This window comes from Taudactylus pleione, unplaced genomic scaffold (assembly GCF_031769625.1).
Source record: "Taudactylus pleione unplaced genomic scaffold, aTauple2 ptg000117l, whole genome shotgun sequence".
Lineage (NCBI taxonomy): Eukaryota > Metazoa > Chordata > Amphibia > Anura > Myobatrachidae > Taudactylus > Taudactylus pleione.
The window spans coordinates 19,396,332-19,540,510 of record NW_028284519.1 but is presented as its reverse complement, the minus strand read 5'-3'; the positions used below and the strand labels follow the sequence as shown (position 1 = coordinate 19,540,510).

General features: G+C 42.8%; 1 protein-coding gene across 2 annotated transcripts; it reads right to left on the bottom strand.

The window, feature by feature from the left end:
* Positions 1–58,459: 58,459 nt before the first annotated feature.
* On the bottom strand, positions 58,460–121,069 carry LOC148524683 (inactive hydroxysteroid dehydrogenase-like protein 1). Of its 2 annotated transcripts, XM_088471900.1 has the most exons (6): positions 120,962–121,055; positions 111,297–111,406; positions 93,024–93,282; positions 73,198–73,643; positions 62,424–62,651; positions 58,460–59,235 (listed from the first exon to the last, which is right to left on the bottom strand). In XM_088471900.1, the coding sequence occupies exons 3-6, from the start codon at positions 93,280–93,282 to the stop codon at positions 59,131–59,133; spliced, it is 1,038 nt and encodes a 345-aa protein (XP_088328026.1). In that variant the 5' UTR covers positions 111,297–111,406; positions 120,962–121,055; the 3' UTR covers positions 58,460–59,130. The 2 variants fall into 2 exon arrangements, with proteins under 2 accessions (XP_088328026.1, XP_088328025.1); XM_088471899.1 differs by lacking the exon at positions 111,297–111,406 and having other exon boundaries at positions 120,962–121,069.
* Positions 121,070–144,179: the final 23,110 nt, after the last annotated feature.

Below are 144,179 nucleotides of genomic sequence, written 5' to 3'. Positions count from 1 at the left end.
GTGGTAGGGTCTCCTGGCCGCAAGCTCCAGAGAGATTTCGGCTCTAACAGAGCCGAAATCTCTCCCACTGACATCACTCGTGATGTCAGTGGGGCCATCCCCAAACGGAGGCGTTCACATGGGAATGCCTCCGTTTGGGCAGCCACTCCCCCGGCCTGCCCACCAAAGGGGGCGTGCTGTCACTCAACATCGACAGCACGTCCCCTTTGGAGCGAGACCCGGAGCGACGGTTTGGCCATTGCTATCTGGGTCTCACGCATGCGCACGACAGAGCCGGCTCCATCGTGCGCATGTGCACTGGGCCACCATCGACCCGCTTGCGAGCACATAGCGCTCGCGAGCAGGTCTGAATCAGGCCCACTGTGTGCACTATATAAATAACTGGTAATAAATAAATAATATACGTTACACTATACAGTAGTGCCCCTTGTACACGTTATGCCACACAGTAGTGCCCTTTGTACACATTACACCACAGTAGAGCCCTTATATACATTACACCACAGTAGAGCCCCTTATACATATTACGCTACAGTAGAGACCGTTATACACAATCACATATACCATGGTAGAGACCCTCCACCTCATTCCTCCTCCTCATTAAACTACAGAAAGTCATGTGCAGCTAAAGTCACAGCCCAGCATCTCTAGTACACTGTGAGTGGTGATTTTCTGCAGTCTGTGATGCGAATAAGGTGCATAATTTAAAGAAAAAGATGGTACGCTACACCTTTCTACGTGGCTCAGTCGCACCAGGCTTCTTGTGCCATAAGGTGCAAAGACACTGGGGATATGAGGACTCATCTGTAGTAAATTTATTACGACTATTTACTTGTGCATATAAGTGATTACGCACCATTGTAACTTCATTTGTGATCATAAGATGTGGCAAGTTATCACGGTGATGAGGCACATCATTATATGACAGGATCTCACTCTGTAATAAAGAAAACCATAGTCCATTTAGAATAAAACAATGTCCTTATTACTATGGGGGCCCAAATCTTATTCATTTATTGAACACATTTTGAGAGAATTCCCTCATCCCCTGGATGCTATAGTTCCCCTGTGTCAGTTTGCAATTGCAGCCCCATAAGTTTCTATGGGGGCAGCTATATTGTGAAATTTACCAATGTGAAGCATTCTGGAGCTTTGCCCTGATAACTAACTCCATCTTTATCCTATAGTCTACATATGGCACAATTTGCCAGTAGTGCAATCCATTGGATCCCCCTCTGGTAATGGCCATTTCAATATGTGCAATCTGAAGACCGCGCATACCCACTAGCGTGCCAGGGATCCCGCAGCAGAAAGTACAGTGGGCCTGATTCAGCACGGATCACAACTGCAACAGCATACGCAGATTGGCCGATGGTGCATAGTGCGCATGCATGTGCACCGCGGTGCGCAGGCGTGAGATAGCATTACGATGGTACTGCGATCTCTGCACGCAGAAAGAAAGCCATCACAGAGCGAGTGACAAGCAGTGACCTTTTGGGGGTGGTGACGGTGGAGTGGTCGGAGAAACACAGGCGTGCCTGTCTGTTTGAACGGCGTTGCATGGGCGTGCATAAATTAGCCACTGTGATGGCATATAGCTTGAGTACTTACTGCGGAAGATGAGGTTAGCAATTTCTGAGTAAGGTCAGACCTCCTGTAATTGTGCATGAGGGACCAATGTTACTTGATGTTTCCAATGTGTACACAGGACTCCAAGGTATTACGGATGTGAGATAGTGGTAGTGGTTGTCTCTATGCTGGCTGTGTGACAGCTTTGTGATTCCATTCATTAGCAGATTTTCACAGCAGACCTGTGTGTGCAATCGCAGCCGCGATCGTAATAGCAATCCATGCTAAATCAGACCCAGTGATCACGTCAGCGATCACTTTACTCATCGCAGGGATGGGCTCCTATTAGCCCCTGTCCCTGGATGTGTTCCTTCATATATCTGGGAGGTATATAATTTCTTGTTGGTGAGAATATCAGTGATAGAAAATGATAATTATTGGGTCTAAACCTGATAATTGATAAATATGCCGCTTTGTAAAGTACTTAGGCTATCTACTACTACTACTACTAATTATAATACTATTAGCAATTTACTTGTGTAGTAAAGTGATTACTCACCATTGTAATTCCCTGTGTGATTAAATATTGCATCTCGTAGTTATTGGACACATCGTACAGGCTAGCGATGACTCTCAGTCCTGCCTATAATATAAATATGTATAGAACAGCCCATTTAGATTTAAAAAATGTTTTTGTTACATTGGCTGGCCAAAATGTAATCATAAATATTGATTACAAAATATTCTCTATAAAACACTGTGTAGTATATTTGAACTATATAAAGGATATTGATAATAATAATTTGTCATTGTAGCTAAGATATAACTCACCATTGTATGTGCTTGGGTAACAAAATACTCTGTACTGTTGCCGTTTAAATCTTCAAACACATATGAATATGTTCTTACCTTGGTCTATAATACAGATAACAGTAATCATTTTTGATTAAAAACAATGGCCCTCATTCAGAGCCGTTCGCTATTTGCGGTCGTTCGTTTACAAACAAGGGGTTGCTATTCAAATGATCCGTACGCACATTGCAGTCTGTTCACACCTCTAAGTCTGAACGAACGAGCAAAACATACGCTCGTTTATTTGTTAAAAACGCCCCCTGGCCGCTCGCACCATACGTCATGTCCGCTATTTATTAGATTAATCGAGTACATCGACCAGCGTATGAACTGCTCGCTATTCTTGTGGTTGGTGTTTGCTACCACAAATTTGCGAGCAGTTCTGGCTATAAAATAACCCAGTGACGTGGTCATTGACGCTGCTGTTTTAAATATACACACCCATAAAACGCCCGTTTTGACCTTTAAGCACACCTGCGTTCGGATCTCCACTCCCCATTTTCAAGCACCTTCCCCTGTTACCACCCACATACGCCTCATTCTGTCACTCAAAATAGCAGGCACTCGCTATATAGCGTACAAACGATTTTCGGCCGCACTGACTGGTTCGCGCATGCGTACTAAAAAGCGTACGCATGCGCAGATGTGCAAACATCGCTCGGAACGAGCGTACTGCCGCTAACGAGCGGCTCTGAATGAGGGCCCATGTCCCAAAATAAAATAAAAAAATTATTGAAAACTGTAAAATGTTGAGTATAATATTTGTGAATATACTACTATTACTTCTGCTAAAAATACTATTATCAACAACAACAATAATAACAATAATAATACTACTACTACTACTAATAATAATAATAATATAATTTACGAGTGCACTGAAATGATGACTCACCATTGTAATTTGCTGAAACATCAGTGTTTCGATTATGTAACCGCTGGGAGTCATATACGTGTTGATGTAGACTCTGACCTCATTCTGTAATATAGATACCAGTAGTTTGTTTATATTTAAATCAATGTCTTTCTGACATATGGAGCCCAAAATGGACTAAAAAAAGCACTGTGTAATATGTTTGTATAATATAAATGAAGTCTAATAATAATAATAATAATAATAATAATAATAATAATAAAAATAAGGTATCTGTGTAGGGAAGTAATACATTGCCATTGTCATTTGCTGTGTTTTACTGTCTAATGTCTCCTTACTTCTGTATGATTATTAATGTACAACCAGGCTCTTATATTGGTCTGTAATACAGAGACCAGCTGTCTGTATGATTATTAATGTACAACCAGGCTCTTATATCGGTCTGTAATACAGAGACCAGCTGTATGTATGATTATCAATGTACAACCAGGCTCTTATATCGGTCTGTAATATAGAGACCAGCTGTCTGTATGATTATTAATGTACAACAGGGCTCTTATATCGGTCTGTAATACAGAGACCAGCTGTCTGTATGATTATTAATGTACAATCAGGCTCTTATATCGGTCTCTAATATAGAGACCTGCTGTCTGTATGATTATTAATGTACAATCAGGCTCTTATATCGATCTGTAATACAGAGACCAGCTGTCGGTATGATTATTAATCTACAACCAGGCTCTTATATCGGTCTGTAATACAGAGACCAGCTGTCTATATGATTATTAATGTACAACCAGGCTCTTATATCGGTCTCTAATACAGAGACCAGCTGTCTGTATGATTATTAATGTACAACCAGGCTCTTATATCGGTCTGTAATACAGAGACCAGCTGTCTGTATGATTATTAATGTACAACCAGGCTCTTATATCGGTCTGTAATACAGAAACCAGCTGTTTGTATGATTATTAATGTACAACCAGGCTCTTACATCGGTCTGTAATACAGAGACCAGCTGTCTGTATGGTTATTAATGTACAACCAGGCTCTTATATCGGTCTGTAATACAGACACCAGCTGTCTGTATGATTATTAATGTACAACCAGGCTCTTATATCGGTCTGTAATACAGAGACCAGCTGTATGTATGATTATCAATGTACAACCAGGCTCTTATATCGGTCTGTAATATAGAGACCTGCTGTCGGTATGATTATTAATGTACAATCAGGCTCTTATATCGATCTGTAATACAGAGATCAGCTGTCGATATGATTATTAATCTACAATCAGGCTCTTATATCGGTCTGTAATACAGAGACCAGCTGTCGGTATGATTATTAATCTACAACCAGGCTCTTATATCGGTCTGTAATACAGAGACCAGCTGTCTATATGATTATTAATGTACAACCAGGCTCTTATATCGGTCTCTAATACAGAGACCAGCTGTCTGTATGATTATTAATGTACAACCAGGCTCTTATATCGATCTGTAATACAGAGACCAGCTGTCTGTATGATTATTAATGTACAACCAGGCTCTTATATCGATCTGTAATACAGAGACCAGCTGTCGGTATGATTATTAATGTACAACCAGGCTCTTATATCGGTCTCTAATACAGAGACCAGCTGTCTGTATGATTATTAATGTACAACCAGGCTCTTATATCGGTCTGTAATACAGAGACCAGCTGTCTGTATGATTATTAATGTACAACCAGGCTCTTATATCGGTCTGTAATACAGAGACCAGCTGTCTGTATGAATATTAATGTACAACCAGGCTCTTATATCAGTCTGTAATACAGAGACCAGCTGTCGGTATGATTATTAATGTACAACCAGGCTCTTATATCGGTCTCTAATACAGAGACCAGCTGTCTGTATGATTATTAATGTACAACCAGGCTCTTATATCGGTCTGTAATACAGAGACCAGCTGTCTGTATGAATATTAATGTACAACCAGGCTCTTATATCGGTCTGTAATACAGAGACCAGCTGTCTGTATGATTATTAATGTACAACCAGGCTCTTATATCGGTCTGTAATACAGAGACCAGCTGTCTGTATGAATATTAATGTACAACCAGGCTCTTATATCGGTCTGTAATACAGAGACCAGCTGTCTGTATGATTATTAATATACAACCGGGCTCTTATATCGGTCTGTAATATAGAGACCAGCTGTCTGTATGATTATTAATGTACAACCAGGCTCTTATATCAATCTGTAATACAGAGACCAGCTGTCTGTATGATTATTAATGTACAATCGGGCTCTTATATCGGTCTATAATATAGAGACCAGCTGTCTGTATGATTATTAATGTACAACCGGGCTCTTATATCGGTCTGTAATACAGAAACCAGCTGTCTGTATGATTATTAATGTACAACCAGGCTCTTATATCGGTCTGTAATACAGAGACCAGCTGTCTGTATGGTTATTAATGTACAACCAGGCTCTTATATCGGTCTGTAATACAGACACCAGCTGTCTGTATTATTATTAATGTACAACCAGGCTCTTATATCGGTCTGTAATACAGAGACCAGCTGTATGTATGATTATCAATGTACAACCAGGCTCTTATATCGGTCTGTAATATAGAGACCAGCTGTCTGTATGATTATTAATGTACAATCAGGCTCTTATATCGGTCTCTAATATAGAGACCTGCTGTCGGTATGATTATTAATGTACAATCAGGCTCTTATATCGATCTGTAATACAGAGATCAGCTGTCGGTATGATTATTAATCTACAATCAGGCTCTTATATCGGTCTGTAATACAGAGACCAGCTGTCGGTATGATTATTAATCTACAACCAGGCTCTTATATCGGTCTGTAATACAGAGACCAGCTGTCTATATGATTATTAATGTACAACCAGGCTCTTATATCGGTCTCTAATACAGAGACCAGCTGTGTGTATGATTATTAATGTACAACCAGGCTCTTATATCGATCTGTAATACAGAGACCAGCTGTCGGTATGATTATTAATGTACAACCAGGCTCTTACATCGGTCTCTAATACAGAGACCAGCTGTCTGTATGATTATTAATGTACAACCAGGCTCTTATATCGGTCTGTAATACAGAGACCAGCTGTCTGTATGATTATTAATGTACAACCAGGCTCTTATATCGGTCTGTAATACAGAGACCAGCTGTCTGTATGATTATTAATGTACAACCAGGATCTTATATCGGTCTGTAATACAGACACCAGCTGTCTGTATGATTATTAATGTACAACCAGGCTCTTATATCGGTCTGTAATACAGACACCAGCTGTCTGTATGATTATTAATGTACAACCAGGCTCTTATATCGGTCTGTAATACAGAGACCAGCTGTCTGTATGAATATTAATGTACAACCAGGCTCTTATATCGGTCTGTAATTCAGAGACCAAGTGTCTGTATGATTATTAATGTACAACCGGGCTCTTATATCGGTCTGTAATACAGAGACCAGCTGTCTGTATGATTATTAATATACAACCGGGCTCTTATATATCGGTCTGTAATATAGAGACCAGCTGTCTGTATGATTATTAATGTACAACCGGGCTCTTATATCAATCTGTAATACAGAGACCAGCTGTCTGTATGATTATTAATGTACAATCGGGCTCACATATCGGTCTGTAATATAGAGACCAGCTGTCTGTATGATTATTAATGTACAACCGGGCTCTTATATCGGTCTGTAATACAGAGACCAGCTGTCTGTATGATTATTAATGTACAATCAGGTTCTTACATCGGTCTCTAATATAGAGACCTGCTGTCTGTATGATTATTAATGTACAATCAGGCTCTTATATCGATCTGTAATACAGAGACCAGCTGTCTGTATGATTATTAATCTACAACCAGGCTCTTATATCGGTCTGTAATACAGAGACCAGCTGTCTATATGATTATTAATGTACAACCAGGCTTTTATATCGGTCTCTAATACAGAGACCAGCTGTCTGTATGATTATTAATGTACAACCAGGCCCTTATATCGGTCTGTAATACAGAGACCAGCTGTCTGTATGATTATTAATGTACAACCAGGCTCTTATATCGGTCTGTAATACAGAGACCAGCTGTCTGTATGAATATTAATGTACAACCAGGCTCTTATATCGGTCTGTAATACAGAGACCAGCTGTCTGTATGATTATTAATATAAAACCAGGCTCTTATATCGGTCTGTAATACAGAGACCAGCTGTCTGTATGATTAGTAATGTACAACCAGGCTCTTATATCGGTCTGTAATACAGAGACCAGCTGTCTGTATGAATATTAATGTACAACCAGGCTCTTATATCGGTCTGTAATACAGAGACCAGCTGTCTGTATGATTATTAATGTACAACCAGGCTCTTATATCGGTCTGTAATACAGAGACTAGCTGTCTGTATGAAGCATACATGCCAACATGTTTAATCTTCTCTCAGGTACAGTAAATGCCCAGAGAGGAGATGCATCATTTAGGGGGCAGGGCTGGGCTTATTACATTATTAGGTATGCGGTTACATCATTTTGGTTCTCTCCCCTCCATACGGACTCGCGATTCCCTGTAATTGTCTCCCCATCCTGCGCACTTCACTAGAAAGTGGGTGGGATGCAGGAGATTCAGTCACTCTTCCAAGTGTGCGGGGGCTACTCAAAAAATCATAATCCTCCCGCACCTTCCAGGAGAGGAGGCTAGTATGGTATGAAGGGGCTGCAAAAGAAAAAAAAAGTGCCTGCTTATACATGTAGTATCTGCACAATTTACTGCAGGAAAAGAGGAAGCACATTGTACATTCTGTATGCCATCATTCAGTTACACCATACTGCTGATCACTATTAAAAAGTCCCCATGAAGATGAAGGGAAGTCCTATGCACAGGCAGCACCCAGATAGGTATTTCCAACAGGAATCTAAGGCTCTGTGTAACAAGAATTCTGCTAACTCCCTTTCTCTCACTCCCAGTCCCAGCCTGGACCACGGTCTAGGGAACTTGAAGAGTTATTTTTAAAATGGACTGTGCTACAGGGACATGACCCAAACCTGTATGTGCCACTAAAAAGCTCTTGGCAGCCTCATCTAGGGCAGAATGTAGTAAGGGGAGAAATGTGGTCAAACCCCCAAAATTCGTTTTGGCAGCATTTCTCATATGCACCAAGCCCCGGAATGCGATACACTACGGGGCCTGGTTGCAGTGGCTAACGCCATCTTCCTGATGGCATTATCCTATAGAAGCCTATGGGCTTCTAGCGGGAGAGTGCTGTGAAAGGGATCTAATTCTATCCCTCTCAGCACCCCCCATGGTGCTTGGGTCCTTGTTCTTACACTGCAAAGGGCCACTGTTACCGAGAGAGCAGTCCTTTGCCGTGTTCATCATGCATATTGGCGTTGCTAATGCCGTCATGCATGCGAAGGGTGGCAGGATGCATCACATCCCAAATGCGATGCCTCATGCATCCCAACCTTATACAGACAAATGAAATATAATTTGGGCACTTAATGTTATACTGCTTTAGTGAATCAACTATAAAACATGTAAAAGGACAGTTACTGTATCCTGTAGATAGCTATTCCAGAAAAGTACTCATATTCTAGGGGAAGCAATCGGGAAGCCGACTGCCTTAATAACGGCAGCTGGCTTCCCGACTGTCTTATCCCGGCAAGGGTGAAATGCCGGGCGTCTAGATGTAGACGCCCGCATTTCCCCAACGCCGGGAGACCAGTGCCCGGCATTACGATCGTAGTGATGCCGGGCACCGCGAGAGGACAGCCGCAGGGGGGGAGGGTTAGGTTTTGGGCTCCCGGGGGGAACTTAGGGTTAGGCACCCCCCGGGAGGGTTAGGGTTAGGCTAGGGGGAGGGTTACGGTTAGGGTTAGGCACTCCCGGGGGGGACTTAGGGTTAGGCACCCCCCCGGGGGACTTAGGTTTAGGTAGCGGGGAAAGGGGTGGTTAGGGTTAGGCACTTAGAGGGGGGATTAGGGTTAGGCACTTGGGGGGGAAGTTAGGGTTAGGCACCCCTAAGGAGGGTTAGGGTTAGGGGGGTTAGGTAAGGTTAGTGGATACTTACCTATCCACGATCGGGATTTCCAGCGCTGTCGGGCTTCCGCTGCGTCGCACTCTGCTCCTGTCGGGCTGCCGCTGACTGGAACCATGCGGCCGGCGGTATTTCATACCCATTCCTATTCTAGTTGGTGGGGCCCTAAACTGTTCCCCCCGTCAGTGCTGGAGAAACACCAAGCTATTGTTATTAGCCTTCCCAGTGTGGACACACTGCCCTGCAGACTTAACATAGGGATGTGTCATGTCAGCACATCTGTCAAATCATGGTACAGCTATCTGAATTCTGCACACTAACCTTATGACATGTGTAAGTGATAGAGTGGTTACTATGGCTGTTGAAGCTTGCATATATCATTATGTCTAGTGTAGAGCAAAACCATGCATCCCTACTCTGTGGCCTGTAAAGCAGGCTGGTCTTTCCTTTGTGGAGGCCCAATTTCAGGGTGGCTCCCTGGTGATGAGGATTGTGGTACAAAGAGAGCAACCCCATAACTCTGGAATGGAAGGTTGGTAATGGTAAGTCACTTTTAATTGTGATAAAACTCAATTTCCTCTTTATTAGCATAGATATACTGTATATGGTATTATGTACTATTTGTATATCATAGTTTATTAGCATAGATGGTTAAACATTTTGTAAACTACAGTAACTGGATTGACACTACAGCCAAGGTCATTATCACTTACCCAGGTTACATAACTTGTAGGTGTTTCTCCCCAAGTGTCACCTGGAGGCCAGCCTTCCATGTCTACCTATTAGGCACAAATAGCAGTTGGATTATATGCACCCTGTATGTGTATATAGGAAGAGAACATAACCTCATAACTACAAATACTGGTTAGTTTCTCTCAGAAATGGTGTCTGGCTCCATACTGAGTCTATCAATAGATCAAATAGTGTTCCTTGCTCCGCAATTAATACACAGAGTAATGGGCACTGTTCTACATGTAACATCTGCCCATCTTCTCTGCTTTGCTGACTGTAAGCTCTGGTAGTAATGCCTGATGTCACTTCTTTTGTGTCCTATTGGTTCTATTGGTTCATGCAATCTGTCACTCATCTACTCTAGTCTCTGTACTGTTACATAAAAAGTCCTACATCTCCCTTCTGTATTGTTCACTTCTGAGCTGGGAGAAATATATGTGTTATGACAAGATTAGAATTGGACCCATTATACCACTAGTGATTGGCACTAGCTAAACTTGGGTACAGAGTATTGAGCTGATGATAATTTAGCCTGGCCATCAATGATATAACCATATGGTTGGGGAGAGGAAGGTGTTAAAGTAATGAAAGTAAAATCCTTCCAACTGAAGCTATCTCTAAACATGGCCATAGCAGGGCTATAATCCACCCCATGCCAGCCCTGCCCTCTGAAATTTCTCATGTTGTGGAATGACATCACATTGAGGAGGTGGGTCCACCAGGAGAAGGAGGAAGAAGATTTCCCTGGAATGTTCAAAGGATGCTCCAGCAGCTCTACAGGCTGCAGGACATGTGCCTGGAGCACCCAAAGGTGGCTCTGTGACAGCTCTATTGTCTACATTTCAGACACCCTAAAAGCCAAATGAAGGTGCAACAGGGCAGTTGCAGTGTCACCCCAGGCTTTGTGCCATGGATGGTGGCACCACGCACACATTAGTTGTTGCGGCTCTGAACTTAAAGTTCATACAAATTAATAGAAAATATCAATAAACTAAAAGTTAAAAAACAAAATCTAAATGAAGGGCCTGCAGCATCTATACATCCCCACTGCCATCACTAGCTCATGTATACATTACTCACTATGCCGTTGGTTGGTTGGTGTGAGATACAGGATATGCCTTGAGTTATCTAGTCCCTATAGCATTCACATAATATTATAGATATAGTTTTACTTTGGTTCCCAAATATCACTAAAACCATCAATTATTTTTTTATACATTTATAACCCAAATTCAATATCTCTTTTCTGATTCACTCTTGATGCCTTTATCAGTATTGTTCTGTCAATTGATAATAATGATGTCTGAAACTATTACCATAACTTTTCATGTTGCAGTTTTATTACTAGAATAAATCCCTGACACAATGCAGCTGGCAATGTTATAGTTTCAGGCTAATAGGATGACAACGTGCGGGAGAGCGTATCATCAGCGACATAGTACACACTGGCCAGTGCTGACAATATGTTGTCCAATCTGCTAGATTGGACAAAATATCATCAGCTGTGTCTCCAGCATTACACTGTGATGTTTATTTTATTTATTATTTATAATCTTGTCCATAAGTTTTTATGTTATGTTACTGTTTGCATTTGTGCATAAAGTGTCAGAAATATGCTGATATTCTTTTTTTAATTTACATTTCAGATGCAGAACGACAGAGGCCTGATTGGCATGATGTACTCAGGAGGGAGTTGAACCTCCTGGGCAATTATTTGGGGCTTATCCAAGAGTCCATGGAGAGGATGAGGAGTGTTTTGAGGTAAAATTTTGATTTTTTTTTTTTTTTAAATTAATAAATCCAATCCAGTTTTTTTTGTTTATATCATGTGTTGTGTAATTATTATATATTAGCTTATTATAGTTTAGAAGTGAGTATATATTAACAATACACAAAGGAAAAAAAAAACACATATGCCCCGATTCATCAGTGCACACAAGTACACTGCTGATTGCAAATTCCCGATTATCGGGAATCTGCGCGTGTGCATGACCCATTCGGCGAGTGGTCAGAATGGGTCCTGCGTTTTCGCACGCAGTGATTTCCACCATGACTCAATTAAACAAGCTGATTTGAAACTTAAATATTTGGGTGTACAGATTACTTCTGATCTGTCTCAGCTTTATACCGCTAATTTCTCTGCTGTTATAGACAAAATCGTCACTATGCTTGGCAGTTGGGAATTACTGCTATTGCCAGTTTGGGGCATGCGCCTTTCCTAAAAAGCATTATCTTCCCAAAGATTTTTTATTTCATGCAAATGTTACCAATTAGCTTGTCTAAATCAGATATTATTTTTCTTTAAATAAGAAAATGACCCGCTTTCTGTGGCAGGGCAAGAAACCAAAAGTGGCCCTTTCAAAGTTAGTGGCTGTACACAATTCAGGAGGGGCTGGAATCCCAGAGTTACACTCTTACTCAGTGTCAGTCTTTTACAGATAAATGAACGATTGGTTCATGGAACAAAATACTTATACTGATTATCAGCTAGATATAGTACTATTTTCCCTTATTCCCCTAGTGCTCCTCCCGCCACAATCCCCCTCTTTCCCCCACAGCCTCCTAGAGCAGGGACAGCAATAATGCAAGAATAATAAGATACTAACCTTACCTCCTTCTGTTCTGGCTGCCCCTCCATCCAGGGTTGTTGCCCCTCCATCCAGGGTTGTCCAGTCCTCACATGTCGTGGCTCCTCTTTCAGCGGTGTGGTGTGACTTCATGACATCACGCATGCTGGCTCACAACAATTAAAAACTTTATTGCACGGGCTGGTGGCAGCCTAGGTAGGAGGTGGAGCGGGAGCGCAGGATGGAGTGGGAGGGCGGGCACTTGTTTATCACCTCTATTGTGCAGCCGCGGGGGGTTGGAGAGAGCCCCTGGGCCAGTCACAACAAGGATATAATAATAGAGGAATCGAGCCACCGTCCTTATGGCTGCAAGCTACGGGTGGCTCACGAGCGATGGGTTGGCGACCGATGGTTTATACTGTAATAGAAAACTATAAAAGGTGTACAATGTTTCCTTTTTCTGCGAAAGCTTTTGTAGTTTCAACAGTTGTATCCAATTGTATTACCAAGAAGCAGGATTAGATAAACAAAGTAACACTTTATTTTTACTTGTAACAGATGAAAAAGTCCAAATAGATAAAAATAGTAAAAAGCAGCAGCAAAGTCTTTTGACCAAACCACACTTTCACATATAGCACGGTTTCTTTGCAGAAAAAGGTGGCCGGTTTTAAATAACTATATCACATAGATTCCATCTCAAATCAAAGAGGCAATTTTCATGTAGAATAATCAGTGGAGCGATGATGTGATTGTTGGCTCATAGAGGCAGTTTTTATGCAGAAAAGACAGTAGAGCAATAATGTAATTTTTAGCTCACTGGACTTTCGGAAGTATAGGGTATGCAGCAATAGACACACCGGCAGATGCCAGAAGCCAGGGTCCTTGTGGTCCCCAGCCACTAAACCTCCCTCTTCTGCACATCGCTGATGGATACAAATATGGATCAGGCAATGTATCCCGCACTTGGAAATCAGTACTGACCGCCTCAACATGCTGCTACTATTTATGTATTACTGTTACCCAGGTGTTATTAAGGACTAAGATGACAAATAGTATTAATGTCGCCCATATGTAATTAGGACTAAGATGACAAATAGGATTAATGTCATCTAGGTGTTTTTAAGGACTAAGAAGATGAATAGTATTAATGTCACCCAGGTGGTTTTATGGACTAAGAGGACAAATAGTTTTAATGTCGCCCATATGTTATTAGAACTAAGATGACAAATAGTACTAATGTCACCCATGTGTTATTAAGGACTAAGATGACAAATAGTATTAATGACACCCAGGTGTTATTAAGGACTAAGATGACAAATAGTATTAATGTCACCCAGGTGTTATTAAGGACTAAGATGACAAATAGTATTAATGTCACCAGTTGTTTTTAAGGACTAAGAAGATGAATAGTATTAATGTCACCCAGGTGGTTTTAGGGACTAAGAGGACAAATAGTTTTAATCTCACCCAGGTGTTATTAAGGACTACGATGACAAATAGTATTAATGTCGCCCATATGTTATTAGGACTAAGATGACAAATAGTATTAATGTCACCAAGGTGTTATTAAGGACTAAGGTGAAAAATAGTATTAATGTCACCCAGGTGTTATTAAGGACTAAGGTGACAAATAGTATTAATGTCACCAGTTGTTATTAAGGACTAAGGTGACAAATAGTATTAATGTCACCAGTTGTTTTTAAGGACTAAGACGATGAATAGTATTAATGTCACCCAGGTGTTTTTAGGGCCTAAGAGGACAAACAGTATTAATGTCACCCAGGTGTTTTTAGGGACTAAGATTACAAATAGTGTTAATGTCACCCAGGTGTTATTAGTGGACTAAGGTGACAGTATTAATGTCACCCAGGTGTTATTAATGACTAAGATGACAAATAGTACTAATGTCACCCATGTGTTATTAAGGACTAAGATGTCAAATAGTATTATGTCACCGAGGTGTTATCAAAGGACTAAAATGACAAATAGTATTAATGTCACCTAGGTATTATTAAGGACTTAGATGACAAATAGTTTTAATCTCACCCAGGTGTTATAAAGGACTAAGATGACAAATGGTATTAATGTCACCCAGGTGTTATTAAGGACTAAGGTGACAAATAGTATTAATGTCACTTAGTTGTTATTAAGGACTAAGATGACAAATAGTATTAATGTGACCCAGGTGTTATTAAGAACTAAGATGACAAATAGTATTAATGAAACTTTGTTGTTATTAAGTACTAAGATGATGAATTGTACTAATGTCACTTAGGTGTTTTTAGGGACTAAGATAACAAATAGTTTTAATGTCACCCAGTTGTTAATAGGGACTAAGGTGACAGTATTAATGTCACCCAGGGATTTTTGGGGACTACGATGACAAATAGTATTAATGTCACCCAGGTGTTATTAAGGACTAAAGCTGCATACACACACAACGATTTAGTTAATGAACGATTTTAGTAAACGATTTTCTCCCTTGAAAAAATGAACTAAAATCGTTTACTAAAGTTGTACATTTAAATGTAACGAACGATTATTTTAGAAAAACAAACGATTTTTGCATATTCCCTTACTGAACATCGTTGAGTTGACAAGTCTGACTGAACTACAAACGTAAACGCGCATGAACGAAAATCGTTTGTTGTTTGACTCAGAAAGTGAACGATTTTTACAAACGATTATCGTATAACTATATCGTTTAACGATAATCGTTCAAAAAATCTTGTGTGTATGCACCTTAAGATGACAAATAGTATTAATGTCACCCAGGTGTTCGTAGGGGCTAATATGACAAATAGTATGAATGTCACCCAGGTGTGTTTCGGGGACTAAGATAATAAATAGTCTTAATGTCACCAATGTGTTATAATGGACTAAGATGACAAATAGTATTAATGTCACCCAGGTGTTGTTAAGGACTAAGATGACAAATAGCACAAATGTCCCTGATGTGTTATTATGGACAAAGAAGACAAATAGTATTAAAGTCACCCAGGTGTTATTAATGAATAAGATGACAAGTAGAACTAATGTCACCTTGTTGTTATTAAGTACTAAGATGATGAATCGTACTAATGTCACATAGGTGTTTTTAGGGACTAAGATGACGAATAATTTTAATGTCACTCAGTTGTTATTAGGGACGAAGGTGACAGTATTAATGTCACCCAGGGATTTTTGGGGACTAACATCTCAAAAAGTATTAATGTCACCCAGGTTTTATTAGGGACTACGATGACAAATAGTATTAATGTCACCTAGGTGTTATTAAGGACTAAGATGACAAATAGTATTAATGTCACCCAGGTGTTCGTAGGGGCTAATATGACAAATAGTATGAATGTCACCCAGGTGTGTTTCGGGGACTAAGATGATAAATAGTCTTAATGTCACCAATGTGTTATAATTGAACTAAGATAACAAATAGTTCAAAGTCACCCAGGTGTTTTTAGGGACTAAGATGACAAAAAGTTTTAATGTCACCCAGTTGTTATTAGGGACAAAGGTGACATATAGTATTAATGTCACCTAGTTGTTATTAACGACTAAGATGACAAATAGTATAAATGTCACCCAGGTATTATTAGGGACTAAGATGACAAACAGTATTGAAGTCCCCCATGTGTTATTAAGGACTAAGATGACAAATAGTATTAATGTCACCCACGTGTTATTAAGGACAAAGATGATAAATAGTATTAATGTCACCCATGTGTTATTAAGGACTAAGATGACAAATTGTACTAATGTCACCCATGTGTTATTAAGAACATTGATGACAAATAGTGTTAATGTCACCTAGTTTTTATTAAGGACTAAGATTACAAATAGTGTTAATGTCACCCAGGTGTTATAAAGAACTAAGGCCCTCATTCAGAGCCGTACGCTCTGAGCAGAGCGCACGCTCTGAATGAGGGCCGGGCTCCATTTTCATGGAGCGTCCTCCTGGACGCTCGTATAGCTGTGGGTCACCACCCACAGGCTATACGAGCGTGCATTGTGATGGTCGCGATGGTCGAGACCATCGCGACCATCGAATTTGCGAGCCGGAGCCTGCGGTTGAGGTTTTCAACCGCAAGCTCCGGAGTGATTTTGGCTCTATCAGAGCCAAAATCACTCCCACTGACATCACTAGTGAAGTCAGTGGGCCGGCTTTTGACGGGAGGCGTTCCCGTGGGAACGCCCCCGTCAGGGAGGCACGCCCCTGGCACGCCCACCAAAGGGGGCGTGCTGTCAATCAACATTGACAGCACGCCCCCTTTGATCGGACACAACAAGCGAAGGACTTTCCTTCGCTCGTCGCGTCTGGCGCATGCGCACGACGGAGCTCCCTCAATGTCACCCAGGTGTTATTAAGGATTAACAAATAATAGTAATAACACCCATGTGTTATTAAGGACTAAGATGACAAATAGTATTAATTTCACCCAGGTGTTATTAAGGACTAAGATGCCAAATTGCACTAATGTCACTCATGTGTTATAAAGGACTAAGATGACAAATAGTATTTATGTCACCTAGTTGTTATTAAGGACTAAGATGACAAATAGTATTAATGTCACCCAGGTGTTATTATGTACTAAGATGACAGTATTAATGTCACCCATTATCCAGGTGTTTTAGGGACTAAAATGACAAATAGTTTTAATGTCACCTAGGTGTTATTAGGGACTAAGATGACAGTATTAATGTCACCCAGGTGTAATTAAGGACTCAGATGTCTAATAGCATTAATGTCACCCAGGTGTTATTAAGTACCAAGATGACAAATAGTTTCAATGTCACCCAGGTGTTAGTAATGACTAATATGACAAATACTATTAATGTCACCTAGTTGTTATTAAAGACTAAGATGAGAAATAGTTTTAATGTCACCCATGTGTTCTTAAGGACTAAGATGACATTATTAATGTCACCTAACTGTTGTTAAGGACTAAGATGACAAATATTACTAATGTCACCCAGGTGCTATTAAGGACTAAGATGACACATAGTTTTTATGTCACCCAGGTGTTATTAAGGACCTACATGAAAGTTTTGATGTCACCCAGGTGTTATTAAGGACTAAGATGACAAACAGTATTAATGTCACCTAGTTGTATTAAGGACTAAGATCATGAATAGTGTTAATGGCAGCCAGGTATTTTTAGGGATTTAGATGACAAATAGGATCAATGTCACCCAGGTTTTATTAAGGACTAAGATGACAAATAGTATCAAAGTCACCCATGTGTTATTAGTAGGGGACTAAGATGACAAATAATATTAATATCACCAAGGTATTTTAGGGACTAAGATGACAAATAGTTTTAATGTCACCCAGGTGTTATTAGGGGACTAAGATGAAAGTATTGATGTCACCCAGGTGTTATTAAGGACTAAGGTAAATAGTATTAATGTCACCCAGATGTTATTAAGGACTAAGATGACAAATAGTATTAATGTCATCCAGGTTTTATTAAGGACTAAGATGACAAATTGTATTAATATCACCCAGGTGTTATTAAGGACTAAGATAACAAATAGTATTAATGTCACTTAGTTGTTATTAAGGACTAATATGATGAATAATTTTAATGCCACCTAGGTGTTTTTAGGGACTAACATGACAAATGGTTACCCTGGTGTTATTAGGGGCCTAAGATGTTGAATATTATTAATGTCACCCAGGTGCTATTAGGGATTAAGATGAGAAATAGTTTTAATGTCACCCATGTGTTATCAGGGACTAAGATGAGAATATTAATGTCACCCAGGTGTTATTAAGGACTAAGATGACAAATAATACCAATGTCACCAAAGTATTATTAAGTTATTAGGGCACTAAGATGACACATAGTTTTATTGTCATCCAGGTGTTTTTAGAGGACTAAAATTATAAAAAAGTGTTAATGTCACCCTTGTGTTATAAGTGGACTAAGATGACAGATAGTATTAAAGTCACCAAGGTGTTATTATGGACTAAGGTGACAAATAGTATTAATGTCACCCAGGTGTTCGTAGGGGTAAGATGAGAAATAGTATAAATGTCACCCAGGTGTCATTAGGACTAAGATGACAAATAGTATTAATGTCACCCAGGTGTTTTTAGGGACTACAATGACAAATAGTATTAATGTCACCCATGTGTTATTAGGTGACTAAGATGACAAATAGTATTAATGTTACCCAGGTGTTATTAAGGACTAAGATGAGAAATGGTATTAAAGTAACCTAGGTGTTATTAAGGACTAAGATGACAAATAGTTTTAATGTCTCCTATGTGTTATTAGGGACTAAGGGCCTGATTCTGACCCGCTCGCGAGCGCTGAGCGCTTGCAAGTGGGTCGATGGTGGCCCAGTGCACATATGCACAACAGAGCCGGCTCCGTCGTGCGCATGCGCGAGACCCGGATAGCGATGGCCAAGCCGTCGCTCCTGGTCTTGTAGCAAAGGGGGCGTGCTGTCGATGTTGAGTGACAGCACGCCCCCTTTGGTGGGCGGGCCAGGGTCGTGGCTGCCCAGACGGAGGCATTCCCATGGGAACACCTACAGTCTGGGGCCGGCCCCACTGACATCATAGGTGATGTCAGTGGGAGTGCTTTTGGCTCTATTAGAGCCAAAAGCACTCCTGGCCTTGCGGCAACGAGACCCAACCACAAGGGTCTCGTTGCAAGCCCGATGGTCATGATGGTGTTGACCATTGCGACCATCATCATGGCCGCTCGCATAAGCTGTGGATGGTAACCCACAGCTATGCGAGCGGCCAAGAGGCCACAACAATAAAAAAAAAAACGCCCTGATTCAGAGCGGGCGCTCGTTCAGAGCGTCCGGTTCTGAATCAGCCCTAAGATAACAAATGAAAACAATAATTGGTCACTGTGCACAGGGGATAAATAAATAGTGTGGGGTGGGCTGCAGTTGTTAGAAGGATGCTCAGCCTTAATAAGTACATATAATCACTCTCTGAGACAACCCTAGATATATATCTTAAAGATAGACAGCTGTTTGATTCCTTTCTAACTTCACAGGCACAACAACGCCTGGATTATACAAAACAATCCTACTACAAGTGGGGAAACCGCTCGGGCAAATTGTTGGCTGCAATGACTGCGCTGCATGGTGTCTCCTCGAACACAACCTATACCCATACTAAAGACATATTGGAACAATTAAATCAATTTTACTCCAACTTACAGTTTATAGCCCTATCCCTACACAGGAGGCTATACATGCTCGCCTATTATCTGAAGCTAAATTGCCCAAACTAACGCAATCTCAACGGGCGGTTTTGGAGGGAGAGATCAAGGAGGAGGAATTGGACTGTGTGATTGCTGGTTTGTTGCCTCACAAGACCCCAGGGCCGGATGGTTTCACTGGAGCATATTTTAAGATGCTCAAAGGTGAAATCATACCCCGTTGAATTGTTTAATACAATTTATAGATCCCATCCTGAATACCCTTCCTTTACCAAACCATTCACTACACTTATTCCTAAACGGGGAAAAGACCCAATGTCGGTGGAATCCTACAGGCCAATTGCTCTCCTAAACATAGATTTTAAAGTATTTTCAAAGATACTGGCTAATAGGTTACATCAGATCTTTCCGGAGCTTCTAACTTCCCACCTACTAGGTTTTGTTCAGGGATGACACTCTGTAAAAGCAATGCGCACTGCAATAGCGGCAACAGTGGCTGCGTCTCAAGGGGGAAAAGGGGGACATATGCTCTTAAGTTTAGACACACATAAGGCCTTTGACACTGTGGCCTGGCCCCATCTGTTTAAGGTGTTGGAGGACAGAGAATTTGATGACAACTTTATAAAACTTATTCGTTACTTTTATACAACGCCCTCCACTTCCCTTCTAGTTAACCGCGTTAGAGGAATACAATTGACTATGCAACAGGGCTCAAGGAAAGGGTGCCCATTATCTCCGTTTCTCTTTAACTTATCAATTGACCCTTTACTGTGTCTTTTGCAAGATTCATCTATATTTAAAAGAATCCAAATAGGTAATATGGAGGTAAAACTATCTGTGTTCGCGAATGATACGCATTATGAACACCGTGACAAGAGAAACATGATACCTGGTGATGTACATAAAGCCACACAATTGATTAGTGAAACAACTGGCTTTCAAGTTTTAGTAGCATTGGATCCCACCAGGATCGCTCGGGGTACTCTAAATTTCAGGAATATTCAAGACCTTGCTAAATTAATAGATAATATCACCAAGATGTATGATGACACGTTTAGGTATACAGGTAGGGAGTTACAAGCTAATAAGAAAGAACTTGTGCAACATAGGCTAGTGTTAAATTATTTAACAGCTGTCACTGGAGGGTACTGTGTAACTTTGGCCACCCAATTTGGTGTCAAGTGCTGCACGTATATCACAAATAACACTAGTGACCCCAGGGAGGTGATAGACCGGAAGATGGATGAAATTCTGCAGTTAAAATGGGAATTTCGGAAGAACCATAATGCTTCACTGATTGAAGTACAGGAGAAGGTAGAAGAGTGGTTCACTTGGTTGAACCCTGTGAAATGGTTCTCCGGTTTAGGAGAATGGGTCCAGGAACTGGTTGCCACTGTGGGTAAGCTCCTGATCCTTATACTGATTGTCATTATAGTAATTGGCTTATGTGCCAGGTGTGTTACTAATGTATTGAAGTGTGGAAAGTGCACAAGAGCGAACCGAGAAACCGAGATGATGGTGATGAGCAATGATATTATGGATACCAAGGTCAAGGAAGAACTGTATTACAACCCTGAACTAGAATGTACCATCAGATGATGTATAGATTTAGCCATGCATGAAATGTATTATTAAATGTTATTTTAAACATCCCAAATAATGTAAGTCCCTATCCCCTTCAAGACTTCCTTTATAGGTATCGAAGCTGGATGATTGGCTGAGGCAGAATCTGTTTACAATCAGAATCTGCAATCCATCACAAATAGACTCACATGCATAAACACAGCACTTTACGCACAGTTGTGCTGTTTCACTCTACAAATAAACACACCACGAGCGAATGGATAATATCCTGCATGCGAACGCTGTTTACTAGCTGCATGCATACACATCTGCCCCAAGTCCTCACTACATTAATCGAACTAGTGTCTTTTCCTAAACCCCTCATACTTACACACTGCACACTCACATAAAAGGTTCCATAGCTTCGAAGTTAAATATTCAAGGTTTATTCAGTAATTACTAATGTTGTGAAATAAAGACTATTTGATATCTAAGGTTTAGTATGTGATAAGTAAACCATGTTTGGTAGCGTACTGATCTACTCTGTCTCAACAGCTTTCTGGTGTCATCGGTGAGAAGATCGCAACATGCATTCTCAACTTATGGACTGCAGAGAGTTAAAGCACTAAAATGTACTTTGTAAATGTTACTAGCTTAGATATTCATGCGGACAAGGAGACAATAGGCTGTTGGGGCTGACCTGTGTCCATTTGAATCAACCTGTTAAATGTCCTGTAACAGAAGCACCGTGACGGAGAACCAATTGAATTATGCCAAACTTGCTTATTATGTTGCCTACCCCTGTAAGGGTATAAATGTGCGTGCAGACTCTAATCTGGAGTCTTCATTCTGATGCTGTTGATGGAGGTTTCTTATGGATGCCGGTAACTGGTCCCAGTGCGCGTGCGTATGTATAACTGTACCTTGGGTCTGTATAATTTCTTTGCAATAAATTGTCCGTAGATCACAGCGTGTAACCTACTGTTTTTTATGTTTAATAATATACTTTGTGCTTTGGAAACACACTTTCAAGGACTGAAGGCTTTAATTTTACTGTATGGCTGCGTACGCAAATAGCATCAATTTTAGAAGGTATAGGCAGGACTTAGAAGGTATAGGAAGGATTGTACCAAGGGTTAATTATGATATAACATAGGTTAGGTGCATCACCACATCTTTCCCATGATCTTCCAAGATCTGCGGTGTGCGTATAAGGGTAGTTTTATGTCCCTCCCAGAGACACATGATTGATGGTTTAATGACCACATTGTGCCATCCCATAATATAACATTAAATAATATGTCATAGTGTAAGACTAACAATAAATTTAAGACCAGAGTGTGATAGCGTATTGTTTGCTATCAAACGGTGGACTGTTGAAGCCGCATGGTTGGCTGAGACCTAAATTGTAACAATAATATCTGCATGATGCCAGTTTGCATTGTTCACATGACACCATTTTGCGTTGTCTACACGATACCCCGTGTACAGCGCTGTTATGATTATTAGCATTGTGCGTCTGCCACTGCCCCAGGTTAAAAGCCCTCATTATACAAATACGTACATTTATTACTACATATAATATGAACAACCCTGCAAAGCACGTACCATGGTGTACTCCTCAAACACGTAGACGCACAACGCATTCTAGCGTCTTTTCTTAATATCCCCACACCAACACACTACATACTTACACATAAAGGTTCCCTAGCATTAAGGTTAATATTAAAGGTTTTATTCGTTATCAAGTCTTTTCTGAAATACATATATTTGGTATCTAAGGTTTAGTACATGATAAGCAGACCATGTTTGGTGCCATTCTAAACCACTGTTTATTTGCAGATTTCCGATTCCATAGGCAAGGAAAATGCAATATGCGTCTGCAAGTTATGGATCATAGAGAGATAGACATTGAAATGTACTCTGAAATGTAATATTTATTAGCCAGTTTAGACTTGTTCTTCGGTGGGAAAATGCACACAAAGAGCCGTTGGAAGGCTGAACTATTACAATACAAACTGACCTATGAACTGTATCATAACAGAAGGACCAGGAGGAAGAACCAATGGAATTATGCCAACTCGTTCTATTGTATTGCCTATCTCTGTAAGGGTATATATGCAAGCACTCTATATCTGGTAGTTAGTCATCTTTTTCTTTCTTTTTGCGGAGGTTTCACATTTGATGCCGGGAAATCTGGATCCAGAGCGCATGCGTATGTATCGACTGTACCTTGTATATATATATAATATTTTGCGCTAAATTGTGTTTAGATCAAGGCGTGTAACTGAATGCTTTTTATATAATAATACGTTTTTTTGTGCTTTGGAACCACACTCAAAGTCTGGAAAGCAAATATTTCTTGTGCGACTTGCAACGCTAAATAGCGACTTTAGGGTATAAAGATTAATAGGAATTCATAGATGCTTGTGAGATTCCGCGCATGCCCACTGGAGATGGCCGGGAGTGAGACACATCGCATTAGCACTAGACTGATGCGCTGTGGGCTCTAGCAGAGATTGTCAGAGGGGAGAGTTTTCATTCCCCTGTTCCGGCCGATGAGATGTTCATGCATCTCATCGGTAGTTATTCCTGCTTCACCTTGGTAAAGAGGCAAAGCAGGAAGCGTTATAGCGGCACGATAAGTGCTGCTATAATACATTTACCCCACAGTCTGTGACAGTTAGGAGCTGAATGGCTGGTCATTTATCACTCTCCATTTTATCACTTTCCAGAGCTTAATTCATCTGCCGCAGAGCTTGAAAAATGACAGTTAGGGGCTGATTGCTTGGTACTTTATATCTCTCCACTTTATCTCTCTCCATGGCTTAGTACATCTGATCCTAAATCATATTAGGCTCTGTATATTGCGGACTGTTCAATTCTGATTTGTATGCAGAGCTGTGAGAATTATATTGTGCTTTAGCCATTACTTTGTTTTTATCCGATACTGTCATTGATAAATGTTACATCTACATCACTATATCACACTATGGGGCATATTTATCACAACACACATTTTTAATGCTGATTTGATGTGATAATTATGCCCCAACTTGCAATACAAAAATGAATGTACAGTCTGATGGAGGATCCCCGGTTAAAATCACAATTTAGCAACCCTCATAGGTTTCTCTAGGGACTTTTTCTTCATTGAAATGGAAGGATTACAGCAGATGTCTTTGATATCTGGAGTGGTCACACTTTCATACAGCCTATGGATTCTTAATAAAATCTACTGAAGTGTAGCTCATTGCCATCTGAGGGCTAATGCCAATTAAAGATGATGCTAGCTTCTGGGGCCCAGACCCAATTTACATTTTTCAGCCTCTATAGAAACCCAACCTCCCGAAAAAGTCCTGTCTCGGAAATGTCTAGAAGCAAAGTAAGGGCTACTGCTATCACTTTGCTTTGGGTTCGGGCCCAGCACGCATACTGCTTATGAGCAGCTGTCGACCTGTGCATACATCAATGAGAATATACAGAAAAAAGAGAATGTCTTATTCCAGGCGACTGTATATTCTGATGTGCCTTTCATTGTCATCAGGCTGCAGCCCCTACAGTATATGGGGTTTATCAAAAATGTGGCTTTACAATCATTAACTAGTGCAGTAATCTTCCTTTTTTCTTTTTGTGAACATGCATCAATGAGGGCACGCTCCAAAAATAAAATAGTAGCCCAAAGGCTACAATGCAGATAACGCGATCTAAAGATGGTGCTAGCTACTGTGGCCAAGCTCCACTATTCTCTACATTCCAAATCCTGTTTAAATTCACACTTTAAAAGCCCCCAACATAGAAACATATGGGGGCTGCTTTTAGAATAGAAAAGGAAGGATCACAGCAGATATCTATGATATATGCTGTGGTCACCTCTTTATACATCCAGGGGATGATTAAGAAATTCAGAAGGAGCTCATAAGCTACTGTGGGCTAACGCCATCTAAAGATGGCATTAGCTACCTAGGCCAAGATCAAATTAATAATTTACCCATGGGAGCGTCTTTTGTGATCTGAAGTGGAGGAACCAAAGCAAATATCTCTGATATACAGTATTGTAAAATAATTCTCAAGACCTAAAGATGTAACCAAAATTGTCTGAAAAGTGGGGAGTGATGAAATGCCAAAGTATATATTATAAATGTACCTGGTAGTCAGCTGCTGTTTGTTTAGGAACAAAAGTGCTTACAATGTATCCTTATGTAAAATCACAGAACTGAAGGTAATAATGTGTAGCAATAGGTAATAGAAATATTCAGTAATCAAGGTGGATCTTACCAGCTGTTGTTGTGATGGTACTGTGCGCTCCTAGATACTGGTTATAATGTTCAATGTGCCGGTAAAAAGACTGATTATTCTTCTGTGATGAATAGCAGATTAATAACGGTGCTGGCAGAGTTTTTTAAAGACCAATTACAGGGTTTCTCATACCGGTTTGACAATCAGCAGTTGGTTAAGTGTACTGGTCTGTCTCGCTCCATTTGTAAAACCCGATAAACTGGCAGCAGTGCCATGAGAGTCCGAGTTGAAAACTCACAGTCTATCTATTTATATGCCTTTTGGTTGGAGCAGAGTTGCAAGGACTGGGGGACAACTACAAATATGAACAATAATGTAGCAAAGTTTGTAAAGCATTTCTTGGCCACTATTGAACAGCCGTTTCATCAAAGGAAGTGATCATAGTCCTCCTTGGTCATGTTAGTATAGCAGACCTTAGCCAGTGGAAGAACACCACCTTTAAAAGCCTGACATGTTTAGTCCAGAGAAAAATAAATGAAACTTATACACAATAAGCAAAAAATCAGGAGATGAAGAAATATGAAATAGAATAAAAAAATAGAAAGGTATACAACAGTAATAATAAGTTGCATTAAAAAGATATTGTCTTATACAGAGTCCATAAAAACAAATAAAATTATATAAACATACTCATTTAAAAAAAAAAAAAAAGATTATATACTTATTAAAAATAAAAACGCAGGAAAATAATCAAAAATTGTGGAAGCTTTTGAACATCCACAAGTAAAGATACTTTAATATTTTAGTTAAAATTGGTGTATGTAACCAAGAAATAGAAAACTGAGAAAATCAAAGGATAAAGATTGAAAAACAGGGTGTGGGACACTAGACACCATAAGGTGTATTGGGGTTGCCTATAATAGTGGAATAAGAACTTGGAGACTGGCCCAAAAGGTATTAAATTAAAACTGAGATGGTGGGGCTGTGAATAGGAGTGTGAAGAAAGATATAATGAGTCAAAAGATAGAGAGCAAAGGCAACTTAACCCTTAGGAAAGCAAAGTGTCAAAATACTGTCTGCTGTCTAAACTGACTAAAGAAATCGTTGGAAGAAGGTAGATATGATGGGATAGATAGTAAATTGTGACAGAAAACACCAGAAACATGGCCAGATCAGTTAGACATATTTAAAGTCAAAGATGGCACTTGTGTCTAGTATGAAAGAAAGGGGGGAAAATGGAGGGAAGGGGAAGTAAAACGTACATGGAGAACACTATAACTAAACTTAAGAAAGGAACTTAAATTGACATTAGATGTTGTTTACTTTAACTGAGACCATGCGCAGTTAGGGTTTGCAGTTTAAATAACTAAAACACCTCATGTCTGCAAAGTAAGTTGAATCTATTGCCTCCTGTCAGAGTAGATTTTAATTTTTGTATGGCTTTGATGGTAAGGCCATTAATATTCCCCTTCTGGCATGATGTAAAATGTTGTGATAGGTTATGCAACCTAATCTGCTTGAGAATGTTGTGTCTATGTTCTAAAAACCTAGGGGTATATTTAATAAAGTGAGAGCTTTTAGAAATGGAGATGTTGCCCATAGCAACCACTCAGATTCTACTTAACATTTAACTAGCACCTTCTAGAAGATAATAGCTAGAATCTGATTGGTTGCTATCGGCATCATCTCCACTTCTAAAAACTCTCATTTTAGTAAATATACCCCCTAGTGTGGAGGGAGCATATAATCCTACCAACCCACTGGAAACTGTATTTGCATTGTATGACATAGATCACATAATTAGACCTGCAATTTAAAAAATACTGGTAAATTCAAAATGTTCTTTGGTGCTAAAAGAGGTCACTGCAGAACAGTTATCTGCAAACCTACAAGTTAGACACTTATCTCTGCCACATTTGAAAAAATCTTTTGGTTTTGGTGGCAACCAGTTAGCAGAATCAGGATCTTTGTTAATAGAGGTATTAACATCATTTTTAAAAAAGCTTTGGGCTAGTTTATTTTTTTAGTGTCATTGCTTTTCTGAAAACAACACCTGTATTCTTGGGTAAATCACGTTCAACGAATGTATACAGTTGTAATAAAGCAGAGTTTTATATATGATTTTCTTAATCTTTATTGCAGAAGACTTATATTGTGTGACAAAAGAAAGAAATGTATCTGCATTCTTAACATTTTTATTATCTTTGTTCGCATCTGACTTCTGTATTTTGGATTTAAACAGAAGTGATTATATAGAGCAAAGAAGTGCTTCTTTTAAAACTTTGTCTAAAATATGTGTGGGATATCCCTGTCTAAAGAACGCAGAATACATAACTTTAGTCTCTATTTTAAAAACTTCTATTGTGGAACAATTCCTTCTAAGGTGAAGAAACTGACCTTTGGGTAAGTTATTTTTCTAGGGTTTACAGTGGCTACTTGTGTAATGTAAATAATAATGACAATCTATTTCTTTAACATAAGTGTCCAAATTAATTTTATTATCTTGAACAGACACCATAATGTTTAAATAAATAATAGTAGTAGTGCTATAGTAGTGAGTGCATTTTAAACCAGTATAATTATGGTTCAGATAATTAACAAAATTAGTGAGTAAAAGAACATCCCCAACACAAATAAAAAATAAATCATCAATATATCTGCCATAAAAGACCAGATTCAACCCAAAATAGCTGTCCCAGATATAGCTGTCTTTAAAGAAACCCATATAGAGATTGGCAAAGCTGGGTGCAAGTCTGGTCCCCATGGCAGTATCCGATATCTGTAATTATAAGAAAAAAATTGTGCTCTAAGACAAACCAAATGGAGGCTAGGAATTCCCATCTCTAGATAGAGCTTAGATAGTGGATGATTGCTAACAGATCCAGTTCATTTGATATATTAGAATAACGGGACTATACATCACAGGTCATATGTATGGTGGAGAAGAGAATGACTTGTGCACCTATGGTAGAATGTAATACATAGAAATAACTGGATATGGAATATATAAAAAAAATTCCAAATATCCTTAGAAATTACATTAAATTCCAGTGCTGAATCAAGCAATTGTTTGAATTCTTCTTGAAATGTCAAAGTCAGATCAGATGAAAGTTTGTAATAAAAGTCTAAATTATCTAACTGTCAATGGGCCTCAAATAAGTAATCACTGGTATTTTGAATAACCAGGCCACCACCTTTATCAACTTTTTTTCACAATATTATCTTTATCTTTTATCAGTCTATTTAATTAAAGTTGCTCGGGTTTGGAAAAATTATCTTTTAGTGGAAAACTAGCTGATTTGTTACAAAGTTCTCTAAACTATTTCATCATAGTGGTATAGAAACTTTCTATGATGGACCTCTATGTTGTAGAGGGCAAAAATTATACAGTGTTTTGAAAAGGGTAGATTTATTTAGAAGCCCTTATATCAAAGATCTTAGTCTCTGCATTTTTCTTTTCTTCATTCTGCTCAAAATTCTAAAGTCTTAATTGACCTTTCAATATTATTATTTAGGTATATGGGAACACCTTCAATTTTTTGGAGAACTTTCATCGTAAAAAATCTCTAACCCTAAGGGTGTATACAAATCTATTGAGGTCAAGTAATTGGATTTGGCATTAGGGGTCAACCTTATCACCATCAGGGTGATTCCTGTGATTATTAAAAGCGGTATTTTCTTTTTTACTCAGTGAGTCAAACCTATTAGAATCTTCAAAATCTCTCCACAAGTTTTTCTAGTCATCCTTCGTCTGAACTGAGGTTTGTCACTATGTGATCCATTTGTGTCTGTATTCACCTAGATACTACACGGTATCTATTAGGATGAGTGAAGAGGCATTCATATTCCTAGTGTACAGTAGGATGCTGTTCTACGTATTTTGTGGTAGGAGGGTGTCCTATTACATTTAATAAATGTGTGTACCTGATCTTGGCCATAATCCTATCTGTCTCCATAAAGTTTTTTATCTTTATAATTGATGATTTTTCTAAATCCTCAATTTTTGTATTTAGCATTAGATCTCTTTTCTAATAATAGGGGTGTTTGGCAAAGGTGTTAAGAGATTGTTTTGTTTTATCATTGTACAAAAGTCATTCTATGTTCTCTGTGTTTAATGAGTAACCGCATTAGTGCCAATGTGACTTGAAACATGATCAGATCAGTGAGATAGTGTATATTTAAAGGTGGCACTCCTGTGTCTAGTATGGAATTTTCATCACTCCCCGCTTTTCAGACAATTATGGTTACATCTTTATATCTTCAAGATTTGTTTTATAATAAGATCTATTTTAATCCTATATTGTGAAGCCTGACAAATTATCTGATTAACTGTTTCAAACTACTAACAATGTTTTATCTACAATGTATCTTTGACCAATTAACATGCAGCTTATTCCTCCAGACTGTGGGAAAATTAATGATATTTTACTGTTATTTGTATTGTTATATTGTTTTCATTTTCAGCTGACAAACATTTTTATCTATCTTATGTGCATATGTCCTTTTGTCCTTATCTTTACTTGTGGCTGTTCAATAGCTTCCACAATTTATTGTCCTGTGTTTTTAATATAAGTATGTAATCTTTTTATAAAATTAGTAAGTATATATATTTTGGGGTTTTTATTGTCTCTGTATATTATTGTATAAGACAGTATGTTTTTAATACAACTTATTATTACTGTTGTACACATTTCTAGTTTTTTTATTCTATTAATTGCTTATTGTATGTAGGGTTCATTTATTTTCTTCTGGATTAAACAGCTTACACCTTTAATAGTGGTGTTCTATCATTGGCTAAGATCCACTATATTAACATGACCAAGGAGGGCTATATTCACTTCCTCTGATGAAACTTCGGATCAAATAGTGGCTAAGAAACGTATTCAAAACTTTTCTACATTGGCTGAAGGACACTATTGCTCATATTTGTCGTTGCAACTCAGTTCTGGCCAATTGGCAGATAAATAATAGACCATAAGTCTACTACTCTGCTGCTATTGGAGTTTTTGGCAAACAACATCTTGGACCTCTGCAACCCCACTGCCAGTCCTTGAAAAAGAACATTTGCGTTCGAAACATGTTAGTGGCATAGTTATCTCATTGACTGCCCAGATGTGAGAGAGGGGCTGAGATTTTGAACAGTTGCAGTGTATGGGTTGGACATCGATTTCACCACTTACCTACTGCATTACATATTCACAATTTAGCAGCCATCATAAGTTTCTATGGGGGCTGTTTTTTTGATTGAAAATGCATGGAGATATCTCTGATATCTGCACCAGTCATCCCTTCATACATCCTGGGGATGTTTAAAAACGGCTAAAGAGCTCATGGACTACTATTTACTAATGCCATTTAAATATGGTGCTAGCTACTGTGGCCAAGATACCTGTCCCTTTCAGCCTCTACTTCCCATCTCTTTCCCCTTCTTCGTCTTTCTTTCTTTCTTTCTTTCTCTCTCCTCATTTTTCTGTAACTCTCTTTTCCTTCTTTCTCCCGTTATCTTTTGTAACCCTGTTTCTGTCTCTCACATCTTTAAATGTGCACATGCCATCGACCTGCAGAGGCGTGCTTCCCCAGCTTGGAAATCTGTCAAAAAAGCAGTTTGGAGTGACAGAAAGATGGATGGGTGTCATTGGCAAACTCTGCATATCCTCCTATGCCCAGAGGGAAGGGCAGTCCTTCAGCCATGGTTCCCCAGAGGTTTCCTCCGCAGGGGGTATTTCCTCTCCTGAGTGCTGAAGGATAGCTCTTTGTGAGTCATGAGGCTTCCACAATCTTGTTCCTTTTATAGGACAATCTTGTCCCAGATTTCTCTATTTTATAATGCAGAGTAAAAAAAGTTACATTTTTCTTGTAATAAAAACTCATAATAAATTTATATTTAAATATATTTTTCTTGACGTTGTCTGTGTTTTATTAATAATTGTCTCAAAAGGTGAATGAGAGCAGAGGTGGTAATGTGAAGTAATACAGTGGTGGGAGGATGTCAGGATCAGCTTAGATACAGCATAGGAAAAGGGGTGAGAGCTGCAGGCTGAGAGGGGAAAGACTGAGGTGACAATACAAATGAGGGGTGTATGGAGAAATTATGGGAATGGATGGAGGCCTCTGAGGAATATGTGGTCAGGAATTGGTAGGGAAGCATTATATTAGTAAGTAAGAGTATAATACAAGTCAATAATAACATTATATACAGGTGATAGACGCCTGATAAGTAGACCTGCTGCTTACATAATGAGGAATATCGTCTTACTCTGTAATCGCTGTTATCCAATTTTGTCCTCCTTTACAATATTTTTAAAGTGAGTTTAAGTATCAAAAGAAGATCTACTCACATTTTGTAGTAATTTAAACAAAAAAAATATATCTGACTGGAAAATGATAAAAAAACAAAAATGTTACATTAATTCAATGACACTCGAAAAACATTAAAGGCTTTATGTAAATATTGCATACAATATATGTTTGAAACCCATCTGGATTATTGGCACCTCAGGGGGGATGTGATAACATTTTCGGCTGTGGTAAAGGGCCCAATGACACAGACTTTGTTTCAGTGTAACTATGTGTGACCGGAGCCCTACCACACGTGGCTAATATAGCCGTCGCGGCACTGTAGGGGTTAACCCTTGTGCTGCTGTACCATCTTTAAAGGGACAATGTAGACGCAGGGCGCCATGTACTGTACATGTATAGGTAATAATATATTTTACCATGTTATATTTAAAGTGCTGGACGCAGTTGTGGGAAAGTACTTGTAAATGTACAGCCTATGCACTTATAAGCAATGTATAAGGTATTTTGATTTAGAAGGCTGCAACATTTAGAACTAAATGGCTTTTGAGACATTCTCACATCAACTTTCTTTGAAACGTACTCCAGCGGTCTTCTGTGTGTCTCTGTGTAACATGCCCCGCACGTTTTGTGGAAAACAATTTGTTTGTTTGTAAGAATTTCCTGCTCAAATGCATCTACATTTCCAAGAAGCCATATAGGATTACAAGGTGACACATTTGATGAGGTGCAGATGTTTGCTCTAGAAGACCAGAAGTGAAGGGAACACATGCATAGAGAAAGATGAGCCTGCAGTACTACAGAATAGGATGCACACAATGGAAGCTGCAGAAATCAATTTATAAGTATTAACAGAATTCCACAACTCAATGACATAAACCAATAGTAAAGCTGTCATTATATTTGTAAATAGACTGCACAAGACTCAGGGGCCTATTTACTAAGTCTTGGATGGAGATAAATTAAATGGAGATAAATCAGCTCCTAACTGCCATATCATAGGCTGTTTGAAAAATGACAGGAGCTGCTTGGCTGGCACTTTATCTCCTCCCACTTTATCTCCATACAAGGCTTAGTAAATAGACCCCTCAATTGTAAATATTTGCAAATCATACTGGCTGTGTAGAAAAGTCCAAAATTCTCTCAAATCGCTATTTCACAATTTATTATCAGTGTAAAATAACAAAGTGGGTCTGAGATTGCTTGGAGGCATAACCACACCTACTAAAATGGCGCAGCCATTCTCCCCTCAGTGCATGCTGCTTATTCCCATGGGTGCATACCTTTTCCATAGGTAATCTGACAGTGTGTGGCCCCAGCATCGGAGCCTGGCTGAGCTCTTGGCATTCCTAGATATCACACAAAATACATTCACAATCCTGTAAAAACAATTTGAGAGTTAAATAATATCACAACATATGTAACTGTATGGAGGGTTTTTGTAAACTAAAGGTAAAATGAAGAATGCTGACAAAGACTGGATCTGATATGTGTCACCTGTGTTAGGTGAATGGTAATGTCACCCAAAGTGCATTGCGTTTTTTAAAGACATCCCCTCCTCATAGGAAGGCAAGTTATATGGTACCGTCTTGTTTCATACAGTACAATGTAAGGCAGACATAAGGTATAAAAATTTTAGGTTTTTTTTATTATTTTTTATCTTTAATTTTGCCCTGTATGTATTTTCATTACAACATTTTTTGTGGTAATCTACCAGTGTTGTATGTTATATATGATGATAATAAAGGACTTAACAACACTATGGGCCGTATTCAATTTGAGGTGAAAAGCCGGAATCGACAAAAAAGTTTTGCCGATGACATCATTTCGCCAGGTGGAAAAGTATCGCCGTATTCAATTTCAAAGATTTTCCGCCTAGGCGGAAAGTCAATGCAATGTAATAAGCGGAAAAGTTTTGCCTAGGAATAGCAGGGGTTTTAGGGTGCAACATTGCGGGAACCCCCGTGCAGCCTTCAGACAGTCCCCCAAAGGTAAACTGCGTTAAAAAAATGAAAATAAAACCTTAAGAACACCCCAAAAAATCACTTTGAATTTGGGGGCAAAAAAAATGTTGGGGGACAAAGTTCAAAACTAGCTAACTAGACTCCAGGGGGGTCCCCAAGTGTGCCCCAGGTGTTTTTTTCATTGCAGGTGCTTGCGCCAGGTGGATTTTTCACGATTTTTTAAACTTAACTTTATCAACTTTTAAATATGCTGGCCCCCATTTTCAAGTACCCCAAATTTGCTGGGATAAGTTATTTTCTGCAAAATAAACTCCTGAATACTATTCTGCACCACATATAGAAAAATGCTATTTAGCAGCTATTGAGCCCGTTTAAAAACAACAAATACCTTCAGAAAGCCAAATCAGGGGGTACCATAGCTAACCCCCATGTCAGAGCATCATTTGGGGGGTGTCAGGCTGATTTCCCCAAATCTGACAGGACTTTCCACTTGTTTAAGTTTCGCTAGGGGTCCCATTTTCGCGTACTTTGTAATTGAATACGGGGATACGCGGGCACGCGCGCAATACTTTTCTGCCTGCAAAACACGCGATGTAGGCGAAAAGTCCAGGAGGCGGAAAAGTATCGTGGGTCCGCTCAAATTGAATATGGCGCTATGGGGTATATATATATATATACTAACCAGCGGTTTGCTAAGGCCCCGATCACCGCCAGCTTTGACTGTTGGATTCAAAATGGCAATAGAATAATAAGGCTTGCATACATTTATTTCTATTGCCATTTTAAATTTATCAATCAAAGCCACTGATGATCGGGGTTTTAACAATCTGCCAGTCAGTAAATAAAAATATACCCCCAGGGGCGCAGAGAGGGGGGGAGTGGGTACTAATTACCTGGGCCTGGGCCTGGGCTTGCTGAAGGGGCCCGGTGCTGCCCCTCTCTTTTACCTCACAACAGCTGTGTGCTGGGCTGCAGTGGGAGACTGCTCGCAGCTGTAGCTTTTACACAGCAAAATGCGTCATAGGACTGGCAGTGCGTATACCCATCACGTAATACTAGCCTTTGTGGATATTACAAGCTGGTATTAAGCCTTTGTGGAGCTTGTACCTCCAGCAGTGGCTTTTGGGATTTACCTCTGACCGGTTGCTCCAGTGCTTCAACTACATCCAGGACACTTACTACAACAGATGCTGTTGCCTTTTTTTTCCTTGGACAAAGTCCTCTGTATACTTCTTGTGGATCGATCATTATACCCACTGTTGGACATACTGACATTATACCTTTACAAGTGTTCATACCTACCAAGCACCTAGGCTAAAGAGGGAATATTCGAGGATTGAGCAACACATGCACATAATTGCTTTCTGAGCTGGACTTACTACCTATCTATAGAACTATTAGGCTTTTTGATGTCATCAGAGCATATTTAGCTTTTGCACTTTGATATTGATATTGCTATTAATTAATGCGCCTTTTATGTTATTATGATATGCTTTTATTGAGATTATTTGTTTAATTTGATTAAATACCAGATTATTTATTTTACATTTCACTCATCAGCATTATTTTTTATGACTATATTGAATAGTATTATACTGTGTATAGGTGGGTACTACAGAACCACCCTGAGCGATGTTATTTCTATTTGGGTGTTCCTTCTGTGTTTGTGGGATTGCCTCTCCCCTCCCTACAGCAGCTCATTTGGAGTACCAACATGCAGCTGTGCCTGATTTCATATTCTTGGTATACGTTTGTATTCAGCTTCTAGCCGATGCCGTTTTTCCGCACATGTGCAGGGGAGTTCTTTGCCTTTCTTCCTTCTTTTTGAGCGCATATGCATTGAATGAAGACTGTGCGTCACCACACAGGGGGTTTGGACTGCAGCCTGGTGAGCCCTCCTGCAGTAAAGAGGTAGGAGCCGTCGCTGAAAATAAACATCACATACCCTTACAGTGTGAAGGAGGGCAATGTATTCTATTTATGTACAGTATAAAAACACATCAGTAATATGACAGATTAATAATTGTAGTAGAGCATGGTGTTGCAAATCTGCAAGCATCTACTGCACATATAAGGCCTGATTCAACGGCGCACACAGTACACATGCTATGCCGATGTTCAGGTCGTTGAGTGATTTTTGCAACTGCCTATGCGCAAGAAATTCAGAAAAACCCTACTGTGCATGGGCACACAGCGAGTACGCACAAAGATACTGCTGCGTTTGGGACAGATGGTATGAGAAATGGGGCGGCAAAGTGATGGCTGTTCCTTGGTGGTGACTGAGAGGTGACCTGAAGTGAATGCAAACAAATTCGGTCTCATGGGCAAGTCATGGGAGTGTTATGGGCATGTCATGGGCATGTCGCAGATGTGCCAGTGACAGCGGCTATAGTCAGATGGATAACCTGCACCTGCCATAGAGATGGTGCAAGTGTGAATGGTGCACATGATAGTGGTGTGTACACAATCCCCAGCAGCATTACAGTGCGCACAGACTTGGTCACTTTTTTATTATAGTCACTGATTTATTTTTACATTACAGTCATCACTGCTGTTCCCCAGCACCTGCTACTGTGTTTTATTTGCCTTTCTTTAACCATATATATGCGTTTCTCGTCTACCCTCTCTCATGCCTACTCTCTCAGTTCCCCTCTAGGCACCCAAATAATGCTGCCGGGGTGAGGTGGGAATGTTATGTCATTCAAGTGCAATCTATATATCTATCATGGTGTAGGGATGGGAATCGATTGCAGAAATATCAGTTTTGCTGATTTCCCACACATGATATCCGATAATTACTCTACTTAATTGATTTAAGGTTTCCCAGCTATCGACTTTTATGAGAATAGTCTCGATTTTTTTGATTGGCTCCGACAGCCTGCCAGTCCCAGACTACCCCCTCAGCTCCCTCCTACTCAGTATTTAGAGGTTAGCAGGTACCAGGCACTGCACCCAGAACACTCAGCAAGTCAGGGCACTGTTTTGTGATGTCACATTGTGTCAGATGTTTTTCACTGGAAGAACAAAAATGATTAAAGTAGCAAAAAGTTTATATGCTGCTAGTAATAATTTCTCTCTATTCAATTTTGTTTTTTCGATGTTGACAGTATTGAAACAATCTGTTTTATATGATTCCCATTCCTACCGTGATGTTTGCGAAGGCGACTCCTTCCTGTCCTATCTGCCTTTCCTTACAGGGAGAGTGAAGCGGGGTTGGTCCAAAGATATGAATCAATAAAGCTAAACTCCTTTTTGGTGCACTCTTAAGCAGGGCTGGCCCTAGCCCAAATTTTTTGGTAAGCCAGTATATTTTTTGGCGCCCCCCTAAGCAGTGCCCCTTTTACAGTGCCCCCGGTAGTGGTCCCCCCTGTGCAGTGCCCCTTCTGCCCCCAGTAGTATTCCCCTTATATAGTGCCCCCAGTAGTAGTCCCCCTAAGCAGTGCCCCCAGTAGTGGTACCACCTATGCAGTGCCCCTTTTACAGTGCCCCCGGTAGTGGTCCCCCTTGTGCCCCCAGTAGTATTCCCCTTATATAGTGCCCCCAATAGTATTCCCCTTATATAGTGCCTAAGCAGTACTCCCCCCCCATCCAGTGCCCCCAGTAGTGGTAACCCTTATGCAGTGCCCTGTATATAGTGCCCCCAGTAGTAGTCCCCCCCCTTGTAGTGCCCCTAGTAGTAATCCCTCCTTTGTAGTGCCCCCAGTAGTAATCCCCCCTTGTAGTGCCCCTAGTAGTATTCCCCCCCTTGTAGTGCCCCCAGTAGTATTCCATCCCTGTAGTGCCCCCAGTAGTATTCCCCCCTGTAGTGCCCCCAGTAGTATTCCCCCTCTAATAATGCCCCCTGTAGTGCCCCCAGTAGTAATCCCCCCTTGTAGTACCCCCAGTAGTAATCCCCCCCTTGTAGTTCCCCCAGTAGTATTCCCCCAGTAATCCCCCCTGTAGTGCCCCCAGTAGTATTCCCCTCCTGTAGTGCCCCCTATAGTAATCTCCCCTTGTAGTGCCCCCATTAGTAGCCCCCTTTGTAGTGTCCCCAATAGTAGCCCCCCACTGTAGTGCTCCCAGTAGTAGCCCTCCCTTGTAGTGCCCCAGTAGTAGTCCCCCCCTTGTAGTGCCCCCAGTAGTAGCCCCCCTTGTGGTGCCCCCAGTAGTAATCCCCCCTTGTGGTGCCTCAATGTAGTAATCCCCCCTTGTGGTGCCCCCAGTAGTAATCCCCCCTTGTGGTGCCCCCAGTAGTAATCCACCTCCCCCCCGCAGTACAATCGTAATAAAAATAAAAAAAAACCCACTTACCTGAAACCCGCTCCTGCTCCTGGTCCCGCCGTCGATATCAGCTCCTCCGTCCGCCACTTTGCATTATGGGAGTGACGTCACTTCATGACATCACTCCCATTACCCACTGCGAGAGCCGGAAGATGTCCGGCTCTGGCAGTGGGAGCAGCAGCCAATGAGAGTCTGTCTGACTCTCATCAGCTGCTAAAGCATACACACAGCTGCCGGCGCTGGCGGCTGTGTGTTTGTGCTGTGTAGCGCTGACCGAACGCCGTCCGGTCAGCGCTACACATGCGGTGCAGCTGTGTCACAGAGACACAGTCTGCACCGCGGCCCGCATGGTACGCAGCTGAGGCGCCTTTCACTATGTGGCGCCTTACGCAGCTGCGTACCATGCGTAACGGGAGAACCGGCCCTGCTCTTAAGGACACCTCCCAAATGTTCCGCATTCAGCGAGACAGTCTCTTTTTTCTGGGACTGTCCCGATGTCTCACCCACGGGCCACAGTGTCCTGCAGTGGTGGTGGGGAGTTAGGGGGAGCACACACTGCTGGAGAATAGAAAAACATAAATGCACTCTAGAGCTACACAAAAATAAAAGTGCTGCTATATAAAATGTGAACCCCACCACACAAAGTAAAATACAATGAAAAATTGTATATACCCAGCGCTACTTTCACTAAGGTAAAGGAGAAAAGGAGAGATAAAGTCCTACCCTTATATGTATGATCCTCCAATATGGGGTCAGTCCATAACTCCTTCTTTCTTAGTAATCCATATTTTAATGGTTCACTGAAGTAGTGATTGTCCTGGTCCCTTTGGTCTCCACACCAATGTTATCCTTTCAATGAGGAAAGAGAATGGAGAATAGATGCATGCGCACAGCATCTATTCACAGATAACCAGGAGCCAGAGGGCAGCCCATCATCTCGGAGAGTGCTGGGCACGCCCCTACAGTGACATGAATGGGGGTGCTGTGAGGAGCATACAAGGTCCTACATCAATGCACAGAAAGGTTAGGAGGTATGCTTAAGTAAATATTAAATATAAGTGAAGACTCACCACTGAGCAACCCGACAGCCACCCACTTCAACGAGAATTTCAGGTGTCACCCAACACCTAAATAAATATACAATATTAAACAATAGAGTTCTCAGAGTTGGGCGCTAATGGATACCAATCAAATGTATTTATTCATAAAAGAGTAGAAACAATGAGTTGAGCTGTGAAATGTCGTGCTTGTAGGAGTAATGTTTCCAAATCCACCCGTCCTATTCTTTTTCTCTCCAATGAAGTTGAACCATGCAGAAAAGAAAAAAGAACAACAATGTGTGGAACCTTTTTCACTTGTTAGACCTTAATCTGGTAGTCTATGATATTGGGGGTAGCCAAACGTACCACACTCAGTGAAGGTGAATGAGCTTCTAAAGGTATCTTTAAATCAGTTCTAACATTATTTTAACGTGATTTTAAGCTTCCAATACACGTGCTACCATAAAAGGGAGGGGTGTACCCACTCACTCTAACACAAGCAGGTCCAAACATATAACAGTTTCTTTAAATGTGAGCGTACCATACTCACATGTGTCCTCAGATGATCTCTCATATAAGGGTATCTTTTTAGTGGTTATGACGAAGATAATTTTTTTTAAGAAATCTCATATGTAAAAAAATAATTTATTCAAACAGGAAGATCAAAAGGAAACCATCCACACCGACTCCAGACCAACACAGGAACAGCCAAAGATGTTGGTATAACCTCCGGATAAGTTACAGAGTATGACAGGTGTACCTTTAATGGTCAGTGCAGTCCAAATGGTAAGTTCATAAACATCAAAAGTCCCCAACTGACGCGTTTCAACAGTCAGTTCTTTTTCAAGGCATGTTAATATAATATTGCTTAAAACATAACTTTTAATAAATATCCATAAAAATGTGTTAACAATATTATGAAAATACATAAATATCTGGTGAAAAATACTGTAACCAATGAAATAGTGAAAAATTACAAAATCTATAATGAAAGCTCTGAGGGAGCTATTACAGGCGAAAATATCTATAACTTTATCATTTATAAACACCTAATAATGAATAAATATGAAACGACTAATAGTCACAATATATCAGGTGTTACAATATCAACGACAGCAGGAAGCAGCTCAAAATCTGTATACAAAAGTGTCTTATAATGAATTCTTATCTCTCATAGGGATATTCTAAAAGAAATCATCAACCTAGTAATAATATAGCATATAATATGCTGCAACCACAATAATTTCCAACGTTTGCCTTCATGTACAGCAGTTTAAATTCAAAAATTCCCACCAAGTTTCATTCATAAATTTCACATGAATTTGGTGCACAGTAAAAAAATGACAGAATACTAACAGGTAAACTACTTCTGCTTTTGGTCCGTGTGCGATTGCAGTGAACGGACTGATGGGAGAGCAGTTTCCCCTGCATGGGTGGAAAGTAGCAAACGAGTCTCAGGTGCCCCTGATATGAAATCACATTGCAGGGGAAGAAGCCAGCACCCTCTGAATAAGAAAGCGTGCTAAAATATCTTGAGATGTGGTCAGAGTAAGTTGTTGGTATTGTAGCAGTGCCTATGAGCGTTACCCGCATGTGGCCGCGTCCTCCTGCAGCTGGGTCTCATGCAGGGCCAGTCGAGGCATGTTAGACCAGTATGGCCGAACAGGAGCGCCACACCTTAGAGGGCGCACCCCTCCCAACCATCCTGATTTCAGCAGAACAGACATTTGATTGTATATATCTCTGTACTAATAATTGGGGTATAACTTTATTTTCAATGCAAGACACTGTAACAACTATTCATCTGACTATATCATCTGCGACACAAATTGCCTTACTGAGCAAGTGATGTTGATATTCACCAGCTGGTGGGATGTGGAACATATATATGGAGTTGAGACAACACATTTTATGCAGCCGAGAAAGGGCTGTTTTAGATGTTTGAATTGTTAAACGTGTTGCTACCTCACTGTGGGTGAGAGCTTTCATCATCCTTATAGTGGAAATACATTTTTCATTAGGCATAGGGTGACGTGCTCTACTAAGTTCATTGTCTATAATAGGGGTGCGGAACCTTTTTTCTGCCGAGGGACATTTTGATATATATAAAATTATTTGCGGGCCTGGTGCAGGCCATGCCCCCTCCATGTGATGTAACACAGGGGGTGGGCTACAATCGCCGGTGATCACAGCAATGCCCGGAGCATCCTGAGGATGCTCCGGGGAGCTGTAAGGGCAGCGGTGCAATCCTCTGAAGCATTCTAAGGACACTCTGGGCGGCACTGGTGCATAGATTTTAGCTGCAGGGTGCTATTCTAGGCACCCTGCTAGCCAGATGAGGCTAGCAGAAAAAAGCTAAGCTTCGAGGGCCAGACCAAATGATTCTGGGGGCCTTATACGGCCCCCGGGCCTGAGGTTCCCCATCCCTAGTCTATATGATTATGTGTCCCTGTGGATTGTGTAATGTCGGGAAGACTGACAGAGGCCCTGATCAGAGCCAGATGCTCTGACAAAGCGCTCGCTCTGAATCAGGGCCGGGCTATTTTTTTTCTTAGAACGGTCTCCTAGCCGCTTGCATAGCTGTGGGTGACCACCCACAGCTATAGCGAGCGGCCAGGAAGATGGTCGCGATGGTCAAGACCATCGCGACCATCGGGCTTGCGACGAGACCCTTGTGGTAGGGTCTCGTTGCCGCAAGCCCCAGAGAGATTTCGGCTCTAACAGAGCCGAAATCTCTCCCACTGACATCACTCGTGATGTCAGTGGGGCCGGCCCCAAACGAAGGCGTTCAAATGGGAACGCCCCCTTTTGGGCAGCCACTCCCCCGGCCCGCCCACCAAAGGGGGCGTGCTGTCACTCAACATTGACAGCATGCCCCCTTTGGTACGAGACACGGAGCGACGGATTGCCTGTCGCTATCCAGGTCTTGCGCATGCACATGTGCTCTGGGCCACCATCAACCCAGTTGCGAGCGCTCGGCGCTTGCGACCGGGTCTGAATCAGGCGCATAATCCTCAGGGAACATATGGCATTATACCACTCTGCTATTAGGAGTGCGTTGAACTCCGGTCAGAATGATCACTTGCTGGCGCAGCGCTTTGTGCAAGCTGGTCACAGTTTGGCAGCCCTACGCTACATTATTAGATATCACATCCCCCATTCTATTAGATGCCACAGATGCACGGACCACCAGGTTACAGGGAAGCCTGGAGTACCGGCATTCGGCGCACTGTGATCTCTGGCGGCTGCCGGAGACGCATAGTGACGGTGTCGGAGGAGTCAGCTGCAGACAGAAGGAGCCTGCCATGGGAATACAGTAACTGTACCATGTGGTACCCAGCCCACAGAGCTTTTATAATAGGTACAGGCAATATTTGCTTACACCTGGAGTGTTTTATACTTACATTTGAATAAATACAAATTCATGCACTATTAGATGCTTTGTTTACTTACAATATATATATATATATATATATATATATATACACACACTCACACACACATACATATACATACATACAAGGAATGCCCCTAGTTTGCGCCAGAGGCTCGAATATAACTAAATAATAGAAACAATATAAGTACCAGCTGCACCTGACCCCTGTTAAGGCCCCCATACATCAGAGATGGATTGCAGCAATCGTGCAATTTGCAATCGATTGTGTATAAAAATCTGCAATGTATGGGCTTCACAGATCGCAGATTGCAACCAAAAAATGATTGGAATTGTTTAATCAGATTGTCCAACATGTTGGATTTCACAGATCGATTGGGGCTGTAGATTGCTAGTGTATGGACATGATCAGCAGATTTGCAGACCGTTTCTAGCAAAATGATTGGCCTTTCAAGATTGCCAGATCTGTGTTTGCTGCAATCGATCTGCAAATCACTGAAAAAGATCTGTAGTGTATGGGTGCAGATTGCTCGATTGAGAAATCCTAAGATCGGGCAATAAATCTTCAAATTGTTCAATTGTGGTTTTCAGATTGCTGATGTATGGGGGCCTTTCGATGAGTGTCCAAAGTAAAGTAAATAAGTAAAGGCCCCATACATCAGAGATGGATTGCAGCAATCCTGCAATTTGCAATTGATTGTGTATAAAAATCTGCAATGTATGGGCTTCACAGATCGCAGATTGCAACCAAAAAGTGATTGGAATTGTTTAATCAGATTGTCCAACATGTTGGATTTCACAGATCGATTGGGGCTGTAGATTGCTAGTGTATGGACATGATCAGCAGATTTGCAGACCGTTTCTAGCAAAATGATTGGCCTTTCAAGATTGCCAGATCTGTGTTTGCTGCAATCGATCTGCAAATCACTGAAAAAGATCTGTAGTGTATGGGTGCAGATTGCTCGATTGAGAAATCCTAAGATCGGGCAATAAATCTTCAAATTGTTCAATTGTGGTTTTCAGATTGCTGATGTATGGGGGCCTTTCGATGAGTGTCCAAAGTAAAGTAAATAAGTAAAGGCCCCATACATCAGAGATGGATTGCAGCAATCCTGCAATTTGCAATTGATTGTGTATAAAAATCTGCAATGTATGGGCTTCACAGATCGCAGATTGCAACCAAAAAGTGATTGGAATTGTTTAATCAGATTGTCCAACATGTTGGATTTCACAGATCGATTGGGGCTGTAGATTGCTAGTGTATGGACATGATCAGCAGATTTGCAGACCGTTTCTAGCAAAATGATTGGCCTTTCAAGATTGCCAGATCTGTGTTTGCTGCAATCGATCTGCAAATCACTGAAAAAGATCTGTAGTGTATGGGTGCAGATTGCTCGATTGAGAAATCCTAAGATCGGGCAATAAATCTTCAAATTGTTCAATTGTGGTTTTCAGATTGCTGATGTATGGGGGCCTTTTGAAGAGAGGGCGCTTAAATTATTCTTCTAAAAACCAATCTTATTGTGAAATACATACAGTATAGGGGTCTATTTACTAAGCAGTGTTAGGAGACAGAGTGAAAAGTGATAAGAAAGTGATAAGGTGCCAGCCAATCAACTCCCAACTGTCATTTTTCGATTAGGAGCCAAAATTCATGTCGATTAGGAGCCAAAATTCATGACTTTTTTTCAAACTCTATTGTGGGCTGAAAAATGTTCCCCGTTTTCTTGCACATCCCTGGCAAAAAGTCTTGGGGATAAATTTTCTCCCTGGCAAAAAGTCTTGGGGATAAGTTTTCACCACGGCGAAAAGTCACAATCAGTGTTTTTTTTTCCCGGAAACCAACTTTTTGCGGCTAATTAAATACAGACATCTGTTCCATTTAAAAATAGTTCAAAATAAACTAAACAATCTAAGATTAGTTTACAAAGAAAGACAGACACAAATTTAATTCAACTTACTTTACTAAACTAGTAAGGTATCAGGAAAAGAACCCACAAATTATAAAAACAACCAAAGTTACTGTGAGACAGTTGAGCCTCTACCACTCCCTGCCCCTGTAGTTGCACCCCCACCCGTGTATGGGCACTTCGCCTCGGGGGACTCATTGGTGAGGCCGTTTGGGGACTGGTGGCCCGTGAGCTGGGTGTAGATGCTGATGGCACTTCCCTAAGGGCCCTTTGTGCCACCAGCTCCCTTTGTAATGCCACAAAGGCCTGGGTTTGCTCCTGTATGGCAGCATTTTGGTCTCTGGCGGCCTGTGTTTGCTCCCGTATGGCAGCATTTTGGTCTCTGGCGGCCTGTGTTTGCTCCCGTATGGCAGCATTTTGGTCTCTGGCGGCCTGTGTTAGCTCCCGTATGGCAGCATTTTGGTCTCTGGCGGCCTGTGTTTGCTCCCGTATGGCAGCATTTTGGTCTCTGGCGGCCTGTGTTTGCTCCCGTATGGCAGCATTTTGGTCTCTGGCGGCCTGTGTTTGCTCCCGTATGGCAGCATTTTGGTCTCTGGCGGCCTGTGTTAGCTCCACCTACTGAAGTCACTAGCCATACTGGTGCAGGTCCCCTGGGCTACTGCGGAGGTCCTATTTAGCTTCCTGAGCTGGTGTATGATGCTGTCCATTTTTATTTTTTGCATCTCCATGTACTGTATCTGGTGTTGACGAAGGTGTGCTCATCTGCACTGGGGGTGGGTGGCTGTGCTGTTTGCTGTGTTGGTGGCTGTTTGTGCTGAGCAGATGGATTTTGACTTGTTGCCTCCACAGGACTAAGAGGAATTGTTGCCTCAGCCTCCTCCTCAGACGTGTAGGCCACCAAGCCAAAATGACTTCCTGGGACCCTAGACGCTGGTGGTGTGGTCCGCGGTGGAGGCACAGAAACTCCCGATGGGCCTGAAAAATTAATATAATATAAAATCTAGTAGAACTAAAATGTTTAAAAGTGTGTTAGGATTAATTTTGGAGTTTGAGTTTCACATATTTAAAAAAAAAAAAAAAACAGGTACATTCAGTAGTGACTGCAATAAAGTGACACAATGGGTGTATCTGCATGATAAATGCTACATTACAGTGGCATCGCTTATGACACTGTAACGTAGCATTTGGCATGCAGATATACCCGCTGTCTGTCCAAAAATATAGGTATGCCGCATATCATTGGAATCAGCAGAAGCTGCTTGTGTATTATTTTTCCATTGATGTGCAAATAAAACACATTGTTACAATTAAAATGTCTATAATATATATATATATATATATATATATATATAAAAAAACTAAAAATTATAAGGTTTAACATGCAAGGAGGTAATGTATGTGTACACATCTCTATCAATACCTTTTAATTAATACTTTAAAATAAATAATATGTGTAGAACATAATTTCGACATTTCTATTGTTGTAGACTTTAAGGTCACAATGCTAAGGTTAATTAAGTAATGTGACATTTTATAAATTCAAAACTTAAAAAAAAAAAACTGTAAGTGGGTTTTTCAAACGTTGGCTTAACACACCAGCCTGCTCCATTGACCTTTCCATGCGAGGTCTTTTAGGAGTTCTTGACCTCCTTGGTGCAGCAGCTGTGTTTTATTAAAATAAATTAAAAAAATGAGATTAGACAAAAACAAATCAATTTGAAACAATGGCCCATATTGAATTGGAAAAGACGCAAAAAGGGCACCCGGCAAAACTGAAACAAGCGAAAAATCCTGTCAGATTGGTGTAAAACAGCTTGACACCCCCCAAAAGATGCACTGACATGGGGGATCGCTATGAGCCGTATTCAATTTGATTCACACCCGCAATACTTTTCCGCCTGCACAACAGGCGAGGTAGGCGGAAAGTCCGGGAGGCAGAAAAGTATTGCGCGTCCCCGCGATACTTTTCCGCCTGCAAAACAGGCGAAGTAGGCGGAAAGTCCGAGAGGCGCAAAAGTATCGCGAGTGCAAATCAAATTGAATACGGGCCCAAATTGAATATGGCCTAATTACCGGAGTGACTACAGGTGCGTACACACTACACCAATTAAATTAAAAATATAAAATGGGATCTACAATACTTTTTAAAAAAGACAGTGAAAAGTAGTAACATTTGTTTGCATACTCACCACGACGCCTAGGGGTTGCTGGCCGGTCAGTGTCTACAATATGTGGACCTGGAAAAACCTCGGGAGCAAAAACCGGCCTCAGCTCCTGTTCATATGGAGTGAAGTGAACTCTCACTGATCGTCCTCCTCCTGTCATGCGTCGCTGCCTATGCTCCTCAGCCATTTTCTCTTTTGTGTTCCTTTTAATAACATTATAGCGTTTTTTGATATTTTTAAGGTCACGCCGGTATTCACTCATCCTCAACACTACCCTCAGCCTTAGATTCCAGCTCCTGCGCTTCCTGCTCCACACTCTCCTGCTCCTCCACCTCCTCACTGCTCACCTCCTCACCAATAATCAGGTTGCAGTACAACCTCCTCACTGCTCACCTCCTCACCAATATCAGGTTGCAGTACAACCTCCTCCTCCTCCTCCACCATCCTGGCCACCCTCCTTGCTTTTCTGGATGCCATGCTGCAGCTCTCTCTCTCACCACTCCTTCACAAAACTCCCCAATACCTTTCAAAGGACAAAATGGAGGATAGGGGTTTATATAGGGTGTGTGAGGTAGGCATCAAGAGACTTTGGAAGGCCAATGAGTGACTTTGTTTAAACTCGACAGAACAGTAAATGAAACTCACATTCCGGTTGGTCCAAAAAAACGCATACTTCCGGATCTGTATTCTCGCGAGAACACGCATGTGAAATCGAATGGAAACAGATGAACACATGGTGATTCATGGACACTTCTTTACTCCTACCAGTCAGCAGAGCCTGATCAACTCTGCGGTGAATATCATCTGAATGATGGTAGGACAAATACTACTTATTTCTAACCAGTGTCAGCTACATGGAGAGACGCTAAAGCAGCGTTTTCAATTATACATCTATGGATATATCCAGATTGTTACAAACAAATGTTTAACATCTTATAAGAAATTACCTCTTGGCCTAGGCACAGTCTTATATACATTTGTGCACTGGAAGCTATATACCACCACACCAACGTGCTAAGGTCCATTAAGAATTTTATTCTCAAGACTAGCGCCTCCTCTCTGTTTTTTCTTTGTAAATAACAGCCCACACTGTTCAGCTGATATTCACCTTTGTTAAAGGATGTATATCAGAGGTTTGTATGCTTCAAATGGAACGCTGTTAGCATGAATCCAATCGGATTTAGACTAGGGGTGAGCGGGTTCGGATTTCTGAAATCCGAACCCCCCCGATCCGAGTCAGGCTCGACTTTTCCCGCCTGACTCGGATCTGAAATCGAGGCAAAACGTCATCATCCCGCCTTCCGAGTCTCGCGGGTTTTGGAACCTATATAAGGTACCCGCGTCGGCGCCATTTTCTCACTCGGCTGTGGACAGTGAAGAGGGAGGGTGGGAGTTAGGGCTGTGTAGTGTAGTGTAGTGTAGTGCTGCTGTTGTCCACTACTTCAAAGTCCATAGGGGCTGGCTGTGTTGTGCTGTGCTGCTGTTGTTAATAGGGGCTGTGTCCACTACTTCAAAGTCCATAGGGGCTGGCTGGACTGTGTTGTGCAGTCAGTTCTCCATAGGGGCTGTGTCCACTCCAAAGTCCTGTGCAGTGTCCCAGTCCTAAAGGAGTGCTGTAGTGTTGTCCAGGGGGTGCTCTGTCCATCAGGGGTGCTCCCCCCAAGTGCTAAAAAAATAATATATTTTCTGTGTTTGTGAATTGTGTGCGCAGTAGCCGCACGTGCATCAACAAAGTAGTGCCAAGCGTGCGCCTGTGTCATAAGTAAAGGGCCGGCTGGCTTGACCGTTAAGGGTGCTGTAACCCCCGAAAGTACACTCCAGTCCAAACCAAAAAAAAAATTATTTTCTGTGTTTGTGAATTGTGTGCGCAGTAGCCGCACGTGCATCAACAAAGTAGTGCCAAGCGTGCGCCTGTGTCATAAGTAAAGGGCCGGCTGGCTTGACCGTTAAGGGTGCTGTAACCCCCGAAAGTACACTCCAGTCCAAACCAAAAAAAAAATTATTTTCTGTGTTTGTGAATTGTGTGCGCAGTAGCCGCACGTGCATCAACAAAGTAGTGCCAAGCGTGCGCCTGTGTCATAAGTAAAGGGCCGGCTGGCTTGACCGTTAAAGGGTGCTGTAACCCCAAACTACACTCCAGTCCAAACCAAAAAAAAAATTATTTTCTGTGTTTGTGAATTGTGTGCGCAGTAGCCGCACGTGCATCAACAAAGTAGTGCCAAACGTGCGCCTGTGTCATAAGTAAAGGGCCGGCTGGCTTGACCGTTAAGGGTGCTGTAACCCCTGAAAGTACACTCCAGTCCAAACCAAAAAAAAAATTATTTTCTGTGTTTGTGAATTGTGTGCGCAGTAGCCGCACGTGCATCAACAAAGTAGTGCCAAGCGTGCGCCTGTGTCATAAGTAAAGGGCCGGCTGGCTTGACCGTTAAGGGTGCTGTAACCCCCGAAAGTACACTCCAGTCCAAACCAAAAAAAAAATTATTTTCTGTGTTTGTGAATTATGTGCGCAGTAGCCGCACGTGCATCAACAAAGTAGTGCCAAGCGTGCGCCTGTGTCATAAGTAAAGGGCCGGCTGGCTTGACCGTTAAAGGGTGCTGTAACCCCCAAAGTACACTCCAGTCCAAACCAAAAAAAAAATTATTTTCTGTGTTTGTGAATTGTGTGCGCAGTAGCCGCACGTGCATCAACAAAGTAGTGCCAAGAGTGCGCCTGTGTCATAAGTAAAGGGCCGGCTGGCTTGACCGTTAAAGGGTGCTGTAACCCCCAAAGTACACTCCAGTCCAAACCAAAAAAAAAATTATTTTCTGTGTTTAGCCGCACGTATATATCAAATCGATATAACATAAATGGAGGACCAAACTTTCTCCGATAAAAATAAAATAGAGAAAGATCAAGAACCACTTCCTCCTAGTGCTGAAGCTGCTGACACTAGTCATGACATAGACGATAACATGCCATCAACGTCGTCTGCCAAGGCCGATGCCCAATGTCATAGTAGAGGGCACATACAATCCCAAATGGCAAAGTTCAGGAAAATGACCTTGAAAAAGACATTTAAATCAGCTGAAGAGAAACGTAAACTTGCCAATATGCCATTTACGACACGGAGTGGCAAGGAACGGCTAAGGTCGATCCCTAGTATGTTCATGACTAGTGGTTCAGCTTCACATGACGATGGAAGCCCTCCTCCCACTAAAAAAATCAAAAGAGTTAAGCTGGCAAAAGCACAGCGAAGAACTGTGCTTTCTAAGAAGATATCACAAATCCCCAAGGAGAGTCCAAGTGTGGTGGTGGTTGCGATGCCTGACCTTCCCAGCACTGGACGGGAAGAGGTGGCTCTTTCCACCATTTGCACGCCCCCTGCAAGTGCTGAAAGGAGCACCCACAGTCCACTTGCTGATATGCAAATTGAAGATGTCACTGTTGAAGTACAACAGGATGAGGATACTGGTGTAGCTGGCGCTGAGGAGGAAGTTGGCGAGGAGGATTCTGATGGTGATGTGGTTTGTTTAAATCAGGCTCCAGGGGAGACAGTTGTTGTCCGTGGGATGAAAAAGCCCATCACGGTCATGCCTGGGCAGAAGACCAAACATTCCACCTCTTTGGTCTGGCAATATTTCTATCCAAATCCGGACAACAACTGTCTTGCCATATGTACCATATGTAAAGGTGAAATAAGTAGGGGTAGGGACGTCAACCACCTAGGAACATCCTCCCTTATACGGCACCTGCAGCGCGTTCATAAAAAGTTACTGTCAAGTTCAGAAACTTTGGCTAAGACCGTAAGCAGTCCAGGGACACCTAAATCCCGTTGTCCTGTTGTATCCAAGCGCCTGCAAACCACACCGTCAACTCCCTCCTCGTCAATTTCCTCCTTAGTCAGGATCGGAAGTAGTCCTGCAGGCCATGTCACTGGCATGACTGACTCTCCTATCCGGGATTCCTCTGGAGGATCCTGCATTGCTACGCCTACTGCTGCCGCTGCTGCTGTTGCTGCTGCTGGGAGTCGTTCATCATCCCAGAGAGGAAGTAGGAACACCACTACTTTTACTAAACAATTGACCCTCCAACAGTCCTTAGCGAGGAGGATGAAGTACGACAGCAGTCATCCTGAAGCAAAACGTATAACTGAGGCCTTGACTGCTATGTTGGTGTTAGACGTGCGTCCGGTATCCGCCATTAGTGCAGTGGGATTTAGACAATTGATGGAGGTAGTGTGTCCCCGGTTCCAAATCCCGTCTAGATTCCACTTCACTAGGCAGGCGATACCGAGACTGTACAGAAACGTCAGAAAAAGTGTCCTCAGTGTCCTGAAAAATGCCGTTGTACACAATGTCCACTTAACCACGGACATGTGGACAAGTGGAACAGGGCAGACTAAGGACTATATGACTGTGACAGCCCACTGGGTAGATGTATCACCTTACGCAGCAACAGCAGCAGCGTCACCAGTAGCAGCATCTCAGAAACGCCAGCTCGTTACAAGGCAGGCTACGCTGTGTATCACCGGTTTCAGTAAGAGGCACACCGCCGACAACCTCTTAGAGAAACTGAGGGAAATCATCGCCCAGTGGCTTACCCCACTTAGACTCTCCTGGGGATTTGTGATATCTGACAACGCCACCAATATTGTGCGGGCATTACATCTGGGCAAATTCCAGCACGTCCCATGTTTTGCTCACACAATAAACTTGGTGGTGCAGAATTTTCTGAAAAGCGACAGGGGCGTGCAGGAGACGCTTTGGGTGGCCCGAAAAATTTCTGGCCACTTTCGCCATTCAGCGACTGCGTGCTGAAGACTGGAGCGCCAGCAAACACTCTTGAACCTGCCCCGCCATCACCTGAAGCAAGAGGTTGTGACGCGGTGGAACTCAACCCTCTATATGCTTCAGAGGATGGAGGAGCAGCAAAAGGCCATACAAGCCTATACATCCACCTATGACATAGGCAAAGGAGGGGGTATGCACCTGACTCAAGCGCAGTGGAGAATGATTTCCGTGTTGTGCAAGGTTCTCCAGCCCTTCGAACTTGCCACACGTGAAGTCAGTTCAGACACAGCCAGCTTGAGTCAGGTCATTCCCCTCATCAGGCTTTTGCAGAAGCAGCTGGAGAAAGTGAAGGAGGAGCTAAGACGGAGCGATTCCGCTCGGCATGTGGGACTTGTGGATGAAGCCCTTCATTCGCTTTGCCAGGATTCCAGGGTGGTCAATCTGTTGAAATCAGACCACTACATTTTGGCCACCGTGCTTGATCCTAGGTTTAAAGCCTATGTGGTGTCTCTCTTTCCGGCCGACACAAGCCTGCAGAGGTGCAAAGACCTGCTGGTGAACACACTGTCAGCTGAAGCGGAACGTGACACGTCAACGGCTCCTTCTTCATTTTCTCCCGCAACTGGGGCTGCCAGGAAAAAACTTAGGTATCCTAAGCAACCCGCTGGCGGTGATGCAGGGCAGGCAGGACCAAGTTTGGACATCTGGTCCGGACTGAAGGACCTGGCAACAATTTCTGACATGTCTACTGTCACTGCATATGATACTGTCACCATTGACAGAATGGTGGAGGATTACATCGGTGACAGCATCCAAGTAGGCATGTCAGACAGTCCATACCTGTACTGGCAGGAAAAAGAGGCAATTTGGAGGCCCCTGTACAAGCTGGCTCTATTTTACCTGAGTTGCCCCCCCTCCAGTGTGTACTCCGAAAGAGTGTTTAGTGCAGCCGGGAACCTTGTCAGCGAAAGGCGTAGGAGGTTGCTTCCACAGAATGTGGAGAAGATGATGTTCATCAAAATGAATTATCAGCTCTTCCAGGGAGACCAGCCTCCAGAAGGTACAGAGGGACCTGTGGTGGTGGATTCAAGTGGGGACGAGTTAATACTTTGTGAGGATGAGGATGTACACACTGAAGAGGGTGAGGAATCGGTGGATGAGGAGGATGAGGATGACATCTTGCCTCCGTAGAGCCAGTTTGTGCAGGGACACATTAATTGCCAGCTTGTTTTGTGGGGGCCCAAACGAACCAATCATTTCAGCCACAGTTGTGTGGCAGACCCTGGCGCTGAAATGATTGATTTGTTAAAGTGTGCATGTCCTGTTTATACAACATAAGGGTGGGTGGGAGGGCCCAAGGACAATTCCATCTTGCACTTCTTTTTTTTCTTTGCATTATGTACAGTTTGGGGCCTAGTTTTTCTAACTGCCATCCTGTCTGCCACTGCAGTGTCACTCCTAGATGGGTCACGTGTTTGTGCCGCCCACTCGTGTCGCTTAGCATAGTCATCCAGCTACCTCGGTGCAACCTTTTGGACATGAAAACACTATTGTGAGGTGTGAGGTGTTCAGAATAGACTGGAAATGAGTGGAAATTAAGGTTATTGAGGTTAATAATAGCATAGGAGCAGAGAAACCAACAAATTCTGTGATTTTAGCTGTTTTTATGCTTTTAAAAAAAAAAACCAATCCAGATCCAAAACACGAAGAAAGATCCAGATCCAAAACCAAAACACAAAACACGAAAAGTGGCCGGTGCACACCCCTAATTTAGACAAACCGAGAACTTAATGCCTTGACATGTTTCTGCAGTGTTCCAGTTTCATCTGATTGTATAGTTGCTGGTATGACCACCTGCACATACATCAATTTTTAATTAGTGATATCTCAGGACAGACTCCCAGCCTACTGTCACATAGAAAGTACCCGCTGTGGTTTGATTTTTGATTAGTATATCCAGTACAGCCTACAGTACTGTACAGTATGCTTTATATCAATGAGCATATAGTCATGACATTCAGGAAATGCTTGCCTCCATAAATATGAGCAGCCAGTGAACTGATAATTTAGCGTTCCGCTATAAATTATTTTTGTGATCTGTTGTAGGGAGGGCATGCTCTCACAGAGATAGGCCCATATTCAGTTTGAGGCGAAAAGCCAGAATTGGAAACAAAGTTTCGACGATGACGTCATTTCGCCAGGCGGAAAAGTATTGCTGTATTCAATTTTAAAGACTTTCCGCCTAGGCAATGTAATAGGTGGAAAAGTTTCGCCTATGCATAGCAGGCGGAAAAAAGTGAAGAATTGGGGTTTTGGGGTGCAATGTTGCGGGAACCCCTGTGCAGTCTTTAGACAGTCCCCCAAAGGGAAACTGCATCAAAAAATTAAAAAAAGAACACCCAAAAAAAATCAATTGCATTTTGGGGCGATTAAAAAAAATGTTGGGGGACAATGTTCAAAACTAGCGAACTAGACTCCAGGGGGGTCCCCAAGTATACCCCATTTGTTTTTTTCATTGCAGGGGCTTGCGGCAGGTGGATTTTACACAATTTTTGAAACTTATCTTTAGCAACTTTAAAATATGCTGGCCCCCATTTTCAAAGTACCCCAAATTTGCTGGGATAAGTTATTTTCTGCAAAAATAACTCCTGAATACTATTCTGCACCACTTATACAAAAAGTCTATTTAGCAGCTATTGAGCCAATTTAAAAACAACAAATACCTTCAGCAAGCCAAATTGAGGGGTAACCATAGCTAACCTCCATATCAGAGCATCTTTTGGGGGGTGTCAGGCTGATTTCCCCAAATCTGACAGGCTTTTCCGCTTGTTTAAGTTTCACCGGGTCCCATTTTCGCGTACTTTCAAATTGAATATGGGGATACGCGGCCACGCTTGTGATACTTTTCCGCCTACAAAACATGCGATGTAGGCGAAAATTCCGGGAGACGGAAAAGTATTGCGGGTCTGCTCAAATTGAAAACGGCTCATAGTCTGATGACCACGCATGTGCAGTAGTGAGGATGGGTCCTGAACTCAGGAGAAAATTGATCACATCAGCAATCACTTTACTTTTAACTAGAGATGTGGGTTTTTGTTGTTGAAAACCAGACACACAACTGAACTTTGGGGTTCCGAATTGAACTGAGTCCTGGCTCAGATCACTTTTGGGTTTCCAAGTAGAACAGATATAAGGCTTTGGTCTGTTGTTGGTTTGGAACTCGGATTTTAAAATAGAATCGTGGGTCTTCGATTGCATGTAAAAAGGTCCAAAACAGAAAAGAAACAAAATACTTGAGAGGGTGGTTTTGCCTAAACCAAAACCATAAGATTTTAAATTGGTTTTGCCACGCACATCTCTACTTCTAAACACATTGCAAGGGCAGGTCCTTGTCCCTGCTTGTGAATATAAATATATCCTGCCAATCCTTAATTTCTTATTACCGTGATTGAATCTGCCCCATTGTCACAAATCCTATGCTGCATACACATGATACCGGAGTGTCCGGCTGTTCCAGCTACTATTGCCGGCTTTCCTGTCCTACACCTGTGCTATGGAGATTAGCGGGAGACCTCTGGTCCCGCGAGCGGAGACCGCATCTGTTCACTTGGAACCACGTCATCTATCTGTCCCTTTTGGATCTACACCGGACTCCAGCACGGTTGATCCAACCTTCACTGATCTCCGAGGACGCTCGGATAGATCTAGTGCATCATTCTACAGTCGTTTGCTACTACACGCGCTTCATCTACAGCGCAGAATTTACAAGTCCGTGCTGTATACCGGGGATACACAGCTATACCTACACTCCAGGACTTATTCATCTAACTGTGAGTTGTTTCCTGTCCATTATCTACGGGACCATATACATTGAAGTTTGTGCCTGATGTAGGTACTATTTAAGTTCCATCTTTCTCACTGTGAGTATATACTCACCATTTTTACATTAAGGTGAACATTCTGTGTACCAATTGAGGAACTGTGCCCAATTAAAGGGAATATATTCTAACTTTCAACTGACTATGTTGTGCTAAGGGGGCCTATTACCTTCTAAAATATCCTCCATTATTTGCTTTTTTGTACTCAAATACAGAGGTAAACTTACAGTGTGCATATTGAGGATTTGCACCCTTATTTAGGGATTATCTTCATATCCTAATAGACTCTGTTGTGCCAAGGAGGCCCACTTCTTAATTATAAGGAACTTCCATCATTTTTTTATTTTTTTTTATTTTTTAGTCACCAGCTGTTTTTTTCTTTTTTCTTTTTTAAAGAAACAATACATTGTTTCATGTCATGGTTTCATTTTGAATCTGTATATCTGTTTATTTGGATTCATTCTCAATACGTGTTCCTACTTATTTATTTTTATAGATCTTCTCTTACTTTATAACTAATTTTTACCACATATAATTTATTGTGCATTTTATACTTTGATATTCCACTTTGGAATCTATTAATAAACAGTGATCTATTATACATCAGCAGCGCAAGTCTTCTTTGTATTCATACACATGATACAACCTGCACAACCAAAGATATCGCTGATAGATTTCCCTTCAACTTTCTGTAGTGCAGGACAAACGATTTTGGGTGTACACACTGATAGATATCTATGATAAGTATTTCAGTGAAGTCATGTCTTTACATAATCGTCCAAGTTGGCCTGCATGTACGGTCGACCATAGATATCGTTATCGTTAATGCGGTGTAACCAGTGGGTTAAATAATTAATTTCTACATAGGCATATAAGTTGTAACACACAACCTGTTCTAGGCCCCATTGAGGTTTGAAAAGAGATTGTATTCATACAGTTGCAGTTTAAGCATAGAATGGTCAGATTCACCTTGAGGTCAAACAAGACATAAATTGAGTGGCCCTAGCTTGTACCAGTCATTACTATTAGAGATATATAATGAGCCATTCATAGCTTACATGGTGTTATCAGTAGACAGAGAGCCACATTCCAGTGGGGTGACCATTGTAAGATGTGTAGAGAGTGACGCTAAGCATTATGGGTAACTGTTAGTGATGTCCATATTCTCTACACAAAGAAGCTTTGAGAGTTTATCTCCAGACATTAGGATACATCATTACTGTATTCCTTTGTCTGAGTATATCTTAGTGCTTATGGAGCATGTGCAAGAGATAAGCATGGTTCATGCTATGTTCTACCAATCAGTGTATACCTAGTTTGTAACTAATATGGGCTTAATATCCGGAAAGCCAACACCCCATAAACTAGGGTATATAAATCAAGACCTAGACAAAGGCTCTTTGGCTCATGCATGGACCTGAGACTGCAGTATATGGTGCCTGCAATGTACTGTATATTGAACTACCTGGGCATTGTGAAACGAGGGCTCCCCGGATGAAGATGAAGTACATCTTATGTTGAAGATGATGAATTACCAGTGTCATCTGTATACATAGACCTAAGTTGAGTATACTGTATACTTTGTATGTTAATTGTTTGTTTGTTACTTGTAAATAAAGTGTGTTCATTTGTACTCACTCAAATGGTCACGTGTGTGTACTATTCATTTCGATCAGAATGAAACCCACCATTATGCATGCGGGAATGCGCATTGTTGGTCATTGGTCGATCGTTCACTGCATAAAAATGAACAATATGAACGATTTATCATTCACATTGTTCAGGAAGATCGTCCCGTGTGTATGCAGCATTACTATTCTACCCTTATCAAAGAGACATGTATTTATTTAACCCTTAACATTTAATTAACTCTCACAAAAGGGGAGATGTATCAAGCCTTTGAGAGAGAAAAAGTAGATAAGTTGCCCAAAGTCACCTATCAGCACCTAATGGTGCATACACACGGTACAATCTGTATCACCGACTTGAAAGATATCTTTCAGTGAAGTCATCCTGCCACATCTCTGAACAGGCAAAGTTGACGATATCGTCCAAGTTGGACTGCATGTACGGACAATGAAAGATATCTTTATCGTCCAGGCGGGAACGAGCATCGTTGGTCGTTGTCAGGTTTTTTACTGCAAAAAAGTGAACGATAACGTTATGAATGATATCGTTATCGTTCATATCATTCATGAAAGTCATACCGTGTGTACGCACCATAACTGTCATTTCATAGGCTGTGCTAGATAAATGAAAGTTAAAGCTGATTGGTTGATTTGGCCAACTTCTCCACTTTATCTCTCTCCAAGGCTTGATACATCTCCCCCAAAAGCCATTTAAAATATATTTATACTGTACAATTATGTAAATAGTCATGTAACTGGTATATACACCTAGATGTCAACATTTTGATGAAGCAATCAGTAAGACAAATACCATCAAACCACAGATGCAATTTATAGCAGCCATGGTCCATGGTCAGCTGTTAAACTGTCTGTGAGTAGATATCTAAATAGTGAGACTCGGTGCTGTCTAACCATGTCTAATGGTTACCAGTTCTAGTGCTGGAACCAGTGACTCTGTTACTGTGTTCTTCCAGGGGCAGGATGAGAAGACACACTGCACAGCTGCTATTTATCTAAAGGCCCCCATACATCTGCAATGTATTGGTGCAATTGTCCGTTACCCAGATGCCAGGGTCAGGGCATCGTGAAATCCAACATATTGGATTTCCCCGATTTGTCAATCCCAACCAAAATTTGATCGGGATCAAAAAACTCAGGAATTTTTAAATATTTCACAGATTTCCCCGACGGATCGGCGATTATCGATGGCCGCTGAACGGCATTTCCAACTGGCAGTATAGCAGTTCCGGTTGGATTGGGAAATCTGGGAAACGACCTGCAGATGTATGGGGGCCTTAAGTCCCCCTAGAACAAAGCACTGCATCACAGGACATATATAAATAACTAGCTGACAATTGAATAAAGTGGACATGGAAACAAGTTGTATATATACAGTAAGAACAAATAGTTTGATCAAAATCATGACATTTATATAGCACCATTATTAGTTATTCTGTAAATAATACCATCATACAATAGTTATTATTTCAATATTTTTATTTCACAATGATTAGCACAGTGTAGATGAAGAATAATAGTGTATAAAAAGTCAGTTATGTTTTATGTCCCATTAATGTCCGTGAGGTGTACTTAAAAACAGTATGTAACACAGAATACCCCATTAGCTTGTAATATTCTTATAATATATAGTTACCAGTATACAGTATGTGCCCTGCAGTATACAACAGAACAAGTAAATGTTTTGTGTATTCATAAATCTTTCTCAGTAAATGGTAGAAATTGATAGATATATGATATGCAGTGTCGGACTGGGACATGAAGGGCCCACCAGGAAATACAATGGTAGGGGCCCAAGCTTAAGGGGTGTGGCCAGCCACCAAAGAGGGTGTGGCTAGCCACAACAGAAGGACCTGGCCAACCATTAGAGATTAAATGCAAGAACAGGGCCCCTTTATAAAAGAGGAGACTGGGGTGTGTCAGCACCACCCACTTTGGTAGGCAGGATGGCTAGTCTTAATCTAGTTTCCATAGAAACAAATCAAGCACCCAAGTTCATCTGACCCTGCTTCACCCCTAGAGGAGGGGGTGGGGCCCTCAGGCAGTAGGGCCCACCGGGGATTTCCCCTGTACCCCTGTGGGCCAGTCCGACCCTGATGATATGTATAATAGTATGTAATGGGTGGATTACAAAGGTGCTGGAAAGAAGTTCTTCTTTTCTCAATGGTTTTTTTTTCTGGCTAAGAACTTGGTTCTAAAGTTGTCACCACAGTAATTCCACAGAGACATCCAAAGACATTCTGGCATCCAGTATCCTATAGACAGCTGCAGGTAGAGAATGTTCCTTAGTTATATGTGATGCTGTTTTTTTTTTATATATATATATATATATATATAATTTGTCTTAAAGCATTTCTTTACCACAGTTCTTTTCCTAAGGAACAAACTCAATTTTATTAAATTAAATACCCCCTTCCCAGCTCCCTATTGTCTTTCACTAATTTGCAGCACAAATACCAATTACCAAGGCACCATTTTTACAAACTAGACATTACATGTCTTCTTTTCCTTTAGTGCCAGATGAGGACAGATTCTACTTCTCTTCACTCCATCTTAAGGTTATTAAATATGTTCCATACAGAGTTAATATGCTATATTCATATCTAGTTAATAATTTATCTGCTGTTCAATGGGTAACATTACTTAATACATAGAAGATAGATAAAATGATAATATCTTCTCTTTCAGATCTTATTGCGCACTTTGGGCTCAATCCAATTATACGCGGTGCACTCGCGGGTGTGAGTCATAGCAAGAACGGACGCGCTTGGAGGCAGCCTGAATTCGCTCAAAACTGTTCACAGCCCCACAGGGCTACACACAAATTTGAGCAAATTCAGCATAAACAAGAGCCGCAAGGGGTACAAAATGAGGCGCTGTTGGCGGCGTGTGAACACCGTGGCAACAGCATAACACATGCGATTTGCGCCCCTCGCGGCTAATTGAATTGTCCCTGATGATTCCACACTGAGGAAGCTACAATCCTCTTATATACAAGATGTACATATACGTAGAATTCATAGGGCATATATTTCCCTGGCACAGCGTAGACATATGGTTGAGTCAGAATCAGGTATTTGTCCCAAATGTCACATGGTTGATGCTACTTTTAGCTATTGTATATGGGAATGTGGTAAGATATGGAGATGTTGGAACAAAGTACTTCAATTCATTAATAGGTTGTGCTCACTTCATTTAGCACCTAACCCATTAACCTGTTTATGTGACAATTTTAAACTTTGGGACTTGGGACCGCATAAGACATCAAAACTTCCTTTGTTTGTTAGTCTGGTCACGGGAGCAAAGGAAGTAATTCTTATACACTGGACCAGTAGATCCTCCCTCTCACTTATGGAAGTCAAACAAAAGATGCTGCAATTATTATATTATGATAGACGTTCAACCAGATATTAATAAAGGAGTGGAAAGATTTTTATAAGAAATGGGAAACTTACTTTAATATATTAGAAAAATCTGTTCAAGATCATATAATCAAACTATTTGAGAACACTGATTGGTACTTACTTAGATGTATTTCCGCATCTTAATGATATAGAAGGTATAATTTTTGTTCTGTTCTCCTACTTTTTCCACTAACTATAGTCAGATTCAAATGCCTACCAGCTTTATAAAGCTCATTTTACCTACTACTACAACCAATTCAATTTGTACACAAGGTCAGATTATAGGTCAATACTTTTATTCTTTTGTATTATTACCGTGTATATTTTTTACCTTGTTGACTATGGGTCTAGCATTGTAATTGTCTTTGGTTGTACCGTGTCATTTACTTGATATTATTTTGAAAAAAGTCAATAAAATGTATTTGAAAAAAAATTATAAAAATACCCCCCTTCCCCTCCTCTCCATATACTTTCTGCTTTAAGATGCATTTTCTCTTATATAATACAACAATCTACTTTGGTTATTGATATAGCCATGGATACTGGAATAACCCTGTGTCTCTACCTGCAACTAGAATACCAGGCAGTGACTGTATTACGGGAGCAGTGACTGTATTACGGGAGCAGTGACTGTATTACGGGAGCAGTGACTGTATTACGGGAGCAGTGACTGTATTACGGGAGCAGTGACTGTATAACGGGAGCAGTGACTGTATTACGGGAGCAGTGACTGTTTACGGGAGCAGTGACTGTATTACGGGAGCAGTGACTGTATTACGGGAGCAGTGACTGTATTACGGGAGCAGTGACTGTATTACGGGAGCAGTTACTGTATTACGGGAGCAGTGACTGTATTACGGGAGCAGTGACTGTATTACAGGAGCAGTGACTGTCTTTTGAGGCATATGAGAAAGAATCAGGTAACAGGCTGATATATCTTATTCATACTTCTAGCTCCATCTCTCACATAATAGTATCCTCAAATTTTTTTTTTCATGTAACCAACTATAGTGTTTTAGTTACTTTGGGGCTCATTTAAGGTTGACAATATTTTGTTTTGCTGTGTAAGATGCGTATTTGTGTACTGCCTAATAAATGTGTACGTACATATCTGTATAGGTTCACATATCAAAGCTTGCGTTTTTATACATGGACAAGCTGAATGAGGGCTGACAGGGACTGAGAAGTGTAGACTTAGGACATTAAGGGGTCAAACTAATTGTATGCGATGTACTCGCGGGTGTGAGTCATCACGACGACGGACACGTTTGACGACAGCCTGGATTTGCATAAAAGTGCTCGCAGCCTCATAGGGCTCCGGGCAAAAATTCTGCGGATTCGGGCTCAGAGTGGGACGCGAAGGTGCAAGGTGTGGTGCCATTGCAACAGCAACTCACACCCTTTGCATGGAATAGAATTGACCCCTAAGTATGTAATTGAAACACAATTAGACATAAAGGCATCTGCACACAAACCTTTTAGAATTTTTATCCAGTGCATTTTGTTTCTTCACATTAGATAAAATTATTTGTGTTTATTTACTGTATAATAGTTCCCTTCAGTGATTTGTTTCAGACAACAGGTGTCGGTACTCAGACAACAGGTGCCGGCAGTCAGACAACAGATGCCGGTACTCAGACAACAGGTCCCGGTACTCAGACAACATGTGCCGGTACTCAGACAACAGGTGCCGGCACTCAGACAACAGGTGCCGGTACACAGACAACAGGTGCCGGCACTCAGACAACAGGTGCCGGTACTCAGACAACAGGTGCCGGTACTCAGACAACAGGTGCCGGTACTCAGACAACAGGTGCCGGTACTCAGACTACATATTAGTGTAACAGGGACTTCCTGACATGTGGGTCCCCAAAAAAACCTGGAAATAGTGGGGAATCTAAAATCACTGGAGGATTCCCCCCATCTTATTGTGTGTTTATTGTTTTCGTCTGGTTTCCACCTCTGGGCATTTGGTTATAACCTGCTTCTTAGGTTCCTCTGACATCTCATATTTCCATCATTTTGTTCTTTCCCATTTGCAGTGCTTACCTGGATGGCGTGAGACCAGTGTCCAGTAGTCCTCAGCGATCTCCCTATGGTTCGCACTGCACTATGTGCATACTCTTTAGCAAGTGGAACCAACAAGGACTTTTTTGTGAAGACATCAGCATATTCCACCATTTTTGTGACCACAAAAAAAGGAGTCAAGCTCTGTATAAATATCCCTTTGGAGGAATATTCATACTGTAACGCTCTAGTGAAACGATCCAGAAAAGACTGTAAAAAAAGAAGAGGATGTAATTACATTACTGAATCTGTTGGATGCTTGCATACAGTATATTGTGTTTCTGTTGCATTTTGCTTGTTTTTATTGATTTAAAATAAATAAATCTCAACTTTCTCAACGTACATATAGTGGACTGCTCATATCCAGTCTGCCCCTTACTGGTTGGGTCAGGTATTGCTGACTTCTATAGTAAGTGTAAAATCAGTATCGATTCAGCCTGATCTGGAGTTTATATAAATGTGTGGGAGAAGCTTACAGTACATCATAGCAAAAGACTTGGAGCATGCAATTTGCTATTATCTGCAAAAAAACCTCCAAAGGTCTATGTGGCACTGACTATGATACAATATGGGACTTGGCTACTATGGGATACTTGTGCTTGGGACAAGGAAAGGGACTGACTACTTCTTTAATTTGGTGGTTTTGCCTTCTGGTACAATATAGGCCACTGAATATTGGTGCAGTGTTAGACACGGTAAATGTACTGTTAGACACGATAGATGTACTGTCAGTGGAGACATGGTAGATGTACTGTCAATTGAGACACGGTAGATGTACTGTCAGTGGGGACACGGTAGATGTACTGTCAGTGGGGACACAGTAGATGTACTGTCAGTGGAGACAAGGTAGATGTAATGTCAGTGGAGACACGGTAGATGTAATGTCAGTGGAGACACGGTAGATGTAATGTCAGTGGAGACACGGTAGATGTACTGTCAGTGGAGACACGGTAGATGTACTGTCAGTGGAGACACGGTAGATGTGCTGTCAGTGGAGACACGGTAGATGTGCTGTCAGTGGAGACACGGTAGATGTGCTGTCAGTGGAGACACGGTAGATGTACTGTCAGTGGAGACACGGTAGATGTACTGTCAGTGGGGACACGGTAGATGTACTGTCAGTGGGGACACGGTAGATGTACTGTCAGTGGGGACACGGTAGAAGTACTGTCAGTGGAGACACGGTAGAAGTACTGTCAGTGGAGACACGGTAGACGTACTGTCAGTGGAGACACGGTAGACGTAATGTCAGTGGAGACACGGTAGACGTAATGTCAGTGGAGACACAGAGTAGATGTGCTGTCAGTGGAGACACAGAGTAGATTTACTGTCAGTGGAGACACAGAGTAGATGTACTGTTAGTAGAGACACAAAGTAGATGTATAGTTAGTAGAGACACAGTAGATGTAATGTCAGTGGTACTTTTCTTGTTTATGCAATTATCTACAGTTGTTTTTTCAGTAGGTAAAGAACTGGTCACCTCACTTGTTCTTTGTGACTTTTTCTGATGGTTTTTAATTATTTATTTTTTTTATGTAATTTTGTTTTCATATACAACTATACTAACCAATTTAGTAAATTGATTAAAACAGTGATAACTAGAGATGAGTAGGTTCGGTTCCCTTAGAACCGAACCCACCCGAACTACGGGGATCAGAGGCAGATCCGAGTCGACTCGAGTTTTCCCGCCAGACTCGGATGTGAAAACGAGGCAAAACTTCATCATCCCATGTCAGATTCTCGTGGATTTTGGATTCTATAAAAGGTCCCGCAATCGCAGCCATTTTTCATTCCGGCTGGGGAGCATGCACAGGGAGAGAGCTGGGATCTGTTGCTGACACTGACCATAGGGGCTGGCTGGCTACTGTTGTCCATATAGGGGCTGGCTGGCTACTGTTGTCCATATAGGGGCTGGCTGGCTACTGTTGTCCATATAGGGGATGGCTGTTGTGCGGTGTTGTCCAGGGGGTGCTCTGTCCTTCAGGGGTGCTCTTCACCCACCCCCAGTGTGAGAAAAAAAAAATGAGTGTTAGCCACACTTGTCATCAGAGCAGGGGTGCTGTGCTGCTGTCTGTTAAGGGGGCTGCTGCCTCTTTTCCGGGGTTCACCCCAGTGTTAAAAAACAAACAAAAACATTTTGTGTGACGTGTTAGCCACACCTGTCATCGGCGTAGGTGCGCAGTGGTGCTGTGCTGCTGTCTGTCAAGGGGCTGCTGGCCCAAAAATTAAAAAAACACAATTTTTTTGTGTGCGTGCCAGCCACACCTGGCTGTCACTGTCATCAGCGTAGCTGCGCAGGGGTGCTGTGCTGCTGTCTGTCAAGGGCTGCTGCCCCAAAAATAAAACCAACTATTTTTTTTGTGTGCGTTAGCCACAACTGTCATCGGCATAGCTGTGCAGCTGTCCGTCAAGGGCTGCTGCCCAAAAAATAAAACCAACAATTTTTTTTTGTGTGTGTGTCAGCCACACCTGGCTGTCACTGTCATTAGTGTAGCTGCCCAGGGGTGCTGTGCTGCTGTCTGTCAAAGGCTGCTGCCCAAAAAATAAAACCAACTATTTTTTTTGTGTGCGTTAGCCACACCTGTCACCGGCATAGCTGTGCAGGGGTGCTGTGCAGCTGTCCGTCAAGGGCTGCTACCCAAAAAATAAAACCAACAGTTTTTTTTGTGTGTGTGTCAGCCACACTTGGCTGTCACTGTCATCGACATAGCTGTGCAGGGGTGCTGTGCTGCTGTCTGTCAAAGGCTGCTGCCCAAAAAATAAAACCAACAATTTTTGTTTGGGTGCATGTCAGCCACACCTGGATGTCACTGTCATCAGTGTAGCTGCCATATAGGGGCTGGTTGGCTACTGTTGTTCATATAGGGGCTGGCTGTCTACTGTTGTCGATATAGGGGATGGCTGTAGTGCTGTGTCCAGGGGGTGCTCCATCCTTCAGGGGTGCTCTTCACCCACCCCCAGTGTGAAAAAAATAAAAAAAATTAGTGTTAGCCACAATTGTCATCAGTGCAGGGGTGCTGTGCTGCTGTCTGTTAAGGGGGCTGCTGCCTCTTTTCATGGGTTCACCCCAGTGTTAAAAAACAAACAAAAAAACTATTTTTTTTGTGTGGCGTGTTAGCCACACCTGCCATCAGCGTAGGTGCGCAGGGGTGCTGTGCTGCTGGCTGTCAAGGGCTGCTGCCCAAAAAATAAAACCAACAATTTTTTTGTGTGTGTGTCAGCCACACCTGGCTGTCACTGTCATCAGTGTAGCTGCGCAGGGCTGCTGTACTGATGCCATAACAGCTATACTGGTATTAGATGTGTGACCAGTGTCCGCCATTAATGCTATGGGTTTTACCCAGTTAATGGAGGTCCTGTGTCCCCACTACAATGTGCCTTATAGATTCCACTTCTCTAGAATAGCAATTCTCAATCTGTACAAGGGCATTAAAAAAAAAAACAACTTATTAATGTCCTTCGAATTGCCATTGTGCCCACTGTCCACTTAACCACAGATATGTGGACAAGTGGGGTAGGGCAAACTAAAGATTACATGACTGTGACAGCCCGCTGGGTAGGTGTATTGCCTCCAACAGTGCAAGCAGCAGCAGCTAACAAACACCAACTCATACAGAGGCAGGCTACTCTGTGTATCACCGGTTCCACTAAGAGGCATACCGCTGAGAACCTCTTAGATAAATTCAGGGAAATCATTGCAAAATGGCTTACCCCACTTGGACTCTCCTCAGGATTTGTGATTTCTGACAATGCCAGCAATATTGTGCGAGCATTACATGTGGGCAAATTCGATCACATCCCATGTTTTGCTCACACAATTAATCTGGTGGTGCAACATTTTTTTTAAAATGACAGGGGCGTGCATGAGATGATCTCGGTGGCCCGAAAGATTTCTTTACATTTTCGACATTCAGCAACTGCATGTCTAAGATTGCAGTACCAGCTAGAACTGTTGAATTTTCCCTGCCTTCAGCTGAAGCAAGAGGTAGTAACTAGGTGGAATTCTAGCCTCTATATGCTTCAGCGGATGGAGGAGCAGAAAAAGGCCATCCAATACTACACTACGGCCTATGACATAGGGAGAGGAGCGGGAATGCACCTTAGTCAAGCGCAGTGGAGAATAATTTCCATGTTGTGCAAGGTTCTCAAACCCTTTGAACTTGCCACACGTGAAGTTAGTTCAGACACTGCCAGCTTGAGTCAGGTCATTCCCCTAATCAGACTTTTGCAAAAGCAGCTGGAGAAACTGAAGGAGGAGCTGAAATGGAGTGATTCCGTTAAGTATGTGGGACTTGTAGATCAAGCCCTTCATTCGCTTTGACAGGATCCAAGGGTCATCAATCTCTTGAAATCAGATCACTATATTTTGGCGACCATACTTGATCCTAGGCTTAAGTCATACCTTGTGTCTTTCTTTCCGATGGACATAAATCTGAAAAGATGCAAAGAGCTGGCGGTGAAAAATTGTCAGCTCAAGCGGAACGTGACATGGTAACATCTCTTCCTTCAGTTTCTACAGTTGCCAGGAAAAAAATACACTTACCTAAGAGACCCACTGCTGGTGGTGACGCAGATCAGTCAGCAAAATGTAATGACATCTGGTTGGGTCTGAAAGAACTGCCTACATTAAGCGACATGTCTACCATGACTTTGTCTGATACGGTCACCATTCAGAGAATGATGGATGACAATTTTAGGGATAGCATCCACATAGGCATGTCAGACAGTCCGTTCACTACTGGCAGGAAAAAGAGGCAATTTGGAGTCCCTTAAACAAACTGGCTTTGCTGTACTTAAGTTGACCACCCTCCAGTGTGTACTCTGAAAGAGTTTTCAGCTCAGCCGGGAACCTTGTCAGTGATCATCGTAGGAGGTTACTTCCCCAAAATGTGGAAAAGATGATATTCATCAAAATGAATTACAAATTCCACGAGGAAGACCTTTACCAGCACTTAAGTCCAAAAAAAGACATTAGCGTCTGACTCTGTAATGGTGGATTCCATCGGGGACAAATTCATATTGTGTGAAGAAGAGGAGGATGCACCAACAAATGGGGATGATGATGACGACATCTAATTTATTGTAAAGCCAGTTTGTGTATGGGATCATTGCCACCAATGTCCACTGCGCATTGGCAGATTATTTTGTGGGGGTCCAAACAAACTAATCATGCCAGACCCCCCCACCAAGCCAGGGTAATTTGTACTCAGTCCACCCCCCCCTCTCGGCGCTCCTGGCTCCACCACCAATTATCAATCCTTCAGTCAGCCAGGGCCTGCACTAACGATCAATTCAGCCAGGGGCTGCACCAATTATCAATTCTTCAGCCAGTGCCTGCACCAATTAAAAATTCTTCAGCCAGGGGCTGCACCACCAATTATCAATTCTTCAGCCAGCCAGGGGCTGCACCAATCATCAATTCTTCAGCCAGCCAGGGGCTGCACCAATTATTAATTCACCCAGAGGCTGCACCAATTATTAATTCACCCAGAGGCTGCACCAATTATCAATTCTTCAGTCAGGGGCTGCACCAATTATCAATTCTTCAGCCAGGGGCTGCACCAATTATCAATTCTTCAGCCAGGGGCTGCACCAATTATCAAGTATCAACTCCTTACTTCAGTCAGTGGCTGTGCCAACTATCAACTATCAATTCTTCAATCCTCAAGGGGTACCCCAAACATCATCTTTGCACAGTCCTCAACTCTATTGATCAGTCAGTTTTGAGCCAGCTAGCTGGATACAACCTTTTGGCCCTTTAACTAGATGAAAAAATCAATATTGTGAGCTGTGAAGTGGTCAAAATTGACTGGAAACAAGTGAAAATAAATGTTATTGAGGTTAATAATACTGTAGGAACAAAAAAAGGCCCATTTTATGTGATTTTAGCTGTTTTTATGATTTTTTAAGAAAAAATCCAGATCCAAAACCAAAACCGAAAAACAAAACACGGAGGTGAGGTTTTGGCAAAATCAATCCAGATCCAAAACCAAAACAAAACATGGAAGTGAGCTTTTGGCAAAACCAATCCATATCCAAAACCAGGGGAGATCCAGATCCAGAACCAAAATCAAAACACGGGGTTCAGTGCACATCTCTAGTGATAACCCATTGTAGCACATCAAAAATAGGTTATTATCACTGCTAAGTTAGTAAATATACCTCTTAGAGTGAATTACCACCTATCTATCAGGCTGGAAACCAGCACTAAGGGTTGTGAGCTGCATATTGGGAGCAGTGAAGTGCAAACTTCCCTACAGTGGTCCCTGGCGAGATCACCAGTGCAATAGATGCCGGACATTGACTGTCACTTAATGAGTGAAAAATTATCCGTACTTGAAATTGATTACTAAGGGCGGTATGTATCAACATATGCAATACAATTGTCACCCTATTCCCTGGCTCAGTGGTGTAACAAGGTATTTGGAGCCCAGGGCAAGCTAAAAAACAGAGCCCCCCCCTTCAAATATGTGCATGTGGTGAAAAAATGGGAGTGATCACATGCCACAAGGGTCCTGGCTATTGAAAAATTGGGGGCATGTTTACAAGACACACCACTGTTTCTCGTCACTCTAGGAACATTCCTTTCTATTCCATATGCACCTTAATGCTCTGGAGTGGTAGTGCCCCTCTTGCAGTGCCCACTGTAGTAGTGCCCCTTATGCAATGTCCCCAGTAGCATCCCTGTTGTAGTGCCCCTTATACAGTGCCCCAGTAGTGCCTCTTATACAGTGCCCCCTGTAATACACCCTTGTACAGTGCCCCCAGTAATACACCCTTATACAGTGCCCCTTATGCAGTGCCCCCAGTAGTGCCCCTTACACAGTGCCCCCAGTAGTACCACATATACAGTGCCCCCAGTAATGCCCCTTATACAGTGCCACTAGTAGTGGTTCCCCTTGTGCAGTGCTCCCTGTTGTAGTAGTGCACCCAGTGCAAACTACCTCTGAAATTCAATTTAATAAATTTAAATGTAAATAGTAATGATCGCATAGTGCATCTGCAACTCTGTTTTTGTATATGTTACTTTAAAATCTCAGCATGATGGCACCTTTCATTACTAGTAGGGTGTGCAGTCTAGAGCCCCTCCCTATACTCCATATTGTGTATCTATACACACATCTGAAGCTTTAGATTGCTCCAGTCTAGATTTGCACCCCTCCCCCCCACCCCCTCATATATGTTTTTAAGCAGGGACCTAGAATTTGACTGCACCAGGCAACAGGCATAATCTTAAGTCCAATTATTTTGTTAGTGACAGTTTATTTGGGTTGAGCGTTTGGACATGGGGCCCCCTGAGCTGTCCTGGCTGGACCTCTTCAGGGCATCACCATTTAATACATATAGTCACTTTGTATATCACCATCATGTTTGTTTATTATTTATGTATTTTTTCACACATATTCTACTTTTATTATTATCTTAACACTCATTAGTTACTTTTACACACTTGGTACTTTAACACTTCACTGTCACCCTTCTTTTCGTGTGATGCCCTGGGGAGGTCTTTGGCTGGTCTGTATTTTGGGGTGCCTTGCGTCCCAGATGTGAACCCCAGAGTGTTAGGGACCTGCTCAATGAGGTGACCTTGATGCTGGTGGGCAGGCCCGTATCATTGGCCACTGATATGCAAACTACCTCTGAAATTATATTTAATAAATTTAAATGTAAACAGTAATGATCACATAGTGCATCTGCAACTCTGTTTTTGTATATGTTTATTATGTGTCATACAAAGTATATTGTGTGTCATAATTCCAACATACACAAGACCAGCGATCATGATAATCTATTAAATGTGGCAGTAGGGCCATCCTGCCTGAGCTGATTGTTTTTATTTCACATGTGAGCTCCATTGCAGAGCATTTGAGCAAGTCTGGGAGTCTGGGGGAGCAGCAGAAGAACTGCCCTGGACATATATGTACATATTGGTCTCCTTATGCATTGGATATTGTATTATTATTAGAGATGAGCGGGTCCTGTTCTCAGAGAACCGGACCCACCCGAACTTCGCAATCTGAGTTCGGATCCGAGTCCGGCTCGAGTTTTCCTGCCTGACTCAGATCTGAAAACAAGGGGGGGTCGTGCCCTGCTTGACCTCCCCTAGATAAGCCACTGCCCAGGCTACAGTCACCTATTTCAATTTTCCATTTGACACTTTAATCTAGATTCTAATGACAGCTCTCAGAAAGAAAGGCATTTTATTTTACATTGGTGTTGGATTTCAATGCCCATTACTCATTGTATGGCCATTCTCAGTAACCTGTTTTATAGCATTGTTTTCCAATTATTAACTTGTACTGAAATACAATAGCACATACTACAGTAATATAGCATATAATAACATACTATATCGTAAAGGTGCTAATATTACATTATACTGTAGGTGACAGGAGCAAGGAGTACATAGATACCAAAAGTATATAAAAAAATCTTAGGGTTATGTTTTACTTAAAATAATGTTTTACATTGTTGACACGGTAGTAAAGGTGTCCTAGCATCCTTATTATTATATTATTATTATCCTTTATTTATATGGTGCCACAAGGGTTCCGCAGCGCCTCACAAAGTACATAAAAAAAATGAGCAAACACGAAAACAGCGACTTACAGTACAAAACAATACAGGATAAGAACATAGTTTATAAACATAGCTGCAATAGCGATCATAACACTCAAAAAAGCAGCAGGGCATCAGGAACCAAGTGTTAAGTGCTCTTGTGGGGAGTTTGGAGTAGATGATCGTATGAATGTGGGTAGGAGAAGCACATGAGGGAATAGGGCCCTGCTCGTGAGAGCTTACATTCTTAAGGGGAGGGGCATACCGATAGGGGTGACACAGATAGGGTAGACAGTGAGGAAGAAGCATGGAGCAGCAGGTTAGGATGAGAGCTGGAAGGCTTCAAAGTAGTTAGTCTTGAGAGCCCGTTTGAAGATTTGTAGAGAGTCGGAGAATCTGATAGTTGCAGAGGTAGGAATGGGAGGAAGTAATCAGTAGACAAGAGAGGCGGCATGCATTTGTAGGAAAAGGAGGGAGTTTAGTGTGATGCAGATGAAGATGTGTTGTGGTGTGATAGGGAGAGGAGGGTGGGTGCAGAGTTTAGTGTTGAGGTGTTAGGACCATTGTGGGGGAGAAAAGAATAAAAGTGGAGTAACAGGAGAAGAGGGGGAGGGAAGCAGAGGGGACAGACAGAGGATGGGAGAGAAGGGGAGGAAAAGTTGGAGGAGACTAGGGGGGCAGGATAGATTTGGGAACAGGGGGCAGAATAAAGGATTAGGTAGGCACTGAGTGAAGGGAGAATTAGAAGAAAACATGGTCATGGTGTGGATGAGGTAAGAAGGGGAAGGAAACTTGGAAGTAGGAATAGTGGGCCTGATTCAGACCCGGTCGCTAAGCTGCGAACGCTCGCTGCCAAAAGAGGTCGGGTATGCAAATCCCGCGATCGCACTGTCTGGCTTAAGGATGCCCTCTATGTCTTAGAGGGCGATATCAGTGAGCGTACGCAGGAGTATAAAGCCGCCCACCTTTCTCTCTTAGCACACGTCATCTCCATGAAGTGTCTGATTAATCTGTAACATTGAGACCCATCGGAGCTGCATGCAGCACTTGAGGTAGCCCCTACCCCACCGGAAGCACTGCGATCAGTTCAGGCTAAAAAACAACCAAGTGACGTGTTCAATGATGCTACTTTGCTAACTATGCACACCCATTAAACTCCGTTTTGATGCTCAGAAACGCCTGCGTTCGCACATCCACTCCCCCGTTCACAAGCACGTTCCCCTGTCACCACCCACAAATGACGCTGTCACTCAAAGTAGCGTCCAGTCTGTGTACTACGAGCACACGATTCCCGGCCGCAGTGACTGGTTCACGTATTCGTACTTTGATGCATACGCATGCTTAGCGACCGGGTGTGAATCAGGCCCTGTGTCTGTATGAGAACAACAGTGCTAAAGATTTAGCAAAAATGAACACTGTTAGTGAATGTGTATACTCTATGACAAGTTTAATTGTTTTGTTTTTTTATTGAGGGAAATATATGTGAAGATCTAATGGGTTTAGAAAATTAGTAATAAATAAGACTGTATTAGTAGTTTGAAGTTGTGAGGCTAGGCAAAAAAGCAATGGTAAATAAGATCGTATATATTCAAAGTTAAAGAGGTAAATTGGCATTGGTACAAATATGAAGTTAGTTTTTTGTATAATAAGAGAGGCAGCACAAATAGTAGCAAGTGACGTGGTAATTTCTTTGCAATGATCAAACAATAAGATGTCTCTCTCATTTTTCCTACCTGGCGCTGAGATTCAGCTATAGGCACTCTAATTCATATTTGGTTGGATTGTCCCCGTTTAAGACTCTATTGGCTGCAGATCTTCCAAGTTTCAAAGCTACTGTAGGTTCTGCAGTTCCCTCTGAACCTAGTTTCTGGCTACTCCTACATACAGCCTTCATATACACATATAAGAAGTCGCTCCGAAAGCATTTGAACAACGCGGCGGAGGCAATGAGGGGTATCTACACAGGAACTATATCAATCCTCCTATATCTGAATAATTTGTTAGGATAGACTTTTACATGCAGGTGGAGGACCTGATTTTGTCTTTGCAGGATAAACTGGCTCACTTCCACCTGGTTCGATTGGATCATGTTTAAGGAATCAGATATCTATCACTTTTATTTAGGCCCTTGACCACTTAGACATACATACCCCTAGTCTACAAACTCTGAATAAATAATACATTAAAAAAAATTTACCTTTGAAGCAGCATATACGGTCATTAGAGGAATGGGCTTGCAACACGTTGCAGAGGCCACATTGATAATGGCTCCTCTCTTGCGCTGCACCATGCCCGGGAGAACTACATATACCATCATAACAGCTGCAGCAATGTTGACATTGATGATCTCCAAACTTTTATCCTCTGGTACTTCAGTAAGACATGCAGGGTAGTCATAGAGCACTCCAGCATTGTTAACCAAAATGCCGACATCCACGTCTTTAAGAGCCTCCTTAATGGGAGCAAACTCTTCACGGCCCTTGTTGAAATCAGCCACTATGTAACGAGTTTTCACGCCATAGGTTGCAGTTATTGCCTTAGACACATTTTGGAGCTTCTCAATGTTACGGCCTAAAAGGATGATGTTTACGCCGTGACTTGCCAGCTCTTCAGCATATGCTTTACCAATACCGTCTGTGGATCCTGGGGTAAAAATATGAACTAGAGTAAAGACTTGCAACAGAGAAGTGAAGTTTCTAAACAATTTTGTGTGCGATTGGTCGTACGGGGGCCCGGCGGTTCAAATCCCAACAGCGGCAGCCCGACAAGGATGAAAATCCAGATCGTCCCCAGGTAAGTATTCACTAACCTATTCTACCCCCTAACCCTCCCTTAGGGGTGCCTAACCCTAACCTTCCCCCCCAGTGCCTAACCCTAATCCCCCCTCTAAGTACCTAAAACCTAACCTCCCCTTCCCTGCCGCCTAAACCTAAGTCCCCCAGGGGGGTATCTAACCCTAAGTCCCCCCTGGGAACCCTAAACCTAACCCTCCCCCCCGCGGCTGTCCGCGCTCGGCATCGCTTCAATCGGGATGCCCGGTCTCTCGGCGGCGGGAAAATGACAGGTGTCTAGATTTAGACGCCTGTCATTTAACCCTCGCCGGCATTATGCAGTCGGGAGGCCAGCTGTCGGGATTAGGCCCGCCGGCTTCCCGACTGCATACCGGTCGTATATGGTGAGACACACCCATTTATGCAGAACTCCTAAACCTGCTGCAACAATGCTTAAAAAGTGATTTTACACTGCAGAGCATGCTCATTTTACACAAATAAACAATGCTTCACACTCAGTTGGAGAGCTGGAAGCCTGCACTTATATATTTAAGAGGTGTCATTAAAAAAAAATTATATTTGCATCTGCTTTGCATTTTACATACTTCAAGCCTCTTGTGTAATTATCTGCGCTCAGAGTCATATCTAGACTTTTTGGTGTCCTGGGCCAGAAAGAGCATTGGTGCCCACCACACACACTTCAAATAGGGACATACGGCGGCCTATTAAAGCTGGGTACACACTAGACGATTTTTTAAATGATTTGTCATTTTCCAGCGGATCAAAACGACAAATAGTTGAAATGGTGCAGTGTGTACGCCCTATGCACGCTCACGAGGGCTCGTCTGTCGTATCATCAGATCTGCCTTACATGCTGCTTATTCTGAATATGTGACTGACGATCCCAGGCATTTGTATGTGGCGGGGGAACAACATATCGTGCGGCCGTTCACCAAATCATGTGGTGTGTACAGACCGCACGATGTGTCGTCCATTGCATCTGCCGTCTGCTGGGTACACAGGTCATATATTGTGTACCCAGCTTTACAGATAGATTGAGGGGGAAGTCCAGGAGCAGAGCATTTCATAAAAGATACTAATGGAAAGTTTATACCCGCACACATCTCTTGGTTGTATGATGTAACCCCATGTTGAATATTAAATAATAATATATATTTTTATTGTAGGGGGTGCTGCCAAAAAGACAACTGGTACAGAATACCTTTTAATAAGTATACAAAACAGAAAAGAGATAGTTTGTCTATATTTCGGCGCACATATTTTAGATACCTTTAAAAGTTATATACTTTATTTGATATACATTAAAAAAATATATATATATATATTGTTCCTAATCCCAAAGCGGGAATGATATTCAGCAAAATAATGGTTTAAAAATAGAGACAGATTATGTGAATAGAAACAGAAATGTGCAATAAAATTAGTTTTCTTCCCCTGTGTGTCCCCTTTTATTATTCCTTATTATTATGATAATAGATTGTGTTTAATACAAGGAGATAGGTTTCTTGCAATCTCTCAGCAGTGTATAGATGACAGTTTGATATTCCACTATATCAATGGTTTGTCACTGCATAAGTTGATACTGACAGTATTATAACATTTGTTAGTTCGCTGGGTAGTCAATAATTATTCCAGACCTAATGCACAATATATGCAATATGTTATTAAATTGTTATTAATCAATTAACATGGGCATGGTCCGGTTGTTATCAAGGATTATATCCCATCCTGATTCCCCAACGATTCTTGCATAATGTTATGTCAGTATTAACAATATTTTAACTCCTGTTGCTGCTTCAAGAGGTTTTATATCGCTAAACCTCTACATATACTAGGTAGCTTAAAAAGATTGTTGTATCATTGAGCCTCTACATATACTAAGTAGTGGTATGGTTCTAATCGATTTCAATGAAGTCTATAGGCAACAGTGTTGCTAATCTTGTCCGCTATTGACTGACATAGACTCAAGCCACCAATATGTTATACTCAGTGCGCGGGGTTGTTAAAAATCCAACACCCGCTTAAACCACATGCAGCATACATTTAAACAAATACAAATAATTATTTTCGGAATTATAGAGGACACACAGCGAACGTGCCGACGCGCATTTCGCTGTGATATGCTTTCTCAAGGCAAGCCGATTGCCACTACCGCCCCAGACTTTATTCATCCCGGAGGACCAATCACGCTCCGTTTAGAAGTCACGTGTTCAGTGCGGCCAATCCCGCACTTCCTTTCATCTCCCTTAAGGGCTCTCTATTTGAGCCAATGATTGTTGATCTTAAATATTAAAGAAAGAAGGTGTGTTCCTTTTGACCAATCATACCACTGCCTATTCTAATCATATACTTCTATTAGTGTGAATGGAACTGACATTAATTAATATAATGGTTCAGTCAAGATACTACTCCATTATGTGCTTTTGACCACCGTAAAAACGCTTTACCCTTATTTATTATATACAGCATCGACTTATCTATATATGGTTATTATCCAGTTATATTACATCATGATCCATATAAATACTACGATCTATGTCTATATTCACAATTAAACATCAGTGATTTATTATATAATAGACATATATTATCCTAAATGTTTATTGTGACTACGTAAAAATTAGTCTGTTAATAAATTCAAGAAAACCATGGTAATAATTATCCATAGTAAATAAACTTAAATAAATAAAAAGTGTGTATATTAATATATATTGCGCTACCCACATGTCAAAATAAAAGCAAATGAACAAATATATAATATATTCATCTATATATATCATGCCATGTGAACATTGCAATCCACATTAAATATTCATTATGTGAATATCAAGAAAAACTTTTTTAGCAATTGATAAACATATGTTACCCTGAGTGTATATATGTATTATAACTGTATGGAAGTCATTATATCTTCCAAAATCGATTAATATGTGAATAATTAAAGAAAAGCCATGATAATGATTAATAAAGTAAGTGAGCTGAGTATATAGTTTGAATATGTGTCTACAAGTGAATAAGTGTGCTATTCCTGTGTGAAAACAGTTTTGGTGAACAAAAATCTATATATCAATTCATATGCTAGCGCATATGAATAATTGCATCGTGATTCCTCTTACAATAAATTGTATAATAATTCTATTTATACAAGAGTGCCTAGTGAAGGAAAATAAACATTGTGTATAGTGAGAAAAAATATATATAAAAAACTAAGTGAAAATCTGTGAATAATAAGACAGTGAATACAAGTGTATGATGATTATTTTATGAATCATGTATATAACGTCCAGCTCTACAATTTATCCCATCTATTTGGATATATTGAATCTCCCATATACTATAGTGGTCAACTCCCAGGGCTCCAGCACTTCAATCATTCAAAGATATATAATATAGATCATGTGGTGACAAACCATATTATTATATAGATAGATGTTTCTCGTTATATTCTTCTCTTTGTATTCTGATCTTCAGAACTTGTGGAGTAAGCCTCCTCCTCTCCAAAAAGATCACCCTTCAGGACCATCCGGTAAGTTTAATATGATGATAAGATCTTATAATCCAAGTTGTATTGGTATTCTGGACTTCAAATTAAGAATAAAAAACAGAGATCCTATGATAGATGTCATATCTTAAATAGGAGTTTCTTCATTAGATCTTGTTCTTTTATCCTTTTTTCCTTTTTCTTTTCAATGTCCTAGGGGCGAAGACATTCATCAGGATCATCTAATAAATGTAGTGTGTTGATAGGCTTATTCTGGTCCAAATTATGCTCCAGTATATATCCCAGGTTGTAATTGATGAATATCACAAAAATGAAGAGTAGCTATTATTCTCATTTAGCCCTTTTGGGTATACACTGTCCATTAAGAAGATCATCTTAGCTTCAGTTTTTAGTAGCTCCTTATCTAGATTTCCTCCGCGGATCCCGATTTGGATATGTTTCATCCCGAATGCTTTCATAAGATTTGGATTGCTATCATGGAATTTGTAGAAATGTCTGGCTACAGATATTAATGGTTTAAATTTCTTTAGGTCTTGACTGGCATTTCTAATTGTACCGGCATGTTCCAAAATTCTTGTCTTTAATGGTCTTGATGTTTTCCCTACATATTTTTTACCACATGGGCATTCAAGTTGGTAAATTGTGCCCACTGTGGTACAAGTGATATAAGATTGGATTGTCCATTTTTTGTTATACTTATCATAAAATCGTTGTTTCGGGATCATGTATTTGCAAGCTTTGCAATGGCCACATCCGAAGGATCCTTTTTTGTTATACAATGATTTCTTTGGGATATTTAGATGACTGTGAACTAGTTTATCTTTTATGTTGCGGGACCTCCTCCAACTGGTCTGTACTCTTATAGGTAAGGTTGTTGCTAGATCACTATCAGTTAGAAGTATTGGCCAATGTTTCTGGAGAATGTTATTTATTTCTCTCCAGCGTACATTGACTGTCCCAATGTATCTCACTATATCATCTCGATAGTCTTTCTTTTTTGGTTTCAAAAGTGAGTCTCTTGAATACCTTTTGGTTTCTCGTGTTGTCTTCTTAATTAATCTATTGCTGTATCCTCTCTCTCTAAGTCTATCACATAGTTGTTGTTGTCTCACTATTTGTGATTCCATAGAAGAGCAATTTCTTTTCGTACGTAGCATTTCTCCTTTCGGGATAGCCCAAATAGTAGCAGGTAGATGAGAGCTATCGGAATGTAGAATGCTGTTGGTAGCAGTATCTTTTCTATACATATCGGTCGTGATACGACCAGATTCCTCAATTCGTATTGTTAAGTCCAGGAAGTGTATTTCTTCTTGACTCATAGTATATGTTAATTTAAGGTTAAGGTCATTCTTATTCAAATTCTGTATGAATTCCTCCAAAGTATTTTTATCACCTTCCCATAGTATCAGGATATCATCAATATAACATAGATAAACCAGTATATTGTTCGTATATTTTTCTTGACTATCACTGAAGACCATCTCCCTCTCCCACCACCCCAGGTAGAGGTTGGCGTATGTGGGGGCACATGCTGTCCCCATTGCCGTCCCTCTTACCTGGAGGTAGTAGTGTTCCTTGCATAGGAAATAATTTTTAGTTAATACAAATTCTAGGAGGGTGGTCAAAAAATCATTAAAGTCGCTTGAGATTTCCATGCTCAGAAAATATTTAATGGCCTTAATTCCATTCGTGTGGTTAATGCTGGTATACAAACTCTCCACATCATATGATACCAGCCACACTCCTGAGTTCACATTAAGATCTTCAAGTTTATTGAGTACGTCCATCGTATCCCTTACATAAGATGGTAATGTAAGTACGAACTGGCGTAAATGTTGGTCAACATATACACTGGCTTTTTCTGATAAATTTCCCACTCCTGATACAATTGGTCTTCCGGGGGGCGTCTTCTCATCCTTATGTATTTTGGGTAAGAGATACGGGGTAGATGTTCTTGGTTTTTCTACTTTCAAAAATTCAAAATCATTTTTATTAATGGTCCCATTATTATAGGCCGCAGTGATGATGCCCGTGTATTGTTTCAGATAATTCTGAGTTGGATTAAAGATAAGACGTTTGTAGCAACTAATATCGTTCAGTTGTTTATCAAGTTCATCGATATACATTCATCTAGGCCACAAAACGACATTGCCCCCTTTGTCAGAGAGTTTGATTACTACCTCTTGCCATTTTGAGATTTGATCTAGTGCCCTTCTTTCACCTTTTGAGATATTATCTATATAAGGTGTATGGCGAGTGAATAAGTTATCCAAATCTTTAGATACCAGATCTTGATATACTTGTACTACTGGGCATATCTTGCTATCTGGAAAAAACGTTGATTTTTTCTTAATTTTTGAGCTGTCAAATGGTTTCTTCATATTTAAATCTCTAGAGATTTCGTCCCTTTCCAATTCTTCCAATATTTGTAATGTTGGTAAAACATCTTTTTGAAGGGTACTGCTATCATAGGTGGATACTTGTAGGTGTTCCTGTTTGGTTGCTTGATTAAGGAAGAATTTTTTCAAAAGGATTTTCCTAGTAAAAAGATGTAAATCTTTTTCACACTCGAATCTATCTAGTTCTTGAATTGGCGAGAATGATAACCCTTTACTTAAAATAGATTCTTGATCTTTACTGAGTTGTATATCAGTCAGATTTATAATTCTCAGTGAATCTTTGTTGGTATTGGAACTGGATATCGCTTTTCTGGTCATTTTCAATATCTCCTCTGTTCCCTTGGTTCGTCTCTCCAATCTAATAAGTCTCTCTTTCTTCTTCCTCCCTTGGCCCCTTCTGTCCTTCCACCTATTGTTTCTAAAGTGGATTTCGTTATCTTTGAAGTTTGTCCTAAAAAATCTCTCCGATAACTATTTGGAGGTATACTTATGGAATTCTCTCCCTCTGAGGAATCTATCTCTGATGTAGTATAATTTAAGGAATTGGGATTTCTTTGGTTGAAGATTCCATTTATAGACTCTATTGTTCAAATAATCATCTCTATCTCTCTGTAGTTTTCTATGTTTTCTCTCGATAATATCGTCCTCATATTTCTCTATTTCTTTTTTGTATTTATCATACCTCTGCTGAAATTTCTCAAGAGATTCAAATGGTCTCAGCTTTTCTTCTAATTCTGAAATCTCCCTTATTAATTGGTCCAATACAATTTCATCATGTTTTATCAACAATTTAATAAGATCTTTAGAGCATTGGGTTAGGATATTTTCCCAATCACGTTTCAAATCATCATTGGCCAATTCATACATAGGGAATAATTTCAATCTAAGACCCCTTGGGATTAAATCACCCCCAATATACTTATCAAAAGTGGTCTTATTGGAATAAGACCACTAAGTGGAATAAGACCACTTTTGATAAGTATATTGGGGGTGATTTAATCCCAAGGGGTCTTAGATTGAAATTATTCCCTATGTATGAATTGGCCAATGGTGATTTGAAACGTGATTGGGAAAATATCCTAACCCAATGCTCTAAAGATCTTATTAAATTGTTGATAAAGCATGATGAAATTGTATTGGACCAACTAACAAGGGAGATTTCAGAATTAGAAGAAAAGCTGAGACCATTTGAATCTCTTGAGAAATTTCAGCAGAGGTACTGATGTGCCCAGCTATAACGTGGCATCACAGCGCTATCTCTCACGCCACGTATGGCGCGCCACACACCACGCCATGAGTCGCGCCACAAAGAAAGTTTATTAGTGAAAAAAGTAATTACGTGTAATACAACATTTTGCCCACCAGATGTCACTTTTCCTAAACTACATAGCGCATGCGTCAGATTTCATTAAGTGTAATACAACTTTTTGCCCACCAGGTGTCACTTTTCCTAAACTACATAGCGCATGCGTGTGATTTCATGATGTGTAATACAACATTTTGCCCACCAGGTGTCACTTTCCAATGTACCGTACGGTATGTTCTGTATCACCGGCCGATGATTGTTTGACAGAAGCTTAGACATTAGACTTTACAAACTACAGAACTCTATTAATGGGTGAAGCGTGTGGCCTAGCGGTCTAATGCCTAGTCTCACTGCTTCTCCTCTCTTCTTGTTCCGTGGGTTAGAGACCTTGAAAATACAGTATGTTTTTTTAATTTATTTTTAAAATCTTCACTTAAAATATTCAGTATTCAATACAGTACATGTGGAGCGCATGTCTGCCCAGTGCTTCGGGAGTCAAACAGCGAAACTAGGATTTTTATTATTGTACATACAGTACTGTACCTTAGAACGCAAACTTGCGTCAATGCCGGCGCTGACATGAACGCGGACATTATAGTTATTTATTATGACCATCAAGTGGCAATGGGCCCTGTTAAAGAAACTGGTTTCTGTATATCAAACTGACTGCGCGTTTAAACCGCAAAATTGCGTCAATGTCTGCGCGTGCCCAGTGGTCGGATTTTAATCACAATGGAATGTGTGCCCCATGTCCAGTGGAGCCAAGCCATACAGTACATTAAGTTGCGCTATTTTATGGCGCATACCCAGTTGCCTGTATTGCCAACAGTACTGTTGAATTTTCACACTAGTGCCATTCTGCACTGTCCGAGACTTACAGTACCGCACAGTATACACAATAGTAAATTCATTACTACAGTACATAAGGTGCTACAGTAGTGGACTAACAGCAGTTTGTAGGGCAGATGCAGAGCGCAAACTTGCGTCAATGAAAATGCTGTCTTAGACTTGGTAACATTATTAATTTAATATGTTTAGTAACTGATAGTTGACTGTGTATAAGAGAGGGGTCTCTATAGTACAAACTGACTCGGCGTTTAAACCGCAAAATTGCGTCAATGTCTGCGCGTGCCCAGTGGTCAGATTTTAATCACAATGGAATGTGTGCCCCCTGTCCAGTGGAGCCAAGCCATACATTAAGTTGCGCTATTTTATGGCGCATACCCAGTTGTCTGTATTGCCAACAGTACCGTTGAATTTTCACACTAGTGCCATTCTGCACTGTCCGAGACTTACAGTACCGCACAGTATACACAATAGTAAATTCATTACTACAGTACATAAGGTGCTACAGTAGTGGACTAACAGCAGTTTGTAGGGCAGATGCAGAGCGCAAACTTGCGTCAATGAAAATGCTGTCTTAGACTTGGTAACATTATTAATTTAATATGTTTAGTAACTGATAGTTGACTGTGTATAAGAGAGGGATCTCTCTAGTACAAACTGACTCGGCATTTAAACCGCAAAATTGCGTCAACTGTCAGCACAGTTTGCGTTGTGGTAACTTATAGCCAGTTCTGATGGGTTACGGTACAAATAGGATCTCTGGCTTGTGCCCAGTGGCGGGGTTGCAATGCATTGCCAGTGGTGCTGCGCCATAGCCATACCCTTGTAGCGCTATGGCTATGTACTGTACGCCATGGTGAGTACTGTATGTACCGTAACATACCTTTTACTGTCTGTTTGTCTCTGCCTATCCTCCTTTCTTCAGGGCGTACAGTGGACCTTGCACTCTGATGCAAGGTAGAGTCTGCACCTGGTATAGGTGAAACTGCATCTGAGGCCAAAAGTGCCAGTGATGATTTTAACTTAAAAGCCAACTCTTTTTGTGTAGTCCTCGGTCCAGTAGGGCGTATCGGTCGGCATTGAGTAAGGACTGTTCTCACGTCATATCTTTCCTCCTAGGTACTGTACAGTAGTCATGTCCGTGTCCAGCTTCGAACTCCATGACATGCCAGCGGCAGAAGAAAGAAGCGGGGTACTGTAGAGGACTACAGGGGTGGAAAGCTAAAGAAGTCCCCCCCCCCTCTGTAAAGCCTGTTACTGTAGGTTAAATAAAAATTGTCATTAATTTATACAATTGGTGTTTGTACTGTATGTAATTCAGTCTTTAAGTGCGCCTGAGACCCAACACGTGCATCTGTCATTAAAAAGGTACAAAAAGTCAAAAACACACAGATGCAGGGGCGTATCATACTACTTGACAGGATTTCAATCACCAGAGGCGCGCCGGCCAATGGGGGTTGCCGCACACAGTCATATACTGTACAGTATCCCTGTTGCCTTTATTAAATCACCCCTTAAGAGTGGAGTGCAATTAATAAAAGTACGGAATGGGTGACTTACTGTACTGTATTTTCTTACCTTTTAGTTGTTACACTATCAATAAATGTAAATACAGTATACTGTACTTTATCCACAGCACCAAGTAAAGACAGAAAACGTTTTACCAAATAACACAAATTTCAATAAAAATCATAAATAAACAAAAATAAAGTTAACAAAAAATTAAAAAAAAGATCCACTAAGTGGTGGGCCATCTGCCTGTACAGGCCTAAAAAAAAAAGAATTTGTTCTGTGGAGAGAAAAAAAAGGGTACAGTATTACAACACTAATACACAATATTGTACAATCTCAACACTAACGTAAATACTGTACTCTACCTCGAGTCAGGCGTGGTCCCTGCCTCCCTTGGGGTCCCTGCCTCCCTGTGGGTCCATGACTGAAGACTGAATTGGAAAAAAATATATTCACATTAACAGTGCTGTATTTACCTTTATTTGGTAAGGTGCTACTGTAAATGGTTTGGCTACTGTAGCTCCTAACAAAGTACTGTACAGTATATAAACAAACAGAACAATACAATGGCTACAGTACGGTACAATGCAAGAAAAGTACAGTACTATACAGTTTAAACATTGCTACACCAAAGGTGATTATACTGACTGAAGCTGGCAGACAGAGGGATACTTTTGGTGCGGTGTAGATACAGTACAGTAACCTCCCACAATTTAATGACTATTACTGTACAGTATCTGCAAAGCATGTTTGCAAATGATTGATGACCCTGCACTGAACAACTGCTTGTTCGGAGTAGGCTCATTGCTTACTGTACTGACAAACAACTGCATTATTACAATGTCCTAATCATGCAGTGGTTGTCATACCGGTATCTTTAAGTGGATGGCAACCTTTCGAACAATAGTGTGTAACCCTTTAGTCCATGTACAGTACTGTAGATTTAATCAGCCTGTCAATCAAATGTCTGCCAGTCATGTCAGTATGTGTTAACAACTGTCAGTCATCATCAGATACTGTACTATCCAACACCCTACAGTGCAGTGTACAGTAATGTACAGTATGTCAGAGTCGTGCATTGTACTGTATTCGTTATTGTACAGTATACTGTAATTCATGTGATTATACAGCAATGCTGTACTTACTACGAATTATTCGCCTCCGAATTCGCTGTAGGCGAGGCCTGTCCCTCCGAAGCAGGTCACTCCACCTGCGCTGCAGTGAGCGACCTGAGCGGCGAATGCCATATAGCCTGTAGATCTCATTATTCGCTGCTCTGTAGGCGAGCACTTTGTCTTGGTTAGTGGCGAACGCTTGGTCCCGCCACTTAACCAAGACAAAGAGCTCGCCGGACGAGTAGCGTCTTGCCCTGACAGAAGACATTTTGACTAGCCAGTGACGCATGTCGTACATCGCACGACGCACGCCGACACTAATTCTCTTGTTACGGCAGGCGTCTGTGGTGCACTGTAATGTAGTCATAACCGTAGTGGCAAAGTCAGTTTTGAATATTCAGTACAGGCACATTCATAGCGGCGAGGCTGAGACCGCATATGCGTTGTCGCATGTTTGAGTTTTGCAGGTTTCTGGGCGCACAGTTTGTGATGCAGAGCCCTGTCTCACATTCTAGACAGTAGTTTCACTAACAGTTCCTGCAGTTATGAAATCACTATTCTGTGGTGCTAAATTGTAGGGCACCGTCACTTTTGAATATTCAGTACAGGCACATTCATAGCGGCACACTAGTTGTCCTAGCAGACGGGGGATGGTGTCTTTGGCAATGGTGACAATTCGTAGCATTTTTCAGGACACTAGGGCAGAGCTGACTGCTTACAGTAAATGGATTAACAAAGCTTCCTTTATTATGGTAATGTGAGGCTCTTGGCTTGCTTTGGGGGAAGGGACCTGATGCACTGTGTATGACTCTCGGACCACTGGGCATGCGCCAGAAATCCCATCGCAACCCTCCTACTGGGCATGTGCCCGCCAGAGATGGAAATGCAACAGAATACAATACTGTACCGACTGCAGTAATACAGCCAACTGCGCATGCTCAGTGATAGCATAGCACTACATGGCGTATGGCTTGGCGCCACAGATCCCATTGTAACCCCCTCCATTTCTAATCCATCGCAGCCACCGTAGCGCCAACCGTGTAATACAGAGAGCTCTCTCTCCTACAGATCCCACTACTACCGTACTTAGTGTGCAAGGTTGGAGCAGCATCACCAATGTCATCAGTTTGGGATGCAACGCTATTTTGCGCATCAAACGCACAGTCAGCTTTGGACACAGAGCGCTCTCTCACAGACGGAAAGCACTCTCAGACACAGTCCAAGGGACGTAGCCATAGTGCGCGAGGCTGAGACCGCATATGCGTTGTCGCATGTTTGCGTTTTGCGGTTTCTGGGCGCACAGTTTGTGATGCAGAGGCCTGTCTCACATTCTAGACAGTAGTTTCACTAACAGTTCCTGCAGTTATGAAATCACTATTCTGTGGTGCTAAATTGTAGGGCACCGTCACTTTTGAATATTCAGTACAGGCACATTAAATGCGGCACACTAGTTGTCCTAGCAGACGGGGGATGGTGTCTTTGGCAATGGTGACAATTCGTAGCATTTTTCAGGACACTAGGGCAGAGCTGACTGCTTACAGTAAATGGATTAACAAAGCTTCCTTTATTATGGTAATGTGAGGCTCTTGGCTTGCTTTGGGGGAAGGGACCTGATGCACTGTGTATGACTCTCGGACCACTGGGCATGCGCCAGAAATCCCATCGCAACCCTCCTACTGGGCATGCGCCCGCCAGAGATGGAAATGCAACAGAATACAATACTGTACCGACTGCAGTAATACAGCCAACTGCGCATGCTCAGTGATAGCATAGCACTACATGGCGTATGGCTTGGCACCACAGATCCCATTGTAACCCCCTCCATTTCTAATCCATCGCAGCCACCGTAGCGCCAACCGTGTAATACAGAGAGCTCTCTCTCCTACAGATCCCACTACTACCGTACTTAGTGTGCAAGGTTGGAGCAGCATCACCAATGTCATCAGTTTGGGATGCAACGCTATTTTGTACCCGCATATGCGTTGTCGCATGTTTGCGTTTTGCGGTTTCTGGGCGCACCATAGCCACAGTATGAAATCACTATTCAGTGAAATACAGTACAGTACAGAGCCCTCTCTGGGCACTACAGTGTCCAGAGCAGACAGTGACAAAAAAAAAATATACAGTACGGTACAGTATATTCTTTTCCAGGGATCGAACCCCGGACCATAATTCTACCAAAGTGATCACCTAACCACTAGTTCACACGACAGCTACAGTACAGTGAACCACAGAGAGTGGCCTCATCCTTGTGCACTCCTCCCGCTGCTGTTTTTAATTAAAAAAAAAAAAAATGTCATACTGTAATGCATCCCATATCAGTGAAAGCTGTGCGTGCATCTAATTATTCTACAGTATCGGTTATACCGTGACAACAACTCCGGCAACTTCTCTACTATTCAGTTACTGCACCGTACCGTATGTACAATACAGTATGTGCAGTGATTTGTACAGTATATTATGCGACATTAAAAATACAGTATGGGTTGTGCGTTCATGCAAATGCTGTGAATATGATAGACATTCAGTACAGTGGAGCACTCGCCACCCAGCGGTTAAGCACTATGTTACATGCAATTACAAAAGTGGAGCACTCGCCACCCAGCGGTTAAGCACTGTATTACATGCCGTACCATATCCTTCGTTGAAGAATACCGCGGTACTCCACAAGTCCATGGCGCGACTCAGAGGCCTGCACGCCACGCCACAAGTCCGTGGCGCGACTCACGCCGCACCATGAGCAACAAAATAACTGGGCAGATCTGTATGATAAATACAAAAAAGAAATAGAGAAATATGAGGACGATATTATCGAGAGAAAACGTAGAAAACTACAGAGAGATAGAGATGATTATTTGAACAATAGAGTCTATAAATGGAATCTTCAACCACAACGTAAAAGAAATCCCAATTCCTTAAATTATACTACATCAGAGATAGATTCCTCAGAGGGAGAGAATTCCATCAGTATACCTCCAAATAGTTATCGGAGAGATTTTTTAGGACAAGCTTCAAAGATAACGAAATCCACTTTAGAAACAATAGGTGGAAGGTCAGAAGGGGCCAAGGGAGGAAGAAGAAAGAGAGACTTATTAGATTGGAGAGACGAACCAAGGGAACAGAGGAGATATCGAAAATGACCAGAAAAGCGATATCCAGTTCCAATACCAACAAAGATTCACTGAGAATTATAAATCTGACTGATATACAACTCAGTAAAGATCAAGAATCTATTTTAAGTAAAGGGTTATCATTCTCGCCAATTCAAGAACTAGATAGATTCGAGTGTGAAAAAGATTTACATCTTTTTACTAGGAAAATCCTTTTGAAAAAATTCTTCCTTAATCAAGCAACCAAACAGGAACACCTACAAGTATCCACCTATGATAGCAGTACCCTTCAAAAAGATGATTTACCAACATTACAAATATTGGAAGAACTGGAAAGGGACGAAATCTCTAGAGATTTAAATATGAAGAAACCATTTGACAGCTCAATAATTAAGAAAAAATCAACGTTTTTTACAGATAGCAAGATATGCCCAGTAGTACAAGTATATCAAGATCTGGTATTTAAAGATTTGGATAACTTATTCACTCGCCATACACCTTATATAGATAATATCTCAAAAGGTGAAAGAAGGGCACTAGATCAAATCTCAAAATGGCAAGAGGTAGTAATCAAACTCTCTGACAAAGGGGGCAATGTCGTTTTGTGGCCTAGACGAATGTATATCGATAAACTTGATAAACAACTGAAAGATATTAGTTGCTACAAACGTCTTATCTTTAATCCAACTCAGAATTATCTGAAACAATACACGGGCATCATCACTGCGGCCTATAATAATGGGACCATTAATAAAAATGATTTTGAATTTTTGAAAGTAGAAAAACCAAGAACATCTACCCTGTATCTCTTACCCAAAATACATAAGGATGAGAAGACGCCCCCCGGAAGACCAATTGTATCAGGAGTGGGAAATTTATCAGAAAAAGCCAGTGTATATGTTGACCAACATTTACGCCAGTACGTACTTACATTACCATCTTATGTAAGGGATACGATGGACGTACTCAATAAACTTGAAGATCTTAATGTGAACTCAGGAGTGTGGCTGGTATCATATGATGTGGAGAGTTTGTATACCAGCATTAACCACACGAATGGAATTAAGGCCATTAAATATTTTCTGAGCATGGAAATCTCAAGCGACTTTAATGATTTTTTGACCACCCTCCTAGAATTTGTATTAACTAAAAATTATTTCCTATGCAAGGAACACTACTACCTCCAGGTAAGAGGGACGGCAATGGGGACAGCATGTGCCCCCACATACGCCAACCTCTACCTGGGGTGGTGGGAGAGGGAGATGGTCTTCAGTGATAGTCAAGAAAAATATACGAACAATATACTGGTTTATCTATGTTATATTGATGATATCCTGATACTATGGGAAGGTGATAAAAATACTTTGGAGGAATTCATACAGAATTTGAATAAGAATGACCTTAACCTTAAATTAACATATACTATGAGTCAAGAAGAAATACACTTCCTGGACTTAACAATACGAATTGAGGAATCTGGTCGTATCACGACCGATATGTATAGAAAAGATACTGCTACCAACAGCATTCTACATTCCGATAGCTCTCATCTACCTGCTACTATTCGGGCTATCCCGAAAGGAGAAATGCTACGTACGAAAAGAAATTGCTCTTCTATGGAATCACAAATAGTGAGACAACAACAACTATGTGATAGACTTAGAGAGAGAGGATACAGCAATAGATTAATTAAGAAGACAACACGAGAAACCAAAAGGTATTCAAGAGACTCACTTTTGAAACCAAAAAAGAAAGAATATCGAGATGATATAGTGAGATACATTGGGACAGTCAATGTGCGCTGGAGAGAAATAAATAACATTCTCCAGAAACATTGGCCAATACTTCTAACTGATAGTGATCTAGCAACAACCTTACCTATAAGAGTACAGACCAGTTGGAGGAGGTCCCGCAACATAAAAGATAAACTAGTGCACAGTCATCTAAATATCCCAAAGAAATCATTGTATAACAAAAAAGGATCCTTCGGATGTGGCCATTGCAAAGCTTGCAAATACATGATCCCGAAACAACAATTTTATGATAAGTATAACAAAAAATGGACAATCCAATCTTATATCACTTGTACCACAGTGGGCACAATTTACCAACTTGAATGCCCATGTGGTAAAAAATATGTAGGGAAAACATCAAGACCATTAAAGACAAGAATTTTGGAACATGCCGGTACAATTAGAAATGCCAGTCAAGACCTAATGAAATTTAAACCATTAACATCTGTAGCCAGACATTTCTACAAATTCCATGATAGCAATCCAAATCTTATGAAAGCATTCGGGATGAAACATATCCAAATCGGGATCCGCGGAGGAAATCTAGATAAGGAGCTACTAAAAACTGAAGCTAAGATGATCTTCTTAATGGACAGTGTATACCCAAAAGGGCTAAATGAGAATAATAGCTACTCTTCATTTTTGTGATATTCATCAATTACAACCTGGGATATATACTGGAGCATAATTTGGACCAGAATAAGCCTATCAACACACTACATTTATTAGATGATCCTGATGAATGTCTTCGCCCCTAGGACATTGAAAAGAAAAAGGAAAAAAGGATAAAAGAACAAGATCTAATGAAGAAACTCCTATTTAAGATATGACATCTATCATAGGATCTCTGTTTTTTATTCTTAATTTGAAGTCCAGAATACCAATACAACTTGGATTATAAGATCTTATCATCATATTAAACTTACCGGATGGTCCTGAAGGGTGATCTTTTTGGAGAGGAGGAGGCTTACTCCACAAGTTCTGAAGATCAGAATACAAAGAGAAGAATATAACGAGAAACATCTATCTATATAATAATATGGTTTGTCACCACATGATCTATATTATATATCTTTGAATCTTTGAATGATTGAAGTGCTGGAGCCCTGGGAGTTGACCACTATAGTATATGGAAGATTCAATATATCCAAATAGATGGGATAAATTGTAGAGCTGGACGTTATATACATGATTCATAAAATAATCATCATACACTTGTATTCACTGTCTTATTATTCACAGATTTTCACTTAGTTTTTTATATATATTTTTTCTCACTATACACAATGTTTATTTTCCTTCACTAGGCACTCTTGTATAAATAGAATTATTATACAATTTATTGTAAGAGGAATCACGATGCAATTATTCATATGCGCTAGCATATGAATTGATATATAGATTTTTGTTCACCAAAACTGTTTTCACACAGGAATAGCACACTTATTCACTTGTAGACACATATTCAAACTATATACTCAGCTCACTTACTTTATTAATCATTATCATGGCTTTTCTTTAATTATTCGCATAATAATCGATTTTGGAAGATATAATGACTTCCATACAGTTATAATACATATATACACTCAGGGTAACATATGTTTATCAATTGATAAAAAAGTTTTTCTTGATATTCACATTATGAATATTTAATGTGGATTGCAATGTTCACATGGCATGATATATATAGATGAATATATTATATATTTGTTCATTTGTTTTTATTTTGACATGTGGGTAGCGCAATATATATTAATATACACACTTTTTATTTATTTAAGTTTATTTACTATGGATAATTATTACCATGGTTTTCTTGAATTTATTAACAGACTAATTTTTACGTAGTCACAATAAACATTTAGGATAATATATGTTTATTATATAATAAATCACTGATGTTCAATTGTGAATATAGACATAGATCATAGTATTTATATGGATCATGATGTATTAAAACTGGATAATAACCATATATAGATAAGTCGATGCTGTATATAATAAATAAGGGTAAAGCGTTTTTACGGTGGTCAAAACCACATAATGGAGTAGTATCTATGACTGAACCATTATATTAATTATCGTCAGTTCCATTCACACTAATAGAAGTATATGATTAGAATAGGCAGTGGTATGATTGGTCAAAAGGAACACACCTTCTTTCTTTAATATTTAAGATCAACAATCATTGGCTCAAATAGAGAGCCCTTAAGGGAGATGAAAGGAAGTGCGGGATTGGCCGCACTGAACACGTGACTTCTAAACGGAGCGTGATTGGTCCTCTGGGATGAATAAAGTCTGGGGCGGTAGTGGCAATCGGCTTGCCTTGAGAAAGCATATCACAGCGAAATGCGCGTCGGCACGTTCGCTGTGTGTCCTCTATAATTCCGAAAATAATTATTTGTATGTGTTTAAATGTATGCTGCATGTGGTTTAAGCGGGTGTTGGATTTTTAACAACCCCGTGCACTGAGTATAACATATTGGTGGCTTGAGTCTATGTCAGTCAATAGCGGACAAGATTAGCAACACTGTTGCCTATAGACTTCATTGAAATCGATTAGAACCATACCGCTACTTAGTATATGTAGAGGCTCAATGATACAACAATCTTTTTAAGCTACCTAGTATATGTAGAGGTTTAGCGATATAAAACCTCTTGAAGCAGCAACAGGTGCAAGAATCGTTGGGGAATCAGGATGGGATATAATCCTTGATAACAACCGGACCATGCCCATGTTAATTGATTAATAACAATTTAATAACATATTGCATATATTGTGCATTAGGTCTGGAATAATTATTGACTACCCAGCGAACTAACAAATGTTATAATACTGTCAGTATCAACTTATGCAGTGACAAACCATTGATATAGTGGAATATCAAACTGTCATCTATACACTGCTGAGAGATTGCAAGAAACCTATCTCCTTGTATTAAACACAATCTATTATCATAATAATAAGGAATAATAAAAAGGGGACACACAGGGGAAGAAAACAAATTTTATTGCACATTTCTGTTTCTATTCACATAATCTGTCTCTATTTTTAAACCATTATTTTGCTGAATATCATTCCCGCTTTGGGATTAGGAACAATATATATATATATATATATATATTTTTTTTTTAATGTATATCAAATAAAGTATATAACTTTTAAAGGTATCTAAAATATGTGTGCCGAAATATAGACAAACTATCTCTTTTCTGTTTTGCAGAGCATTTCATACCTGATGGAAGGGGTCATGTTGTAGGGTCTGGGGCTTTTGTATTTGGAGACTCTCCCCCTCTTAAGTCCTAATGTGGGACTCTTACTCCTTCCCTCCATAACTGGGCTCATGCCCCCTATTCTTGGGCAACTCTCCCCTCTTTATTTGTCTTTTTGCCCCTGCTTTGTGTGGTATATCCCCCTTGCAACATAATTGGTGACTTCCACTCTCTTCAACAATTTAGCCCCAGCGGAGGACCTCGCAGAACAGGAAGACTTTGCTGCACCTCGCCAGAGGGGTAAGTATTTGTAAATAGCAGTGGATTCGTACTTTGTATCACAGTGATACTAAACAGAAAATTCCGCTGGTCTTTACCTTTGTTGAAAAATGGGGCCCTTAATCTTATATTTGACATATCATTCCTACTCACCAGTGACTACAGCCCACTCTCCGTATTGCCGTATAATGCTGGCGTTGCTAAACAGACCCCGGTAGATTTGCTCCTGCACCAGACTATAACACCCACACAGGAGTTTGAGACTTTTCCAAAATGCGTATCCAGCTCCCACTATAGCCAAGATCTCCATGTGACTGTAGTAGCACTGCGAGACCGCCTGAATTAGTGATGCAGAGACACTTTTTATGCCACTCAACAGCTCCTTTGCACCATCGAGACTATGGTCGGACATCTAAAATGACAAAATGCATTATTAGATGAAGAAATGAAAGTATCAGTAGAATGCAGATTTTTATTGCAGGTATTATTACAGTTTATATAGCACCACCCATTCAAGCATTGCTGTCCAGAGAATATATGTCATTCATGTCAGACGCTGCTTCTTATAACCATCGCGACCATCAATCGTGATGGCGGCAACAGACCCTGACCTTGGCGCTCCCGGAAAACGTTGGCAATACGCATGCATAGTTTTCCGATAATTGGAAAACTGCGTTAATACACTAACTACCATTCAGACCTGAATCAGGCCCTACTACTAGTAATTGAACTCAGTTGTGTGAGGCAGCAATGCTAACCGCTACACCATCAAGTTGTCCAGGCATAGATAGCACTATTTGGTTCCATTGAACTTAAGGTGGGTACACACCTAGCAGATATATCAGTAGGTGATGGTCATTCATATACACTGAACGACCATCATCTTCTAGGTGCTGCATGTGTACACTTGCCGATGGACAGATATATCTGCAGCCGACACGATATGTATGTGAACGACGTCATTTACAGACATATCGCTGGTACACACTGGCCGACGAGCACCAGATATATTAACCGATAAATTGATCTGCGCACAAGAGCCAGCCAGCAACGCACGTTGCAACCTTGTACTGCCCGACTACAGTCATTCTTAAAAAAAAAAAAACAATTAAAGTGTCATATTTTCTTCTTGTCTGTGTGCGTGGGTGATAGCTGAACCACAGTAGCGCACAAGATCCAGCGACTCCAGTCTTGTTCAATCAAAAAAAAAATAATACAAGTGTCCATGTCTTATATATTTTTTCTTCTGTGTGTGCTCGTGGGTGTTCGGCTTAACCGCAGTAGCGCACAAGAGCCAGCCAGCAACGCAAGTTGCAACCTTGTGCTGCCTGACTCCAGTCGTGATCAATCGTTACTCTGGGGCCAAGTTCTTCTGGAGCTGACAAAAAATATAAATCATCATTTGTCGTTTTTTTTTATATTTTTGTGTGTGCGCACGACTGCACGTGTGTGAATTTTGTAACTGCACCTTGGCTACACTATTGGTGATTGTGACACTGCTTCTAGACTGCAGAAAAAATATGGAGGGCTGTCACATGACAGGAGAGCAAGGCCAAGAACCACATGTTGTAGCTGCCGCCAGCAGTGCAAGGCCGTCAACTTCCTCGACCTCTAGGAAGGCCCATGCCCCAGGGCTTAAGTCACACAATCGATATGGTAAAGCAGGTTTTACTGAAATTAAGAAAAAAAAATTGAAAGGATATTTGACTTTGGCAAGATGCCATTCACTACGCGAAGTGGCAAGGAGAGGATAAGGCCTTGGCCTTCTTAGTTTATGAAGAAGACCGCTGCTTCTGATAGCCCTTCTGCTTGTAGTAGTAGTGGTGGTGGTCCATTAAAAATGTGAAAGTTGTTAAGACAGCTCCGGAAAAAACAACTGTGTGCCCTGAGAAATTAAAATCACAAATCCCCAAGGAGAGTGCAAGTGTGTCCGCGGTAGCCATGTGTGAGCCCGACCTAAATACTAGTGCACTGGAGGTTCCTCCAAGTTCCAACATTTGTGTGCCCTCCGTAAATGTGGGGAAGGGCAGTCAACATCTTGCACACGTAGTCATTGAGTATGCTTCTGTGGAATTACACATGGAGGAGGATATTTTGGTAGTTGAAGGCGCTAAGGATGATGAGGATGTTGATGATGAAGATGTTGGTGATGAGGATGTTGATGCCGAGGATGTCCTTTTTGTAAGTAAGGCAACAGCTGTTGTCCATGGTTTGAAAAAGCCAAAGCCCATTGTTGTCATGCTGGGACAAAAGACAAAAAAATCTACTTCTCATGTGTGGAATTATTTCCATCCCGATCTGGACAACAGTTGTCAAGCCATATGTGCCCGTTGCCATGCAAGAGTGAGTAGAGGGAGGGACCTAAACCACCTAGGAACCTCCTCCTTGTTACGTCACTTGGAGCGCATTCATCAAATATCAAAGTGTTCGTCGCCAAGTTCCAAAACTCAAAATGTAACAAGTCCAGTGTCACCTACCTGCTCCCTCTCTGTGAGATCCAAGCGCCTTCGATCTTCAACACCAACACCTGCAACATCATCTACATCCTCATTCGTGATCGGAAGTAATTTAAAAAAAACAATTGCCTATTAAACAGTCCTTTGATAGAGGAAGTATGTATAACAGCTGTCACCCAGTTTCACAGCGGATCACTTACGCCATGACGGCTGTGCTAGTATTAGATGGTGAAATAATAAAAAATGAGGATGATAGTGTGGAGGAAGTGCAAAAGGAGGATGAGGTGGAAATTTGTGTCCTATCTGACGCTAATGTGGATGTTGATGATAAAGATGTGGTTTGCGTAAATGAGCCACCAGTGGCAGCAGTTCTTTCTAATGATAAAAAGAAAGCCAGAAAAGCAACGTCTTGGGTGTGGAATTATTTTAATCTAAATTCTGACAACAGTTGTGAAGGCATCTGTTCCATTTGCAAAGCCAAAGTTAGCAGAGGAAGGGACGTTAACCATCTAGGCACCTCCTCCCTGTTACGTCATTTGCAGCAAGTTCATGCAATTTGTTTAACAAAATTATAATTTGTAAATTAATAGCAAGCAGTCCAGTATCAGCTACCAGCAGTTTGGACCATAACATGCAATCTCCACCACCAACACCCTCATCATCAACCTTCTCCTTAATAATTGAAGGTAGTCCTTCCAAAACTTGTTTTGTGGGGCCCAAACAAACCAAGGAGTTCAGCCACGAAAGTGTCAGTCCTAGTGGCTAAAGCGCTTGGTTTGTTAAACTGTGCATGTCCTTTTTAATATCCCACATAAGAGTGGGTGGGAGGGACAATTCCATCTTGCACCTCTTTCCTTTACATTTGGCACAATTTGGGGCATTGCCGACTGACATTATTATAGTTTATTAAACTGCCACTCTGTCTGCCACTGCTGTGTGGCAATGTTTCATAGATGTCTGATATTTTTTTAAACTGCCGTGTGTTTGTGCTGCTGCTCTGTTGCTTACTTTAGCCAGCCAGCTCGCTGCAGCCTTTGACCTATATTGGTAAAAAATAGTGAAATCAATATTGTGAGTTGTGAGGTGGTTAAAAATTCCTAGAAATGCCTGACAATCATTGTTATTAAGGTTAATAATACTGTAGGAACAAAAATAAGGCCCAAATTATGTGGTTTTAGCTGTTTTTATGATTTTTTTAAGAAAAAATCCAGATCCAAAACCAAAATACGAAAACAAAACATGGAGGAAAAAAAATCCCAAACTAGATTCAGATCCAAAACCAGGGGAGATCCAGATCCAAAACCAAAATCAAAACACGGGGGTCGGCGCACATCTCTATTCAAAACCAGGGGGATCCAGATCCAAAACCAAAACACGAGGGTCGGCGCATATCTCTAAAAAACACCCTTCCGGGTTTTGTGTTTTATGTTTTGTATTTTGGATCTGTATTTTTGGGGGGAAAAACAGCTAAAATCACAGAATTTGTTTTTTTTTTGTTCCTACGTTATTATTAACCTCAATAACATTCATTTCCACTTATTTCCAGTCTATTCTGAACACCTCACAATATTGTTTTTAGGCCAAATGGTTGCACCGAGGTATCTGGATGACTAGGCTAAGCGACACAAGTGGGCGGCACAAACACATGGCCCATCTAGGAGTGTGCCACGCAGTGGCAGACAGGATGGCAGTTTGAAAAACTAGACCCCAAAAGGTGCTGCGCGGTGATTTATCGAGTCACCCATCGACTGCTGCTGCTGGGCACACAGGACGGGACTCAGGAGAGAGATGGGCGCCGCAGAGGCTGATAGGACGCTGGTCGTGGGGAACTTAGAACCCAAGGCCACCGAGGAGATCCTGTTCAAGCTGTTTCTGCAGGCTGGTCCTGCAATTAAACGTTAAAATTCCAAAAGACAAGGATGGAAAGTCGAAACAATTTGCTTTTGTCAATTTCAAACATTAGGAGTCTGTTCCCTATGGAATGAATTTGTTAAATTGAATCAAACTCTGGGAGGCCGCTGAAAATTCAATTCAGATCAGAAAGCAGCCATGGCTCAGCAGAAGCAAATAGCGCAGCCTACTCACCACAAGGAAATGGCAGTTTTACTGGAAACGGCCCATCAACACATGACCGCAGGCATGATGGCAAAGGGGAGTTCACGAAATACTCTGAACTTTCACCTCCTGTTCCAAACTATCAGAGATCTTACTCTTCACCGGACAATCTTCAGAGACAAGCAATGCTGAATAACTTCTATAGGCCGGAAAACCCTCATGGATCCAGCACAGTAATGATGGCCCCACCCAGTTACTCACCATCACATTATCCGATACAGTAGAAGCCATAGCACTGATCCTTAACAAAAGGACAGTTACCACAGTAGCAGAGACTAGGGATGTGCAGGCTCGGATTTTCCCGCCAAATGTGGATTTTTCCCGCTAAAAATCGGGTCTCAGGAAGAGGCAAAACGTCATCTTTCATTGGCAAACGTCATCTTTCATGGACTTTTGTCCAGGACAGCCCCTGTAAAAATTGTTTTGATGAAGGGCAGCGTACAACCCACAGGGCACCCCCTGTAAAAATTATTTGTATGAGTGTACCCCTATAGCAGACAGGGCACCCCCTGTAAAAATTATTTGTATGAGCGTACCCCTACAGCAGACAGGGCAGCCCCTGTAAAAATTATTTGTATGAGCGTACCCCTACAGCAGACAGGGCAGCACCTGGACAACACAGCAATACAGCCAGCCCCTATGGACAGGACAACAGCCAGCCAATGTATGGGCAAGGACAGTAGCCAGCCAGCCCCTATGTATATGGACAACAGTAGCCAGCCAGCCAGCCCAGCTTTTCACACTTGGGGTGGGTGAAGAGAGCACCCCTGAAGGACAGAGCACCCCCTGGACAACACAGCACTGCAGCCAGCCAGCCCCTATGGACAGGACAACAGCTAGCCCCTCTATGGACAAGGACAACAGAAGCCAGCCAGCCCCTATGTATTGTATATGGACAACAGTAGCCAGCCATCCCCTATGGTCAGCGTCAGCAACAGCTCCCAGCTCCCTCCCTCCCTCTTCACAGTAGCCAGCCAGCAGTACTTTATTATTTTTTATTTTTCTAACCAACAGTCTAACACACAACACTGAGCTCCCAGCTCCCTAACTCTGCACACTCCACAACCGGAATGAAATATGGCGGCGATCATGGGACCTTTATAGAATCCAAAAACCACTAGAATCCGACAGCGGGATGATGACGTTTTGCCTCGATTTCAGATCCGAGCCAGGTGGGAAAACCCGAGCCGGACTCGGTTCCCGGCTCGGATCGGGGGGGCTCGGGGGGATTCAGATTTCGGAAATCCGACCCCGCTCATCCCTAATTTAAACGTGGATGTGATATATATTTTTTTGCAAATTTGATAACTATCTTCCCACATATTTATTACAATTCTCTTGCCAGGAGACTGGCTCTGATAAGAGCAGTGGCGTGACTAGGGAATTTGGAGCCCAGGGAAAGTTAAAAAGTGGAGCCCGCCCTCTCCAAGTATGTGTGTGCGGCAAAAAAAACTGGTCGTGGTCACATGCCACAAGGGGTGTGGCCACTGAAAAATGGGGGCATGTCAACATGACACACACCACCATTTCTCGTCGCTCTGGTAACATTCCTTTCCATCCTTATGCACTTTAATGCCCCAAGTAGTAGTGCCCCTCTTGCAATGCCCACTGTAGTAGTGCCCCTTATGCAGTGTCCAGTAGCACCCCTGTTGTAGTGCCCCTTATACAGTACCCTTGTAATGCACCCTTATACAGTGGCCCTTATGCAATGCCCCCAGTAGTGCCCATTATACAGTGCCCCCAGTAGTGCCCCCAGTAGTACTACATATACAGTTCCCCCAGTAATGTCCCTTATACAGTGCCAGTAGTAGTGATCCCCTATACAGTGTCCCCAATAGTGGTCCCCCCTATGCAGTGCCTCTTATACAGTGCACCTAGTAGTTGTCCCCCCTATGCAGTGCTCTGAGTAGTGCCACTTTTACAGTGCCCCCAGTAGTGGTCCCCCATATGCAGTGCCTCCAGTAGTGGTCCCCCCTATGGAGTTCCCCCACTTTTACAGTGCCCCCTGTAGTAGCCCCCCCTATGCAGTGCCCCCCCATGCAGTGCTCCTCCTAGTTGTGTCCCTTATATAGTGCCCCCAGTAGTAACCCACCCTATGCATTGCCCCCAGTAGTGGGCCCCCCTATGCAGTGTCCCTTATATAGTGCCCCCAGTAGTGCATTCATTAGTGCCCCCCTATGCAGTGCCAGTGCGCCTTACATATATGACAAAGACACACAAAAAAACCACATAAAACACTTACCTGAATGTCCGCTACTGCTCCTGCACCGGCCGCTCCTCCTGGCTCACTCAGCACCATGGGAGAGACGTCATGACCCACTGCAGGTTTGTCTGACTCTCCATGGTTGCCAAAAAAACACACTGCTGCAGGGTAGTATGAGTGCACTACCCGGCGCAGGGATGTTTGTTACTGTGTATTGTTACACTGATCAGTGCTCTGGGCCGCGGCGTCGGATGGCGCCCATGGCACGAGCTCTGCTCAATCCTCCCTGGATTTGCCACTGAATTAGAGCTGTCCTAACGCTATCACACTGCTTTCTTATTCAGATCCATAGCACACACACTGCGCATGCACGGCCAACGGCCAGCGAATGTGTCATCGAGGGGCGACGGAGAGGGAGGCTACAGCTCCCTCTCCAACAGATATTGTGAGTTAGTAGACCATAGGTTATTGTAGTCTAATGCCATCTGGAGATGGCATCAGCCTATCGGCGCCAAGCTCCTAGGGGCACTGCAACTCAAAAAAAAAATATATATATATAATATATATATATATATATATATATATTCCTTGTCTTAGGTCTAAGAAGGAGTCCGGCACTTTGTGATAAACACTGTACTTTTTAATATTGGACATACTCATGAGAGAGCGCCGTAGAGGTAACCTTTAGTAAGCTATCGGTTCCCACCATTGAAGTAAATGGTGGGAACCGCTCATTGGCTGAGAGAGGCAGAGGCTCGCCTCTCTCAGCCAATGAACGCTCAGCCCATGCATTTCTATGGGCTACAGGATGCCTGCCTGAAGCATCCACGCACCTTGCAAACCAATAAGGATGGTACCTCTAAGGGAGATGCATGTCCGTGGGCTCGGGTAATTGCAGTTTCGTTTTTTACCGAAGGCCTGGATGCCTACATGGACTGAAGAGGACTGGAACAAAGGGCCTGATTCAGAGCCGGACGCTATTTGCGAACGGTCGTTCAGAAAAAGGGGCCGGCTATTTAAATTGATCGCTCGCTCATTGCGGTCTGTTGACGCCTCTATGTCTGAGCGAGCGAACGAAACATGCGCTCGCTATTTTGTAAAGACGCCCCCTGGCCGTTCGCATCATACGTCATCTCCGCTATTTATTAGATTAATCGAGTACATCAAAAGGCGTCTTAACTGCTCGCAGTGCTTGTGGTAGGTTTTACTTCCCGCAATCACTGCGAGCAGTTCAGGCTAAAAGACAACCAAGTGACGTGGTCGATGACGCTGCTTTGTTAATTATGCACACCCATTAAACGCCCGTTTTGACCGTTTGGCACGCCTGCGTTCAGATCTCCACTCCCCGTTTTCAAGCACCTTCCCCTATTACCACCCACAAACGCCTCATTCTGTCACTCAAATTAGCAGGCCCTCGCTGTTTTCCGACCGCAATGACTGGTTGGCGCATGCGCATTACGACCCATACGCATGTGCAGATGTGCGAACATCGCTCGGAGCGAGCGAGCAGCCGCTTACGAGCGGCTCTGAATCAGGCCCAATGTGTGTTATGGATGCTACATGGAAAAGAGAACGTGAATGGCTACAGGGGTTATAAGTGATTATTTGTATGTGATTGTGTGTGTAGTAAACTTGTACTTTCATGGTGTGTGTTCTGTGTTTATTTTAATATTTAATTTCCAGGTGAACTAGAGGTACCAGCGGGTACTTATAGTTCTCCAAGTAGCAGCATGGGGGGGGAGGCTTGCTGGGACCTCTAGATCTACTGTAAAAGACAATATTATTTAATCTATTTTTTACACAATCAACCCGTCACCCACCGCCCGGGGTGTCAAGGATAGCCCAGGGCTGTCAGCCCAGGCCTGGGGTGCTCTGGAGAAGGGGGAACTCCTTTATTGGTGGGGTCTCTACCTTCCCGGGTATCCCCAGCCTGGGCTTACTAGCGGTCAAATGATAATGCTTTGGCCAGGGGACCAGGGGACCCCGGACACTTTCTAGGGAAGGGGGGGGGGTAATGCTACAACTGGAGTAACCTTTCACCGGGTCCCCTGTCTGTGCCGCTGCTCTGACGCTTAGTAAAAAGCCATCTCACTGCAGCCTTTAACCAATAATGGTGAAAATAATATTGTGACCAGTGAGGTTAATAATACTCTAGGAACAAAAACAAAGCTCAAATTATGTGATTTTAGCTTTTTTTGTACATTTTTGTAAAAAAATCAATATCCAAATCCAAAACCAGTCACGGCGGTTTGGCAAATCCAAATCCAAAGCTGGACGACGAATCAGAGCCAAATCCAAAGCCAAATCCAGCAAAAATGGTCCTGTGCACATCCCTAAAATAAATGTACATATTGCAGGTGTGCTGCAAATTAGAGATGTGCGCCGACCCCCGTGTTTTGGTTTTGGATCTGTATCTCCTCTTGTCTTTAGTAGAGATGTGCATCGACTCTCGTGGTTTGGTTTTGGATCTGGATCTCCCCTGGATGTGGATCTGAATCTGGTTTTGGATTTTTTTTCTTGGTGTTTTGGTTTTGGAGCTGGATTTTTTTTCTTAAAAAATAAAAAAAACAGCTAAAATCACATAAAATGTGCCTTTTTTTGTTCCTACAGTATTAATAATCTCAATAACATTTATTTCCACTCATTTCCAGTCAATTTTGGTTACCTCACAGCTTTTTTTCATCTAGTTAAAGGGCCAAAAGGTTGCATCCAGCTTGCTGGCTCAAAACTGATAGATATAATTATTAATAGAGTTGAGGACTGTGCAAATATGATGGTTGGGATACCCTTGAGGATTGAAGGCATGGGCCTTCATAGAGGACAAGGAAGTTGACGGCCTTGTATTATCATGATGACTGCTGGCGGCAGTTACAACTGGTTCTTGGCCTTGCTCTCCTGTCATGTGACAGCCCTCCATATTTTCTGCAGTCTTGAAGCAGTGTCAAAAGCACCAATACTGTAGCCAAAGTGCGGTTACAAAATTCACACACGTGCAGTTGTGCGCACACAGAAAAAAAATATACAAATTACACAATTTTTTTTTTTTTTGGGACCAGAACTTGGGCCCAGAGCACAGATTGGTGACGACTGGAGTCGGGCAGCACTAGGTTGTGCTACTGTATCTTGTGTGGCTAAGCCTAACACGCACACACACACAGAAAATAAATAGACAAAAGACACTGTTTTTGGGGGGGAGATTTCGGGTCCAGAACTTGGGCCCAGAGCACAGATTGGTGACGACTGGAGTCGGGCAGCACTAGGTTGTGTTGCTGTATCTTGTGTGGCTAAGCCTAACACGCACACACACACAGAAAATAAATAGACAAAAGACACTGTTTTTGGGGGGGGACTTCGGGTCCAGAACTTGGGCCCAGAGCACAGATTGATAACGACTGGAGTCAGGCAGCACTAGGTTGCGTTGCCGACTTGCTAGATCTTGTGCGGCTAAGCCTAACATGCAGACAATTATTAGAAAAAAAGACAACTGATTTTAAATTTTTTTTATGCTCCAGAACTTGGACCCAGAGCACAGATTGATCACGACTGGAGTCGGGCAGCACTAGTTTGCAACTTGCGTTGCTGGCTGGATCTTGTGCGGTACTGCGGTTAAGCCTAACACGCACGCGCGCACACACACAGAAAAATATAAAAGACACTTTGATTATTTTTGTTTTTAGCACGACTGGAGTTGGGCTGGATCTTGTGCAGTACTGCGGTTAAGCCTAACACGCACACACACAGAAAAATATAAAAGACACTTTGATTTTTTTTTTTTACTATATGTATATATTTTTTTGTAGTCCAGAACTTGGGCCCAGATGGACACAGCACAAGCCCAGATGTATCTGCAGTTCTGCACCAGCCCAGATGGACACAGTAGACATGAAAAACATCAGCCCAGAATGGATCAGCAGCACCAGCCCAGAACACAGCAGACAGCCCAGATGGATCAGCAGACAGCACAGTGACCATGATAGCACCGTGACCAGAGACCAGAATGGATCAGCAGACACCAGCCCAGGACACAGCAGATAGCACCAGCCCTATACTACCCACCCTCCCTGTTCAGTTACCACAGCTGGAGTGAAATGGCGTCTGTCGCGTGGTCCCTTATATACTAAATTGATCATAGAGACGAAAGCTCGTGAACCACGATATTTTGTCTTTATGGTTTTGCCTCGATTTGAGAGATCCGAGTAAGGCGGGAACATCCGAGCCTGCTTGGGTCCGACTCGGTTATGCTAAATTTGGGTTGGTTCAGATCTCTGTAAACCGAACCCGCTCATCTCTAGTTTTAATGATGAACGGGTTCGGATTTCAGAGATCCGAGCCCACCCGAATTTAGCAGATCCGAGTCGTATCTAAGCTGTCTGCTGTGTCCTGGGCTGGTGACTGCTGATCCATTCTGGGCTGGTGCTGTCACTGTGCTGTCTGCTGTGTCCATCCGGGCTGTTCCTGATCCATCTGAGTGTCTGTGCTGTCTGCCGTGTCCTGGGCTGGTGCTGCTGGTCCATTCTGGGCTGGTGCTTTGCTGTCTGCTGTGTCCATCTGGGCTGGTGCAGAACTGTAGATACATCTGGGCTGGTGTTGTGTCCATCTGGGCCCAAGTTCTGGACTAAAAAAAAAAATATATATAGGTTAAAAAAAAAATAATCAAAGTGTCTTTTATATTTTTCTGTGTGTGTGTGCGCGTGCGTGCTAGGCTTAACCGCAGTACCACATAAGATCCAGCCAGCAACGCAAGTTGTAACCTAGTGCTGCCCGACTCCAGTCCTGCTAAAAAAAAAACAAATCAATCAAAGTGTCTTTTATATTTTTCTGTGTGTGTGTGTGTGTGCGCGTGCGTGTTAGGCTTAACCGCAGTACCGCACAAGATCCAGCAATGGAAGTTGCAACCTAGTGCTGCCCGACTCCAGTCGTGATCAATCTGTGCTCTGAGCCCAAGTTCTGGAGCTGAAAAAAAAATAAAAATCAATTGTTTTTTTTCCTAATAATTGTCTGTGTGTCTGTGCGTGTTAGCCTTAGCTGCACAAGATCTAGCAAGTCGGCAACACAACCTAGTGCTTCAGTCGTCATCAATCTGTGCTCTGGGCCCAAGTTCTGGACCCTCAAAAAAAAACCTCAAAAAATAGTATCTTTTATCTATTTATTTTCTGTGTGTGTGTGCGTGTTAGGCTTAGCCACACAAGATACAGCAACACAACCTAGTGCTGCCTGACTCCAGTCGTCACCAATCTGTGCTCTGGGCCCAAATTCTGGACCCGAAAAGTGTGTTTTGTATATTTGTTTTCTGTGTGCGCACGACTGCACGTGTGTGAATTTTGTAACCACACCTTGGTTACACTATTGGTGCTTGTGACACTGCTTCAAGACCACAAAAAATATGGAGGGCTGTCACATGACAGGAGAGCAAGGCCAAGAACCACATTTTTTAGCTACGGCCAGCAGTCATCATGATAATACAAGGCCGTCAACTTCCTTGTCCTCTATGAAAGGCCCATGCCTTCAATCCTCAAGGGTATCCCAACCATCATCTTTGCACAGACCTCAACTTTATTAATAATTATATCAATCAGTTGCATCAGCAAGCTGGATGCAACCTTTTGGCCTTTTAACTAGATGAAAAAAATCAATATTGTGAGCTGCGAGATAACCAAAATTGACTGGAAACTAGTGGAAATAAATGTTATTGAGGTTTTTAATACTGTAGGAACAAAAAAAGGCACATATGTGATTTTAGCTGTTTTTTTTATTTTTTAAGAAAAAAAATCCAGCTCCAAAACCAAAACACGAAAACAAAACACCAAGGAAAAAAATCCATAACCAGATTCAGATCCAAAATCTCATAATTTGGGCCTGTTTTTGTTCCTACAGTATTACTAACCTCAATAACATTTATTTCCACTCGTTTCCAGTCAATTTTGACCACCTCACATCTCACAATATTGTTTTCATCCAGTTTAGGCCCAAAATTTGCACCAAGCTAGCTGGCTGACTAAGCTAAGCGGCAGCAGTGGGCGGCACAAACACGTAGCAGTTCAACTTCCAACATGGCACATCAGGAAACAAATGTTTTTATTATTCAAGAGGCCTGAGGGAGTTGGAGTATGTATGTAGTTGAAAGCAGGGACAGGAAGGGTTGATTGGTAGTACATTTTATTTCATTTTTTGATTCCGAAGTAAATTTATGAGGGAGAAGGGGAGGTGGAGGAGGAAAGGCATTCACAAAAAATATTTTACTCATTCACATCAGTCCTTGCCCCAGAAGAATACTTGAGCGCCATTCCTGCTGCTGGGAGTGGGTTTTCTTCCCAGAAGGGGACCAGGAAGACTTTTAGTAGTGCTTTCCAACCTGTACAGGGACATTAAAAAAAACATAGCTAATGGCCTACAAACTGCCGTTGTACCCACTGTCCACTTAACCAGCACAGATGGACAAGCGGAACAGAGCAAATGCAAGATTCAGATTTAAGGTCTTACGTTGTGTCTTTCTTGAGAATCCTGCACCTGCTTCTGTTGCTAGGAGTGTATTTTCATCCCAGAAGGGGACCAGGAAGAGTGCTTTCCTAAACAATTGACTGCAAACTAATCCTTTGCAAAGATTCCACTTGAAACTTTTTCCCAACCTGTACAGGGACATTAAAAAAAACATAGGGCCTGATTCAGAGCCAGACGCAATTAACGCTCGCTCATCCAGAAAATAGGGGTGGCTATTCAAATGAACCGTTCGCTCTTTGCGGTCTGTTCACGCCTCTAGGTCTGAACGAGCGTACAAAACTTGCGGTCGTTTTTTGGGAAACTACGCCCCCTGGCCGCTCGCATCCTACGTCATGTCCGCTATTTATTAGATTAATCGAGTACATCGACCAGCGTATGAACTGCTCGCTATTCTTGTGGTTGGTTTTTGCTACCACAATTTTGCGAGCAGTTCTGGCTATAAAATAACCCAGTGACGTGGTCAATGACGCTGCTGTTTTAATTATGCACACCCATAAAACGCCCGTTTTGACCTTTAAGCATGCCTGCGTTCGGATCTCCACTCCCCGTTTTCAAGCACCTTCCCCTGTTACCACCCACATACGCCTCTTCCTGTCACTCAAATTATCAGGCATTCGCTATTTTGCGAGCACATGAATTTCGACCGCACTGACTGGTTCGCGCATGCGTATAACGATCCGTACGCATGCGCAGTTGGGCAAACATCGCTCGGAGCGAACGAGCGGCCGCTTACGAGCGGCTCTGAATCAGGCCCATAGTTAGTTAGTGGCCTTCAAACTGCCATTGTACCCACTGCCCACTTAACCAGCACAGATGGCTAAATGGAACAGAGCAAATGCAAGTTTTCAGATTTAAGGTTTTAGGGGGGTATTCAATTACAGGTGAAATCGTTAATTTTCGCCGTCGTTGGCAAAACCGGCCGTCCGATCGGCCGATATCGTGGCCGATATCGGCCTCAAACGTACAATTTTGTTCGCCTAAAGCTGGAGAAAGCTGTTCTCCAGCCTAGGGCAGGCGAAAAAATTAGCAAAATCCCTATTTTGGGTAAAAATGTGGGGATTTCTTACAGAACACTTTGGACAGCCCCCCTAATGATATTTTAGCAGAAAAAAAATCGTAAATTGTGCACTTTGGCAGAAAAACGAGCACTGAAATTTCAGTCAACATTTTTTTTTCCACGAAAAATACGTTTAACGTATTGGGGCTGGTATTTCAGAGGGCCATAAGGATGCGCCAATTGTTTTAAACATCGCACGTGGCTGGCGCAGGTGTTTGTTTATAACCGCTAAAAAACACCTGCGCCAGCCACGTGCAATGTTTAGAACACTTGATGCATCCGTATGGCACTCCGAATAACCAGCCCCAATACGTTAAACGGCTTTTTCACAAAAAAAAAAATTTGGACCGAAATTTCAGCGGTCGATTTTCACCAAAGTGCGCAATTTACGATTTTTTTTTGCTAAAGTATTATTAGGGGGGCTGTCCAAAGGGTTCTGAAAGAAATCACCACATTTTTAGCCAAAAACAGGGATTTTGCATTTTTGTTCGCCTGATCTGGAATGGAGAAAACTTTTCTCCAGTTTTTTTTCCCAATTGCGTTTTCGCCTGTTTCTTGGTGAAAATATCACCGTTTTTTGGTGAAAAACTGACATTTTCACCTATGGTGAAAAAACGTCCGTTTTCGCCGCTAATTGAATACGGCCCTTAGTCAAACATTGTGTCTTTCTTGAGAATTCTTGAGCGCCATGCCTACTGCTGTGAGTGGATTTTCACCCCAGAAGGGATGAAGACGTTGTTTCTTCTTCCTAACGGACACAGATCTGAAGGGCTGTTGATAAACAAATTGTCAGCTCAAGTGGCTCGTGATGCAGTGATGGCTTCTCCTTCAGTTTCTCCAGCAAGTACATCTGCTGAGAAAAAACTAAACTTTCTAAACACCCACTGGTGATGCAGTTGAGTCAACACAACCAAGTTTTGACATCTGGTCGGGTCAGAATTGCCTACAATTAATGACACCTCTACCGTCACTCCATCTGATACGATCACCATTCAAAGAATGGTTTAGGACTATTTAGAAAATTTTAATGATAGCATCCAAATAGGCATGTCAGACAGTCCATTTGACTACTGGCAGGAAAAAAAAAGGTAATTTGGAGGCTTTGCTTTACTTGAGCTGCCCACTCTCCAGTGTGTACTCAGAAAGAGTTTTCAGCACAGCCGGGAACATTGTCAGTGATCGGCCTATGAGACTACTTCCCCAAAATGTGAAAAGATGATGTCCATCAAAATGAACTACAAATTCTACGAGAAAAATACCTCTGCAAAAATTACAGAGTCACTTGTAATAGTGGATTCCAGCGGGGACAAATTAATATTGTGTGAAGAAGATGATGTATACATCACCCCAGATTATACCAGCACCCAAGCCTATATCGTCATCCCATCCTGTGTTGTGTATAAATTACAGCTGCACTCCCTGTTAGATTGGGGATTAATTGTCCACTTTAGTGGATGTGAGCTCCATTTTAGTACATTTCATCACCACACTCCCTACACATCTTCTGACCTGGACTACAGGAGAAGCAGCTGCACTCTGGAATATGGTTGCATGGAGTTGCCCCTCTGACTCGCTGAAATTCAGGTAGAGGGACCATGGGTAGGGAGTAGGGACACTAAAATCAGAGAATGCAGTTTTAGCTGCTTTATTCCATTTATTAAACCATATCCTCTATTTTCACCTTTTGAAAATATGTTTATGTGAATCTCAGCGGCAGTGGCGTAACTAGGGTGTTTGGAGCGCAGGGCAAATATGAAAAGGGAGCCCCCCCCCCAATATGTGCAAAAAAAATGGGCGTGGTCACTTAAAAATGGGGCATGTCAACATGACACACCCCTTTATTTTCATGCTGAACATTCCTATCCATATGCACCTTAACCCCAGTAGTGCCCCTTATACAGTACCCCCAGTATGCAGTTGTGGTCCCTCTTATGCAGGCCCATAGAAGTGCCCCTTATATAGTATCCCCAGTAGTGATCCCCCTTATACAGCCCCCAATTAGGTCCCCTTATTCAGTGCTCCCAGTAGTGGTCCCCCCAAATGCAGTGCCCCATGTAGTGTTCCCCTTTATGCAGTGCCCCCAGTAGCAGTCCCCACAATGCAGTGCGCACAGTAGTGGTATCCCCTTATGCAGTGCCCTTTATATAGTGACCCCAGTATTAGTCCCCCCAATATGCAGTGCCCTTTATATAGTGCCCCCAGTAGTAGTCCCCCCCTATGCAGTGCTCTTTATATAGTGCCCCCAGCAGTAGTCCCCCCATGCAGTTTTCCCAGTAGTGGTCCCTCTTATGCAGGCACCCAGTAGTGGTCCCCCCCTATCTAGTGCCCCCTGTAGTGTTCCCCCAGTGTAGTGCCCCTAGCAGTAAGCCCCTTATTTAGTGCCCCCAGCAGTAGTCCCCCCCCTCCATGCAGTGCCCCCAGTAGTGGTCCCCCTGATGCAGGCCCCCAGTAGTGATCTCCACTATCCAGTGACCCCTGTAGTGGTCCTTCCTATTATTGCCCCCAGTAGTGGTCCCCCCAGTGCAGTGCCCCTAGTAGTAGGCCCCTTTTATAATGCCCCCAGTAGTAGTTCCCCCCCCCAAGTAGTATTCCCCAGTAGAGGTTCCCCCTCCCCATTAAGTGCCCCCAGTAGTAGCCCCACCCCAGTAGAGGTCCTCCCAGTAATGGTGCCCCAGTAGTAGTAGCCCCCACCCCCAGTAGAGGTCCTCCCAGTAATTGTGCCCCAGTAGTAGTAGCCCCCACCCCCAGTAGAGGTCCCTCCAGTAGTAGCCACCCCCCTCCCCCGTTGTGCCCCCAGTAGTGCAGACAGGTTTAAAAAATATATATATAAAAATATACTTACCTGAATCCACACTGCTGCTCCGGACCGCGACACCGCTTCCGCCGCCGCCGCCCGCCAGTCCACCCGGGCTGGCGCGCTCAGCATTATGGGAGACACGTCATGATGTCATGACGTCTGTCCCATTACCCACTGCAGGAGCCGGACGGAAGCCTGGCTCTTGCAGTGGGTGCTGCAGCAGCCAATGAGAGTCTACTGTATCTGACTCTCATTGGCTGCTGTTTAACACACGCATCGGCGCCAGCGCTGGCAGCGATGCGTGTGTTATGCACAGCCTGAGCCCGCCTCCTGGTGCTATTGGGCAAGCGCTCAGGGGGAGGGAACGGGCTCAGCTGTGCAGCACAGGACCGGCGCTGGAAGCCTAGCGCCGGTCCTGTGTAAATGTGTAGCGCTGACCGCACTCACTGCGGTCGGCGCTACACTGGCTAACTAGGGCGGGCCGGTACCGTGGCCGGCGGTGCCCCCCGCATGCCGCCGGTCCCACGGCGCCCAGGGCACGCACCCTGCTCGACCCCCCTAGTTACGCCACTGCTCAGCGGTATGCAGTCGGGAAGCTGGCGGACCTTAATCCCGGTGAGGGTTAAATGACAGGCATCTAAATCTAGACACCAGTCATCTCACCGATGCCGGGAGACCGGCGCCCGGCATCCCGAACCACTTACACTGTGACAATATTTTTTACGAATACACTGTGGTTTCCACTTACAATGTGACAATATTTTTTACGAATACACTGCATTTTCCACTAACAGGGTCACAATATTTTTTTACGAATACATTGCATTTCCACTAACAGTGTGACAATATTTTTTACGAATACACTGTGTTTTCCACTAACAGTGTGACAATATTTTTTACGAATACACTGCGTTTTCCACTTACAATGTGACAATATTTTTTACGAATACACTGCATTTTCCACTAACAGTGTCACAATATTTTTTTACGAATACATTGCATTTCCACTAACAGTGTGACAATATTTTTTACGAATACACTGTGTTTTCCACTAACAGTGTGACAATATTTTTTACGAATACACTGCGTTTTCCACTTACAATGTGACAATATTTTTTACGAATACACTGCATTTTCCACTAACAGTGTGACAATATTGTGTGAGGGAAAAGTACATTTCAAGCTTTGTCTGTGTAATTGTTTTATAATATTTTTCATCTTTAAATATTTAAACTTGTTCCTGTGATTTATTTGTAACAGTAAAAATACAGATAAAAACAAATGTATTTTTTATACATACAGTTAGTATGTTCCTTTGGTGTTTTTATATATGATGAACATTGGGACAAGATGTAATGTGTCATCATGACCTGCCAATGGCTTCATTCACATAATATAGGAATCCTGCACCTGTTGAAACAAATTTCCCCAATCACATGCAGAACCGCCTCCTTCCATGATGCAGCAGGATGCGGTCGATATCCTGACCATGGGGATTCCAGCGCTCAGAATGTCGGAACCGGAATCCCGACACCTATCAGAATCCCGGCGCCAGCATCCCGACTGCTGGAATCCAGAAGGTAAGTAGTAGGGTTAGGAGGAGGGTTAGGGGTTAGGCACTAGGGGCGGGTTAGGTTTAGGCACCAGGGGGGTTAGGTTTAGGGTGCGGGGGCGGGGTTATGTTTAGGCACTAGGGGGGAGGTTAAGTTCAGGCATCAGGGAGGGAGAGTTATGGTAGGGAGAGAAGGGGGGTCAGCAGGGCCCTAACTAGACTTTTTGGTGACCTGTACCAGAGAGAGCATTGGCGCCCCCCCCCCACCCATTTTTTTAATATGGACATAAGATAGTGCACCTGAAAAGGGGCCATGGCCTCATCCAGGGAAGAGATAGGAGAGCCAGGAGCTGCTGGGGATAAAAAAAGAGGAAGCTACAAGTGAGAATGATAATAAACAGGAAAACTGTCAGACCACACAGCGCCCTCTGCCCTGCGTTGCTCTGTGCCATGGCACTGGTCACACCACTCTAGTTATGGCTCTGGGGGTTAGGATGCCTACCAACAGGCAGGGCCGGGCTGCGACTAAAAGTAGGCCCTGGCATTTTAAAACACACACAGGCCCACCTCGGTGTCAGCAGCTGGCTCCTGGCATAGACTCCTCCCCTTACTATTCCAGACTCCTCCCACTGCTTAGTCTATGCTCTTACACATATAAGTAATATTAGAACAACATAAAAGTGTACATCATTCTCTGTATTAAAATACACACAAAAGAGCACATCCTGCAGGGGATTTAAACATGTGCCATAGTCATACATTTGGTATTTGGTTGATTCTGTTAGGCAAAGCTGGCACGTGATTGGTGTAGATCGCACCCAAAGAAAAGTGAAGGCATTTTCCCATTTGACCAAGCACTAGCTTAGCAGTTGTAGAAGATTATATAGCATTCACTGTAGGATTTTTTTAGGGCAGGGGTGCTGAACCCAGAGAAGGACACATCTGTGTACAACAAAGGAGAGCTGTTACTACACATTTTGGTACATAAAAGGCATTGGTGCCCCCCTCAACAATAGAAACATGGAAGGTGCGCGCCGAAGACGAGTGCCAAAATAAAAAACAGGTTTGGGCTCGTTGGGAATGGGCATGACCACACAATAGTACCCCCAATTCAAATTATGCCACACAGTAGTGCCCCTTCATCACATTACACCGCACAGCAGTGCCTTTAATTCACGTTACATCACACAGTAACGCCCCTTACGCCATACTACGCCCCACACAGTAATGCCCCGATTACATCCTAGGAATGCCACTGAAATGGCCTCTCTGCGTGCCTAAATTTGTTCTCCATCTCCCGGTGGTAATCATCGGGACGCATGTATAGTGCATCTCTGACGCATACGTAGGCTGAAGATATCAACCATTTGTGTGCAGCATCGACATAGCGCTCACCTCTGAATCAGACCCACTGTCTTTTGGTTAACTCTGTCTCAGGAATATTTACTAATAGTGGGAAAGTACATTAAATAGAACAACAAGGTGTTAATAATACAGACTACCTTATATGCCTGACATAGTTAGAGCTACAGTATACTTATGGATTACTATACTGAAAATAAGGCATAAAATAGACAAAGATATACATCATAATGCGATGCATAAAATGTTTGTTATATAACGTCACTAATGTCAGCCTAGTGCAGGCACACTAATCCCCCTCCCTAGGTCGTGACAACTCACACTGATCTCACACTGATGTTACAGTGAGGTGCCCCTGCAACTCTGAGGACATATTCCTCTGGCTGCCCTCAGTCACCCACCACCCTACTTCCACTTACCCACCCACTCCTACACCACAGCAATTTTCTTAATAGGCCTGACTGGAGGCTCCTCCACAACACCAGCTGGTGACTGCCACATAGAAAGAATAAAAAAAGCTGCGGTCGCATATCGGAACCCACATGGAATCTCTGCTCAGGTGACCAGGAAGAGATGGATGGGAAAGGACAGGAGGAACACAGGGGGGAGAACAGGGGGAGACGGGAGGAACACAGAGTTAAGAACAGAGGTATATGGGAGGAAGACGGGGAAGAACAAAAGGAGATGGGGGGAAAACAGATGGAGACAGGAGGAAGATGGGGGTAACAACAAGGGAAGATGGGTGGGAAAACAGGGAGATTGGAGTAACACGGGGGGGAGCCAGGAGGAACACTAGTAGAGACGGCAGGAACTTTGGGGGAAGAACAGGCAGAAATGGGAGGAAGGGGAATAAAAAATTACAAATTTCAAACACACTCAAAATAACTGTGCCAGAGAACACCAGTTATGTGTGTAATATATATATATATATATATATATATAGATAGATAGATAGATAGATAGATAGATATACATGCACATATAAATACACACACATCCACATACAGACACCTGTTATTACATTTACGTCTTGTACCTGCCTTCATAGGTTCTGGAATCTGGAATTTTGAAGCTTGCACATCTGTTTACTGAAGATCACTGTGTTCAGTGTGTTATAGTGGTGCACACATATTATGGGGGATCATGGGGGCGGAGCTGGGTGGAATAGACAAGGAGCTTCATGGTACAGAGGCGTGCTTGCACTGCTGTGACTGGTCCCCTCCAGGAGGTAAATAAATATTGGGGAAGTCACTAATTGCCAGGGCACCTTTTATTTAAGCCCCCCGTGGGGGGAAGGGGGCATAGGTGAAACTAGACATTTGGAATGAAAATCTGGTAAGGTACCAGTAGCTGTCTGGGCACATCACAGGGACAGGCACCAGCAATAGGATTGCTTCTTGCAATGTGATCATGGGCGGTAATGTTATGCCCAGATCGCATTGCATTGCAATAATAATTGGAGCCCCAAATAATACCCCAGTCAAAGGTGGATTGGGAAATTAAAGTGGCCCTGGAAAAATTTCCTGAAAGTGCCCCATGTAGACCAGACAAAATCAACCGTAGGTGGGGTCCAACAACAACATTAGTGGGACTAGCAAACTATTACTCTAGCAACATTACAATAAGTCAAGCATCCCAATAATGGCTTTAAACTACATATGTGGTCAAACACCGATAATCCAAACAACGTCTTAGATAAGTCACTAATGGCAATATATAATAGTAAATATAAAACAGTAAGATAGTTCTCTATTATGCATACGTCCAAACAATACACATTACATATTTATATCAATTAAACATTTTCACATAGAAGAATTATAAAATGTACACTTAATATATGATAACACCGGAAAACCTGGATACTCTATATCCCAAATGTCAATAGCATATTTATATTCAGGTAACATGCAAAACAAAAGGTGTGGGTAAAAGCCAGATCCCTGCAAAATATAGTGAAAAAACCTGATCCATAGGAAGCATTGAAAAAGCTGGATCCACACTAAGGCCCTCATACAGAGGCGGTTGCAAGAAGCGATCGCTCTCTCTGAATGAGGGCGGCCGCTTGTTTGTTTAAGTGCGGCCTCCTGGTCGCTAGCTAAGCTGTGGGTTACCACCCACAGCTTAGCGACCGACCAGGGTGATGGTCGCGATGGTCAAGACCATCGCGACCATCGGGGCTTGCGACGAGACCCTAAGGTTGGGTCTCGGCAACCGCAAGCCCCAGGGAGCTTCCTGCTCTGATCGAACAGGAAGCTCCCCAACTGACATCACTGCTGATGTTAGTGCGGCCGCCCACAAACGGCAGGCGTTTGCTTGGGAACGCCTCCATTTGTGTAGCCACCCCCCGCCCCGCCTTCTAAACGGGGCGAGCTGTCGATCACCATCGACAGCCGCCCTTTGCCATTCTGCTCCACGGGAGGTTTCTGTCCTCCCTGAGCTCGCCTTAGGACACCTGCGTTACGGTTTGATGGGTGTACCGCCCCAGTAAAACTCCCCACAGTAGTGAGCTCCGGAGCGAGAGAGTTTCTCTCTCACTCCGGGGCTTGCACACGCGCAGTGCGGCCGCTGCGCATGCGCAGGGCCTTAACATCGACCCGGTTGCGAGCGATCAGCGCTTGCGACCGGGTCTGAATGAGACCCTAATTCCCCGCACGTGCATACCCAGAAAACCTGGCTCCATACTAAATATGTCTCTTCTACTTTTGTTTATCAATGCTCATTTATATTCCCAGGAGCACCTCCCCTATACAATATTATTAGATATTTATATGAATGATTGGGGAAGGATGATGGCTATATAAGGTTTGTGTGGACTTTCATTTGCTCTCTTTAATTGTCCGTACTAAATATATAGGGAAAGATGGTTCCATGCTGAGGACCTGATTCTGCGTCGCACGCTCTGCCGATAAGGATGCAATCAGCCAATGTTTTTTCATCACCACGCATGTGTCACGATTGTCTGCCCACAGAGACACAGTACAGGTTTGTACACAGGGTGTTGGAATTATATTAAGCATTCCTGTGCAGCGACTGGTAAATAACAGGGGGTGTGGCAAATCCAACACTGGATGCGGCGGTGGCAGGAGGGTGGAGGGGGGGGTACTATAGTTGGTCAGCTACATGAACTGAATACAGCGGTAGTAACGTCAGTGGGGGAGGGGTGGGGACAGACGATCTGAACCCATCTGTGATTGACAGCAGCTGCACACACTAATTCCAGCGATGACATCAGTGGGGGGAGCAGCCCAAACACAGAGCAGCGGCATCAGCGGGGGGAGGAGACAATGCTGCTGCAGGCTGCTCTATGCTCAGACAGAGAGGAGCGTGGTCCGTCACTCTGAGGACTCAGGAGGAAGAAAGCCACAACCAGCGGATTGAATTGCATTACATTAAGGTTAATAGTTGCTTGTTCCCAGAATGCACTCTTATTAAAATCATGCAGTATATACCTTTATAAATGAAAGAGTGCAATTCTTGGGTTAAGTGATACATTATTCTTTATTCCCATTGTATGAGGACAGATGTGTGGTAATATTAACCACATCGGATACATAAAGAATATATATTCACCATTATAATAATAGCATCTTGGGAGAACTACCTATCAACAGTTCACTGACAAACACTGAGTGAAAAAGAAAGATGCTCCTAATATGATAAGTAGTGGGTTCTTGATTCATTGAATATTGGTCTGTCTATCTGTCTGATTAAGTATAACGAGATAGTAAATACAGAAATATTTTCCTATTGTAAATACAGACATGAGACAACCATATACTAGTGAATCAATTTTTATATGCATCTTCCCATTAGATTTTCTGACCATGAGAAAGATGGGTGCATAAACTAATCATTTGATGATGATTTATATATTCACTTCCCTGACTACATCTTTACATATATTGCAAATTACACATCTCCCTGAATTTCTGGGGGAAACCTATATGCCACTCTCTACTCTTAATTAATGTAGATAGATATGTGGAAGTATTAACAATATTTGATATACAATACACACCCACTACTAAAGGCAATAATCCTTTTGGGAGAATCATTTATTAATGAATTAATGAACATGTTTGAGATACAATAAGTGGCGAGTCTCATACATTGGACTAACAAATTCCTGTCATCCACTGCTGGAAACTATACAGGATAAATTGAGTTTAATTAAATTAAAACACTGTCCTTGTCTAGCTGTTAACATTAAACATAACTCATGGGATACTGGTTTATTCATCAAAAAGCGTTAGCTCTCTAAATATATATGTTAATCTGAAATATCAGGAATGACTCCTGACTAATAGATCTAATTTACTGAATTGTGCATAATATTGATAAAAGATAGAGACATCTATAAATGCCATAACAATTGATGATAATATAATATTTGGGAGTACAGCGAGGATGCTGCATTAGTTTTAAAACGCGTATTTCATACTTTTTCACTCTCTATAAAAAAAATGTTAACCTAATTTTCGCAAGTGCACCACTCTTTGGACATTTCAGTTTATCTCTTTGTCTATTTGATAAGGAGGTTAGTCTAGTATGTAATGATGGGGCTAGTTAGAGCAGCAGTGGGTAGGGGGTGCCAGGGTGTGGTCTGGTATGCAATCATGGAGGTAGTTAGGGCAGCAGTGGTTACAGAGTGCCAGGGAGTGGGCTATTATGTACTGATGAGGGTACTTAGGGTAATAGTGAGTAGGGGGGTGGGCTGGTATGTAATGATGGGGGTACGTAGGGTAGCAGTAGGTAGAGGTGCCAGAGAGTGGGCTAGTATGTAATGATGAGGGTAGAGTAGCAGTGGCTAAGGGGGTGCCAGGGAGTGGGCTGTTATGTAATGATAGGGGTAGTTAGGACAGCAGTGGGTAGGGAGGTGCCAGGGAGTGGGCTGTTATGTAATGATAGGGGTAGTTAGGACAGCAGTGGGTAGGGAGGTGCCAGGGAGTGGGCTGTTATGTAATGATAGGGGTAGTTAGGACAGCAGTGGGTAGGGAGGTGCTAGGGAGTGGGCTGTTATGTAACGATAGGGGTAGTTAGGACAGCAGTGGGTAGGGAGGTGCCAGGGAGTGGGCTGTTATGTAATGATAGGGGTAGTTAGGACAGCAGTGGGTAGGGAGATGCCAGGGACTGGGCTGTTATGTAATGATAGGGGTAGTTAAGACAGCAGTGGATAGGGAGGTGCCAGGGAGTGGGCTGTTATGTAATGATAGGGGTAGTTAGGACAGCAGTGGGTAGGGAGGTGTTAGGGAGTGGGCTGTTATGTAACGATAGGGGTAGTTAGGACAGCAGTGGGTAGGGAGTGCCAGGGAGTGGGAGAAATGCAGGCGTGTCTGTCCGTTCGAATGCTGTTACATGGCCATGCACAAATTAGCCACTGTGATTGCATACGCAGCTTGACTGCGTGCGATGAGACTTGCAATTTCTCAGACGGGTCACATTTGCTGTAACTGGGGTAGTTAGGGTAGCAGTGGATAGGGGGTGGGTTGGTATGTAATGATGGGGGTAGATAGGGCAGCAGTGGGTAGAGATGCCAGGGGTTGGGCTAGAATGTAATGATGGGGGTAGTTAGGGAAGCAGTGTGGGTAGGGAGGTGCCAGGTGGTGGGCTGGTATGTAATTACGGTGGTAGGGCAGCTGTGGGCACACTGTTCCAGTATTCCTAAGCCTCCCCCTCTCCTGCCCCCATAAGGGGCATACAGAACCATCGGCTGCCTTTTCTGGAAACTGCCAGAGGCCACGGGAGGTAAAATAGCGAGTCAGATACTAACAGTGTACTTACTTCTCACAACCGCATTCAAAGTTTTTTGTATAGTTGACAGAAAGAAAACTATTTTGCATTGCTGTGCATAATATACATATTTTTAGGGATGCAGTCATATTAAAGATTAGGTTTAGGCACTTGGGGGGGAGGTTAGGCTTATGCACTAGGGAAGGAGGGTTAGGGGAAGGTAGAGGGGGAGGATTACGATATCAACCGGCAGGTGTCTGTATCCTAACCCTGTCAGGATGCCGGTGTCGGGATTGTGACCGCCCGGATCCCGAACTATATTCCTGTACCCAACCTATATTTTTATTAACTATCTTACACCTTGTCATTTGTTTAAACATTAAATATACTTCAAATATAACATGTACAATAAATATTTGGGAGATAAAAAATAACATTGAGACTGCTATGTTTATGAATCAGGGACACTGGGATATATGTGAAAATATCTGAAAAACACTCACTCATGATTATTTTTCCACTATTAATTAAATGTATAAATCATCCACTTGACACCATATAAGAACCCTCAATACTTTCCTTATGGCCTCTGGACCTGATTCACCACAGATCGTAATTGCAACTGCGTACGCAGATTGAGCGATTGTTAGCCATTGCTCATGCGTGTAAGCCGTACTGTGATTATGCACGAACAGAGGAATTCATTGCAGAGTAAGTGACAGAGTGTGAGCGTTTGGGGGTGGTGACATGGGAGTGGTCGGAAGAACGCAGGCGTGTCTGTCCGACCGAACGCTGTTTCATGGGCGTGCATAAATTATCCACTGCGAGTGCATACACAGCTTGAGTACTCAGTGCGTGCGACGAGACTTGCAATTTCTCCGATGGGTCAGATTTGCTGTAATTGTGCGTGACAGGCCAATGTCCTTCGATGTTACAGATGTATATGCAGGACTGCGAGGTATTACAGATGTGGGAAAGCAGCAGTGGGTGTCTCTATGCTGACTGAGCAGTGGCAGATATTAGCATATTGTTGCAGCTTCATTGCGTGCAATTACCCAGCTGCGATCGCAATTGCGATCCGTGCTGAATCAAGCCCTCTAACCTCCTTCTATATGGTCCTGCTATCTCAGTTCTCCCTTTTCTGGTGTCCCCGATTATTTTCCCATTTTCATTAATGCACTTCTCCCAGGTCACCTTTTGTAGAAAAGTCATGTGACCTTGATGTGAGTCCCGTGAATTGCCATTGCTAATTGAATCTTGTATTTCTCATGTGCACTTTGCCTGGATGTGCGCAAATTTTATCATGCGGGTTCGCTTTCGCAAACACGCATGCAGCCTCTTAGAGACAACCAATTCAACTAATGTGAACAGCTAGTAAATAGTAAAAAAAAAAATTTTACTTATAAATATTAATATGAAACATACTTAAAAAAGGCAAGCAATACTATGTGACTGGTTAACTCTTATTTAGGTGCTGGTATCAACACTTGTCAAGTTGTCATTTATCTTCTATGGACCAATAATGATATTATGAACCCGTATTAATTTATAGCCCGTAGTTCATACAGTAGTCCTCAGTGTCTAAGTCTGGTGCTCTGGTACAGTCACCTACTTTTTTATAACCACATATACCTATATGACCTATTTATTACCTGTAAACCTATATTCAGTATTCCATTTACACCTATTTTATACCTAAGATCCGAGACTGACCCGGAGTTAGGAACAGGGTTCCACTCCGGATCAGACCTGGAACTGGGTCGGCACCAACCCAGGATATTCCCGAGTTGGCGCCGTTCACCCTGGAACCGGGTCTGCAGCGACCCGACTCTTCCGGTGTTGAAGTGGACCCTAGTCCGACACGGCCAGAAGTGCCACATGGCTTGTCCGGCACTGCCAACAGGTGTCGGTATCCTAACCCTGTAGGGATCCTGACATCATGACTCTAACCGCCGGGATCCCGAGCGCCAGCATTCCGTACCCATCCCAATGCAGCAGCACAGTATGCTGGGTTCACTAGGTGCCTTTTCTTCCAGGCAATCTGACAGTTATATACCTAATAACAGAACCTTACCTCCCTCTGCATTCATCTATAATAAACAATATATATTGAGTTTTACTATTCCACCCATGGCGATTGTACAAGAAAGAAATGTACCAGAATGTTTGGGATTTAACTAAATTCTAGATATTACTAGAAAGCCACCAGTTTACATATTAATTTTCAAACATAAATTTTGTAACATCAATTTCTTTTAAATCAAACAAAAGGGGGAATAAGTACTTTTATAACAAGGTTTATTGGGAATATAACTCACGTTTCAGATGATGGGAAATAATATTCTGGTTGGCCAAATCTGTTTCAAAACGTGGTCCACAAGTGTCCTGCCTCCCTTATGTGACAGAGATAATCCCTAAATGCCACATTTATAGTTGGATTGGGGAAAACGGCAGCTGTTTGGAGGCTGACACACCTGAATTACAGTCTTCTGAAGTCTTGAGCAATAGATGTTATCTTGTCCTGCCATGACATCCAGGCAGTACTAAATCAACCCAGTTTAATTTATAATGACAGACTGATATTGTGCACATGATTTATTAGTGTAGATGAATAATAATGTAATCTATTTAGGAATTGTATCCAGTATGTAATTACTAACGCAGGAGCAATCTGTATCTAGGATATAATTGTATTGGCATAATTGGGGAGCTTTAAGAGTATGTGATGTCTTATCATGTCTTATCCACTCTGGATATTATGGGCCTGAATCAGCAGTGGATGGGATTGCAAAGCTGCACGCATAACTGGTACTTCAGCAGGAGGCGTCATGCCACCTGCATGCATTAATGTTCCAAGCTGTCTGTCCCCCGGCCGGCTGAGTGACCATGGGGACATGCTGGCCATCCATTGCAGATGAGTGAAAGAAACCAGGAAATCTCTGTCAGCCAACGGAGATCCTGGCCTCCTCGCTCCCCCCCCCCACCCAACGGCGGCAACACGCCTCCATTTTGGGAAACAGAGGCCATCGCCACCCACTCCCTGCCCACAAACTGCTGCCGCTCTGTGTGTGATCACGCAGGACCCGTACAGCATATGTGCAGTATGAGTTCGGCGCCTGCTCAGATTTCCGACCATCGACAATCTGCGCTCAGTAGCGCACTTACATGTGTTGCTGAATCATGGCCTGTGTCAATAAATTTAGACAGTAGATATAGAATGTTAGAAGATAAATATTATGGTAGGGGAGTATTTATGATAGGGGAGTATTTATCAAAACTTGGAGAGAGATAAAATTGTGAGAGATAAAGTACCAACCAATTAGCTCCAGCCATTTTTCAAACAGCCTGTAAAATGTTAGAAGATGATTGGTTAGTTCTTTATCTCTAACAATTTTATTTTTCTCCAAGTTTTGATAAATACTCCCAAGTGTAATGCTGAACTCAGATTCCTGATTATCGGGAATCTGCGCATGTGCACAACAGGTCCAGAGTAATCACATGCAGCCCATGCTATGCCTCTGCCTGGTTGACAGGTAGAGGCATTTAAGGGGCAGAGCGGGGCGAGGGCATCCACGGATGCAGTTTCCGGGCCTCGCAAGCCGGCCAGCCTGAGTAAGATGAGACTTGTTCGGACTGTGACTGATGGCTTTTCTCTGATGTTGTTCAAACACATTTTTTAAACATTTTTTTTTTCTGGACACTACAGGAATGCTATATATGCTTACTATAACCAAGCACTCAGACTTTGACTATAATTGAGTGTGCATTATGATTGCACCCTGAAGACGGGGCTCTGTGTAGCCCAAATGTGAAACCCTACTGGTACTGTGGTACACTTACATGGAGTACCTGAATACTGTCTCTCACCTCTTCTCGGTGACCCGTCTTTGCTCCGGCTATGGCGTGGGTATGGCATCCATGACCAGCAGGGCCCCCGAATACTCGGGTGCTTAGCACAAAGTACCTGATGGAGGGAACACATGTGGACAACAGGTGCAGTGCAATAAAGAAATGTTGGGCGCCAGACCATCTCATGATGCAATAACAGGAAAACTTTCAAGAGAATCCACAAGAAGATGGGATCTCGCACCAACATATATCTATAATTCTTACTGATACAGAGATAAAGTGGTATGATCTAATACCCTAATTCTTCATAAATTTTGTCTTACAATGATAATAGATTGGTATGAAGGTGCTACCTGACAATCCTATAATAGTACAACAAAAACAAAGGGAAAGAAAGGATAATAGTCCAATGCACTTTAGGGATCGCTGTGGTTTAGATCAATTTCTCTGTTTGCATAATAAAATATAACTTTTATTCAGATTCATTAAAAGATAATATTAGGTCCAATAGCACTGCCGCCGGTCTGATAGCACAATTGCATGCTTAAACATGTATAACATACCTAAATGATTGAAACTGGAAATCATGATACTGTCGATGTAGCCACGTGTATAAACCCTAGCGGCATACAAAGAGAGCCCGCATAGGAGAAATATAGCGCTTATACACGAAAATATAGGCTAATGGAATGGCATGTGTTTCCACAGGCAGACATGACTGATCACTTTGTATCAGATATAGATACAATTATTTTCTAAGGAAGTTGGGTCTTATAACTGATGTTGTGTTGAAAGGAATTTATACCCAGAACAACTATCCTATTGTAATAATATCTTTGTGATCACAGTCATACTATTCTAGAGAGTTTTGAAATGCTATGTAGTAAATCAACTCATGAGTGAACAAGAGATAATATATAAAAAAAACAGCTTCAGAACTACCATTATAAGCATTATTGAGTAGATACAATTGTATCCTGATATTAACAAACTCATTCCTCTGATAACCAATGAAAAATAAACTGCTACATTGTGAATCAAGTGAATACTCAGTGGATACTAATCTGTCCATTTAAAGATTTTATTAATAAACAACTATCGGTTTACTCAATACTGGGGATATTTCACATTGATCTCGACAGTATCAGGGAGTACATTCCCCATGATATCAAAATTGTACTGAGAGCAATATAGGATTACTGTTTAAGAATATAATAAACTAACAGTACATAAGATCCAGAAAAATTATAAATATTATATATATATACATTAAACAGACCGGCGATAATGATATTTTAAATCACATCTTTTTGTTTCTTATATATCTATGTATAGATATTACACATTCTACTCTATTTTAAATTATTTCGCCTTCCAACGATTTTGGACCTAATATTATCTTTTAATGAATCTGAATAAAAGTTATATTTTATTATGCAAACAGAGAAATTGATCTAAACCACAGCGATCCCTAAAGTGCACCAGACTATTATCCTTTCTTTCCCTTTGTTTTTGTTGTAACAGGAAAACTTTATTTACACTCCTCCATATCCTCTAGCACAGTAAGCGTAACGGTTACAAGCTCTACTTCACTAACGTCCTCCAGCACAATTCTTGCAGCAGATGGTAAATGCTGTGTTTTACGCTTAATGGTTATAGATTGGTTATGTTCCACTCCAAACGAACACCTCCAGCGCAGACTTAAACATATGACACAGCAGTGAAATAGTAGCACATACCCGGTGTTGCTGGGCTCAGTAGTTCTACACGTCAGCCAAACAAAACTTCATACAGCATACAGGGGACTCCAGATTCGAAGCTCATCGCACTCATCTCTATCTTCATGAGAGCCTGCTAACGTGCGGCACATCCCATTACACAGGGACCCTCTCTCCTTCCATCACCCTGCATACACTTTCTTCAGGCATACTAACGTCCTGTATATCCCAGAACTCTGCCTCTAATACAAGTCCCACTATCCAGGGACCTTTCATCTGACATGCTGGCAACTTCATGCAGACCATTAACCCTTTCACTGCTGGGCTTCTCTACTTCAGCACATGGTTACCCAGGATTCTTCTATAGGACTCCCCTCTAGCCACACTGCCATTTTGCACTGAGCCCTCCCTCACTATGGGGCACTTCTCCAGGGGCTATCAACCAGGGATCCAGCATTACACATCACAGACACTCACCCTCTCATCACATGGGCTGTCTCTTCACAGGAGATCTCTCATCCTCCACTGTGGCATCAGGCAGCACTTCCTCTGCAGTGACTTCATCACTCTAACAGGCACTCTGCTTCCAGCTGCTACATCTGCAGCACTCCCCAATCCTCTTCTCAGAAGGGAGTCTCATTATCAATAGTGCTGCTCCTCATATAGCAGCTCCCTTGCAGGACTGTGGGGAAGGGTGACTCCCCCCCCTTGTCTGTATCCAGGGGCTTCAAGACCCCTTATAGCCTAGGGGCTTCTAGCAGGGGGCCCCTTTCTGCATTACAGGGGCATTCCCCTGTACATATGAGATGTGGCTCATGGCAGCAGCCATGCTCCCTCCCCTGAACCTCAGGGAACCGCGGGACCTCCCTCCTCCCGTCCCGCGGCCCCAGCCTAAGATGGCCACACTCCTTCTTCTCCCTCCAAGGACACTTTTTCGCGCTCCCGCGAGGCCACGCCCCCTTTTCCCAGTGAGGCCACGCCCCCTTTTCAGCATGCTTCCTCCTGGTGATTGACAGATGATGTCACCAGGAGGTGGGGCTTAAATACGGGGGCGGAGCTTAAGCCTGGCTCTGCCAGGTATTACATTACTCCCCCTCTAAAACTAGGCATTTCCACTATGCCTACTGTAGCTAAACTGGCACACACACATACGCACATTCATGCCCGTTCACATCTGACTCACACGAGTATACAATAGAAAAACATGCATAACATTGAAAACACATAAAAAATTGCACAACAGAAACATAGCATATCAATATAGAAATCACAGGAGCATGTAAAAAGTTCTGAGCAATCCAGATATTAGGACATCACCCACAATGCAAAATATGCCACGCTCACCCTCTTAAACTAACAACATGAGTCACAGGTGTCCTTCCTAGCTGAACCGCTAGGTTACTGCAAACGCATGGCAATTTTTCAAACACAGAGAACCTGCCCTCGCCTGCCCTTGTCTCCCCCCGCCTGGGTCAAAAGAGACAGGTGGCTCTCATGGGCCCCTCCCAATAAACAAACTTCCCAAATTAAGCAGGGACTTCATTCCCCTATGTCCCTTGGTATCTGCGGACACTTTGAGATGGCCAAAGAAAGTGCCCCCAAGGGTGTTGCTCCGGCTGGGTGCACTGCACAAAGTCTCGAAGTCCCACACATGTGCTAACGCCGCCTCCTCAAATTGTTGCCATATGCCCCACGTTGGGCGCCAAATGTGAAACCCTACTGGTACTGTCGTACACTTACATGGAGTACGTATTGAACCGAGTAGAACCGAGCCTGCACATCCCTACTGAATACTGTCTCTCACCTCTTCCCGGTGACCCTTCTTTGCTCCGGCTATGGCGTGGGTATGGCATCCATGACCAGCAGGGCCCCCGAATACTCAGGTGCTTAGCACAAAGTACCTGATGGAGGGAACACATGTGGACAACAGGTGCGGTGCAATAAAGAAATGTTGGGCGCCAGACCATCTCATGATGCAATAACAGGAAAACTTTATTTACACTCCTCCATATCCTCCAGCACAGTAAGCGTAACGGTTACAAGCTCTACTTCACTAACGTCCTCCAGCACAATTCTTGCAGCAGATGGTAAATGCTGTGTTTTACGCTTAATGGTTATAGATTGGTTACGTTCCACTCCAAACGAACACCTCCAGCGCAGACTTAAACATATGACACAGCAGTGAAATAGTAGCACATACCCGGTGTTGCTGGGCTCTGTAGTTCTACACATGTCAGCCCAACAAAACTTCATACAGCATACAGGGGACTCCAGATTCGAAGTTCATCGCACTCGTCTCTATCCTCACGAGAGACTGCTAACGTGCGGCACATCCCATTACACAGGGACCCTCTCTCCTTCCATCACCCTGCATACACTTTCTTCAGGCATACTAACGTCCTGTATATCCCAGAACTCTGCCTCTAGTACAAGTCCCACTATCCAGGGACCTTTCATCTGATATGCTGGCAACTTCATGCAGACCATTAACCCTTTCACTGCTGGGCTTCTCTACTTCAGCACATGGTTACACAGGATTCTTCTATAGGACTCCCCTCTAGCCACACTGCCATTTTACTCTAAGCACTCCCTCACTATGGGGCACTTCTCCAGGGGCTATCAACCAGGGATCCAGCATTATGCATCACAGACACTCATCCTCTCATCACATGGGCTGTCTCTTCACAGGAGATCTCTCATCCTCCACTGTGGCATCAGGCAGCACTTCCTCTGCAGTGACTTCCTCACTCTAACAGGCACTCTGCTTCCAGCTGCTACATCTGCAGCACTCCCCAATCCTCTTCTCAGAAGGGAGTCTCATTATCAATAGTGCTGCTCCTCATATAGCAGCTCCCTTGCAGGACTGTGGGGAAGGGTGACTCCTCCCCCTTGTCTGTATCCAGGGGCTTTAAGACCCCTTATAGCCTAGGGGCTTCTAGCAGGGGGCCCCTTTCTGCATTACAGGGGCATTGCCCTGTACATATGAGATGTGGCTCATGGCAGCAGCCATGCTCCCTCCCCTGAACCTCAGGGAACCGCGGGACCTCCCTCCTCCCGTCCCGCGGCCCCAGCCTAAGATGGCCACACTCCTTCTTCTCCCTCCAAGGACACTTTTTCGCGCTCCCGCGAGGCCACGCCCCCTTTTCCCCGTGAGGCCATGCCCACTTTTCAGCCTGCTTCCTCCTGTCCTCCTGGTGATTGACAGATGATGTCACCAGGAGGCGGGGCTTAAATACGGGGGCGGAGCTTAAGCCTGGCTCTGCCGGGTATTACACAGAAACATTGGTGACAGGATTTTGCATCTATAGAAATTATTCTTTGTTAAATCCTGTGAATGACGTGCCTGTGTTTTTCCACATAGTGGACTTTCCATTCAGAACTCTGCATCATACAGCAAGGGCACCCAGGAAGAAGAAATAGCAATCATTCTAGCACCCTGCACCTGTCAAAACTTTTGCAGTTCCTCTCTCCTGCCTTGGCAAACTAAGTGCAGCAACACGACGTGGCATTGATTGCACAATTGGACAGAAGACCTCTGGAGAGATGTTGACCCAAGCCATCTGGATAGCTTCCCACAGCTCTATGATATTTGAGGGTCTAGAATCTGAAGTGTGAATGGACCTCTCCACCATGTCCCATAAATGCTCAATTGGGTTCATGTCGGGTGAACGTGGTGGCATCACCATTCGTCAAAACTCTCTGGAATATTCCTCAAACCAATTGTGGACAACTTGGGACCGATGACACGGTGCATTATCCTAATGAAATATTCTATCATTGTTAGGGTAGATGAAGTCCATATAGGACTGCAAATGGTCATCAAGCAATGCAACGTAGCAATTACCGGTCAATTGTGAGGTTCTGGTTTTGTTGTGGGCCCGGGGTGGTAAAAGAAGCAGACACTGAAGCAGATATAAAAATAAATGTGGAGTTTTTAATGAGTGGCTTAACAGACATGAATGTGGAAAAACAAAAAGTCCGGGTATAGCACTAAAGTGCACTTGGGAAACTGTAGTGAAGCAATGGGAAAAAGTCCAGGGAAACTGCAAATGGAGGCAAGGTGCAGGGTAACAGCTGACACAGGTACTCAGGCAAGGGAGAGGTAAAGGAGGAGGCAAGAGCCAGCGGGGCTGGAACAGGCAGGGTGAAGCAGGCTAGGTAATGATCCCAACAGACAGGTGAATGAGCACAGGAACTCTCTCTCTCAGCTCTCACTGAGAAACACGTTGCACTGACAATGAATGGAAGCTCGGCACTCCCTTAAATACCCAGTGCTGCACTGTGACAGGCCAAGAAGGGCATGTAACACACCAGGAGGCAAGATGGCGGCGCCCATGCCAGAGCGGAACGGAAGCACCACCAGGCCTAACCAGACCAGAGTGACAGTATGCCCACACAGGACTAAGTGCAGCCAGTGCACCCCGCCAGATACCAGCACCACCGCCAGACGCCCCTCGCCATAGCGTCCTCACAGGTAATAAATGCCGGCCAGCATGCCAAGAAACCCTGGTTGTGACATCAATGATGTGTTCAGGTGGACCAGCAGACCCAACCCATGCCATGTGCACACACCCCAACCATTATGGAACCACCACAAGCCTACATGGTGCCTTGTTGACAACTGGGGTCCATGGCCTCATGGGTTCTGCACCACACCCAAATCCTACCATCAACACAAAATAATTGGAACCATGACTCATTAGACATATGTTGGCAGTCCTCCAGGCTCCAATTAACGACATCACAAGCCCTGGTGAGGTGCTGTGTCCGGTGTCTTAGTGTTATCAGGGCAGTCTTCTGCTCCCATATCCCATGGAAGCTAAATAAAGCTGTACTGACCTGGTGGATGGATATGTGTCTGGTATCTCTTGCATTAAAATGTAAATGTGATTTGAGCCAGTGTCGCTTGTCTGTTAACACAGACAATTTTGGCCAAACGCCACTGGTCATGATCATTAAGCACCCATGGTCGGTCACTACACTGTCCACAGTGGGTAGTAATGCCTTCCATGAGGTATTCCTGGTACACACATGACACCGTAGATTGTGAAATGTTGAATGTCCACACAACTTCGGAAATGGAATATCCCATCCATCGGACACCCACTATCATGACCCATTTGAACTCCGATAATTCACGTCTCCTTGCAATAAACAGCCTAGCAGGTGTTCAAATTGACCCACTAGTTGTAAGATTACAACTATTCAGGTCTGGGTATTTCCAAGATGTTACAGTTCGGTGGCACCACCTTCCATTACCATTACATACTGCTATCCCATGACTTTTGGCACTTCAGTGTAGAAGATTAGGTTTTTCATTTATGGTTATCTTCTATTTAATGCAGGGGTGGGGAACCTTTTTTCTGCCGAGGGCCATTTTGATATATTTAACATTTAACATTGCAGCCCCAGGCAGCCCACATCCCCTCCGTGTGATGTCACACTGGGCGGGGCCACAATCGCCGATGATTACAGCAATGCCCTGAGCATCCTGAGGAGCTGTAGGGGCAGCGGTGTGACCATCTTAGGCATCCTAAGGACGCTCCAGGAGGCACTGTTGTATAGATTTTGGCTATGTACCCTGCTAGCCAGATGAGGCCAGGGCTGCCATTAGAAGTTGTGGAGCCCGGGACTGACAAATAGGGAGGGCCCCAGGGCCCCCCTCCCTTTCCCTCGCTTATGGTGCGTACACACGGTATGATAAAAAATTAACGATATAAACGATATCATTCATATCGTTATCATTCATTTTTTTGTGCCTTACAACCCCCAAACGATTAGCGATGTGCGGGCACGTATGGACGATAACGATATCGACCATTGACCGTGCATGCAGGCCAACCTGGGCGATATTGACCAGGTTACATAGGGATCTGCGATCGTTGATCGCGGGTCACTGGCCCGTCGTTGGTGGTGTGCTGGATGATCGATATCGATCATCCAGCACACCGGGAAGGTGCAGGGAGATCAGTCAGCGATATCGTTATTGCTAAGTACAAAATCAAGGGAGAGTGGAAAATGGGAGAACCACTGCACTACCTAATATCAATGTTCTATATGTTCAAAACAGATGACATACTGCTATGTATTAATAGATGGGGGTGCTGCCCAGGACAATAAACATATACAAATATAGGTATTCAAGAGAGAATGTCCTGCACTGGCACACAGCAAATGCGATATGTATTAGTACATTATAAAATATAACTTTTATTATTTAAATCATTAAAAAACCTGTCAAGTGAAATATTAAAACATTGAATATATTAAAAAAATAAAGAAAAATTAAATAATAAAAACTACACACTGAATCACTATTTAATGCTGTTGTGAAAGGAAATTATATATTATTTTAGGTGTAAATCACCTTCATTTGTTATTTTGTATATATGATTGAATTTAATCCTCCTCTCAGAAGGTCGAGTATCACTAAATCACTGTAGTCTATAATTATTTCATCATCAGAAAAACAGTATTACTGTAGATCACCTGAGAGGGTTATATATAAATAGTGAATATATTAATGTGAAAGTAATGAATCCTTATACTAGAGGACGCTGGAAACATGGTATTTCCCTTAAACAGTTTAATATGAAGGTAGTGAGCTGGCCTTCTGTTGGTGGACGCAAGGAACATCTAGTATTTTCTAATAAATTATTCTGTTAACACATACAGTAGCACACGTTGTGGCAGCACTCCTAGTTTAAATACACAGTTGCTGCTTCATACAAACTGAAACAATTGTTGCAATAATGAACATCAGATTAGGTGAGAGCTAAATAGTTGACAATATCGTTATTGCTGACTGATCGTACTGTGGGCCTAATTCAGACCCGCTCGCGAACGCTGAGCGCTCGCAAGCGGGTCGATGTTGGCCAAGTGCGCATGCGCATGCGCGAGACCTGAATAACAACGGCCAAGCCGTCGCTATGGGTCTCGCACCAAAGTGGGCGTGCTGTCGATGGTGAGTGACAGCACGCCCCCTTTGGTGGGCATGCTGGGGGCGTGGCTGGTCAGACGGAGGAGTTCCCATGGGAACGCCTACCGTCTGGGGCCGGCCCCACTGACATCACTAGTGATGTCAGTAGAAATGCTTTTGGCTCTGATAGAGCCAAAAGCACTCCAGGGCTTGCGGCAACGAGACCCTACCGCAAGGGTCTCGTCGCAAGCCCGATGGTCGCAATGGTCTTGACCATCGCGAAGATCTTTTTGGCCGCTTGCTATAGCTGTGGGTGGTTACCCACAGCTATGCGAGCGGCCAGGAGGCCGCTCTAAAAACTAAGAGGGACGGCCCTGATTCAGAGGGAGCGCTTTGTCAGAGCGTCCAGCTCTGAATCAGGGCCTGTGTGTACGCCCCATAAGTCTCATGAGTCATGACTTACCTTATCGCCTTGAAGAATGCTCCTTCCTTCTGGCTTCTTCACCTCCAGGTCTGGCTGGTGCTGGTTCTCATGTGCTGCAGCTCCTCTGACCTCTTCCTTCCAGCGGCGTGGCATGACGTCATGAAGTCACGTGCGGCAATTCCAAAGGGAAAAAAAAATATTATTGAAGAAGGGCAGGGGCAAACGCAGGATAAACACACATATACTGTATATGTAATATATACAGTATATAGCAAACATTTATATATTATATATAACACACATATATACACATTAACACATATACAGTATACACACACTAACACATACTGTATATACACACTAACACATAAATACACACACATATATACACACAAACACATACTTGCACATATATACACACTACCATACATACACATACCTACACACTAACACATATATACACACTAACCCATACATACACATACAATATATACACACTAACACATACACATATATACACATACACACTAACACATACATACACACTAACACATACATACACATATATACACACTAACCCATACATACATATACAGTATATACACACTAACACATATATACACATACACACTAACACATACATACACACTAACACATACATACACATATATACACACTAACACATACATACACATATATACACACTAACCCATACATGCACATATATACACACTAACATACATACACACTAACACATACGTACACACTAACACAGACACATACATACACACTACATACACATTAACACATAAAGACACATACATACATACTTAAGACTTACATTTAGATGCAACAGGAGGTTGCTAATGAGGACGGGCACTTTCTTATAATTAGGCCCCGCCTCCTCTGCAATGACGCGATTTGCAGGTGTATGGGGCAGAGCTTGACGCATTGGATCCGCCCCATTGCATTCCAAGGCTGAAGAGGGGATGAGGGGAATCGGCCCATGGGAAGGGGGCTGTGCGTTGGGGGTAGGAGCGGGCGCCGGCCCCCTCCCGTTATGCCAGTGTCCTGGCCCAGGACTCCAGCCCCAGCAGTCCCCCCCTGATGGTAGCCCTGGATGAGGCTGTCAGAACAAAGCTGAGAGGGCCAGACCAAATGACCTTACACGGCCCCCGGGCCTGAGGATCCCCATCCCTGATTTAAGGTATTTATTTGACCTCTAATAATCAGCAGCTTAACTATTTCCAAAATGTATTTATATTAAGAGAAAAGTAAAATATATTATTTGCACAATAATCAATTTATATGATCTTTTCTGTTGTAGGTCTGGTGCGGAGGTGAAAGAGATCCATCTTCCGTCTGACAGCACATTCCAGTGAACGTGTTCAGATCTGCGTGATCTGATGCAATGATTTGAATTCCACCCTGTACAGTTAAAAAAAAAAATTGTCTGGGGTCACCTGTCATATTAGAGGTACAGTACAGTATGGCTCTGCCATACCTCTACAGTGCCCTCCATGCCTTCCATACACAATAGGCATCGCTAATCCTGCACAAGGAATACTGGCCCTGATTCAGAGCCGGATGCTTTGACCAGAGCGCTCGCTCTGAATCAGGGCCCTCCTCCATTAAAATGGAGCGTCCTCCTGGACGCTCGTATAGCTGTGGGTCACGACCCACAGCATATACGAGCGTCCAACAAGATGGTCGCGATGGTCTTGACCATCGCGACCATCGGACTTGCGAAGGAAACCCTGCGGTCGGGTTTCCCAGCCACAAGCCCTGGAGTGATTTTGGCTCTATCAGAGCCAAAATCACTCCCACTGACATCACTAGTGGGAGCGCCTCCGTGGGAACGCCTCCGTCTGGCAGGCACGCCCCTGGCACGCCCACCAAAGGGGGCGTTCTGTCAATCAACATCGACAGCACGCCCCCTTTGGTGCGAGACCCGGAGCGATGGAAAGTCCTTCGCTTGCCGGGTCTCGTGCATGCGCACGACGGAGCTCCCTCCGTCGTGCGCATGCGCAGTGGGGAACATCGACCCACTTGCGAGCGTACTGCCGCTCGCGAGTGGGTCTGAATGACCCCCACTGTCACAGCTTGGCTGATCCTATCTCCTGGTTGCAACAAGAGCAATCTCCTGCAGGAAATATATAAGACAAAGAACAATAAAAATAGTATAATGAGATAATGTCACCGGAGAGACTGCTGTCAGAGGAAGAGAGGAGCAATGAGCCTGCTGGAAAGGGATCAGTATGAGGGCCTGATTTAGCAAGGAACGCAGTTGCTTATACGCATGTAATCGGCCGATTGTTGCGTTCTGCGCATGCATCGCAGTGAGCGAACTAGCCACTGTGATCAGGACTAAGATCGCAGAGGCTACGCAGACCCATGGCAGAGTGATTGACAGGAAGTGCCGTTTGTGGGTGGTGACGGGAGGATGGTCGGCCGAATGCAGGCGTGCCAGTGCGTTTGCATGCCATTTCAGGGGCGTGCATAAATTATCCACTGCGATACCAGATGCAACCTGAGGCCTCATAGCGTGCGCTGGAGTAAGCAATTCCAGAGTGAAGTCTGACCCTGCCTTATCTGTGCGTATGGGTCCGATGTTACTCGATGTTACCGATTGTTTCGTTATTTTGCCAAAGTACACGGATGTGAGTAAGGGGAAGTGGGCGTCCTCATGTTAGGCTGCGATCGCAATGTGAATGCAAACATTTACATATCAGAGCTGATATTAGCAACTGCGCTGCATGCGTACAGTATAAGCAGTATAGCGATCCTTGCTGAATCAGGTCCTGAATTCTTTCTTGTCAGTCCAAAACACTGCATAACACCAGCCAGAGATGGAGAAAAGTTTTCTATCCAGAGAGAGAATTACTGGCTCATTCATTCAGGGCTTGACCCCTTCCCCCCTAAGCCTTCTGCCCTCCCACCCCCAAAGCCTCCGCCACTGACTTACCTGAGTGCCGGCATGCAGGCGTGACCTCCTCCCCTCCTGGCAGCCCTCCTGGTCCTCTCATCGGCGTTGCGGACGTATGTGTGATATGGCGCTGGTGAGAAGACTCGGGAGCCGCTCTGCACTGTATGCAGCGGCACTGACTGTGCCGCTGCATACATTAATAGCGAATGGCGGCAGTGAGCCTCAATCCGGGAACAGGTGTCAATATACACCTGTTCTCGGCAGGGTCACACTGACCCTGTGTGGGGGCTCCTCCATGTGTGGGGGCCCAGGGACGATCGCCCCTGTCCCCTCCCCCTTAATACGGCCCTGCATTCATTGCTTGACAAATTGCATCATGCACCTCTTCCCGGACCTCAGACCAGTACAACATTAGCCAGAGAAAACTATGGTGCACCCAGAGAAAATGATGGTACACCCAGAGAAAACGATGGTACACCCAGAGAAAACGATGGTACACCCAGAGAAAACTATGATGCACCCAGAGAAAACGATGGTACACCCAGAGAAAACAATGGTACACCCAGAGAAAACTATGATTTCTCCAGCAAAGCCACTTAAAAAAATCAAGAAAACCTTTCTCTGGAGTAAATAGATGTTTTTGAGAGAGAATTGTCTTTTCTCCATTAAAATAAATAAATATAAATATATTTCACATGTTTGCCTTGTTTATTTACAAAGTGTACAACCATAGAGGAAAGGAGTTGTCTTTTAGTGATGCACAAAATATATAAATATATATATATATATATATATATATATATATTGTATTAATCCATTTTAAAATAGATACATATAACCACAGTGTCAGCAAAATATTATAATATATAATTATTATAGAATAAAGGCCCTCATTCAGAGCCGCTCGCTATCTGCGGTCGTTCGTTTTCTAAAAAGGGGTGGCTATTCAAATGAACCGTTCGCACTTTGCGGTCTGTTCACGCCTCTAAGTCTGAACGAGCGAGCAAAACATGCGAACGTAAATTTGAAAAATACGCCCCCTGGCCGCTCGCACCATACGTCATGTCCGCTATTTATTAGATTAATCGAGTACATCGACCAGCGTATGAACTGCTCGCTATTCTTGTGGTTGGTTTTTTCAACCACTATTTTGCGAGCAGTTCTGACTATAAAACAACCAAGTGACGTTGTCAATGACGCTGCTGGATTAATTATGCACTCCCTTAAAACGCCCGTTTGACCTTTAAGCACGCCTGCGATCGGATCTCCACTCCCCGTTTTCAAGCACCTTCCCCTGTTACCACCCACATACGCCTCATTCTGTCACTCAAATTATCAGGCATTCGCTATTTTGCGAGCACATGAATTTCGACCGCACTGACTGGTTCGCGCATGCGTATAACGATCCGTACGCATGCGCAGTTGGGCAAACATCGCTCGGAGCGAACGAGCTGCCGCTTACGAGTGGCTCTGAATCAGGACCAAAGTAAGAATTGGTGATTACAATCAACACGGATGTCCCGTGTCTAGTGAATATTGAGTATGGATCACAAAATACTCATATGTGTTACCCTCTCTCTGTAATAACTATTAAGATCTCTTATATGTGTTATAGCCCTCACCAACCTTAATGTGCCCATCCACTAGCCGATTACACTGTACGATTGTGCGATTACTACATCGGAATCATGCAATCGCTCAGTAATCGGCCGCAAATCGTGCATCCAAATGTCGGAAATGACCAGCGATGCGCGCTCCCGCTGGTCATTTCCGACATCAATCATCGGCCGAACATGCTGTACAACCTGAAGATAATGACAGATTGGCCATGTTCGGGGATGATTGATGTGCCTACACTGAACGATCAATCATTCAGTAAGTAAGCACTGCACCCCTAGGGGAACGACAGTACGATTACAATGTCGGAATCGTACCGTCTTTCCCTGATCTACTAGTGCAGGGGTGGCCAACCAGTCAGAGGCAAAGAGCCTAAAATTATATGTAGTCAAGCGAAAGAGCCGATTGCATGTGTGCGCCACCTGTGGGCAGGGTCACGGCTGTGGCCGTCGACCCTTCCTTTGCTGCAGCGGGGGGAGACGGGCAGCTTTCCGGCCTCCCTGTGTAGTATTCCATGCCAGCATGCCCCGGACCGGTCTGGGACTGCGGCCGCTGCGCTGGAATTAGGCAGAGTCGCAGCACAGCATGTTGTCGCTGGTTCCGCCGGTTAAGTGTGTCAGCATTGCTGGAGGTGGGCCAGTGCGCTCCCCCTCAGTCCTTAGTGCCCCTGGTCAATGTTATCTCTGTGGCTGCAGTGGCCAGCCCTATCCCTTTACAAACAAGGGCTGTTAGAATTGCCCAAGCGGGAGGTGTAGGCAGCCCCACCTTTATAGCAAAGAGGTCACGTATGGGTCAAGTAGCGGTGGGCTCTCCACTACCACAGCAGTGGCAAGTGCGCCAGCTGCTGTGGGTGCTCGGGTCCGGGGTACCAATTCCTCTGCTGTTACGCCAGCAGTGATTTAGTCTCCCATGCATAGAGCTAGGCAGTCCTGGCTCCGCCGACCCAGGGTGCTGCCTGGTCGGCTGTCCAACACTGCGTCAGTTGTTACCAAAGGTGGAACCTTGGCGTCTGGAGAAAGTGCATGTCATAGCGCTCCCCCTCCCTGTACTGAACTGTGCTAGTGGGGTATGGCCAGCCTGCGGGGGAATACTGAGGTGAAGAGAAAAACAGCAACAGTGTCAGTATTATGCTGGGCCTTAAGGTCCCATTGGGGGAATAGAAAGCTTTGGTGATGCACTATCTTACATTATTGGGTAGCTGCTTTGACACTGCTTTTTTATGTATAGCACCTAGGATCTGACTTTTATCTCCTTTGAATCATTGTTATCAGTCAATAATGGAGATTGTATTAAATATTCTGATCATTTAACTTAAATTAACAGAATGCATGTGTTACAGTGAAACTCCACAGGGTGCACAGCTTATTATTGCAAATTACTGCCCCAAGCAGCTATCACTGGCGTGGGAACACCTATGGGAAGCTCCATTCTCAGCTATGCTCCTACTTCACAAATATACATTACACCTATATTAATGTGAGTACTACTATGTTCTGTCTACCACCATTATTATTATTCCAGGTCTCCTAATATGTTTTAAAAGTCCGTAACTTATTTAGGATATAGAGCAAACAAACCGAGATAAAACTAACAGGCGGCCGTCACACTATGTAGCGCCCCATGAATTCCAGAACTTTTTGTGGTGCCCTCCTTCCATTTTGGCACCCGGAGCTCATGCTCCACTGGAATCGCCACTCTGCTAGTTGTTACACCTGCACCGGGTGCATTGTCTCCCGTGGCTGTGGTGCCCCCCTCCCTGGGTGTTAAAACCCTTGTTCTTCCCTCACCCCTTTTATTGCTACTCCTACTCCTGTGGTGTTTTTTGCAGCTACCACGTCTCCTGGCGTTGATGATGTTTCCACAGTTACACCTTCGACAGTCGTGGTGTACGAGCCTGCTGTGGCCAGTCATTAGGTGGCTGGTTGTGCATGTTCCGGTCCTTTTGTTGAGTCCACTGCACCTGCACGAAAGCATAGTATGCGCGTTTGTTGCCCTTCCTCTTCCTCCAGCTCAGATTCTGTGGATAGGGGGAAAAAAATGGTCACATCATAGCCGGCACAGTTCTTGGCACAGGTCTAGGAGGTCCAGTTCCTTTAGCGAGGTTAGTTCAGTTTCCCCTTTGGCATGGGGTAGTGTACTGCGATAATGTGGCCATGCTGTGGGGGGCTGTGTTAGAGGTTTTTCATGTCAGGATTAACAAGGGGCAGTTTGTTGATATTTTCACCCTCAACTCAAAAGCTAGGAAGGAGTTTAGGACAGCTAAGCGATGAGGGGGGGCGCACGGGTGAGGAGGCCTATTGCTCCTACCATAATTGGCAGGTGGGTTTCTTTATATTTGTGGTGTGCTACTTTGAAACCCACCCTCAGGAACATTTGAATGTCATTGAATATCTACATTATAAAAAAATTAAAAAAAAGGGGGGCCTCACCCTGAAAAGGCTACATAGGGGTTCACATGCTGTTGCTTGAGCTATTCCCCATTGTGGTTGCTTTAGAACTCTAGGGCAGGGGTCAGGGAACTTTTTTACCTTTTACCTCAAAACATATTTAGATACGCCGACGTTACCCCCTTGATTTGAAAGGAAGGAAATCATATAGTAGTGCCCCCATAGTTATGCCCCTGTAGTAGTGCCCCCATATAATACCCCTGTAGTAGTGCCCCCATAGTTATGCCCCTGTAGTAGTGCCCCCATATAGTGCCCCTGTAGTAGTGCCCCCATATAGTGCCCCTGTAGTAGTGCCCCCTGCACGGGAGTTCCTGAAATGTTGCACCCCAAAACCCCAATTCTGCACTATTTAACGCCTGCCATTCATAGGCGATACTATAACGCCTATTACATTGCATTGACTTAACACCTAGGGGGAAAGTCTTTCAAATTGAATTAGCAGGAAAACTAAAACAGGCGATAATGACGTCATCGACGGAAAATTACCGCGAATCCGGACTTAACGCCTCAAATTGAATACGGCCCATAGAGGTATATTTATCAAAGTTCAATTTTACTTTCAATTTGATGTTCGATTTAGCTCACCTCAAATCGAATCAAATCGAATGATTTTTTTCGATTTTGAACAGTTATTTGATGTTAGATTTTGCATGTTCATGTATGAATTGAACACCAAATCCCACTTCAAAACGAACTTCAAATCCCAAAATGAATAGCCCTGCTTCATGCTTTCGTTTTGAGCATGAGCAGGTCTGATTGATAGAGGTGCATGCATGTATCTTACTGTACAAAGCTTGTTGAGTGCTAATTTTTCTTAAAAAAATGATGTGGGGTTGCTGCTTCTCCAATTGGAGATATAGGAACTGCAGCAGTTACCTCTGATATGTGCTGCAGAAGCAAACTTCATAGAACCTGAGGTTTGGGGGGTATTTTTGCAGGTATTTCCCCCGAAACGGCTGTTTTCTGGGAGTTCCCTGCAAAATTAGGTTCATAAAGATTCCCCCATATACTACGGAGTTTTCCTAATTTCTCTTTCTCCTCTCCCCCATTCCTGTCTCTCATCCTCCTCTTCCCATCTCTCTCCCAAATCCTCTGTCTCTTTCCCCCTCCTTGCCTTTGTTTCTCTCTTCTCTCCTCCATCATCCTGTCACTAGCTTCCCCCTCTTTTTCTGTTCCGCTGTTTTCTCTCTCAACCCTTTTTTTCTGACTTTTCATTGTGGACGTGGGCATGCCATTGGCGTGCAGGTATGTACTTCACCAGCCACTTATGCAAGATGGATGGGTGGTCTGGGCAAACTCTGCATAGCCTCCTAATTCCCAGAGGGAAGGGCAGCCCTTCAGCCATGGTTCCCCAGAGGTTTCCTCCACAGGGGATTTCTCCTGAGTACTGAAGGATGACTCTTTGTGAGTCATGAGGCTTCCACTATCTTGCTCCTCTTACAGGACAAGTTTATAAAAGCCATAGACCTATCTTGATCCAGAATTCCCTATTTTAAAACTGCAGAGTAATAAAGTGACATTTTATCTGTAATAAAAACTCACAATAAATGTAGTTTATATATATTTTGCTTAACGTTGTCTTTGCTTTATTAATAAATGCCCCCAAAAGGTGAAGAGGCCACAGTGAAGCCTAGCAAGGTAAATGAGAGCAGAGGTGGTAATGGGAAGTAATACAGTGGTGGGAGGATGTCAGGATGAATGATCAGCTTAGATAAAGCATAGGAAATAGGGTGGGGACTTCCAGTGGGCGGGGCATCTGGCATGGCCGCATTTTAGCCACTCTCCCCACAAGGATACCTGTAATCTCCCTCCATCTACTGATTAACAAGATCAATTAAGTCCAATTTATATTATATTGGATGGAGAAAGAGTGAGGGATCACTTTGGTGTCTTTATTTGTTGGGGAGACCACTTTTTTCACCGGAGTCTGGCCATTAAAAGAAGTGGCCTGCGTGAGCGCCGATATCTGGGTGCGAAAACCAGCATGGTGCCTGAGTTATTCCACTCCCGTGCGCTTCCCTGCATCTATGCACAAAACATTGCTTCTCAGCAGTGAGCCTGGATGAGAGTACTGATGGTGGGATCCCTGCTGTTATTTTTTCAGCCTGACCAGAAAAGCGCAACAGTGAAAACGGACCAGTGTGTCTGACCGGGCCGTACGCGGTGACTGTGGGGATCTAATTCTGAAGGAACCCTGCCCAGACCCACTAAGCACTTTGCTGATTGCTCCAGAGAGGCTGCGGTCCTCACATCTATTGCCTGGATATCTCCGGGATCTCTGCTGGGTCCAGGTGGGGAGGCCGTGTTCATCTCAGGCTCTGGTGCCTCTCACTACATTCCCTGGGAGTTTGTGCGGCTGCTGTGCGGAGCTTTGTTCCCGGCACTCTTCTCCACTCCCCTGTGGTGTGCTAGTGTGCCTCAGAGGTGATCCGCTGCCTGGCCGCCTCCTGGTTTGATACCTGCTTCCAAAGAAGATGCTGTGTCCCCGCATGGCTGCTGCACCATCGGAGCCTGCTACTGCCGATACATTCGGCTAAAGTGAGGAGGACCTTGATGCTTGTCCCGGTGCTATACCCATCTGCAATCCCCCTGCGTCTGCCGAGGGGCTTGGGCTGTGGGCTTTCGGACCACCTGCTGCATGGGATCCCAGCTTCTGTATCGTTGCCGGCTACGTTGCTCCTCTCTCCTGCACTGCTCTCCTGCCTGTCACCTGACTTTTCCATACCATCGGGGTCTGCCTGAGGATCGACCCAGAGCTGTAACCATTTCTAAAGTGGACATCACTTCATACCTACAGCGGTCCGGCTGTGCAGGGCCCTATAAAGATCTGCTGCTAGGGGAGGGGGGGAGGAGAGGTGGTGGTAGAGTGTATTGGGGTGCTGTTCTCTCTCGGGCCCCTGCCGGGAAGCAACATCTGAATCCAGCACCACTAATTTGGTTTGTGTCCTCTCCTTTTATTAATGGAATTGTTTCCTTTCTCCTTGCACGTGCTCCTGCCCTCCTAGTGTGTCTACCCTTCCCCTCCATGATACCCTCTTACCATCCCCAATTATCTTAATTATCCCAGCTGTACTCCCATTTACTTTTTTTTTTTTATTATTATTTTCCTTTTAATTTTTTACCTGGTTCAGAATTCTGTCTCTCCAAATTACATAAGTTGTCTCTCAAATATCGAATATATTCAACTGACCGAAGCAGGACATTCACTTACTTTTACAGTTCTGTGTTTTTCAAAAAAGTTATACTGAAGTTATATGAAACTAAGGGCCTGATTCAGACCCGCTCACATGCGCTATGCGCTCGCAAGCGGGTCGATGGTGGGGCACTTCGCACCCGCGGCATGCACAATGTGCGTGCGCGAGCCCCGGAGCGAGTGAGAAATTCACTCCGGGGCTCGCTACAAATGGGACGGCTGTCGATGTTGATCGACAGCTCGCCCCGTTTTGTTGGCGGGGAGGGGGGTGGTTGGTCAAATGGAGGCGTTCCTCAAGGAACGCCTGCCATTTGGGGGCGGCCCTACTGACATCACGAGTGATATCAGTAGTGAGCTTCCTGCTCTATTAGAGCAGGAAGCTCACTGGGGCTTGTGGCAGATGAGACCCTACCACAAGGGTCTCGTCGCAAGCCTGATGGTCACGATGGTCGCGACCATCACCTGGCCGCTCGCAAAAGCTGTGGGTGGTCACCCACAGCTTAGAGAGCGGCCATTAGGCTGGCTTAAAAAATAAAAACAGTCGCCCTCATTCAGAGCGAGCGCTCGCTTTTTGCAAGCGGCTCTGAATGAGGTCCTTAATGTATAAGCAATTCTTTTGGGGATACTAGCTGGATACTAGCTGGTATAGTGGCTCTCAATTCTAAATACCATACTGACACCTAGTGGTGAATGTTGATAACTCTGTTGTTCAGCTATACAATTTAGATTAATCTCAAGTCTCTGGGGTATATTTACTAAAGTGTCTGTTTTTAGAAGTGGAGATGTTGCCCATAGCAACCAATCAGATTCTAGCTATTATCTTCTACAAGGTGCTAGATGAATGTTAAGTAGAATCTGATTGGTTGCTATGGGCAACATCTCCACTTCTAAAAACCTGCACTTTAGTAAATATACCCCTCTGTATAATTGAATTGTTGTTAGTACTATAACCAGCTTAACATTTAGCGGATAGAATATGTAATTTCCAGAATGATATGGTGTATGGGGATACATTAATTCATTGACTTGTCATTGTTGATGCATAGTAGTTCCACTATGTAATTATTTTTTAAGTGATGTTCTATTTCTATTTGAACGAAGTGACCTTCCCCATCATTACGATAACTGCACATATTATCAAAACACTGAAATTGACAGCTTTAGTGGGACTTGCAGTGGTGAGACTGTAAGCTATATTTAAGCCAGAATTAAAGCTAGGTTATGGATAAATACTGTCAAAGATCATCATCTCACAAATCTCACACTCCTGCTACTACCTCTAAAATGGGTAAAGCTAAGCAAAATGTGGGCCAATCAAATCCCCCTTCCTCACCGATGCCTAATCCATCAGCGGACAACTCATTAAGTGCACCGTCTTCGACAGATATTTCCAATAAACAACCACCAGCCTCAGAGATGGCTCAGGAAATATCTAAGATCATAATGCCCATGATTGACAAAAAATTAGAAGCCCTGCAGTCTGCATTTGATGCCACGGTGGCAAAAATTGAAACCAATACATCACGCATCACTGTTTTAGAACAGAGATCTAGCGACTCAGTGGATCGCATTATTGTTCACAGGCATCCTCCCTACAGTCTCTCCAAATGAAGGTTGACGATTTGGAGAATCGCCATAGAAGGAATAACTTAGATTTTATAGGCATCCCCGAATCCGTTAGGGGACCTCAGCTTATTGATTTTGTATCTACTGCTCTTTATAGGAAGTTGCAGGTTTCAACTGACTCCTCATTACCGAACATAGAAAGAGCCCACCATTTTGGTCCTGAAAAACACATTTCTGCTACAAGGCCTAGGCCAGTAACAGCAATTTTACTGAGGGCGTACTGTAGGGCACAGAATTTGGAAATCGATGGGTCAAAAATCCTTATCTTTCAGGATTTTTCGATTTCCGTGTCACAGAAAAGAAAGGAATTTTCAAAAGTGTGTAAGGTACTGCATGAAAACAATAAACGGTTTCAGCTTATGTACCCTGCCGAGTTGAGTTCAGGAAGATGGTCAAACCATTTTTTTTCTGACCCTGTAGCAGCATTTTTCTGGGTTGTTACATCATAATAGGTCTCCGATTCGCTGATGCTAGGATTCTAGCCTTTGATGTAAGGTTCCACAGCTGTAAAAGAAGGTGTAAAATTAAGGTCACCTCAGTGGAATTGTTCACCTTTACTACTGTATTTTCTACAGATTGTTCTGTTTGTTAAGTATGTTCTGGATGTTCTGTTTATTTGGTTTTGGAAAAATTGGAAAATGTGATTTGAAGTGTTGGGCATTTTATTTAGTCCAATGGGTGTTTTTGGCCCTCTCCTCTCTCGCCATTCTTCTAGTTCTTTTTCAGTCTTTTTTTAAAAAGGATTTGAATGCTCCCTCTGAAGGCTGGGTCGGGGGGAACGAATATTTGAATTGTGTATTTATGTATCTGCTTCATG

Coding starts and splice junctions, on each gene's coding strand:
- LOC148524683 (XM_088471899.1), bottom strand. CDS start 93,282: ATGTCCGACCATAGTCTCGATGGTGCAAAGGAGCTGTTGAGTGGCATA. Junction 73,644..93,023: donor AGAGTGGGCTGTAGTCACTG/GTGAGTAGGAAT, acceptor TTTTTACCCCAG/GATCCACAGACGGTATTGGT. Junction 59,236..62,423: donor ACTGGTCTCACGCCATCCAG/GTAAGCACTGCA, acceptor CTCTACCTGCAG/CTGTCTATAGGATACTGGAT.